Here is a 102,899-nt window from a genome sequence, read left to right on the forward strand (position 1 = left end):
CAAAGATTTCTTCTACAATTCTCCTCAGTAAGAATTTACATACGCATTGACGAATCTTGGTGGCAAAAAAAATTATAATTGCTTCCAGGGAAAACATTAACTCTTATTATAGTACACTTAGTTAGTAACAGAGAAGGGGGTAAGGAAATCCGTATCTTAGTTATTTATGTTTTAGTATAGCTTCATAGGAAATGCCGTTATGTGAAAATGTGTAAAAGTAAAAATAATTGCTAACTGACTTTATTCTTTAGTTGAAGAAGTATAAGAACAGTTAATGAGCATATTTAAATATTTTTAGTTGCTTGTAATATTACGAACTAATTGGATTTTTCTTAGAAACCAGTCTATACAAAGTCTAATTGCCCACTTAACCTTACACAAATGTGAAAGAGGTAAAGTCCTTTGGGTCATAGTCAATTCCAGCATATGTATCTCCTGTCATTTCTATGTAATGCCTTCTTGTGTGCTTCTATGTAGTTAAGAATATATGGAAATAGTAATAATAATAGAAAAGCGTATGCTAACAAGCGCAAACAAAAAAGGAAACAACAACAATCAAAAGCATGTGTTTGTACTTTTGTAGTGAGCCCAAGACAGTTAGTTGCCTTGTAAACATTTGAAAAGTTGAACGTTAACTTCAGTCTTTTCGTACATCCTTTTGCATCCTTTGTGCATCGCATCCTTATTAAAAACTACTTCAAACAAGTGCCGAATGGGTACAAAGCAAATCAGCGCACACACACTTCGCTAAGTGGGTTGATAGTAACCAATTACAGGCAATCAGAGATGAATGTGTACATTTACAAGGAGACAAATCTGAAGAAATCAAGAGATTATGTTAAGAGCGTGCACGTGTTTGAAACCAAAGGAAGTAACTGGTAGTTGCTCGACTCTTGTTACTGGCAGGTAACAAGCCCATTTGTATTTAAATAAATAGTAGTTGCGAACTCATATGAAAATAATCAGAACATTAGAGATTTCCGTTAGTGCTCATGAAATGGCTTGTTATGGCATCCAACAAGCGCTCAAAGGCATAGAGTGGTCTGACCTCATCGAGTCCAGAATAAGAAATTTTTTCTTTGATGAAGTTGATTTTAACAGTCATCTGAAAAAATATCTTGTCTACGGCGCTCATCTTCGCTATGTACCTACTTCTCTGCTTGTTCGTATGTATGTATGTACATATATTCATACAGCTTAAAATTCTTAGACAGACATGTCTACCATAAATATGACCCTGACATTACTGCAAAAAGTACATCTGTTGTCGTGTTATCGTTCGTACAGTAACATAATATGAAATCAAAGAAGCTTTTACTTTTATCGTAATATCGTAAATACGATATTAAAGAAATGTAGGCTTGAAATGTTAAGTCGAAAAAATATTTAATATCCATTGGATTATTAGCGTTAGAAAAAAATTGTAGCCGCTTAAATTAAAATAATTTTTCGGAGTGTTGCCACCTGTTTTAATTTATTAATTCAATAAGTTTTTTCTAAAAACTAATTATTTCAAAATGAGTGTCAGATTAAAGAATTTTTAGGTTTAATTACGAAAATATATGAGAAAAACGTTGTCACCTGCTAAATTTTATTTAAATATTTAAACTATTAAAATAAATTAAATTATACAATAAGACACTCAAACTAAAGAATTTAAGCAAAAAATCTAGCTGCGAATTTCGAGTAATGTTGCCACCTATTTTAATAATTTTGCTTCAGTCAAAATTATGTATATTGCTTCGAACAAAAACGACAATGAGAAATAATAAAACACATTAATTAAAAAATAAAAAAAAAAAATTTAAACACATTCAATTTTAAATTGTTGCCACCTGTTTTAAAAATGTTTTGACATTCAAAAATCGAATTTACTTTGTTGCTTGGAATAAAACGACATTGGAGATATTAAAATAATATTAGTTCAAGATTAAAAAAAAATCATTTTCCCTGCTTCCAACATACTATTAAACAATGCTGTTTAAACAAAAAAAAAAATAAATAAAAAACCACATTTGTTTTTTTTTTGGTATTTTCAAAGTTTTTCTAAACATTTATTAATATATATGCTTGTATATTGTATGTATGTATGTAAGTATGTTTGTTTGTATGTATGGTATATGAAATTTATTGAATTGGCATTACACAATATATGAAAATAGTTATTTACCATAAATTAGAACAATGCTTGAAACAATGCACAACATACAACTATTTACTTCACTTAGCAGCTAGCTAGTTACAACAACAATAAAACTAAATTGCTTCAAATTCTTAAACATTATTTCATTTGTTCACTGCGGTGCGACGAATAGTGCGCGTTTTAGTTTTTTAATTTTTTCATTTAAATGTGGACGTAAACGTATGCGTGTTTGTATGTATTATATTACAATAAAAATTATTTGATTTATTTTCAAATGAAAAACGCAATGACTTACCGCTAATAATGATAAGGGAGGAGGGATTATTATTATTTCATTTTCATTACTTATAACCTACAAAATTATTTACACTTCACAAAAAGTAATCAAATTGTAAATGTAAAGTTTTAGTTTTAATGCAAAAAAAAACCTTCTTTTTTTAATTTTTTATTTATTTTTTTTTTAGAATTTTTTTTCATATTTTTTGTAGCATTTTTATGCTTTTTAAGTAATTTTGTTTACGCTTATTACATTATAAATTGTATTAATATTATAGTTTAATTGCACTTGCTTGAGTATATTTAATTAATAATAGTATTATCATTATTTGTTTAATTACAATGCTTTTTAGCTCTCGCACACTACAGTTTAATAATTTCCATTAAATTACAGCTAATTGAAAAAAAAAAAACATTTGTGTGTGTGTGTGGCCAATAGCAAACGATTTACGCATACGATTAACTATTATATTTTATATATAAAATATTTTTTTTTATTTTTATTGTAATCTGCATTAGTTGTTATACAATAAAATGTTTTTTCTTCACAATAATTAAAGCAAAAAATTCATGATATTTGCGGGCGCGCTGCATTTAGACGGAAGATTTTCTAAAGTAAATTAACATTGCTACTATATGTCTGTATGTATTTTTGCATTTTAATTGCTTGCAAAGTTATGATATCAGCTTTGAGTGCTGCTCTGCTCTCGTACATTTATATAATATAGGTATGTTTCTCAACATATTCATATGTATGTTGCATAAATATACTATATATGTATTTATTCAAAGGCACAATCGATTCGCATTTACTCGCTAATTAATAAGTTCGCAATTACACATGCAATGGCTGCAGCTTGAAAAATTCCGTTAATTTACTGTAATTTGTGCAGTCGCTTGCTGGCTGCTTGCGGGACTTTAGAAGAGCTGTGGCATGCTTTTAGGACACACGTTTGTGGTTACATCAAATGAAATAATTGCAATTTCACAAGCATATACTCTAGAGTAAATCGAGGTATCGTAATTTTGCCAATTTCTGCATAACGCTGAGTGATTGCATGTAAATTCAAATTACTTTAGAGCTTTCATAGCAAGTGTACGTCAAATAAGTGCATAATTTGTATGAAAATGTTTGAAGAAAACACACTGCTGATTTCAAAAATTAATTTTCTGTAATTATTAATGGTATTTTAAGGCAATAAGTAAAACGTGGTTGCTTTTAAAAGCAATTGGTAGATAACTGTTATTAAATTTTTGCTTAAAAGTGTGGTTATAATATTATGAAAGTGGTAAAGTGTTTCAAAATACTTTTTAAATTTCAAATTTATATTTAAATTTTATTTAAAATTTTTTAAATTGCAATTATTCCAAATGTCGTAATCCCAAAAGCATGCTTTATAGCAAAAAAAAAAAAAACAAAAAAAAAAAAAAAAACAAAAAAAAAACAAACAAAAACACAACTGTGAAGTGAATTATAAACTGCATGGCTTCCATAATTATGCTTAGCATATTTATTAATTATTAATTTATTTAATAATATTTAATTAATTAAATTTTGCTGTAATGTTTACTACAAAAAACACACTGTTTTTTTTTAACATACAACATTTTAAAATTAGCAATATTTTTTACAAACTTTTTATTAGTAATTTGTATTATAAATAAATTTATAAATGAAATCCGAAGCAAAAACTTCAGTTTGGCCACATAATCAGCATAATTTGCGCTGCATTATTTTTTTCTTCGCTTTACATAATTTTTTTTTAAATATTTTTTTTTTCTGTTTTTCTCTTGAAAACCTTTACGGTTAATTTCATTCATTATAAGTTTAACTGCAACGTTTGTTTTTATGCTTACTAATTTAATTAAAATTAAAAAAATGTATTTAATGTAGTTGTGTGCGTTTAGTGATTGATTGGTGATTATTATTAAGCATAACATCATTAATTATAGTTGCAAAAGAATATAATAATATTTAACTGTTAATTGTAAATAAATTATGCCTACAATTAATTTATGCTCTTATACAAACTAAATATGGCTTCTTTTCTTGTTTGATATGAACGCTTTTTTTTTTTTTTGTTTTTGCTGGTTGTAGTTGTCCATAGTATTTTTTAGTTTCATAAAAAAATTTGATTTCTCGTTAAACTAGTTAGTTATATATAAAATTGCTTTTAAAAGCTTTTCGATTAAGCAATTTTCTGCTTAAAAACTGTTTTTTTTGTTTATAAAATGTGTTGTAACTTGATTGGCTAGAATGACTATAATATGCATATATCCTTTCTCTTTTTATCTCTTTTGTTTTTGTTGCATTTTACAGCTGTTGTTTATCAATAATTATTTTAAATAATATTTGTTTACACTTAAACAATGCTTTGCCATAAAAAGCTTTACTTAAAAATTAATTTTGTTTTGCTAGAAAAGTATATAGAAAAGGCTGTAAATTTAAGATTCTTTTAGAAATGAAATTTTTGAGATTCGCATGAGACTTGATTTGAGCAGTACTTTATTTTTGTTCGCAGCTTAGATTTGTTATAGTGAAAGTTATGGCTCACAATGATTTGTATTTACACCTTCAATACGATACAATACCCTACAATAATACAGGGTGGCACTTTTTAAGTTTCTGTTATGTAAAATACAGTTGTTTGCGGTTAATTCGAACTTTAAAGAATCTACATGTTCACGATAAGGCTTTAAAATTAAAAAAAATAGCTTTTTGTCTAAGTTTGACTGTTTGTTGTAAATTCTAAACGGTATTGTACTGTTATATACGGTACAATAACTGAAATTCGCGGCAAACGCAGCTTTAGATGCAGCATCAGAAATCAACTGTCCAAAATCGGTTGCGAGTAGTGTATATATTTGTATGAGCGACCACATGGTGAGTACACTGCAAAGAGTTGGTAGGAAAAAGGTGAATAATGCAAAATGAGTTAGTTTAATGAAATTTCGCATTTCTACATACATTTAATTCCGGTTTGTTACATTGCAAATTCAGTTATGCCGCTACCAATTACGTCCCTCAAAGGTATTCCTCGCTCGTGTCTCTCTGTGTGTGTGTGGTGAAAGCCAACGCAGACACATGATATTAGGTGGCTTAATTGACTGTTTGTTCAGTTGACTGATTGCTTGCTTGCTTGCTGCGCCACACATCACCGGCTGACACTCGCACACGCTCCTCATTAACACGAATTCAACCCACCGGCATAAACGACGAGGATGCCGATGTGGTGTTGGACACCGACGATGAAGCGCTCGAATATTTTCTGCCAATATTCGCGTGCATTATGTGGCTGTTATGTGGCAGGCGTATGTAATCATAGGTGGGGATGTAGAATTGTGGCGCTGTTGTTGTATTGTATAAACAGTTGTTAGCTAAACGAAGGTGAGGTATACACTATACACTATAGTAGCCATCGTTGTAAACAGCGTTGTTGGTAAATATATATATGTATGTATGGTTTGTTTGTATGTATATAGAATCTACATATGCACGTGCCATGCATAGACTATGTCACTAACTAAATTGGTGTTGGTGGTAAGTAGGATATACATAGGTGATAGCAAGTGCGGTATGTGGCGGTTGGTGGAGTTGTGGTGATGACGTTGATGTTGTGTTAGCAAATACTCGTAATAGTAGATTATTATGTCAGCGCGTTTCTTATAAGATTAGTTTGTTGTAGCTGTTATTATTTGATATTATTTATTGTTGTAGTTGTTGTTTTCTTGTTTTTCTTTTTTTTCAACCACTTGATTTCAAGCTACTTGCTTTGTGTTGCAGCATGTTAAGCGTGTTTGAAAAAATGACAATCTCAGTTGCTATTAGTTTGTCGCGCATTTCCTTGCCGGCCGCTATAACAACAAGTTGACTGCTTGGTCACCACAAGTGAACACACATTGCTTTGTTGCTGCCTTCATTTTTTTTTTTTTGCTCTAATTACATCGCTTTTTCCACCGCTTTTGTTATAATTGCTTCATATGGCATGTTTTGTATCATTCAATATTATTTAATATTGTTATTGTATTATTAATTTTATTATATTGCTTCGCTTTTTTCTTTTTTTATGGCTTGCGTTCAATAGCAAATTTTTTTGTGTGCTGTGCTCTCAGCCAACTGTTGAGCGAGAAAGACAACTCAATTTTTTAAACTCCACTAATTGTTATATATATTTTTTTAATTTTAGTTATTAATAGTTGGTAGTAGTTGTGAAGGTGTGTGTGTGCGCTAGCAACGAGTTAATCAATCAATCAATCGCGTCTAAATGGGTTATTTTCGTCTACCATGGCACCGGATGGGTTAGCATGTAAATAAAAAAAAAGTAGAAGAGAAAAAACAAGAAGAATTTTTAGTGGTTATTGTTAGTAAATATTATTTATAAATTACATAATACAATTTTCAAAGTGTTATTAATACAAATAAGTAATTGGCATGTTTGTTGTGTTAAAGTGGTGATGTGTATCGGTGTGAGTTTTGGGCAAAGTAAATACATTGAAGTGCGTTCGTCAGGAAGGAAAGTGGCATATAACCGAGTCATATGGTGAAAAATATTAAATACTAATATTTAGATCTTTACATATTTAAGAAGTAGATCTTCATTGCATTTAATATATAATATGAATCACATATGCTCTTCAAGAAAAATTATTGCTTAATTTCCGTTCTTTAAATTTGCATTTCTGGCAACAAATTTTACTTTGCTGTATTTTGTAAATATTTAAGTAATTCGGTTATTGCTCTCAAACGTCGCTGATGACATGCATAAATTTATATATTAAGTAAATATATGAGCTTATGCATGATTATTTGCATAAGTAGGTGTGATATTGAAAGTGTATTTACTATCTTGAATAGAATAAAGAAACCTATAACATAAATATAGAATTGTTGAAAAGTTGATAGGCAATGAAACAACAAAAAGAATAGTTGTTGTTGTTTTTTTTTATAATAAAATTAATTTTTATTTTAATTTTTTTAATATATATTTTTTTTATTTTTTTTTAATATATTTAAAACAAATCTTACTTTTATTAATTTTTCCAATTTTTTTATTTAATAATTAATTTATATTATTTAGTTTAATTTTTTAAATCTTTTTTTTAATATTGTCTTCATTTATTGCCTTGTAATGGTAATTTCGATTAAACTTTTGCCTATGATAGATTTTTGACAGACATTTCACACTTAAGTGCTAATGAAGAATATCCATTCATGACTGATTGAGTTTGATAAGCGTTTTTCGAACTTAGCTAACACCTAAAATGCAAAAATTAAATTTTTATTCAATTTATGCTCAAAAACTTTACACTTAAAGCTCACAACTGCTCGGTGAATGCGGAAGGAAATTTGCCACTAAACTTTTTTCGTGTTTATGTTAATGTTCGAACGCACTTAAATGCACTTACAAATGCTTTTTCTTGCATTATTAATATGTACAAATGTATGTTGTTGATGTGTGTGTGTGTTTGTGTACACTAATGTGTCGGCGTTGATGAACTGTAATTATCTAATGCTTAACTGCCGCATATCAATTAATTACACACAGTCGTGTAATTCATCAAGTTAACTGTGAATATTTTTTGTATTTTTTTTTTTTTTTTGTTTAATATGTATGTATACATTTAGTGAGAGTAGTTATGCACACTTCAATGTTTCGATTGCGACACTGATGACATGTCAATTAAACATTAAGTAATTACAATTCACACACCTGTTTTATTGATTATTAATATTTTTTTGTTGTTTTGTGTGCGCAACATGAGTTACAGTAATATATGCATGGATGTGTGTGTGTGTGTGTGTGTGTGTGTGTGTAGATACAAGATGAAAATTTGTATTAATTTAAAACTAACATTCATATTTCTTCGATTAGTGTGTTCGCTTTGATTACATATAGAGGTACTTAAGTGGTTTATATTCCAAATTATTATCATTACTGCTGTGTCTATTTTTTGGTGCACAGCTTGCATTGCTTTGCTTTGCTTTTTTTTTGTTGTAGGGTAAAAGTTATTTATACGTATTAAAATTAAATAGTTTTTTTTTACTAATTTCTTGTTTTGATTAATTTACTATAGATATATATTATATATATTTTACTCGATGCGTAGTAAGTTCAAAGAGAGAATTAATAGTAATTTACAAAACATGAAAGTTTAAATTGTTTTAGTTAACTTGGCCTTTGGTTAGTCTCATTTATTTTTTTGTTTTTGTTTTCTGTTTAGCAATAATATTTATAGTATACTTTATATATAGATATATATGTATATATTTATATAAATAAGTAGTTATGAGCGTCTCCTTGCATATACATATATATTAAATACTAATGAACGCATAGTCCCCCTTGCTAGCGACCACTGCGTATGAGTAACATTTTCATAGTCAAATGTGGTGCACATTCATTGATGTTGTTGTTAGCGCAGATTATAGTATTGGTTGAGTTATAATAATTAATTTTTAACCATTTAGCACAATAGGTGTTGAGTGACATGTAATCGTAGAACAAGTGCAAGACATACATACACACAGGTGTGACATTTTGGAATACAAAATTTTTTAAGTTTTAATGTAATAGATTGAATGGAAATGGAAATAAATATATTAAAAATAATATAAATTTAATAAAAAATAAATTAATAAAAATATTTAAAAATATTAATAAAAATATTGTGTTTGTAAAAAAAATTATCGTTTGTTCATTTTTACATTTAAGATACTACATAATTATTTTTAAATGTTCTTTTTTCGCATTTAATATTTTAATTAAATATATTTTATATTATTAAATAAAAACATTTTGACAAGTTAAACTATTTTGTTCTGATTTTATTGAACTCTAAATGGGTGTACAACGTTTTTAAAATAAATAAAATATTAAAAAATAAATATTTTTCACAAAAAAAATAAAAATAATAATTTTCTTAACAAAATAAAAAATGACCTTTAAAAAAAAATAAAAAAAAATTTAATAAGAAATATTACTTTTTTAAATAAAATATATTGCAAATCAATTTTCAATTATAACTACAAAAACAAAATAAGTGGTATCCCATAACAAATAAAATTTTAATTTTAAAAACAATACATTTTTTAAACAATTCAATCAAATAAAAATTAAAAAATAAATTAAGAATAAAATTAAATTAAAAAAAAATAGAAAAATTTATGGAAACCTTCTAAACTTCGACGATGCTTTTTTTTGCTTTTTGCAATTTTTTTAGTTCAAAAAAAAGAAGTAAAAATATAGTAAAAAATATTCAAATATTATTTTTTTCATGAAAACATTTTTTTCTATATTTTTTACAACTTTTACACAATATTTTACACATTTTAAAGTACATACATTTTTTTAAACAAAATTTTTTTAATTTTTAATCTAAACTTATGTATTCCTGTACATATGTGTGTATGGATGTCAATTTCTAACGATGTGTGGTCTTATAAAGAGATTAATGTTAATTTCGTTCCATTTCTTCACCGATTCGGGTGCCATCAAGTGCAAATGTATGTATGTATGTGAGTACGATTTAGTTGTATGAGGATATAAATGTGACGTTAAATGTGTGCTTAGAGTTGTATTTTCTGCTTCGATAACTTCTCACAAGCAAGTCATTACAAGTCAATAAACTATTTTAGAGAAGCAGAAAAGGCAATAAATATATTATGCATATGTGGAGAGTATTCTGCGTATGTAGTACGAGGGTGGCAGATTAAACAAAAAAAAAACAGGGACTCATACAAGTCAAGCTTACAAATTAACAAAGTACATATATATATATAGTTGAGATTATTACTAAAGCGAATTATTATCGCATAGATTAGTCAATGTTAAAGTATATATAGATATTTAATACAAATATATTATTTATTTTCGATTTCGTTATATATATATAGGTTTACTAGCATAAATACCGCAACCACATAGATTTGGCAGAAAAGTTAATAATTCATTAAACTAATCATATCATTACCGTTACATATACATATATGTTTGTAGTATAAACGTTTAAGGCATTATTTGTACATATAAATACATACGAGTACGTGCTTAGCGCTAAGTGTTAACGACATGAAACAATTTGATTTGATAACTAATAACTCAGATTTATTATTATGTAATATTTCATACGAGTGTGGTTAATAGGTGAGCGCTGAGCGCGAGGGGGAGTAGAAGTGGATGCAATAGTTGTTGTTTTATTTTTTCTTTCTTTACCACGCGGCAGGTAGCTTGTGACCATACAGTATGAGTGTGTGTGATAAGGCGACCAATTGCAATGGAAAGTCCAGCGCTGTATGGAGAGTCCTAAAAATCTTTCGTAACTTTCAATAGTTTCAAAATGACACAGTGCGATAGAGGTTGTTAGCGGTGCACTCTGTTGATGATCATTGGTTTAGTAGATATGCTCTAATTTAATGTACTAACTCTAGCTGTCGAGTATGGTTACAATGTTAATATTTGTGTAATTTACAGCCTAATTTAGTACATAGACTACATACTAGTTATATCAGTATTTTGTTTATTATTATATTAAAGTATATAATATGACAATTAGTTGTTTTTGTATTAGTAATGTATGATTGTTGAGCTACTATGATATAATTTTTCTTTCTTCGCTTGTTAATGTACAATATTAAATTTAAATTTCTGGTATGTGTGTGTTTTTAGTAAAAGTTTTTTTTTTTTTTAACGCAAAGAGTTTAATTATTAATATTGAAAGATTCTTCGGTTTCGCTGAGTGAAAAAAACTTTTCATTTTTTTGTTTTGCAATTCAACTAAATTATTGATTTTTATTTGTTTGTTTTATGCATTTGAAAATTGTGTACAAAATTTGCGATAAAAATATATATGTATATATATAATTTATAAAGGTAATAATTATAGACTTAATACACATTTGAAATGAGTTGTAGCTTTTGCTTTGTTACACAATGTGGAAAATATGTAGAGAAAAAAATAAAAACAATTGTATGGTATATAAAGCATAAACTAATAAATAGACTGTAGTTTCGATAACAAAATTTCAATAAAATTAAATTTTCTGCTTTGCTTTTCTTATAACAAACGGTTGCATTTGTGCTTAAAAATGCTGAGCTTTTTAAGTTTATTTTTACAAATATATTGCTTGATTTGTTATTAACGCTATTGCAGACAAATTTGAATTGAAATACTTTTTTTTTCATATGACTATAAATACAAAATCGCTTAAAGCTAAAGAAAATTTGCTCGTACAACATACTAGAATGCACTAAAAAAACACATGTATAAAATATATATATATATATATATATATATATGTATGTATGTATATAAAATGAAAACAATTTTTAAGGTACAAACTAAAGAATGAGCCACACGTCTGCGCCTAAATAATGCGCCTCTCACACAATACAGTACACTGTGTGTGTGTTTGTTGTAACCGACACTTGCAGACGTCTCTATATGTAATTTTCATTTATAATGCTTTTTAATAATATATATATACTTTCTTTATTATATAGTATGCTCCCTAAATGTAACTCTCTTACCTTACGTTTAAATCTATATATGTATGGCGAAAATCTCTCGACACGTCACAAAGGCACAAGTCAACATACAAACAATTTAACCATTTTTACGCATTTTCGGTTTCAGCGCTCCTTATTATTACGCTTTTTCAATATAAAATACTAGACTTTGCGAAAAGTTTTCATATACGTACAACAAAAACACAACTTTGAAGAAATATGCGCAACAACAACTTTTTTAGGCGAACAAAAAACTTGTTGCTGCGTGTGAGAACGAGGAGTGTACGCTAGAAGAGGTAATGCGAGAGTAGCAAGAGCTTTTTGGAGGAGCTTTTGATCAAAGTTTCATACATTGCGGGTGCAATTTAGAAAAATACATTTAAAAAACAAATTTAAGTTGTAATTTAATTGAATTTAAGCACAAAAAATATTTTAAACACTTTTTGTAGAGCTTGTTTAGAGCTTTTTTGAAAGCTGCAGACATTGTGGGTGAACATTAATTGAATTCTTTAAATGAACCGATTTAAATCGTTATTTAATTGAATTTAAGCACAAAAATATGTTTAATTCAATTAAAAATAATAATATTGTATTTAATTGCATTAAAAACTGCAGCAAAAAAAAACAAATAAAAATTAATTAATAAATAATTATATAAATCCGCACAAAATTATTCATTAATTGTCTGCAATGAAACAAATTTAGATTTTATCAGACGTAATTAAATTAAATTGCATTAATTACAACTCGCACGCTTTCTCTCATTACCTCCTCATCATTGCGTTGATAAAAAAAACGAGAACTTTGTATGTGTATTATTTTGCGTAAAAAATAATATAAGAAAGGGTAGGAGAAATCGTAGAACACAAACTAACCTGTTCGAGCTGTAAAACTGGGCAAATCATTCAATTTGAGTTAAACGCAATAATTCATTTCACACAGCTTTTTGCGCTTTTTTTGCGGAATTCAGAGGCGTACGTTTGCTTTTTTTCGAGTTTTGGATTTTTGGAGTAAGTGTGTGTTTGTATGTTTAAAATTTTTCAATATTCAGCCCAGTTACTTAACATTTCGTGGGCTATACGCAGTCGTTCCGGTCACAGCTTCGCGCAGGCAATTGGAAAAATTGAAATTTATTTTTTGTAAGTAATTTAAACATTTTAATTATTTTTATTTCAAAAAAATGTTTGAAAAAAAATGCAAATTTAATCGAAATTTATACTTATATATAAAATCGATATATAATATTTCGAAATCATTCTATAAAATTTATTTGCAACTTTTTTTTACAAACAATAGAGTTAATTATGTATAAAAACGAGATTACTTTAATTGCTTATAAAAAGAAGAAACTAATAAAAACAAAATTTTAAAAAATATAAAAAAATAAAAATTAAATAAACGAAATTTGTTTAATGGAGCCGCTGGCTTGCATACATACATTACGAGTGTTACATAAAATTTATGTAGTATTGCTGTATGTATACATGCAACGCAATTATATATGTTTTATATAATAAACTTTAACTTTTTAACATTAACTTTTTTTTGTTGTAATTTCACTCCTTTCGTTTTCGAGCTTTTGATTTGAATTTAAGTTTACTTTTCTCGCGCTAATGCTTTTAAGTTCTTAACCGTTACTTTTTGATTTACTGTATCTCAATAAAGCCTGGCTTGGCTGTGACACCGACCGCAGCCGCAGCCCTCTGATATGGATGCTCTCTGCTAGCCAAACGTCTCTGCTGTTTAATAGCGCCTACTAGAATATATTCGATATACACATAGTTAGATTAATAAGTAAGGGCATTATTTATAGTTTATAGTATAAATTCATAATTTGTTTTTGTTCATAACGTAATTACTCTACATATGTATGTATGTATGTATATAAATCGATACATATATGCATGTATGTTTATAATATATACTTTATATATTTAAATAGAAAATATAAATTCTGTTAAACGTAAAAATATACAATTTATTTGTGCACTACATAAATATTCAATAACAAAATAAATTCTATAGTTAAACAAAAAATAATCGCTTTGCAGACAAGGAAACAATGTAAAAATACTACCATTTTTCATACAAAACTACATATTGCAATGAGTGTGAAAGCGTAAGCTGCAATTCTTGCTTGTAAAAAAAAATTAAAAATATTTGCATATTCACTGGGCTCTTTATGCTTACGCTGGTTGGTTCTAAGGCTTTCGAGTTTGTCAAAAAAAACTAAAAAGAATACACTTGGTTTGCTCCCCAGTTTTTGGGAGTTGAATCTCACTTTTGTTTGCTGCTGCTGCTGCTATGAAACGCACAGGATTTCTAATAAAGACTGCAGCAGCCATTCTGTAATGTGTTGTAGAGAATATACATATATATATATTTTTAAATATATATATATTTATATATTTTAATATTCTTTGGAATGAATCGTATATGCGCTGTTTGTGTGTTGTATGTGTTTACGTGACAATTGAATTTTTTTTTTAATTCAACCAATAAGTGATTTCTAATTGACCGTGCTTAAAAGCTACAAATGAGTGCTTAATTTATATAACTTAGCAATAACTTTAACACCTAGATAACTCTTTATAGATTTCTACTAAGCAAACTTACAAAAAACAAATTAAAAAAATTATTTAAAACAAATTAAAAAATTATTAAAAAAAAAATTAAAAATTAATTAAAAAAAGAATTAATAAAATATAAATTAATAAAAAATAAATTAATTAAAAATAAATTTAAAAAATAAACAATTAAAAAAATAATAAAAAAACTAAAAAAAATTTAAATAAAAGCAAAAATATTTTTTTAATTGAAAAAAAAAATAAAAAAAAATTTAAATAAAAAAGATATTTTTTTAATTTAAAAGAAATAAAAAACTTAAAAAAAAATTAAAATAAAGCTTTACAACAAAATTAAAATAAAACTTAAAAAAAATTTAAATGAAAGCTTTAAAAAAGTATAAAAAAAATTAAAAAAGTTTTTTTAAAAAAATTGTGTACTGAAAAACAAAAAATAAAAACAAAACCGGAACGAAAACTTAAAATACGTTTACAGTACTCTAAAATAATATGCGTACATTGAACGAGCGTCACAAACTGTCAACACGACTATTCAAAATGGCCAGCGAAAGCTCGCTAAAGCTTTCGAGCACAATCCTAATAATACTATTGCAAAATGAAAGCTTATGAATTTTTACTTTTAACCAGCCATAATAACAACTGTTAAACGTATATATTTCAACCGTTACTTATATTGCTTTGTGCTGTAATTAACTTTGACTAGGCAACTTAATTATTTGGACGGATATCGGTGAGCTGTAAACGATTTATACAGTTTAATTCTGATGAGTAAAACTATTTTATGGCTTTTGTAGGCAATAATAAATAAAATGGTTTGTGTACATACTTATTTACATAGAAATATATAAAATATACATACTTAAATATAAACGAACTAACTGTAATAATTTCGCAGCTGTAAAACCAATAAATTGTGTCATCCTTCAAAACGACAAATTAAGATTAATAAAAAGCTACATACACTTATGAAAGCTCAACGAAATCAGTAAATTGAAAGCTTGTCGAATCTCTTTAAAAAGCTTCTGATTTTTTTTTGCGAAAGCTACTTAACAATTTTAATAACAATAATTTTTAGCACCATTGCGATTCAACGCCATATTGTAAGCTCAAAGCTTAATATCTAATTAATAAATGTGAAAGCTCTTATGAATATAGTAATATACACGTATATATATTACTGTGTAGTATAGTAAATATTAGCATTTAACATTCCAATACAATGAGATAAACATGGCTTATCTCTATGCCTTTTCTTTTGTTCGTTAAAAGATTTAAGACAATGAATGGCACTATGTGGAAAAATGTGACGGGGAGAAGGTATAATCGCGTAGATAATGTAGAGCTACAAGAAAGAAACAAATACGTAAAATCTATCAAGAACTCGTTATAATTCACAGTTTTGAGAGATAGAAATTGTTGTGTTAAGAAATAATAAAAAAAAATCAAAAAATGGTAGAAAAGTAATTAAAATAATATGTAAATAAAGTATGGATAGTGAAAAAAGTGCGTGGCGGTGCCAAAGAGCTTTCATTTTTCAACTGTTTTATCAAACAATTGGCAACAATGTCATTTCCAAGTGAAATACCATAAAAAAATAAGTATAAATGAAAATAAAATAGAAAAGGAAAAGGAAAAATAAGTAAGTGAAAAGTTGATAAGAAAAAGTAAAGTCCCGTTAGTTTAGAATATATATTGCATATATGATAAAATATTTATAAGAGTTAAAATACCTAGTAGACAAATTCGAAAAGTGAAGCTTTTGCAAAGCTTGCATAAAAAGCTTATTTAAGTTATATAGTTGAAGATTAAACAAATAAGAGCTTAATATAATTTTTCGCGTAACTAGAATATACTCATTATATATTTTCTGGTTATTAAGAAGATGTTTCACAGAATCCCAAAAAGCCCTAGAAAATATAATTTCAAAACAACTAACTGCTAGTAAATCTCTATAACCTATGGCTAACTTAAAAAATATTTATAATAATATTGCTGGCTTGTGGTTAATTAAAAATCACTTATTAGCTTTTAATTAATTTTTGTTGAATTTTTTTTTTTTTGAAAATATTTGTTGTAATTTTTTTTCCAGCCGAATTGCATATACGATACCAAAAACTATTTTTTTAACGGTTATATTGCTATCATTTGTTTATTTTTGTAACTGATTATTGTTGTATTTTGAGTATTTGAGTTGTGGATGATTTTTTTCATGTGCGCATGCGCCTAAAACTCTGCTAGGTTTTTTTTCTCTAAATAAACTCGCTTATCACTTTGCATTATTTTGAGTGTAAATTAATTAAATTATATATTTATATATATTTATGTGTGTGTTTATTATATATTAACTTCGCGTTGAATGTGCTGTTTCCTCGCTTACTTAACAAATATTTATAACAACAAAGCACAGTATCTACTACTGTCTGCTTCATTTCATTCTGCAATATTTTCTTTTATATTTTATATTTACGTTTTGTTGTTGTTTTTCAGCATTTAGCAACAATACTAAAATTTACAAAAATTCACTAAACCTATTTTGATTGTTTCAACAAATCTTATCTGCTGCGCGCTGCTTGCTGAGCGCGCTCAATTGCTGCAGTACACACCGTTTACAAATAAATTATAGATTTTTAATAAAAAGGGCTTGGTTGGTGATAAAACGTTCAAAAGACGGAGCCGGCATGCAAATATCGACCAACTGCATTTTTTGCCAACAACAAATTTGTACACATTTGTTTCAATATTCGTTTGAACATCATAGTGGTTACATATACATATGTACATATGTATGTATGTACGGTCGTTGTTGGTCATATTTGTTTTGTTTATATGTAGAAAAAAAGAAGGAAATATATAAAAACAAATTATTATGGCAATTGATACAAAAAATTATGTAAATTCATACACATGATCTTTAACAAATAAAAATTAAATTTAGTAAGATAAAAAAATTAGCAAAAAAATATAAGTTTAATACGGATTAGCATTTTTATTGTTGTTGTTGTTTAAATAATGCGTAAATTATTGGCGTAAGTTGGAAAGCTTTAAAATTTCATATTTATTTTTTGGGTTTAGTAGTACAAAAGCAGATGATTTGCATGAATTTTTTGGTTATTTTTTGTCTATGTACTTGTTGTTGTTATTGCGTTGGTTAATTCTTTTTTTTTTTTAAGATTATTGTTAAAAATACTTGAAAAGCATACGCAGAGATATACAATCAATATAAACAAACTGCTGATTGAGAACTCGGTATTTGAACAGTTGCAACTCTGTTCGTTGAGAAAGATACTGATATGTACGCTAACCTCAAACTCTGCAGTAAACAGTTATATTTACAGTAAGTAAAATTCCTTGAAATATTATAAAATAACAGTAGTTAACAGTTATATTTACAATAAACTAACTGTGAAAATTTCTCGAAATATCATGAAATAACGGTAAATGTAGAATGAAAGCTAAATTGTAGCTGTTGCTATACTAAAATATTCTCCATGTAATTACAGAGTTGCATTAAAACTTTGTTTCTGCTGAATGGCACTTGTATAAATATATAACTGTACAGTTGCAATGTTTAACTGTCTTAAAAAAATATTTTTAACAAAAATATTTACAAAATAAGTAAAAAAAATATTTAAATAAAAAAAAAAACAACAATAAAAAATATTTAACAACCAAAAACATAACATGCATTTTTGTAAATGTGTATAACGGCACTTCAAGTGTATAAATGCAGGCAAAACGAGATTTAACAAATAATTTTTAAGGAATAAAAATTTCAAAAAGGTTTTAAAACTATTTGAGTGCACTGGAGATGTTTGAAAAAACACACATTTATCTCGAAATATACCGTTATGTACAATTCTTTTTGCGCTAGCTGATAATCGCCTAACCTAACTTTTCATTTAATTCTTTATTAAATAACATTACTCATATATAACTGCATACATGGCAACCCTTAACTGTTTTTCACTGCTTCAAACTGTATTTGTATGTAATTGATCACTGGTTCTTACAGATCTGCAGACCTTTTCTACACTTCCGAGAGCCTTAAAACGCTACAAATTACAACTAAATGCTAACTGCTTACACTCCCGAGTGAATTAATCTTGCTTAATTGAGTTAATTAAGTAGCTTTTGCAGAGATGTGTGCTGTATGTTGTTGTTGTTGTTGATAGTGTGAATATATGTATGTTATGTATGGTATATGGTAGTTGTATGTATTTTGGTAAATTTACTGATGTGATATTATTTTGCGCGCAATTTCACAAAAAGAAAGCCTAGATTATACTTTGGCTATATTATTAATTAAGATTAACCAAGTAAAGTTGTTTGATTACTTAACGAAACACTACGGCAACTTAACCACGAAAGTTTTTTTGTTTTTGTATTAAATCTAAATTGTTTGTTGTTAATGTTTTTGTTTTTTTTTTTTAAGTAAGTATTATATATGATTTCATGTTTTTGTTGTTGTTTTTTTGTTCTAGTACGACTAATAAATAAATATTTTTGTGTTTTCGTTCCCACAGCAGAGACACAAAAACGCACAAAAATCTGCTTTTAAAATCATACGAAAATTAAATTAAATAATATATAACGATAATAACAAAAAAAAAAAAACAAAAACAACGTAATAAAAATAATTGCAAATTGCGATTAATCATCAATGAATGAAGTAAATAATTAATTAATCAATTAATTCATTATACGTTTATAGTAGAGTATAAGTTATATAGAGATATATAGTATGTAGTAGTTGTGTAAAATGTTTATCTAGCAAACAACCCACCGCTATGATCTGTGTATTCCGTCAGCAAGGGATTGCCGGCAGCAAGTGCAGCGTAATTCGCATAATCGCCGTACGGTGTGAAAATCATGCCGTGTGCGGGATTCTCGAAGGCGGCGGGCGCAGCTTGGCCGGACAGTATGCTCGCCGCTGTGGTCGGCACGGTCATGCGTTGTGAGAGTATCAAGGGTGCGCCCAGTGTGGTGGCCTGTGGTGCGCGTATCTGTGGTGCTAAACCGGGCAATGCTGGCGCCAAGAGGCGGCTCTCAGATGCAGCAATCACACGACGCCATTCCTCCTCGCAGGCTATGTAATGAAAGAGAGAAGAGTGGGTTGGTGAGTGGAGAGTAAAAATAAACTGAAAACTATATAAAGAAATTATAACTAGATTACTAATAGCTTAGTTGAAATTAAGTTACTTAATTGCTATAAAAAAATATTGAAATTTTTAAATAATTAATTTAAGTAGTTCTTATTGCAACTATTTTGAAATATACTGCACTAGTACGATTTTAACCTCAAACTTCGTTTAAATTTTCAAATTTTTAGGTTGTGTAAATAGTGACCTAAGAGCGAAGCAGTAAAATATACAGGAAAATTTCAAATTAAATATAAAAAAAAAATATTTAAATTATTTTTTATTTTTTTATTATTTTGTAATTTTTAATTTTTTAATTTTTTTAAATTTTTTTGATTTTTTTTTAATTTTTTTTTTTTTAATTTTTTTTAATTTTTTTTTTTCATTAATTTTTTTATTATTTTTAATTTTTTTTTCATTAATTTTTTTATTTAATTTTTTTTTCCCACTTTTAGCTGTGCTAATTCTCTTCACTTATGTGCTCCTTTCGCTCTCATCAATGACTCGTGCTTCGCTACACTAAGAGCATAGGTTAAGATTAAGATTATTTCCAGAACTTGCGTTTAATATTCCAAACTTGTCTTTTGCTTAAAAACTAAAATTATTTCTTATTTTACTTGAAAATAATGGAACCTCATTACTGCAATGAGTTTTTTATAGTTTCCAGATCTCTTCAAAGCTTCCGTAAAAAGCTTTTTGAAAACTGAAATCTCTGTATTCTAGAATGCCTTACTTAAAATAAAAAATACGTAAATTCATATATAGAATATTCTACCACATTACAACTAAATCTTAAACTAAATCATATTAATATTTGTAGTGTTTTTTTGGGTAAGTGGGTGTGATAGCAATGGTAATCATAATTATTTAACGGTTATGTTTTTTTTACAATTAAGTAAAGTTGGGCATCAGTACCAGTAGTGGTTAATACAAAATTGATGTTTCATTTTAACAAACAAAATTATTTAAGAAAAAAATAAAATTAAAAAAAATAAAAATTTCGATTTCGATTAATAAAGAGAGGAGAGAGTCTCGTGTTACATACCTGGTATGGCATTTTTCGCCGACGTATCCCTATAAGTGCCATTAATTATAGCTAATTCCATGAGTTGACGTTTTTTAAGTTCATCTTCGCCTTCAGCTTGCTGTTAGTACAAACATTAATGTAGTCGTGAATTTTTTTTTTTTTGTTTTAATACACAAGAGAAAATTATTAGATATTTTCAGTAGCAGAAAAAAAATTATAATTTCGAAATGTACGGTTTATTTGTAGTTTTAAGGGGGGTTTGGTTATGCATTGTTTTTTTTTTTTTGTAAATATGTTTGTATGTAAACATGAGATTTTTTTTATTTAAAACAAATATAATTACTTTTTGATTAATCAGTTTATGGAAAATAAGAGCACGCGCACGCAAAAGCGTGAATTACAAAAACAAACTGCTACGTTGTGGGTATAAGCATATAATTTGTTGTAGCAGTCGGCTTTTGCAATTCCTTCGCTTAAAAATATTATTTATTATTAAGACATTATTGAAGTTATTAATTTTTTAATATTTATTATTATTTAATTTGTAGCCACGCGTATGTGTGTAGGGTATATATTGTGGGGTAGAATGTCGGCAGTAAATTAGAGCGACATTTTTCATTAAAGTCGCTTATAAATACACACCAGCGTTTTATTAGCTAATACTTACCGGTACGAGTAGCTTTTGCACTTCGGCAACGGCCTGAGCTAATTTGACTTTGGCACGATTCTCTGTATCCTCCACAGTGATCAACACATGCAGATCATCGGACAAGTGTTCCCAGTTGGGTTTGCCACGATTTGCGTCCTCCTGCAATAAATCGAAAATAATTAGCAATTATTTATTGATTTTAGGTATATAATATTAATATTGAATTTATTTATATAAAAAAAAAAATTAAAAAAAAAAATAAAATAAATAAATGTTTAAATAAATTTAAAAAACATAATTAAAAAAAAATTAAAATAAATAAATTTTAAAGTAATTTTAAAATAAAAGAATTTAAAAAAAAATTTATAACTTTTATATTAAAAATTCTGTAAAACTTAGATTGTGTGCCGCGTTCTCATTAAATTTATAAATAACGCACATTTTAACTGCCACAGCTTATGTAAGAACTAATGGCCCGTTGTTGGCCCCAAAGACAACCTGTTCGATTTGATTACACGCGCAACGGTTTATTTAATTTTTAGCACTTAAGCATGCACTTTAGACCATAAATGTCGCATTTGCCAAGTCGTACATAACCACTGGTGTACCCACACATAGCAATAGGTATGTATGCTGAGGTGTGTGCGTGTGCGCACGCATTAAAGTAGATTAAGTGCGCCGCTTTCTGTTTATCGCAAAGTAGCAGTGAAAGTTATTGGCAACTGTTTTAAGAAAAGTGTCAACTGTTGAAAACAAACACCGGCAACGAGTTGCACATACCTTGTACAGGGTGTGGCAAAAACGGTGGGATTAACTTGTGAAGAATTAAAAAAAGTTAAAATAAAATAAAATTAAATAAAATAAAATAAAATTAAATAAAAATAAAGAAAAAAATATAAAAAAATAAAAATAAAAAAATAAAAAAAATAAAAATAAAAGTAAATTAAATTAAATAAAATGAAATAAAATAATTTTTTTCCCCAAAATAAAATAAATTTAAAAAAATGAAATAAAATAAAATAAATAAAAAAAAATAAAAATAAAATAAATTAAAAAAAAAAATAAAAATAAAATAAAATAAAATAAAATAAAAATAAAATAAAAATAAAAAAAAAAATAACAAAAAAATAAAAATAAAAATAAAATAAAATAAAAAAATTGAATAAAATTAAATGAAATGAAATGAAATAAAACAAAATTAATTTTTTCCCCCAAAATAAAATATAATAAATTAAATTAAAATAAAATAAAATGAAATAAATATAAAAAAATCAGCGGAGATATGACACCGGATTAAATATCATCATCAAATTTAAGACCACAAAATTTTTGTAAAACAAAATAAGGAATATACATATATATACATACATATAAAAGATATATATTTAAAAAAATAATATCCTCATAAATGCAATCGATTAACTCCATGCAGCGATTATAAAGACAATCATAAGTATTCAAATGTAAGAAAGACGATTGTGTTCAAACAGTTGCGTGTTAGATGGGATTTGTAAGCTAAACAAATTAACCAACAAATTAGCTGTGAAGAAAAAAACATAAATGCGCCCGCATCATCGACTCAAAATAGTCCCAAATCGCCGGCATACAGGAATATGCGATTAAAGCAATCATGTATGCATGTATTTATATATTTTTGTATGTTGATTTCGGTATTTATTTGCAGTAATAAGCTGATAATTGCCAGAGTAATCAGAGATCAAAGCGGATAATTTTGAGAAACAATGAACGAAATGACGTCCGCGGGTCGCGCATTTAAGCAGCTTATACTGGGTGTTTTTAAAATAAATAAATAGAAAAAAAATAAAGAAAATAAAAAATAAAGAGAATAAAAAAAAAGAAAATAAAAAAAAAAATAAAGAAAATAAAAAAAATTATAAAAATAAAATTAATTTTTAAAAAAGTTATTAAAATATGCATGTGCATTTTTATCCGTTTGTATGTACATACATATATAATTAAAACAACGCTTGTAAAATGTTTAGCTAAAAACTTTTTGAAATAAAAATGATTTCACTCTTAATTAAACCACTAATAAGCATATGACTATAAAAAAAGCGCATATGAAGTAAAATACACACAAAATTAGAAACGCCAAGATATGTAATTGATTCAATAAAATAAAACGAAATAATGCTAATAAAATGACAGCACATTTCCGCTGCCAATTTGAAATTTTTAATGTTCAAAAAAACACAAAATTTTAACGTACGGCATTTCTTGTTTTATTTTGTTTTTGTTATTATTTCATTTTTTTTTTAATTTTGTTCTTTTTTTTAATAACTCGAAACCATAAGTGGGTGGCAGGTTTAGTCAGCTTAGAGATGAATCAATGAGCAAAAATGAAAAAAAAAACGAAAAAAAATTAAAATAATATTGACCCTACTAGGAGAAAACAGCCACAAAGAGTAAATATATTTGTAAAAAAAACAATAGCAAAAAAAAATTATAAAAAATAACAAAAATAAACATTTAAATTATTTATTTTTCTAAGCAACCCCTTCTATGGGATATACCACCCACACAAACACACACTTACACTCAATTATGAGTGAGACCACTTGATAAAGCCACCACTGTGTCCAAAGTGCATGAGTCAATGTGTGAAGAGTCAAATACACGACACTTCATACACTTAAAATAGCTATGCAAGACTTTGAGCGACCACATCGCGCTACTCGCCTGCCAAACGAATTTAAATAGCAAATAATTATTGCCTAAAAATCAAGCAAAAATCAAGTTTGCTTAAAATTTTACTGAAAAAGTTGCCAAGTGTTTATCCAAATCGAGTGGCCCACCTTTTTCGTGCCTCCCCTCAACACAGCCTTTGCCAGCGCATTTGAAACGCCCCCACAGTCACACTTTGCTTGACGACGATGTCGCTGTCGCTGTGCCAAAAGAACGATCACCGGCCATTAAACGGCGCACTGTCAGCGCGCGAACACAATGCCGAGGCAACAAAGGTGTACAAAAACACACAGATACATATGTATATGTATACATATGTGGTCGGAGCATTTTAATGAAACCTCAACACCTCAACCGGTAGTGGCTCATATCTGCAACAATGTATGTGCGTGGCTAATAAAAAGTCAGCATCAAAAACTATTATTGTTAAATATTTATTTATCGTAAATATTTTCAGTTGTTCCTCTTTGTAGTAAAGAATCTCTGTCATTTCGCAGCAATAACGCCCGCGTCAAATGGTTCGGTTGCAGCCGTCGTCGCTATTGTATGGTTTTTGTTGTTATTCAAGTTGAGGGCAAATCGGCAACATTGCCAATCCGACTGCCAGACCAGTGTGTTGCTGTGTTCATTCCTGCTCCTCTTCAACCACCCACCCACTCACTACAGTGGCGCGTTAAATATTGCCACTGTTAGACAAATAGGCCGCAACGAATTGAGTTAGCAATGAGCGATTGAGAAAACAACAACAACGAAAAATATTTAGAAATTTTTTCTCGATAAGCTCCACGCTGCAATATTATCTGCTCTCCTTCCAGCATTTTTCGCATACACTCATGTTCATACTACGAGTACTTGTAGTTGCAGCTGCACTTGCTGTCTTTGCTGTCAGTGGCATTTCATTTGCTGCCTGCCTTGACAGTTCTAATTTGACAGCTGAGCGCAATAGTTTACAACTTTGTTTGTTGCACTGTCAGCAGTCGGCAGCAAGTGACCGGCCGGGCGGCCAGTCGGCGCTGCCATTAAAGTAATGCTATGAACGCACAAAAATTTGTATTTACCCGTACAGTGCGTGCGATAAGTATGCGGAAGTTTGAGATTAAATTGGAAATATTTTTGCAACAGTACTGGAGTTGAAATTTCAGCAGCTTTCAGAAGCGATTTTTAACGATAATAGTATAAATAGCATTGTATTAAGTGACCTGAGAATTGGGTGTATACTTTTTAGACAGTGTGTAGATATATTTAAGCATATTGAAAATAAAATATAATGTAGACCACAGCTTTTTATCTTTGCTTTCCACTTCGACCACTTGCTGCTCATCAAAAAATTTGAATTTAATGTTCGGTTTTTACCACTAAACGCTAGTTGTTTGTGAACGATAAGTGTCAGCTTGCAAATTTTTCATATAATTAATACAGAAATTAGTATCAGGTCAGTGGATTTTGTTTTTATAATATTATTTAGTCATACCACAAATTTTGAGAAGCTTACAGAAGTTTTAACCGAAAATAAGTGAGGTTAGGTTGAAGTAATGTGTGTATGGAAATAGTTCACAAAAATTTATCGATGGTCCGAAAAAGTCAGAAACCTTTAATAGTAACGGTAATCAGTACGAAACATTCACTATTTCAGAAGTTAAATAAAATATTGAAAAATTAGATGGGGACAATCATACTAGTATTGGTTATTTATATGGAGGCAGATACTATATTCAATAGCGACTTAACATTTTAAAAGTCCAATTTCTAAAATTTCCAAAAATAATTAGCAATCATAATACATATACCTGAAAAGAGGCATGTCTTCAATTTTCTGATTAGTTTGACGTAATTTCTCTTTTAATTTCCTTTGCGATATTCCCTCAATCACCATTCTTCTTTAATTAGAGCATATTTATAATTTCCCCTAGAATATTTATATGTACGCCCAAATAGTTTCTAAATTCCATATACTATAAGGTATGTTAGTAAGTGTGTCAGGGCCTGAAAGCAGCCCACCCACGCACACACCCTACTTCTAGCGATCCACAAAATTTTTATTTTTCACTTTTTTTTATTTGTGTTGTTCCTTTTTTCAATTTTAATTAGACATAAATCTGTCACCTGCTGTCAAAAATCTTTAAATATGTGTCTTTCTTAATACCGGTAAACAACAATTTAGCCGAAGACACGGCAGCATTAGTGGAAAAGACAAGGTACCAGGGCAAAAGCTAACTAATAAATTAAGAAAAAAAAAACAAAGAAACATACAAAAAAGTATGTAAAAACACTAATTTGAAACTAAAGGGGAGAAAACTAACAAGGGAGAAAGCGTTTGTGTTTACTCATATGATGTCTTTGTCTTTCAAAAATAATATGATTCGATAATTATGAAAAATAGAAAAGAAATATAAAATTGTTTTAATGGGTTCCATAATGGATACTTATTTTTTATTCCATTTTATTTTTATTTTTAATAATTTTTTTATTTTTTTTAATTTTTTTTTTTTTATTATTAGTTTTTATTTATTTTTATTTCATTTTATTTATTATTATTTTATTTTTTTGTTTTTTCATTTTTTATTTTTTTTAATTTATTTTATTATTATTATTTTTATTTTTATTTCTTTTTCTTATTATGTATATATTTTTATTATTTTATTGTATTTTTATATAAAAATATTAGAGTTTTCTAGTTAATTTTCTAAGGAAACCAAAATTCTGCATACAAAAATTTGCATTTCTGTTATTAAATTAATTCTACCAAAACATTATTTTCGCTAATTACATACAAAGTATTCAGTTTATGTCCCTTTTGCCAAAATTCCATACGCTTCAATTCCTAAAAAAGGAATTACCATATAATTTGAAATCTAAAATAAGAGAAATGTTGAAATTCGGAGACCTACACATAAGGGGTAAGCTTATTTCAACATTTTAAGTCGAACCAGGTGTGTTCAAATAATAACGGTATTTTTTTTTTAATATTTATTAAAATACAATAATCCAAGACTTTTTTCTTCCGAAAAATATTTATGTTGTATCTCTCAACTTCAAAGTTTTCATTTTTCTTAAGAAAAAAAAATCTAAAAAATAACTTTATATGTACCCTTATTATACTACTTTCTAATAAAGCTGAGAATTTTGGCAGGTGAAACTACAAAGCAACCATTAATTCCCATTTCGCTTACCTTCTTTTTATCTCTCATCGAGCCTTTGCCTCGAACCATTATCTTACAACCAGTCTCTTGTTCTAATTGCTTAGCTGTCATGCCGCGTGGGCCCAAAATTCTGCCAACGAAGTTGAACTGAAAGAAAAAAAGCAAAAAAATAAATAAATATTTTGTTGACATTTCTGTATGATTCTGATTTTTTTAATGTGTTTTTGGACACATTTTGTTAATCACAATGTGGTGCCATGGGCACATTAGAATTTCGCGCTAATGTTTTCAATAAAATGCAAAATACGAGCCACCACCCTCAGTAATAAATGAAGCAGAATAAGAATAAACATATTATAAAAGCATTTGTCATGACACACAACACACACACACTCACAGACTTAGTTATGAGTATGGAATAACCAGTCAAGACGCTGCTACAAGGGTGTTCGAACAAGCGAAATTTTGAAAATTGTCATGACATTCAAATGACGCAAAACTGCATGCGACCGTTGCCATGTTTTGGCCCGCGTATGCGTTCAATACACTCTCGCGACATTCAAGGTTGCAGGCAATAAGATATTTTTGTTTGCTGCCGTTGCGGTCAATAAATTCATAGCTTCTTTTCTTTTCTCTGCGATTGAGATTTGCACTTAGTCAACGCTGTCAAGTAGCCACTGTCAGCTAGCGTGAACTTCAAAGCAAATCACTAGAACTTGGTAAACCCCCCAAACAAACCGGGATCATCATTTGCATGACAGTGACTCATACGCACTGGTGACCCACTGCAACGCCCGAGGGTCTTCGGTAAACACACAACAAAATGATGATGGGTGATGTGCAGCAGCAGCGATAATTGCAGGCGGAGGAAATTACCAAACGCCCGCGGTGCAACACGCCCCGTATTGACACGATAAACCAATCAGCTAAATGAAGATGTAAAAACCGAAGCGCGGCGAATTAACGTGTGCAACGAAACATTTAGCTAATGCGACGCCAATACACGCCTAATCGCATTACAGCTGCCGATGTGCGGGTTAGCAAGTGGCTAAGTGCAGATTTTTTGCACTTCACTGCACCCAACAACAACAACAGCAACAACTATGGGTTGATGGAGGCCTTTCCACTTAACCTGGCCGACAAGCGGAGAATCCGACCTCGAACGTGTCTACCAAGACGTGCCGCCGCGCTTTTGCTCTTCTAATGCCTGCCATATACAGACATATATGAAAAGACACACATTATATATATATATATGTGTGTGTATGGAATATCAGCTAAATATGCGCTTTGCCTCATTGCAAGCGCGCATTTGCATGCAGGTCCCGTGCTTCGTCGCCGCCGCCGCTTATTGATTTGTTGGCTGAAAGCATTCGCATTGTTTGCATTTTTCTTTGATGTATTTATTTGCACACACACACATACTATACAAATGCACATAGCCACTTGTAGCCCGTCTGTCCGTCCACCCATGTCTGTCTAACTTGCAATCCATCACTTCGTCCGCTTGCAAGTCTAACTGCCAGCTAGCGCAATATGGCAATTGTAATTTTCAAACGAATTAGATTTGTCATTAAATTATGATTTTCGTTTTGATTTGATTTGTTTAAGCCGTAAATCTGCTACATTTGGCCATTAGTCGGTTTGGAGCCATAAATGGCCCTGTCATTCAGCACACCCAGTTATGAAATAATTCCACAGACACACATACTTACGACACATTCAACTCGTGCAAATCTATAATAATCATAATAATAATGCTCATTCTTCAATGCCAATCGGCGATTGGCTCCTAATCGGGCGAACTTGACGCTTACTTAGCAGGCAAAGGCGTTATTCTCGAATTTACATAGAAAATAGATGTGTGCAAATATGGCGTCGTTTCCAATCGTAGGAAAAGAAAACTTGAGAAAAACATTTAGCTGATTTATAGAGTGCAATAAATATGTTTACTTAAAAGGACTGGCGTTCAGTTGAAATTGTTATCTTTTTTTTTTAAATGTCTTTATTCTGAGAAATCAAGGTTTATTATTACTGACTCACTGATTGCTATGACTATAGCTAGTACTATAGATTCTAGAAAGTTCTAAAATGACATCAAATGGATCATAAAGGGTTATGATACAATCACGATACGAATGACTATGTTTCGGACAGATATTTGTTTCAGAGATAAATACTTGAAAGGAAAGGTAAAAATCGTATAATAATTAGATTAATATAATTGGAAACAACACAGAAAACCTTATCAAAGAGTAATGGAGTAGTGATTTCTCTCTCAATTACTATCAATGGGAGATAATTTCAATGATTTGCACATGCTGACAACCCTTGAATATACAAGCTGTGTTCCAAAAATAACGGTAATTTTCGTTTTTTGATAAATATTTCTATTTATTTGGCTACAATCTGGCCTTCAAAGGGCTCCATTTGATATTAAGCACTTATGCCAGCGTTTTACAATGGCCGAAACTGTCAAACTTAGACTGTCCGTAGACTACAGAGGTTGGGATATCGTTACATCGTTGACTTCAAACAAGCAACGAAGTGTCTGACCTTAGCGGTTGCTACAGACAAAGTAAGCAATTGACAATTGGACTTTTGAACAAAAAATAGTGGAAATTCCTGTTCTTTTTCAAACACTTATGAAATAATCTCAGATTCAGCTGAGAATAGAATAACCAAAATTGAAGTTTGAAGAAAGGAAAGTAGAGATCAAGTTGAAATGAGTTCTAAAAAAATAAAATTGAGGTAATGAAGGTTGTCACAAAATTACAAATATTTTGGTTATTGCTAAAAACTCTTTTTGAGGGATTAAACAAAGAACTTAAGTACAAACCAATACAGTTGAGCTTACCTAACTCGAATCACAATAATCCACCAAAAAACTTTGAGCTAGATAGAGCTCGCGTTATTGAAGGAACTTTGCATTGAATTTGACTCTTATGGTCAATTCAAGAGTTCGAGTTATGGAGAACTTCGAGTTATAAAAGTTGAACTCGGATTTTTATATGAAATTTTTTTTTGAAATATTATTCAATGTAATCTCATATTTATAAAATATTAATAAATATCGTAAATAATATTTTGTTCCTATCAGAATTTCATTACTTAACGTGATTTGTTTTTAAACATTGCTAGTCACTATACCATGTGCTTAGCCTTAGAGGACTGGGTGTTTTTAAACTGTAAACTGTTTCAAACTGTTTTTTTTTTTTTTTTTTAAAGAACAATTAACAAAATAAAATTGAAAAAAAAATGTGTTTAACTGTCGAAAATATTCAAATGCTAATTGTTTGCAGTATTCAATCAATATTTTTCGGTAGGTGTTAAAAATTTACTGCTAATCGACGGTAATTACAGCAAATACCAACAAAAATGCGAAGCGAATAATAACTAAAACTTGTGTAAATATTTACTTGCATGCATTTTACAACATCTGTAACGAATGCAAAAATGCATAGCAGCGGGTTAAATCTATTTGCACACCAACACACAAGCAGAAACACACCTACATACGAGTGCATAAAAGCAATAGAGTGCATCCACACACACGCACACGCATTTAATGTAACAAAATCGCATATTTGCACAGGTGTAAAAATAGTTGCGCTCAGGCGGGCGAGAGTGAACATGAGAATATTTATATTTCACATTAGAAACAAAAACAACGATAAATAAATAGAAATACCAAAAGTGAACGCAGGACAAGGCAAGCCATCAAAAATGCAGCGACACGAATCGACTCACATTAAATAGCCATCATTTCGCACTAGATTAGCAATGCGACGGCATATTTTAGCGTTGCTAACACACCCACAACAAGCACAGGAATGACACCCCCCACAAACATTGCTACAGAAATAACACTTTAGTAATAACAACAGCAACAACAACAACAGCATGTTTAGCAATGCAACTAAATTAACAATTCATTTATATTATTCAAAGATATACTATAGTACATACATACACACATATCAAATATATTTACGTTTATGCCTCTATGATTAAGTGCCACACAAATTCAATCTAAAATTCGTGCTAGCCAACTGGGCTGGTTTTCGGAACACGACAAAATTTATAAATAACAAAAACAACACTAAAGATAATCGCTAACAATGCAACACCTACTACTCAGCGGGCCACCAACAAACATGGTGGCAAAGTAACGAAAAGCCACAGACACGACAGCGACACGACACCGTCGCACCGTTTTGAATGTCAAGCGCAGAAATCGAAATGATGAATGTTGCTTATTAAATTGATGTGGTGACGCGGCTGACGGTGCTGGTGGCTGGAATAGATGACGGCTCATGTCTGACGGCGGTGCGGCTAATGGTCGACCGATGACGTCGTCCGAAAATAAAATTTGCAACAACAAATGCATTTTGTGTTGAACGAAATCGAAAGAGCAGAGGTCAGGGAACAGAAATAATATTTAAAAAAAAAATTAAATTAAAAAATGGACCAAATTAAAATTAAAATATAAATAAATAAAAAATATAAAAAACAAATAAAAAGAATAAGAAATAAAAAATAACAAAAAATTAAAAAAATACATTATTATAAAAATTGATCAGAGAACAGAAATTCGAAGACATATTTTAATGAAAAAAATCTTAAAAAGTAAAAAACATAAAAAATTAAAAAAAATATAAATATTAATAAATAAAAATAATGAAAAAAATATATAAAAAATTAAAAAAAAAATATATAAAAAAATAAAAATAAAATAAAAATGAATTTCCATAAATATCCATAAATTGATCCACCCTAATGTACACTCGAGTACACACAAAAATTCAAAAGTGCAAAATAGGCGGAATTTTCACACAGTTTGCATTCCCCGTGCACTATGTATTGCATATTTGTACTGCAACACAACCGACAACAGAGTTATGAATAAAACAAGCACGACAAGATCAAATTAATTTGAACGCCACATTCACCAGAGTAAATACACACAGTATCAATCAGCCGGTTAAAGTGTTGATTGCATGCAACGAATGCAACAAATAGTGCACACAGCGCAGAAAGAAAAAAAGCTGATTCGGATATGCCGCCGCATGGCATGCCACAGACGATAAACACGAAAAGCAAGAGTGTTTGTACTCGCATGTGCAAGATATGCAAATGTGAGACACAAAAAATATTCACTTTTTTCCCGCATCTCACTGCTACAGTCTGCCACAATAGTATGAGTAATGACTAATAGCTGCCAGCTAACATTCAACGGCATGACAATTGACAACTGACAACTGAAGCGCAAGCTCACAGACGACTGACTGACTGCCTAACTGACTCACTAACTAACTGGCTGTCTGATAAAGCATCTAACTGACCCAAGCCGTTTGTTGTTGGCTGGTATTTTCGCCTGCAGGCAATCGTGCTTTAATTAATTTCACTGCACTCTGGCTGCCACAATAAGCTCACCATCATCATATAGCACAACAACAAACGAAACTCAAATAATCATCGCCATCATCGCAGTGAGCAATCGGTCGGTCGCCTTATCGAATTCTAATAATAAAGGATTCAATTAATACCATTTTGAAAGTAGTCTGAATAAGTCTGAATAATTGACAATTGAAGGCATGAGATCATCGCGACGAAATTAGGGCGGATTTTCTGAGGGAAAACGTGCGCCAACGAACTAGTATTTATAGACAAATTAGTTGTTAAGTTCCCCTGTGTTGATGATTTAGTAATACTAAAAATGTGAGTGAGATACATTCAGAGATGAGAATGTGATTGTAATCATGTAGTGCTAATGCAAAACCGTTTATTATATTAAAAGCTGAAGTAATAATTATACAATTAATAATTCAACAAATATGTAATTTAGAAGCATTCAAACAGGCGGCATCTTTGGAATAATCATGAGTTCTCGAACTAAATTTAAATTGATATTATACACGAAAAAGTGCATAACTCAAAAATAATGTTTTTTGAGATTTTTTTTTATTAAAAATCTACACAATAAAAATTTACTCAAATTTGTAGTCATATCAAAACAACAACATAAACTAGAAAAATTTAAAATTTTTATCATATTTAAATAAAAAGAGTTTCGCTTTCCAACTTTTCATAAAAAAATATTTATCCAAAATCATCGTCGTCGTAGTTTTATACCTAAATTTATTGTCTAAAAGTTCAATAAATAAAGTCAAGAAGATATAAATAACCCAAAATAAAAAGTGCACTACTCTTCGAACCCACTGTACCAGGTGTAAGCTGTACCAAAGCCTCAACCACTGCCAACAAGAACTGTGCCAAGTTTTCGCTTTCGGCATCAACAAACCAAAACCAAGCCACGCGCAGAGTTGGACAAGTGGAAAAACGTTTTCGCTTTCGGCTGCGTGTGCGCGCATGCGCAGCCAACGCACGCGAACCTTGCGAGCCATGCGTTGAAACTCAACAAATTGCAATTATGTATGCGATTATTTGTATGTATTTTGCGTGTTTTTTTTACATTTGACAAACGCAAATTTGCATTTTTAACGAAGAAAATTTATTAAATTTAAATGAAGTGATTTATTTCTTGTTTAAGAATTTATGTTTGTACTTTTTAGCGATTATAAAATGTTCATATATGTATGCCAAAGCTATTTTAGGAATATATAATTCTTCGCGTCATGCATTAGAAGCAATTAATATTGAAATGAATATAAACACTTTTAAATCGCCCATTCGACTAATCTCTAGCACAACACTATCTTCCATTTTTAGTACTGCCACTACTATACCTATAATCCCCTAAGCTTTGTACATTCCTACGCTCGCAGATATCTATACCTACATTTTTTTTTTCGAGAAAAAACTGTAGCAAAAATTAATTTCCGTTAACCTACCTACCTAAATGGGTAAATCAAGACAAACACAAATTCTAGAAGTGTAAATACGAACCCATACTGATAGCAAACAAATATTTACATATCCACTTATGGCATGGCACAGCACAGCACAACACAGCGTGGCATGGCTTAGCATTGCATAAGTGTTTGTTTGTATGCGCTTATTTACCTATTGACAATTAGATATTTGTCGAGGCAACATTTTTACGACGTGACGCAGTGGACCGCACTTCCTGTGATTTGTTTTTTTCCAACGCTTTTTACCTTTTTTGTGGAGTTTTGAATTTGAAAAAAGCGTTAGTTCGGTACATTAACGTAGGTGAGTGAGTGTGCTTGCTCTATCTACTACTAAGCAACAACTTGAGCCCAACTTGAGTGTGGGCTGTTAGCGGGAAATGCATAAAAATGTCTATAAAAGCGCGCTTGTGAAATTGTGTGGGTTGCCCTATGGGCTCCCACTCGTTTCAACCAAATAAACTTGGCAATAAGTATTAAGGCTTGGATATTTGTATACAAATTTATATGCAGAAGCACGTAAATAGAAATTGAAACTAAAAATACGCACACATATTAAGCTTGATTAAATAAACTAAAATTAGGGAAAAAGTAATGGTTTGAAAAAATCATTGAAAAAATTAAAAAAATAATAATTTTAATATTATAAAATAATATAAAAAATATAAAATAATAAAAAATAAAAAAAAATAATAATAAAAAATATTAAAAAAAAAATAATATTAAAAAATATAAAAAAAATAATAATAAAAAATAAAAAAATAATAATAAAAAATTAGTACTAAATATTAAAAAATAAATTAAAAAAATTAAATTATAAAAAAATGTAAAAAAATACTAAAATTTAACGGTAAAAAAAATAAAAATATAAAATGTAAATAAAAATTAAACAAAAAAATTTCAAAACACAATAAAAATTTAAAAAAAAAATCAAATAAAAAATAACTATAAAAAAATTAAATTAAAAATAAATTAATAAAATTTAAATATAAAAAAGCAAATATGAAATTAAATTTTAAAAAAATAAAATATGTGAATAATATATAAAAATATATTTCAAAAAATAATAATCATAACATTAAATAAAAACCAAAAACAATATCGAACAAAAAACAACAAAAAAAATATTTTCGAATTTTTCATTTTCCATAAATATGAAACTCACCAAAAATCAATAAATCACTTAACATGTCGCTCAATGCAACAAAATTAATAAAGAAAAATATTTCGTACGCCATTTCAAAATTCTGAGATTTGCCATTTGGTAGCAACGCCACATAACTCAGACCACACGCACACATACACAGGCATACATGCAAATGCACTTCGTAAATATTTATATATTTATCTAAAATAACGGTATGATGGAAAGAACATGTTTTAGCAATTGATGCAACGCAAATTTTGTACAAATTCGCCAACAAATTTTTAGCCGCCGTTTTGCCAATAAACATTTATTTCATTTCACGAATAAGAATCTCAAGCGAAAACCACTCACGTTGGTTACACGAGAGTGTAAAACGCACACAAGTGCGAAGATGCAGAAATGCAAATGAAGCCGATTTAATTAAAATCCGCAGACGTAAATCGATCAGCAATTATTGCACTTGCATCACCATAACGGCAGCCAACAAACTGAGAATTGCATTTGGTCGATGGTGGAATGTATGATGGTGTGTGGAATGTATGTGAGTGTATATGTGTGGCACTTTGCAGCCAATTTCGAAATATCAATATGCAACAATAACAACAAATAGTGTATAGCAATCGAATGCATTGATTACTCAACAATTCAGGGTGTTCGACTCTAAGGCCATCCAACAGCTGCACAGTTGGAACTTATAGTTTACTCACCACTGCTTCTAGAGGTTGATAGATCAAGTGAATGCTATTAAAATAATATAGAATAATATAGGAAATAGGCAGGAACGATCTGCAAATGTTTTTGTAAAGTTAAACAAGTTTTTAAGAGATTAAAAGAAGGATTTGAGTGATAAATTTACAGTTAGAACACCAGACCTCAAGATAGGTCGAAAAATCTAGGTTAGGTTAGGCTAGGTTAGGTTATATGACCGTTTCCCCGAGGGAAACACACTTAGGGATAGTCCAGGATTACCTCTCTTGGTTTAAATATTAAGATTTCACAAAGCGCCCTGAGCCTTTAACAAATCTGCAGTGATTTTTTTCAATTTAATATCCACCTTTTCTAGTTTAACAGTTTGAGATTGGAATCAGTTTTATTGATTTTCGAAATAATCGAATTTTCAAAACACTTGAACAAATTTCAAAACATGCAATTTTTTAATGAATTTATCGTTTCTTCTGAGTTTCTAATAGAAGAGAGACCAAAGTAGAAATGTAAGGCGAAAAACTCATCAAATGATGTGCCAATGTGGAGAACTCGTCTAAAAAAGGATAGAACTCTTCTCTACTCAAGATTTTGAGTTCATTTATGTTAAAATATGCAGACAACACTGAAGAAAATAGTTTGAAAAAAATAATAATTTAAAACTTAATTTATAAGAAGTAATCTAAATTTAATAAAAAAAAATAATTTTTTAATAATCAAAAATAACTTCAATGAATGAAAATCTCTAAATGCGTACGAGAATATTTACATTCATTGATATGATTCACTTGTCTATTCGTATTGATTACGTATAGCTTTAGTATTACGCTCGCGAGCTTAAAAGCCTCTAATTACTTCGACCGCCAAGGGAACACCCACAGAGCAGCGTGAGCACGGCCTACACCACAAACAAACAAACACTCCCCGACCAAGTCATTAAAGCGACGATTACCAATCACAAATTTATGTACACAGCAAAAGGCATACAAACACTTGCTACCACGACGCAACAACAACAAAAACAAAGCAGTGAAACACAAATAAATACAGTACATAGTTGAAGTAGAGAGCCTCGCCTCGTCTCACAAATGGATTGCAATGCATTTTATGATTTTGTGACTTCACACAAAAAAAAAAAACCAAATAAGTGTTTGAGATTCCAGCTGAAGATAGCAAGTGCTGGCAGTATGAGAAAAAATTACTAAAAAATAGTAAAAAAGAGTAGCAACACAAACAACCACTAAACACATAATCAAACAAATTAAAAAAAAAGAAGAAAAAACTAAACACCGTTGGAGGCACGCGTTCGCATTTATTGATATTGATAAAAAATTATGTGTGTTTGTGTGTTTACAAGTTCAATAAATTAGCGACATGAATTGATTGCGCAAACACAAACACACGCACACACATACACAGAGGCAACAAAGAATTGAGATTAGAAATGGCTGGCCGCATTCATAAGCAAACACCAATAAACAGTAGTAAACACTTAACACTCGAAAGCGATATGCGATAAGCGCGGCATTATTACTCGTACAAGGATGTGAAACAAACTCAACAGCGACACTCCAAATTATGGGGGCATAACTAATCAAATGTTTGTTTTTGTACTCGTACTTTGCTACTTACTATTGAGCTGATAAAAAATTTGAAAAAAATAGATAGCAGCGTACATACAAACAGACAAGCTGATAAATATTCGTGATTTCATTGACAAATTGCTTTCCATTAACTCCACTGTTGGCTCATTGATAGCTTGATAAATGCTTGTTGTGGCTTACGTTATCTGTGTAATCACCTATTAAATACTTTGTATTGGATTTGAGGCTCAATATTTATGGCGGTGCAGCGGTGTGAACAATAAAAGAAATCGTTAAAAAATATTAAAAACCCAAATTAATTGCTTAAAAAAATAAAAAAAAAAATAAATAAATTGTTGAAAGACAAAAAAAAAACTAAATTAATTGCTTAGAGACCTCTTTCAACTTTTAAATGCATATTCGAAGCGCTGCAGTCAGAGAGAGTACTTCTCTTGTATTAACAAAATTGCAATATAAGAATGATAAACTCGCTTAGTAATATGAAAATTGTAAAAAATATTTAAAAAAATATTTAAAAAATAGAAAAAAATAAACATAACAAGAAAAAAAAACTACAAAAACAAATTTCATTTCACTTTTAATTAAACAAAAAAAAAATCGCGCATTCGCACCACCCTGCACTCCATTTACACATCAAAGCCATTAACGCTTATTTAAAGCAACATAAATTATTAAAAAAATTTAATGCGAAATATGAATTGTTAATTATGAATTCAGTACGACGGCAAAAAATATTATATATATGAAAACAAAAACAACAAACAATGAATTTCACATTTTAGTGTCATTTAATTAATGAAGCGGGTGACACTCTATTTTTTCGACTTCCAAATAATTTTTTGTTTTTTTTTTTTGTTTCATGTTTTTCAAACTGCCATTGATGGATTGTATAGTATGTTTCGAAACTGGATTTGTCGACTTTTTGCCTGCTTTAAAAAAATCGTTAATTAATTGGCTCCAAGTTAAACTTAAACTTGTTACATAAAGCTAATTTCATAAATTAACTTTAGTTGCTCTTTGGTGAACCAACTGACGTAAAACAATTCATGAATTAATTCGCCATTTGGGAGAGATATATACAGGCTATTGGACTATTACATTAACATATTTAATGGATGAATTTATGATAGTTAAAAATAAACGAAAGGGTGAATGAAATAAAATGTTAGGGGTCTAAAGAAATATTATATATGACATATGATACAGTTATAAAAGGAACATATAGGTTTTAAAGTGATTCTTGAAGATTGGGTATAGAACTGTCCAACTACATCGTAGGAGATCAAAAGTTTTAAAAATCATATTTTTTTATTTAAAAAATACGACAAATTCGAACATTTTTCGAAAATGTGAAATTGTGTTTAGAACTGTTCAATGAGTAGGAGATAAATGGTTTAAAAATCATATTTTTCAAAAATTTTTAAATTCGAAAAATCCGAAAATTTTCGTAAATATGACTTTAGATTATAGCAAATGGAAAACTATATTAAATAATTAATGTCTAATCAAATTATTGCTGAATAATGGGAAGAATCGAAATCTTAAAATTTGAGGTTATGTTGTGTTTCAGTAACATAAAAGAAGATTAAATAATTCAAAAAACGGTGTTTTAGGTCAGTCAACTCCTCTTATTGTGTTATTCGAACTAAACCCAATTAGTCTCAGGATTGTATTTTATGGTACTTGATACTTATAAGGAATCATCTATTTCAAGACTAGAGATTACATGAAATCCAATTAAAATATTATCTCTCGGTTAATTTAAATTTCCGAAAAATTAAAAATAACATTTTTGCTGTTGAAAACAAAAGCTTCGAATGCTGTGTTCTTACCGCTACCAGTATTCCACACAATCAGAGGCTGAATAGACCAGCAAATATTCTGAAACAAATTCTGTCATGTTCAGCATGTCAAAACCCCTCCTAGGTGGTCAATCAGTCAGTCAATCAACTGAAGAAATTGTCGCACAATTTGTTAAACCGGCAGATTTAGTGCAGCTTTTACGTGACACATACATATGTACACGCTATGTGGAAGTGTCTACTAAGCTAGTAGCGACTGTTCGATTGTGTACGAGTATGTATGTGTCAGTCACATACCTGCGTGCGTAGCGCCGATAAAATCGCTTAGATGTAACACATGAAGTCGGCAAACAACAAAGCGTTCTATGAAAATCTTACATAGCGATCGCAAGCTCAAATCAAAGGCCAACACAACAACACTTTGAGCGGCAAAAGCGAACAGCGATTGAACAGTTAAGCAAGCAGCTGTACGCGCGCATGCAAAGTATGTGCAATTTACATAAAACACACGGCAGCGAGCGTTGCTGCTAGCAAAAACGATGAAAATGGTTCAGTTAGCGGACGGACAGCATAATTCATAGATTGACAGTAAATTTAATAAATGCGACGACGCAGATGTGGACAGACAGAGCAAGTCGAACACGAAGTATCAGATACATATAAATATATATATCGTTTCTATGTATATCTAATGCCACAGACATAATAAAAAGTATACAATTAATTAACAAATGAGCAGTAAAAAATTCGAAATGCTCGATAAAAAATTTTAATATTTTTTTCTCAGATTTTTTTTAAATGAATTTAATACTATAATTATGTTTGTTGGTGGGTAGTTACACAAATAATAAAAATTAATTAGAATGCATTTAGCGATGCCGCATTTAATTGAATTTATTAGTTAATGCTCTATGACTAATAATGCCGCTAATGCGACAGCAGCGGCAACAACAACACTAGCAACAACAAGTGGTCACAACAGGTAGGAATGCCGCAAAAACGAACGGTCATTTGTGTGGCAAACGTTGCGATTTATTGCCGCTTTATGAGCCGCCGTGAAATATATATTTTGCACTTAAATTAAAAAAAACTACAACAACAAAAATAAATACACATTCAAAGAAACTTATTTAAATATGTGTGCTTGTAGCTAAACGTCGCTATAAAAGTGAATTTACACTGACTTCTGCTGCCGCAAAAGCAAATATGCACGGCAATGGCGTACGGTAATTGAGAAATTGAGCATTTAAAAATTTATGTGCACACACAGACCATCTCAAATTTATAGTATGTGTGTGGCATACATATACTAGATTCTTTAAAATACGAAAATATGCGCGCAACTTTTGACTCATTTTCCGCTGCCTCGCTACTGATGCTACGCCGTTTGGCCAAAGCGCGCTCGCTGAAGGCACGACGCGTTGATAGAACCCGCATATGTTCAGGAAATATTCTCACACTTACTTAGATATTAGGTAAACCCAACAAGAAACTGAGAGAGTAGAGCACTAAAGTACTGCCCGAATCTCAAGTCATGTTTCTCAATAGTAACGGTTTCCCAAGCGGGTCTCAAATATGACTCTTGAAAGATTGATTTTCGATAAAAGATTAAGAAGTTATTTTCGAAAACAACTTGAGATCATACATTTTCTAGAAATAAGAAATAAACTGAAAAAGTATAAACTTCTCGAAGGTTTTAGAATGATGCAAGAATAACTGGACAATAATTTTGGAACACATTGGATAATAATGTCGCATATGATCTTGGGAAGAATGTGTTTCTCAAAAGTTTGAGAATAACTAGAGAATCCAAGTAGAACTAAATTGGAGAGCAATAAACTTCTCAAAGGTTTAAGACCAATTTCGAAACAACTGGACAATTTTTTTGGAATAACTGAAGAATACGCTTCTGGATAATGGTTTTGGAACAACTGGATAATAATGTTGAATAAGAAATGGAGAACTATGAATTTCTCAAACATAGGAGAACATTTGGGGGTTCAAATTAGAAATAAATTGGAGAACTATAAACTTCTCAAAGGCTTAAGACCACTTTCGGAACAACTGAAAAATTATTTTAAACTCCGCTGATGAATAAAGTTGTATAAGAACAGAACAGAATTTTGAAATTTGTTTAAAAATAACTAGGAATCCAAAGTAGCGATTTCACGAAAGCTGCTGGAACAACGGTATATTGATTTTGGAAAAACTGGATAATGCTGTCAAGTATCATGCAATGTTGAAGAAAGGTTAGAGAATAACATTTTATACCACTTCAAAACAAAGAATTTCTCGTATATCAGAGGATGAACACGAGGTCGAATATCAACTTCAAACCTCTAAAACATTGTAAAGCATTTCCCGCTGTTTATTGGGTCTAAATATATATCAAATGTATGTATATAGACAAGAGCTAAGCGCTCAAGCAATTTTCCTTTTCCTCACGCCTCTCCGTCGTTCCAACATCTCATGATTTTTGCTTACAAATTGCTCGTGGCATTTTTAGCAAATGTGCATGTCGTTATTTTGTTATTATTATTTTCTTTTTTTTTGTTTTCTCCCTTTTTTCATTTGTAGATCTCTGCCTGCTGCACTAACAAATTTCATTTGCCATTCTTATAAATTGATTTAATTATTAATACACTTGAATTGATGATATATGGTTGTTGTTGTTGTTGCTGCTGTTATTATTTTAGCTGTGGTCGGAGTAGAAACATTTGCCACAGATGCGATCATCAACGCCACACAAAAATGGCGGCGCAAAGCGCGAAAGGTATGCTGCTGTTGCTGGTATTTTTGGAAAACTTATAATTTCATTCGCGTGAAAATAAAAATTAAGGTCAAACGCTGAGTAATAACGAATCGAAAAATAAAATTAAAACAATGTGTAGTAATAATAAAATTTGATGCTTTCAAATTAATGCAATAACAAAGAACGCAAAAAAAAATCAAATAGTTGAGCAAGTTTTTAGCAACCCCCCGCACACCCGCACTCCCTGTGTTAGCTCAACGCCCGCAGCAAAGTAATAAAATTATTTACAGTCTTGTCACAAGATGTTGTAATGAAAGCACTTAGTTGGCGAATTTGTAAAGCGGATGAAAATAGTGTATGCGAGGGCGCAGGAATGCTGAATATAATGTCGACAGTCGTAATTGTCACAGCTGTCAAATGCCAACAAAGTACAGCTGAGCGGTATACAATGTGAGGTGGCGGGTGTGGGTGGGCTGTGCTAGCCGCAAAACTCGATTGGATTTCATACAAAGTAAAATTGTTTACAAGCAGATACTATTACAAAAACAATAGGAATTAAATGTAGCTTAATTACGTACAGATAGGAAGCAAAAAGTAACTAGAGGCGCCACAATTCGCATATTTTAACAGGTGACAGCTGTTATATGTTGGTTGAGGAATGTTTTTGCTGTTCATAATTTTACAACAATTGTTACACGCATATGCCTGCAGCACTGCTAAGGTTAGTAACTCAATTAATTCTCAAAAGAAACATGTAAGTAGTTGTGGAACTAGTTCAAAAGCGAACACTTAACGAAAGACTCGTTTAAATAGAAGAAAAGATAAAATAGAAGAAAATATTGGTCTACAACTTTGCTTCCGCTGTTTTCCAATATATGTCTCTAGAGTTAAGCACTGGTCGATTAAATCGATTAAATCGTTTTATATCGATCTTGGACAACAAAATATTTGTAGAGATCTTCTTACATTCCAAACTTACCCTCAACTGAAAATGTCACTTTTTGAGCCAAATTCTCGACATTTGCACGGAATACGTGTTTTATACAAAAAAAGCCTTAAATTTACAAAAAAAAAAAAAAAAACGGCGGAAGCAAAGTTGTAGACCTAATATAATACTAAACAGATAATTGCAGATGCTTAGAAGTAAAAAAAATGTAAAATCTGGAATAATTATATTCTCCAATTCTCTCGTAAAAGCTCGGATCAAACCAGCTGCTGAGAAAAAACATTTTTTTTATGTTGTATATTTATTTACATTAACAATCGTGTAATTAGAATTTGATTCGAGGAATTGTCAGTACATTTCTCGAAATACACACCGTTAAGGTTTCCCACAGTGCCGCACGAAATTGGAACCCTGTTAATGAGCCTTAAAAAAACCGCAAATCTCACTCAGCATTGTTAAATATTTATTTCAAATTTATTTACAAACACTTAATTATGCAACATCCCGTGTAAAGTCATTAAATGTGACTTGATTTTGAATTTGAATGCCAGTTGCTTATGAAAAAAATCGAATTTAAACGGATGCAAATACACAAAAAATAACAAATATAAAGTACAACAAAGAGTAAATAAAAATTAAAAAACAAAATTAAAATTGAAAAAAAAATTAAAAAAAAAATAAAAATAATAATAAAACAATTAAAAATAATAATAAAACAATTAAAAATATAAAAGGAATAAAAATAAATAAATAATGTGTGCTCGTTTCACTAAATGATATTTTAAATTAATTCCAAGCAACCCTACTAAATCAATCAGCTGTTCAATGTAATTGAGTATCAAGTTTCACACCCACTCAATTTGATGATAAAGCAGAATTTACAGCTATAAAAAGGAGTATAATAATTGATATTAATATTTAGAGAAAATTTGTTTCCAAGCAAAACCTTAGGTTATTCTTCATAATTTTTAACAAACGCCTTCCCTTTAACCTTAACAGTTGAAGCATTGAAACAAGTTGCTATCGCTAGAAGAACCAACTTACTCAGCCTTAAGCAACTGTAGAATATACATGACACATATAGAACATGCATTTTTAAAACAAATTGAATATTAAACAGAAGAATTCTAAAAACAAATCAACTTTAGCATATTTAATATTCACACAAACTGACCAAAAACCAAAAGAAGCAAAAAGTGTGAGCTGTCAAAAACAGGTGCTCAATGCAGCATATGCAGATTAGCTACGCCGAAACATCTAAAAAAAAATATTTAAAAAAATATTTAAAAAAATATTAAAAAAAAAAAAATTCGAAAAAACATCAAAACAATTTCAAAGTGAATAGCGAAACAAAAAAAAAAAAACCAAAGCTTCGAATGACAAATCATCTAAACAAAGAAGCGCGCAGCAGGTGTCTCATGTTTGTTTGGATTTGTAGGTGGCAGATGTGCCATCAAACGACCTGTGCTTATCTCACAAAGCGGTTAATCGATTGATGATGATGCTGACACAATTACTCATAACATAAGAAGTGTGATGATCATATGATCGCACCCACGAACGCAGAGCGACGACAATATCATCATGGAGTGGTAATTATTGAGGAGGAAAAAGGCAGTTTAAGTGATTCAACGCGTGATACGTTCAGGGTCAAACATGCGCTCGCAAAATTGTGCTTCATTTAAATTTCAAATGCTGATTTTAAGTTCGATACGAGAAAATCATGTTTAAAATACTTTGATTATCAATAAATATTTAAGTTTGTTTGGCAATTAATCAGGTTGTCAATAATTTTTTGCTGCAGCCGTCTATGAACTAGATCAGTCTCTGCAGCCAATGCAGTTCGACGCCTTTGGCAATAGTAAAAATCAATTCGAAACTATATATTATAGTTGCCTAATTAGTATTTATTATCACAACATTAAATTTTTAACTATCGCATGATAAATATACTAGGAAATAGAAGGCATTAAATAGAGGAGACACATAAAGCGCACTAAAAAATACTAGTTTTATAGTTTCTATACTTATAGAAAGCTAAGCTGCCAAAAAGCTTAAAAAAGCATAAAATGAGATTAGTTGAATTTCCATAAATGCATGGATATTAATACTCATTTAAGGTTAGAGGGTATTGTGATAGCATTAATTTTCCACTAAAATTTATATAATTATTTAATGGCTGATTATGATTGACCGATAAAGGCACAGAGAAACTCAATATTCGTCCGAAAGATTAAAACAAGGTTGGAAAATGTTGGAGAGTTCAATTTCGGTTCTTTGAAGATTTTGCTGGAAACACCATTTCGTTTAACGGCGATCGCTCTAGAGGTATAATGAAGAGATTTGTGGTTCAAGAAGCATTGCGCACCACGCCACAAAGCTAATGCAGGGACCGTTATTTTCGATGTCAAGATCGGTAAGTTTTTTATACCCGTCGCCGTTAAACTATTCTGGTGGTGTTCAACGAAACTACGAGAGCAATCTGAAGACCTCGAGTAAAATAACCATTTTTAAGAAAACAAAGATTTTTTTTCCTGAGATTATTAAAACTTTATATTCAGCGTGTAAAAAGAGAAGATTTCACAAAACATATTGGAATAGAGTACTTTATATACATATATAATTTACAAAAACAAATATTCGAAAATATTTACAAATAACCAAAAGTGGTATTGAGCCGCTTAAGGGCAGTTGAAGCGCCCCTAACAACAACACTGCGACAAGGTTAATTATCACATTGGAAATTGAAATAAGTATATTTTTGGAAATTCATTTAAAAGCAACAAAAACCAGCAACATTATGCAAAACAGATGTTAATCAGCAGATTTCCGAACGCAATTTATGAGTTTTTCCAACACATTTGTTTAGATCACCGCCCGCACTCCCGAGAAACTCCAACTGGACGCAAAATAAAAATAGCTTCGGAGGAAATGGAATGCCATAAAACGTAAAACCGAATTCTACATTCTCAGTACACACGCTCGACTCGATGCTTACACGCCCGTATGCCCGACGGGCTGCTCCAACTCTCCGTGGAAAAAAGCTCATAAGAGACACAGCCATCAACTCAGGGGTATTGCATAACTGCCAACGCTGATGAAATGGGGCGCCGTGCCTTCGAGCAGTGCTTGACAGCAGCGCCACTAAAGTGTAGAAGATGTCATAAGCACGACAACAACAACAAACACAGCAACAACATGACACACACAAGCGTGAATTGAGAGTGTGGTGAAGCGAGCGGGTGGCAGGCCGACAGTCACGCAGCAGACTCGGGGCGCACCTCTAATAGATTTCCGGTGCACTAGAAATTCATTCGACGCACTAACGCAAGAAATCACACGGCAAGCACTCCAAATGGTAGCGGCGGCGCAACAACGCAAGCGCCAGCGCCAGCGTCAGCGTCAGCATCAGCTAATAAACAGTGCGAGCGAATGATGCAGAACATTGCTGTGCTGTTAGTTGTCTATCTGTCTATCCATGAGTATCGCTAGTGGCAGATTTAGTTAACAATAACAACAACAACCATGGCAATTACCTAGCTATAAATGTGAATAATTTTCTTCTTGTTGCTTCTTTTTAATTAGCGGAAACGATTCCGATGTTAAAGCTGCCAGGTTTCATTTCATAAAACAACAAATATTCAGATTTTATGCTTCACCAGCTATTCAGATTGAAAGCAGCATTTGCATTTGTCGCTGGGTGTGTGTGTGTGTACTCACTTTGTTAGAAATATGTGTAGCTAATGCTTTAAATAGTTTATATTTTTTTTGTTGTATGCTTCGCCTTTTCCTCTTTGCTCTTGAACAACTCCACAACAATTGTGTTAATTAGTAATTAATCATGCTATTAGTCAGCTTTAATTTTATCCGCAGGCAATTTTACAGTTATTAAGTGTTTTTTTATGTTGGGTATATTGGGTTGGAGATATATATACGAGTATATAGCTTTCGGAAGTATTCGCTAGTGTTGAATTGAGGTTAGGTTTCAGCCTGAAGAGAGTGCCAATATGTTGTGAGGACATGTAGTCTGATTTTCTCTTACTAGTTGATCCATCTAGTTTGAGAACTGAGCAAATTAACTCTTTAAAAGGACAGCCCGATGTCTAGATGGTAATTCAAAAAGAATCGATTCAATTTGAGAACTGAGGTATTCGCTATCTCTTAATTTCCTTTAGGGAGTTCTTTTAGGGAGAGTGAATTTTTATAATTATCAATTTTGGACTATTAATTAAGGAAAAATATCAATTTTTAACTCGATATTTTGAAGGAAAATTAATTACAGAAATTGCAGATTGAAAAAGAACTATCTAGATCTCAAGGTCAGTTGTAGCACCTCTTTTAGAATTAGTCACATTTATATTTTCGAAAATATGTAATTTTTTGTATGATACTTTGCTTCGCCTTCAAAATATAACATAATTCTCTAGCTAAAAACAAATTATGTTCGATCCATAGACATACACACAGCTCCTAACTAAATCGATATCTACTAACATTATTTTTTTTTTTTATAATAACATATAGTCATAAGTATGTATGCATTCAAGTGACTTACATCTGGATGTTCTCGAACTGGCACATAGACTTTCTCATTTAACTGTACAGGGGCGCCCTCGGGCTCTGGCAGCGTGAGTGGTTCCTTCTTGACGCCATTTATTTGAAATAGTGAGGCACGTACTCGCGCGATTTCTGCAAGATAACAAAAAAAAAATATTGAAATTAAAAATAGTGAATTTAAAAAACCAGAAAATATTAAACAAAATAAAATTGTAGAAAATTATAAATAAAAAATTTTAGAAAATATTTTACAAATGTGGCATAAAAGTTGTGAAATCTTTCAATTAGCTGAAAAAAACAAGCCAAACAATTCAGATATTATTAATAAAAAAATAAAAAAAAATTAAATTTGAACACACATATTTTCGAACGTAAAACACTCGGGCTATGAGCACATCTGTATGTTTCTTTGTATGTGTGCATGTGTGAGTGACGGAAGCCATATTGTGTTTAATTGAATTATCAAATCGTATAGATTTGTGAACTCTTGACACGCAGCCATATCGAATTAATTTCGCACACAATTCGCCCGCAAATGCCTATTTCATTTGGCTCTATACCATGGAGGCTAGTATAGAGATGTAAGCGCAAGTGCAAGTGTGTATGTGTGTGTGTCAATAAAACGCTACAGACACACATGTTTCCATAAATTCATAAATATTTTATGTGTACTCAAACTTTTTATGGTTTTCACTTGTATATTTTTCCGTTTGAGTATTTTCCCATTTAATATTTCCTACACGTTTCGAACATAAGGCGGCATTATTAATTTGCCTCCAGTTATGGCCAAAAGTCAAGCGCTAGCTCCGCTTGCGAATAAGCGGCCAACTAGCCAAAAAACGTGATTGACTGACCGATTGCAATTGGCAAGCCAACACAAGCAGGCAATGGCAAATGCACTTGGTCAACAGAGCGGCCACTGCAAGCACAGGCGCAAACTGCGACGCCAGCAGCGCCAAGTAAAACGGTTTTAATGGCTTAAACACTCCAGCGGTTGCTTCGTGCTGCCGAAAATTTGTGGGGTTTCTATGTATTGTTGTTGTTGTCCACCTCATTGTTGCAATATTTGCGCTTAAAACTCATAACTGCTCATAAACTTTAAGACAACTATATAAGCGCAAGCTCAAATACACACACATACACAGATGTGGGTAGGTTGCATATATCAGACCTTGTTGATCGATGCTACTGCAGCTCACAGCAATTAGCACCGACTATAAATAATCATTTGAATGCTGCTAAAATGTATTTTAAACGCTTTGCCATAATTCACACGCGAATCACAAGCAAAGCTTGCCGCCGTTTAAACGCTTGGTGATTATACACCTTAAACGATTGCGTTTGCTTTTAAGTACATAATTGTTGTTGTTGACAATAATCGGTAGCGCATGTTTGTTCTAAAGGTTAACGGGTTAATTTAAGTGGGCCTACTACGATGATGATGCTTGAACTAAATGTGATAATTGTACGCTGTAGCGGTTGTTGACAGAGGTTTTGCAGAAAAATGTGATGGGAGCGAAAAAAAATAATATTTTTTATTTTTATTTTATTTTTATATTAATATTTTTATTTATTTATTTTTTATTTTAATTTTTTTATATTATTAATACTATTTTTTATGTTATTTTTTTATTTTTTTTTTATTTATATTTAATTTTTTTTTTATTATATTTTTTTATTTTTAGTTCTTTTATTTAATTTTTTTTAGTTTTTGATATTTATTTTTATATTAATATTTTTATTTATTAATTTTATATTTTTAATTTGTTTATTTTTTGTTATATATATTTTTACTTTTTAATTATTTTTTTTAATATTTGTTTTTTTTTTTAACTTTTATATTTCTTTATTTTTATATTTTTACAGATTTTCTTCTACTTTTCTTATTATTTGTTTACATTTTTTTTTACTATTTTATACTTTTTTTAATTTTTTACTTTTTATAAAAAATAAAAAAAATATATTTTATGTTTTCCATTTTTTGAATCTTTTCAATTATTTTTATTTTATTTTATGTTTTCCATTTTTTTAATTTTTTCAATTATTTTTATTTTATTTTTTTTTTTTTAATTTTTTCCAATTATTTTTCTAATTTTTTATTTATTTTATGCTATGTTTTTAATTTTTTTAAGCGTTTTTTTTTTTGATTTTTTGAGAAAAATATCTAATCGAAATGTACATATCTACCATTCTTATGTCATATTTAATGCCTTTAATATTTTTTAATTCCAATTAATATTTTCAATTAATCTTATAAATTTCGAATTTAGGTTTATTTTTAATTTTTATTTAATAATTTAAATTTTTTTGTAATTAATGTTTTTAATACATTTTTTAATATTTTTTTTTTATAATTTTTATGTTTAATTTTTTTATAAGATACAAATTTAATTTTTATTTTATATAAATTATTTTTAAATTAATTTTTTTTATTTGATATTATTTTTAATTTTGTTCTTATTTTTCTAACCATTACGTTTTTAAATAGACTTATTTTATTTTTTTTTTCATTTTTCAATAGATGTCTCACTTTTCAACATAACCTCAACAGCATGTAACTCCCAACTAACCAGCTATCTAACAGACAAAGACTTTTTCTTTTTTAGCATAAAAGTCTGTAATAAATATTGAGCTTATTCAAAAGAATTCCCCAGTAAAATAAATTAATTGAATCCTCCACATCCACGAAGCGTAATATTTCAAAATGGCACTGTAATAAATACGCTGCAATATTTTCAGAAGTTTAGTCAGATTAGTAAGTAAGTATTCAAAGCTATTTTCTGTTTCTCAAAACTACAAATGTAAACAGCAATTAAATATAGTTAATTGAACACAATCGCGACAAAAAAGTGAGTAACACGAAATGTGTTTTCGAATTCTATAGAAATGAAATGATTTCATGCAAGAGGAATTTGAAGACAGAGTGTGGTTTACAAAATAGCAAATGCAGTACATTATATATGCAGATATTATTAAGAGATATCATTGACATTTAATTGAAATAATAATAATCGGCTTTAAACAGCCTTTGAGCAAACCGCTGCAACTGATTTTCTTGCTAATATTTATTTATTATTACACATTTATTTAATGCTTATCGCGATTAATTAGCGTTACGCATTTAGTTTTTTTTCATTTCATATCAATTGGTGTGAAAAATATTTATTTTAATGCAATAAATGGATTTCTCTAACTAATTTGCAACATTTGTCAAACCAAACGCACACACACCTACAGAGACATGATGTATTCGAAAACAACAATCAATCTAACAATTGTGAGTTAGTATGTAAATAAGCGAATGGTGAAACCGCCCGTGCAGTCCAAACAGTGTGACAGCCAGTCAGTCAGCCACTTAGCCTGTCAGTCAGCAGGTTGATTGCCTATTTAGTAGAATGCAAATGTCGTTGCAAATATATTGCTGCAATTCCAGCAGTTTATTGATTATTACTATAGATTATCACACTTGTGCTGCCATAAAATGCATGTATTGTTGTTGTTGCTGCATATATATGTGTGTGTGTTTTCCACAAGCCACCGCAACTGTCGCGCGAATATCAGTGCATAGTGCACAGGCGTGCTGTCAGGCTGGATATCCCCCTGCCTACCCCGCACTCGACCGCTCGCATTGCATCATCCTCATCATCAACGGCGGTGACATAAATAAATAAATAAATAGCGAATTACTGCACGGATGAGTGCATGCAAATGCTAAATACTCGCTGCTGCTGTCATAAATTGCTAATCACATTTTCAGATTAGTAAAAGTGGTGAATTCTATATATTTTGCCCACGTGCTGCGCGGCGGTGGCGTTTAATGTGAATTATAGTGTGGGTATCTTCTCCTCTTTCGACCTTTATATATCATTTCAATTGCATTTAAAGATGTGCTATGCAGAATTATTAATGGTTCTTGGAAACAAATTAATTCATATTTAATTGGATATTTTACTATTAATACAAGACATAATATTGTCCATCATCAAATGGTTATTAGTTGGTATTTAATATTTATGAATATGAAAACATAAATACGAATTTGCATTAAACATATGGCAGAGATAATGAATGAAAATCGATATTTCCAGCTTTATGACCACTCAGGGATGAGAAAAGTAAATTCGAAGTCCGATAGATGGCGCGCATGTCAAATTGTTATAGAAAATCTATTTTATAGCTCAATTTGGCTCCCAATCGACATATTTGTTGATACGTAGATGGTAATAGCATAACGTTGGCAAAGATACTAAATTAAATCGTCCTGGAAAGCAAATTGTCGCCTAGTCCGACCATTTGAAACCAACTCAATAAGCGTAGATACAAAAAGAAGCTCGACCGAACTGGTGATGATTCAATTTCAAATGTTGGTGGTCGAATGCCGGTTAGACGACGGAAACGATGGCAAAACGAATTTTGATGGTCATGAAGGTTTTGCCATGTGTTTGTTGAGGTTGGGATGAAATCATCTACTATGTGCTGCTATCTTACGCCCTAACTCGCTAAGACCTTTACTTTCAAGAATTAGACCAACTGAACGAAGCAATGGTCATTAGGAGAAGGGTTGTGTTCCCACAGGACAATATCAGGCCACACACATCATTACAGACTTACCACAAGCTACGGGAGCTTGTTTGGAATGATCTTATGGATCTACCTTACAGCAGGTGATGTCCAGCTGTTTCTGTATATGGCCAATGATTTTGCTGGTGAAAAATTCGTCTAAGAGAGAGAGAGTCCCAGTTTTTTTCTAATAAAGACAACGGTTTCTATGAAAGTGACCAGTATTATCATATCATTTTATCAAAAGAATACCAACTGCTAGAGCTCCTTAAAATTATTTGACGATTTTTCACGAAATAACAAGAAACTTTATATTCAAATTTCAATTTTAAACAATTGTATCCCAGATAAACCTCTTTGATTTAGCATTTGCTCTACAAAGCAACAAAAATCTCTGCTACTAACTATTAACTGCAGCTTCTTAGACACATCATCACCTAGTCGACTGCTAGCGACAATTGCCACCTAGTATTACTGACCTACATTTGTTAAGACACTGCGTAGTCACTCTTCGTCGCCGCCAACGCTTAGAAAGGAAATGTTCAAGCGAATTAGCTTGACACCTGATAATCCGCTTAGCTTTGTACCCACACTTTGTGAGACGGCAGAAGCTACATGTAGACACTTCTATATACTATATATTTGTGGCAATAAAGCGTCTGTTTTTATAGTTGTTTTTATATTTTCTGCATAAATACATATTTAATGCGTCAAAGTACCAAACTGTCAGCGCAACAAACATATTCATCTGCGAAATGCAAACTTTTCATCGGTCATCAGAAATGTGTCAACTGTAATCACAACAACTGTCACAGGTGATCAGTATCAAACGTCAAAGTGGTTGGAAATTACAAATGCACAACAAAAACAAAAAAACACTCAAATGAATGAGTTAACATTACGGTACAGTTAGTGTAGTATGAATTGGGGCTATGAGATATGTTTTAAGGCGAGAGATATGTATGTATGTGTTTGTCATGCTGATCGCTACCAAAGATGTCGTGCCGCCTATCTTCTGTGACTCTTCACAGCCAAAGACAATGTGACTAACGAACTGTGCTAAACAGAAATAAAATATATTTTTTTCGAAATGTTATAGTTAGCGCGACATTAAAAGCGACAGATTTAGCGCACAGAGAGGTGAAAAATATTGACGAACTGACTCAATGGAGGAATGAAGCAAGGAAGGAGTGAAGAATTATATTAGTGCACTATTACATGGGTGTGTGTGTTTGAGCTAGGTGAGCGTTGAGTCAACAAGTGAATTTTAAAATGTCAACAACAACAACAAGTGTGTGTTTGGCTGCTAGCTGTTGACTATTTGCCACTACTGTTGGCATTAACTAGTGCACTGCTTCCAATACTTTTTATAAATATGCATATGTTGTTGTTATTGTTGCTATTTCACTTTTCAGCTGAGCTACCTGTGCTTTGGCTAACTCGTGCATCAACTAGTTGCTAGCATTTAGCGCACCGTAATTAAAATGTAACGCGACAAATAAATACATTAACACACACACACACATACACAAGAGGTGAGTGGCGCAACTGGATCGCCGACGCCACCGATTCATTGAAAAATAAATTATGAATAAGAAATGAATATGAACTTGTCGGCGACCATTTAAGGGCAACGCAGTTGAAAAACAAGTCAGCAGCGGCTAACTCGACATATGGGCTAAAACAGCTAGCGGCTAAAAGCGTTGCTTAAGTCATGCGCCAACAACAACAAACAACAAAAATCAACAACAACACTTAATTTGCGGTAAGTTACGACTTAATATGGTAATTTGGTCCGTGGGCGTTTTTGACGAACCGATTGTGGATGTTTTGTAAGCTGTTGATGTTGTTGTGGGCGTGCAAACAGCACTTTGCTTTGGTGGCAACAATGAATATACATACATATAGCCAGTTATAATAGACCGATAAATAACACGAAATAGTATTAATTTTATGAATGACTAACTCCGGCAACAACAATAGCAAATGAAATGCTGATATTTTTGCTATCGAATATTAGATGAGTGAGTGAGTAAGAAATCAATTAGATAATGCTAATGATGAATGATGGTAATGAGAAATTGCTAATTAAAATATTTTTGTCACATTTACAGCAAAAAAAAAAAATTATGAATTTTTTTTATTTCCGAAACGTGACAGCCAATTGACAATGGCGTTCACTGTGGGGTTTATGGGCACGTGCCATGGCAAACACAGTTATGCATAAGTGACGACGGCTACTGGCGTGGCTTTTTGCGCATTTGAAGACACTGCACAGCATTTTAAACGTTTGGTTATTTTATAAAATTTAATAATTTACAATTTATTTTCTGCGCATTTTCAAATAATTTTAAATTTTTCCGATTTTTTTATTTATTTTTTTTCTTTTATTTTATTTATTATTTTATATTTCTATTTATTTTTTTTTCTTTTATTTTATTTATTATTTTATATTTCTATTTCTATTTATTTTTCTTTTTTTATTTTTTTTATTTTTTTTATTTTTTTTCTATTTTTTTCTATTTTTTTTTTCTATTTTTTTACTATTTTTTTTCTATTTTTTTTTTCTATTTTCTTCCTATTTTCTTCCTACTTTTTTCTATTTTTTTCCTATTTTTTTTTCTATTTTTTCCTAATTTTTTTCCATTTTTCTACTATTTTTTTCTTTATTTTTAATTTTTTTATCTTCTTATCAAGCGTAGGCTTTTCGTGTTGCCTATTCCTGTCACTTCTCGTTTATTTTCTTTTGCAACTCTTTTTCTTTCAAGTGGCAACTCTTTCATTGCACCGCCGTCAAGTGCGGCTTTTTGTTGTTATTTGTTTTTTTTATAATTTTCATTTTTGTTGACCAATGTCGCCTAACTAAAACCAAAAACCAGCTCGCTCACGCTGTTGTTGTTTTTCACTTTTCAAACGCTCCATGTCTGTCTGTCTGCCATGTTGCCGATACGCCAATATGTATGCCATTTGAAGGCTGTTTCGCCCTATTTGGCTCTCTATGGCTGCCATATCCCGATTTGGGCAATGCGCGTTGGCACATAAGTTAATATGTATATATATCTATGTATTTGTGTTTGTGTGCATTTTAACTGCTTAGCCTACAAAGAAAACACACAGAAATGCGTGGTTGGCGTGCCTTTCATGGAGATTCGCTTTTGAAAAAGCTTGTAGCCAATGTCTATGTGTGATTTTCACCAAATACATAAATATGTATTTATTGTACATATGTGTGTGGTACATACATATGTACGTGCATTTGAATAAATACGTAGGCACATGAATTAATTTCGTGCAACAGCGAAATGAAATTTGTATTTGGCTATTTTAGTATCCAGCGTAGGTAGCGAAATCCTAGTTTTAAACGTTTGCATATACGAGTATAAAAGTCAATAGTTTTAATGGATAACATGGTTGATATTTTTATTTCTTTATATTTTTTACTTGTATTATTTTTTTGTAATTTTAATTTTCAATTTTATTATCTATAATTGTTTAACTTTCTTCAATTACTTACGATTTTATTACATTTCTTATGATTTTATTGCATTTCTTTATTTTTAATTTATTTTTTATTTTTTTATTATTTTTATTTTTTTATTTTTTTTTTTATTTTTATTTTTTTTATTTTTTTTTTATTTTTTTTTTATTTTTTTTTTATTTTTTTTTTTATTTTTATTTTTTTTTATTTTTATTTTTTTTTTTTTACTTTTTTTTTATTTTAATTTTTTTTATTTTAATTTTTATTTTTTTTATTTTTATTTTTTTATTTTTATTTTTTTATTTTTATTTTTTTATTTTTATTTTTTTATTTTTATTTTTTTATTTTTATTTTTTTATTTTTATTTTTTTATTTTTACTTTTTTATTTTTATTTTTTTATTTTTATTTTTTTATTTTTATTTTTTTATTTTTATTTTTTTATTTTTATTTTTTTATTTTTATTTTTTTATTTTTATTTTTTTATTTTTATTTTTTTATTTTTATTTTTTTATTTTTATTTTTTTTTCTTTCCTTTTATTTTATTATTTTTTTTAATTTAAATTTTTTTTTCTTTTGGCGATTTTTCTTCAATTTTTTACATATTTTATTATTATTTTTTTTTTGAAATTTTTTATAGATTTTTTAATTTACTATTTTTTACTTTCTTCAGTATAATATTATATTATTATTTCATACTTCTATGATTAAATTAAATACTTTTATTGATAGTTTTCATTACTTTTGATAATTTTTTTATTTCTCAATTTCTATTTTCCTTTAAAAATAATAATTTTATTCGTTAATTTTTTTTAGTTATTTTATTTGTTTTTATTTTTATTTTTTTTATATGATTAAGTTAATATTTAATATATTAACATATTTGAATACATTAAAAAAAATATTATTTTATTCCTTTTTTATATGATTAAATTTATATTAATTAATTTTAGTAATAGTTTTAAATGTTTTTTCAATTTTTCGTTTAATTTTAATTATTGAATACTTTTTTTTTATAAAATAATATATTATTAATTATATCATATGATAAACATCTCCCAAAATGGATTTCTTTAACCATTGCGCCTAAAACTGCGCTGAGCTTGAGTTGTTCGACAATTTTCCGAAACAATTTGACGCAGAGATTAGTCAAAGCAAAATATTATATAACTAAATATAAATTATCAATATATTATATTTGGTTGTACATATGGAACATACATGTGTAAATGACTACCTTATATTTCTTCTTAAACCCTTAAAATGTTCAATATTTTTCTCAACATCAACGGAAATACATATTTTCAACACCTTGGCATCGATAGAAAACTGCTGTTAAATAACAACATTTGAGTATTAGAATACAATTTTTGAATATTTATAAATCAATGAGAAATACTGTATATTTCATTGGCACTCACTCACTGGCATAAAAAAAATCAAAGATGCGTCTGCTCGCATTTGGCGTTGGCGCATTTTTCAATACTTTTTTCCAATATGCGCTGATTGACTGATGTATTGAAGCGAACAGTTTTTAATGAAAATTATGAATTAGCACAACTGACGGAATCGATATGAACATACTGTCAAGTATACTATCTGTGCAGATTGATACGCACGCTGCTTTGTAGTGCTTGTGAGGAATTTCGCAAAGGATTAGAATTATTCGCAGCACGTTCGCACTCGCCAAAAAGGCACACACATTTCCTTATTATAAACAAATGTACATACGTAAGATGTATATACATGTGTGTATATTCGAATAATTATTTAAAAATCATTATATTGATATTTTTACGAGCGTATGTGCGTCTGCGTGTGCATTTGCCATACAATGTTTTGCATGTGAGTAAGAAGAGTGTGCAGCACCTCATAACGCCATATGTTTGACGCTATATTTATAGCGATGTGCGTGTGTGTGTGCAGCTTTGTAAATGTGTCATAAATTCATGATATATTTGCAATATTTTTACTTTAATTGCAATTTCAGACAATTTGCGTATGCTTTTCATAGTGCAATAAATATTCGCTTAACAAATGTTGCTTATTTGGTAAATGCTTTGAAGTCAAATAATGCATATTAGACTTATAAAAATATACTTACGCGAAGTATTTATGTGTACTTTGATGTGTGTGAGTGTATATATGTATACTTTATGCTATACAGCCAGAAAATATTGCTCATTTGATTCACTTTGACTTTATAACTAATGATTTTCAAAGCTCCTGCTTCAGTAATGAATATCTAGTAGTGATATATGTTCAAAATAATTCTTTTTAAGCGATAAGATTAATGAAAATGGCAGGGAAATTATACAAAATATTAATGTCTTGATGTAATGGCAACCCTACAAACTTTATATTATAAAAAAAATATTTATAAACCGTTTGAGAATTATAAACCAAACTTTTAAGGCAATGAAAAATTATCCTGCGTTTCTTTTGAACCAAAAATACCGACGAAAAATATAAAATAACAATAATTTCACGATATCTACATCCAAAACGACACCTGATTTTCATCTACTGCCAGTGATAGTGCTTTTAATTAGATGAACATATCAAAAATATTTCAAAAATAATTATTAATAAAATAATATATATTTTTTTCTATATTTATAGCATTATTGCTATGAAACTAACGAAATACATAAATTTTCCAAATAATTTTAATATTCTCCACTTTCTTCGGCGTACATTCCACATTTCATAATTTGGTGCACATTCAAATGAAAAGTGAAATTAGCACACAATAATTGAATGCGACGGATTTCAGAACACACATACACTCAGTCGTACGGAATTTTCCAAATTTACACATAATACACACAGACTTCGCCTGATTTTGCGCTTTGCATGTGTGCGTTAAACTTTTTTGGCGCTGCAGACAAGCCGTAATAATTTTTAATGAACCCAAATTTTGGGGGAGAAGACGCACAGCAACTAAGCCAATTATGAGCGCGAACACCTACAAAATGATTTCAAAGAAAATGCCAACATTTGAGGCTGACAGCGATTTGGAAGGAATCAAGCGAGTAGATGAGATGTAAAAGTGTAGAGGGGACGAGTAATTATATAAAAGATAGAACCCCTCAACCACTTGAGTGCAACAATTTCTATTTCACTTTAAATTATTTGATTTTAGACTTGACTAAACAGCAACACACACCATCGTCAAAGTACAGGGGAAAGTGTCTCGCGCGTTGAAATGTCTAAATTATGCGCTCGACTAGTATGCAGATAAATCTGCAGCTAGATTACACATATTTTCGCTTTTAGTTAAATAGCAAATTAAATTACTTGTGAAAATCATGTGCAAGCGAAATTTAACAAGAAAACAGGAAAAAAAACAAAAACAATTTTATCGCATTTTATTTTTGTGGGCACAACAACCAACAGCGAAACAAAGTGGGCACATTCGGTCGCATTGCATTACTTTTCCGTTAATAATACTGCTTTCCGTTATGATTACTTTTTCACGCTGCATTCCTTTGGCAATTGTCATAAATTGCAGCATCTCAAATTTGGGTCGTTTTCAGTTCAACATAATAAATAAATGCAATGTAACCACAGAGTAGTACTCAAATTCTATAAATTTTCACCCACTCGCGCAAGGAGCTGGGTACACATGACACCATATGTTTGTATGTATGTCTGAATATATAGATATGTATGTGTTCTTGTGCGCGGAAAAGATTTTATTTGCCAAAAAGTTTAATTAAAAATTCACTACAAAATCTTTTTATAAAGCATACACACAAACATATTAATATGAATTGAATCACAATTTCTTCTTCAACAATTTTATACTGTAAAATATACAATGTTGCGGTAAAGGAAAACAATAAAAATGTGTATATTAATATAGTATATTAATATAGTATACAAGTTCATTCATTTGAATTGCTTGTTTTGTCGTAGGCGTAGTTGTAAAGTCGAAACTGTCGCATGAAAACAGTGCAAGATGTTATTTTATTGACTTAATTAAGTAAATTTTACAACTTTTTAATTTTTATTGTTGTTTTTACATGCATTTTATTTTAATTGGTACAATTGGCGTATCGAAAATTTTTGTTTCATTTTTAAATAATTTTAATTTAAATTTTTTTTCAATTGATATATTTTTTTATTTTATTTCTTTTTGTATTTAAAATTTAATTTAATTTAATTTAATTTAATTTAATTTAATTTAATTTAATTTAATTTAATTTAATTTCATTTCATTTCATTTCATTTAATTTAATTTAATTTAATTTATTTTATTTTATTTTATTTTATTTTATTTTATTTTATTTTATTTTATTTTATTTTATTTTATTTTTGTTTATTTTATTTTATTTTATTTTATTTTATTTTAACACTTTCAATCAATCACAACAACTAAGGCTTAAGCGGCGTTCAATCAGCCCAACTGTTCACACAGCATTAGGAGTATTTTGAAGCTGCATTCACACTCAATTCAAAACCTTTCCCACCACTACAGCAAGCTTAGTCACCTATTATTTATTTCCTAAAATTGTATTCTCAATTTACAATTATTAAAAAGCTCAAGCATTTGATTGATGCCCATATTTGTCGTTTTTAATGTTGGAAGTGTCAATTTTCATTAAACACATAAAATACAAACGCGTTTATTTGTCTAAATTTGGCTACCACGGCGATTTATTTGAGTTAATAATATATTAGATAACTGCCTACTACAACAACTCAAAGCATGAAAAAGTGGCAGCCTTAAAGGTATTAAATAAAATTTATTTATTTTTTCTATTCTTTACCGGATAATTTTTTTTTGTTTTTTGCTGCTCAAAGTATTTTTGTGGTAATCAGTAGTCATTAATGCGTACAATAGCAACAATATCGGCATTTATTTTTTTTACAAATTTTCGTTTCTGCTTAAGCTTTGATTGTGCCATTTGTTTGAGCCTATTAGCGCCTTGAGCATTCGTTATTATTTTTTTCTCTTCTTTTGATTTTTTTGCTTTGTTGTTAATATTTTGGATTCGCTTAACCGGCGACTGGGTGTCCAACACCTGTCAATTGGTTTTTAATTATACTCGCCAACTTGTTTCGTATTTGATTGAAAGAGCTTGTACCGAATTCACAACTTTTTTTGTTAGGCCATTAATAACAGTGGTTTTTTGCTACCATTTGTTTTTTTCTTTTTTTTGAAGATGCATAGCGGGTATGTAAATTTGATAACGGTGAGAGAACATTAAAAAGTGAATAATGTCTTATAGATTCTAACGTTTAATGGTATTGTTCGAGATTACTGAACTTTGCTATGAACTAGAACTCTTTCTGCTTAGTAAATTAGTAGGTAATAAGTCTGAGTTCACACGAGACTACTTTTGTTTGCTCGGCAACTCCAAGTTGATTAATAAAATAATGAGAGCAACGGAAAAGTAAAACCGGGATATATATTTATTTTCTGAGAGTCTACGAGTTGCTCTGTGAAAACGCAAACTAGGAATTGGACTCTCCAAATTCCCGTTATTTTATGAACTCACCTCGTCGGTAAGAAAAGTTTTTCCGTGTAAACTCGCCCTAATAGGCCCATTTTATTTCTGTTCGTTACTATTGGTTTTGTTATTTTTTTCCTAATGACTAATTTCTAAGACTTCTAAGAACACATTAAAAACTATTACACGGCTTTGAAATATGCGGCGTCAAAGGCGAGTGATTAATTTCGAATTATCTAAACAAGCAACAACAACCATGGTAAATAAGTCTAATTATCAAGTCAGGCAGCTGATGAGTGCCTTTGTGCGCCACAAATAAGGCCAGTATATGTGCGAATACTACCCGAGGTTTCGGCTGAGCTGAGACTGCGTGTTATTGGAGCAAGACAGCGCGTCATTTAAAATTGTAGCGACAGCAGCAACAACAGCAAAAAAGTGTAGAAATGAAGATGATGACATTGACAAACGGAATTTCTGATTAGCAAATCTGTGACGATGCCTATCAATCAGCTGTTGCGCCTCTGATGCTGTCGACTGCGTGCAATTTGTGCGAATTAACGTGCAATTACTGTGTCATCTGCGCTGTCTGCGCATTACAACGCAGCAATCACTAATGTATTGAATGTCACATAGTCATTTCGCATTTGTTTGTTTTATGTTTACTTTCTAAGCGTCTACGCTATTTTGCTTTTGCCTCATCGGTTGTTGGGCGGCTTTTTGCTGCTTATTTTTTTGGGTCTCTGAATATTTTTGCATATTTTGGAAGCATTTTTTAATATTTTTTTATAATTTTTTTAATAATTTTTTCATAATTTTGCTTCTGTTCTTTATTTCATCATTTTTTTCCACCGTCCGTCACATTTGTTTTGTTCTGCAATTTCTAATAATAACACAATTATTTCATAAAGCGCTGTGTTATTAGCGTATGTGTGTGTTTGTGCGCCGTCTGAACCTGTTGCAGGCGCAGGTAGCTGCTTTTCGCAAGCTCACCCAAGCAGTTAGTCGGTCAGTCAGTCACCCAGTCAGCGCTGTTTATTACTTCATATTTTTTTGTGCGGCGCAAAAATTTCATTACTTTTCGACTTTGCCGACTGTTTTACACGGATTATTTCATACACAAACAAACATACAAATGTACTTATACATTCTCACATACATTGTAGGCATAACGACATTCGAACGGTCGCAACAAACCGGACTTGTAACGTTTTCAAGGTAAAATGACAACTTAGAAATACGGTTTAGCACTTTCTCACCCGTTTGGCGCTTAGAATTTATTTAAACGGGCTTTTCTTTGAACGCTTATTTATGCTTATATTTTTGTTGTTGTTTTTGTTTTATTTTTTAAATAATTTTTTTATACTTTTTTGTATTTTTTTATAATTTTTTTTTTTATTTTTTTTTTAATTTTTTTGTAATTTTTTTAAATTTTTTTATAATTTTTTCTGTAATTTTTTTTATAATTTTTTTAAATTTTGTTTATAAAATTATATATATATATATATTTATATTTCTTATATTTTTTATATAATTTTATTTTTAAATTTCTAATATTATATTTTTTTCTTTATTTTTTTTCTTTTTTATATTATTTTTTAATAATTTTAAACCGTTCATCGAGGTTTATGAACCCCGCTTAGACAGTGCTTAAAGTGAAATAAAAAATACATTTAGCATATTTTTTATTATACTCTTTACACTCATTCTTCTTCGCTGCGGCGTCTTATCAACTCCGCGGCGGGGCGATTCCGACTAATATTCAAATGTATTTGCTAATTTCAGAATTTTGCCTTTACAAAAATGCTCATATGTATATGATTATGCATTCTCGCTAACAAAGCCTTTCATGACAGCGCTTAAAAAGCACAACAACAAAGCACACAAAATGACATCATACACAGCGCCAGTTATAGATAAAGCCGCTTGGCAGGAGGTTGTGAAGGCGTAATTTGTATTGTCTTCAACTAATCGCCGCTTGACGTAATACGTCAGAGACAAATTTGACTTGAGCAAACAGGCACGCAACAGTTAAAACAAAAATAATAAAAACAACACCATTTTAGAAAGAAAAAAAAAACAACATACACACACTCATAAAGACACACACACACTGAACTGGTGAGTTTGAGTCTAGATTGTCAACGGAAGCGGTCACCTGGCGCTGGCTGGAACTTGTTCCACAAAATCATTTCGAACAACTCATTTGCAGCTAAGCCAATGGGAAACACAAGCATAAATAAAAATATAAATAAAGCCAATGCAAGAGAAAAAGGTCAATAGAAACACAATTCCAAGCGGATAAGTAGATAAGTAAGCGCCAAGTAATTGAAGCGCTGCGTCAGGGTTGCCAACTGCTTTGGTCATTTTTTCTTTTTTGTTGCATTTGCGCGACCTTTTCTTTCATTTTATTTCAGTGTTATTTTCTTAATTTTGTTTTTTTTTTTTTATTCGCTTAAGCTGCGCGCCGGAAATTTCAAGCTCCAATAATAAGCTGTCTGTCAGTTGAAATATTTTTGCGCCCTCATTTTGTACAAATCATTTTTATTTTTTTAACTTTATTTTTTTTTTCGTTTTCGAAAATCATATTTCAAATTTAAGGTGTGTGTTGTGTCTTTAACGGTTGTTCGCGCTGCGGTCAGCACTTTTCAATGGCCCGCTAACCTCCAGCAACCTGGACTGGCCTGATTTGGGTGCGCGTCGCGCAATCTTCAGCCATTGTTGTTCGCCACCACCTTCGCCGCAAACATTCAAATTGTGTGTGAATAAGTAAAAAAAATTACAATTTCATTTATTTCATTGTTTATGTTATTTTAGCTTGCAACTTTTATCAGGTATTGTTTGGATTTTGTGTTGATTTCGTGTATATTTACATTACTAAAAAGCATAAAAGCCGTATGCGCTCGCTCAAATCGCTCAAATTCTGGGTAAATAAACAGCAATTTGGAAATTTCGGTTGAATCACTTGATTTTATTTTCTTATTATTTCGCTAATCAAATGTCCAAATGCATGCAGCTTGCTTTGGTGAAATGATTCAAATGCTTGTGTTTCTTAGCGTCTCAAGTGTACAAGGAGATTGCTGCATTCCGACATTCCTGTGAGTTGGCGAAAAGTATTTTAGTGCCGCATTTAAGGCAATACGTGATCTTGTGAAATTTATAGCAGTGCACATTCGTAGTCGTTAGATATAATGGCGCCTTCATTGTTATGGATGATGATGTAAGAATGTGTAATGAACAGAATGTTGATAATAAAAATGCATTGCAAAAAACCGTAAATTACCGGAATAGTTTGAGAAAAAAAAGTATTCTAAAAACTTATTTCGTATCGGTATCTTTCAGTTCATTTTAATATTTAAAATTAATTGAGCAATTAAGTTATTAATTAAAATCAATTTAGTTTATAAATATCCTAATTATGTAATTACATATTTCATTGAATTTAAACTGAGTAAAATTCATTTCAAAATTTACTAATTGAGTCAATTAGTAACTTAATTAGTGTGGAAAACTTTAATCAAGCTTTCTAGCAAGAAATTAAGGATAAATTTCAATTCAATTTAAGATTTGAAATTAATTGAGCCATTAAGATGTTAATTGAGTTCAATTTAGTATATGAATAAATATCATACTTATGTAATGAATATCATATTAAACCATCTAAAAAATATTTCTAACTGTCCAATAATTGAGTCAATTAGTAATTTAATTAGTCCATTAGCAACTGAATTTTAAGACAAGCCCTTATTGAAGTTGTGCAAATTCTTGCTTTCTTTCTGTAATTGTTTATATCTGTATTACCAGCTGTCTGTTCGATTCATCCCAATTAAACAAGTGGCGAATTAAAAAACAGAGATAACTAGTTAGTAAGAAAGAATTAATCGAATTCTCTAGTTTCTACCACTTCCGTAAAAGCAACGAGTGTCACTATTAATGTCTACATATTGATAATAACTCATGACAACGCTGTAGAATGCAAGTAAGCAACCAAGCTCTCAAGCTGCAAATGTAGAGCAAAAGTACTGCGAAAGAAACAGCCAACGGTGAAGCAAATTATAGCGCAGTATTCAGCTTGCAATTGTATTAGCATAATATTTTTGCGCGCAAATAACGCGCTGTGACGTCGTCGCACAGCCAACAACAAAGCCGTTAAGCGCGAAGGTAGTCGCTGAAGCGCGCATGCGCAACAAGCCGCATAATCAGCTTTTGACTCACTTTCAGCTTCAGCGGCAAGTTTTTGTTGCCAGCTTTTTGCATTACATACTTTCTAAGGTAAAAGGGACACAAAGAAGAAATTGCAGAAAAACCGATTGCAAACAACAAACAATAGAAAAACAAACACAACAACAACAATAAGAGCAAACACTATTTGAACGTTAACTACTTGAGTGGTGGCAGTGAGGTGCTCCGTTTTACTTTCGCATTTCATTTTCACTCTCATTACACAGTTGTTGCTATTGTTGTTGTTTTGTATATGATAACTATATAGTTGCTCAGCCACAGTTACGCCAACGGCAACGATGCGTGGCCACATTTCTTACATTGTCTTTTTCATATTTTTTTGTAATTTTTATTTTTTTTTATTTTCTTGTTGCTTCTAGCATTTATCTTGTCTTCTGTCGCCTGAGACAAATAACCAGAGATAATGATGTTATAATGAATGTATGTACGTACACATGTATGTATGTATAAAAGTTAGAAATAATAATAAAATCCGTCGCAACCGCAACTGTAGCAGCAGTCACGCTACGCTGCACGAGCCGCCGGGAAACATGAGTTGTGCTTTGAGCCGCTGCTTCTACTCCCTACTCGTCTGCCTACAACGCGTTTGCCAGCAACGCGCGTTGACAATGTGTAACTTGAGTAAAGAAAATAACACAAAGACAGTCGCCATAAAAAAATTATTTTAGATCTGCAGATTTTATATTATTTTCGCTGCCACGCCATGCTCCCGCTCTATTAACCGCGTGAAGTGTGAACTTTTCTCATATGCAAATGTGTAATAATTTAGCAAGATCACAACTAATCACAGCAGTCGGTTGGTGGCATATAAAATATAACGTGACTCAAAATCCGATTTGTTGCCAAACACAATTTTCGCTGCGTTTAAAGTGAAAAGACATATCTACGCTTTACACTTAATTATTTCACACGCTTTGGCGCGCGCTCACACACACACTCAGCAATGCTTGCAAGCAGTTATAAATGCCTTTTGATGGCAAAGTGAAAAATGAAAGTTGTTATACATTAACGGCGTTAACGAAAATGGCGACAGGGCAGCCTTAACAAGCGAGCGCCCGCCATGGCGTATGAGTGATCTGTAAAATGCGTGGGATGGCTTGTATATGTGTGTATGTGTTTGAAGGTGGCTCGCAAGCACTTTTAAGCGTAGAGAATAAACATTCAATTGTTGTTGCAATCGCCATGCATATTACAAAACAACAACAATAACATGCAAGTATATTACCATACAACAACAACAATAATAATAATGCAAGTATGAGGAAACAAGAAAGCTGCTGCTCTGACAATATTTTACGCGTAGGAAATAACATAAAATCTTCAATAGCAATAAAAGCAGAAATGTGTATGTACGCATATAACTGTAAACAGCATCGCCCGAGCATCGATAACGGCTATAACAATTTGCAGCATATCGTTCGAGTCAATAAAAGTTGGCAGTTGGTCGCATTTTCGAAGAAAAATTTGCATGAATTGCGGTTTCAGAGCCACAATAAAGTATAGCTTAAATATAAAAACGCATATAAAAATATCTGCATATGCATGGGGATTTTGTAAAAAGGCAATATTGGCGCTAAACTTGTTAAGTAAAGTACCGCTTTATAGCGGTTTTTTTTTGTAAATATGTTTACTTATGCTTCTACACAAGCTTCTACATAAGGCAAAGTCATAAAGATCGCGCAGAACAATATTTTTTATATTTTCTCAGAGTGGCCTTTGAAGAAAGCAATATATTTGTCTTTAGCAGTGCTTGCAGACAAGGCATTAAATTATGGCTTTAAGTGCAAATATTTGCATATTTTGTCTATTTAGTATTTAGTAGATACCTTTAGACTCTGTCTGTGGGTTATTAGCAAACATAAATATGACAGTGTGTCAAATAAAATATTAAACCATAATTATGAGCTTGCAGGAGAGCTGACTTGAAATACAAAAAAGAAAATATTCTTAGAGTAAAAATATTGCACGGAACTTATGATTTTCGTAGTGAACTTCCAAGTATATTTTGTGTTCTTTGTTTGTGAGTAGTTGATCAATAGTATTGGCGACAAAGTCAATTATAGCAGTGTTCTATTCGTCACTTCTGTGCTCCGAAAAAACAACAGCAAGTTAAAATCAGTACTAGTAAAACGAAATGTACTCAACTGACCGATAGGTGTAGCACACTCCTTTTTGTTACAATATTTTTATGCTTTATGCGAGTTGTATGTTCGAATCGCCACTTTTCAATTGCTGTTACTTTTGGCAGAAGAATTTGTTGTCGATTTTTTTCAGTGTACTGACAAATATGTTATTTATTAAAGAAAACTTATTTTTATGAATTTGCAATATTAAAAATGGTTTGAAATTATTATTTTGTTTTGCAGAAAGTAAGTAATTTGGCAGTACACAAATTTAATCAGATTTTCTTTAAACGTTTTACTGTCAATTTGTTAATCACACTCTGCATGTTAATACTAAAACTAATTAAAATAATAGTTTACAATTTTAAAAATCAAAACATGAACTTCATGCCAAAACAGAGATTTTTGGCGACTGACTCGCCAAATAAATATATAATGCTTGTAATATAACGGGTGTTTTCTTAGAAGTCTAATTTTCAATGAGGCAGTACTTTTTTCGAAGTTAGTCTATTTGACAGCTGTTACTTGATTTATACTCAGTCCGATTTGCCATTTCACAATGAACAGACTTACTCTAGAATATTTATTGCAGATATACGGTCCCAACTGCTGCAAAAAATGTTCGAAAATTGGGTCGCTCGCCTGGAATTGATTCAAGCCAGCCATGGTGTTGACTTGCCCGATATCATTTTTACAACATAATGGCATGCCCTTAACTTTGTAATAAATCTTTATAATAAATAACATTTTATACGTTTAATTCTTCTCGAAAACCAACAGTATAAAAAGAACACCCTTTACATGTATCAGCAGGTAGTCTAGCAGACGACGGAGCTTATTAGCTAATTACTTGAACAGGTAAAATAAACAGGAATGAATTTGTTCAAGCCCGATAAGGTAAATATGAGTATATATGTATATATATATACAGACACATTAGAAATTTTGATTCCCACGTACTCGTGATGGGTGTCGAAACGATGACACATTTCGGGTATACAATTTGTATGCATATATTTATAAGTTAGTGTTATGTACATAAATACACACATACAAATAATTTACATACACTTATTATATATTTAAATATACTGAGTAAATAAAAAATAGAATGAGTTAAACTTGTGCTTCAACTCTCTTCTACAAAATGTCTAATGACAATCTGCCAGTAAATCTGTGAAAAGCAAACAAAGATAAGTATGTAGTCTAATATATATTAACATCAGAATTCACACTGACTCAACCGATTTCGGGGGTTCGCAAATTCGAAATTAAATATTCGCACGTTCGCTCAAGTGGTTAGCGCTATCCGCACGCTGTTACTATTCATATTTGCAAATGTGATACGCTGCCAAGTCATAAATTCTGCGCTGATATTGACAGCGAAATAAAGCCATTTTTTATGCCGATTTCATTAAGCGCCGAGAAGCGAATCATAAAATAGTGTAAATAAATGCAACAGTGAGGGAGAGTTACACACAGATACAGAGAGTAATACAAATGCAAGCGCGGAAATGGCAAATGGCATGCGCGGCAGTTTGTGACTACCAAACCAAACCACAACAACAATAGCAATGACATAAATTTTAGCAACAGCTGTTGTTTGTACATATGTATGTTTGCTTGTTGGGTTATTATTATTTTTATTAATTTTATGCGAATTCCACATTTAATTGCACGCAGCGCTATGGGAGCTTTGTTGGAACAAAAACAACAAAAAACTGTTGAACATTTGCGGTCGCACTGGATTGTGGTCGGGCGCACAGTATATTGTATCATATCACTTGTTTCTATATATAATATGTATATAAACGAATGTGTAAATATATTGCAAGTAGACTTATGCACGCATTCGCACGCCACTGTACTGCACTTGTTTCCCAGCCGTGCCACTTTAGTCGAGCCGTTTCGTTTGTGTTATTAATCGGCTTATTATGTTTAGCCCATTTTTCGGAAGCCGCGTTCCAGTTTAAATTCGCAGCTGCTTTGCTTAGCAGCGACCTTGTCATTGCATAATTAAAAGGCGCTTAATTGGCTTTAGACGAAAAATCATATAATTTGGCGAATTTGTTGAGGGCTCATTAAGTGCCATTCATGCTGCGGACTAAAATCGGCGAAATTATTATAATCAATTGTTATAATTAGCCTTTGATTAAGTAATTACACGAGCACGAGCATTATATGTGTATATTTAGTTCATTTTAGAATTGCTGCGATTTGTCTCAAATTAATGATGGAGATAATATTCGTTTCCATTTTTTTTTTTTTGGTTAATTAGTGCTCGACATAACCTCACAATGCATTTTCAAAGCGAAAATATTGAACAGATTTTACGAGAAATCGATTGGTTTTTTTCTTTGACTAAATTTATAAAAATTACAAAATTGAAATTGGATTTAAAAAAATGTTTTTCGGTTTAAAATGATTTTTTTCATCGTTCGCCCATAATTATTAAAAAATTATAATTTTCAACCGAATGTCTAAAAAGTTATGTAGTGACGTCACTTTAGCGCTGCGCTAAGCGAGCACGAAGCATAAATGAACCACCTAGCGACTCTTTTAAACAGCAAAATGAAGAGATGTATTAAGAGTGAAAAACACTCTAAGTAAACTAGAATCAAGTTTAAGGGGACAAATAATTGTAAATTCGATAAATTGAAATTATAGTAGGTTGGTCGTGTACTGACGAGAAAAAAACAAATCTCGAATATTGACAAAGTTATAGCTAATATAATTACTATTGGCTGGATAAACCAAAAATTTTGAGATTTTTTTTGGGTCAAAAATATAAAAAAATATACCAAAAATCTGACTTTCCAAATACTTATTTTAAATGGAAATGTATACTTTTTTAATTCTATAGCATTATCCCTTTCATTATTGTGTCCTAAAAATACTTAAATATTTGATTTTCAAATCAATGGTTGATGTATGACAAATATAGGAGTTTGGGAACTCTGATTCTGAGCCGTCATTTTTTAATGAAATAAAAAAAAATATTTTTATACACTAGAAAATTTCAATGAAATTGTTTTAAAGTTTAAAAATTTAAGCCGATTTTTAGGCTTTTAAATGGAGTTCCTCCCTTAATTATACACATTACATTACAGAGTTTCTGTGAGTAGCAACTCAAGAAAATGTAACTAACTACAACACTGTGTTTCGGTTTCTTTGTCTTCCACATCGTCTATCGTTTTCTCTCCAATATATTTTTTTGCTTCGAGTAACATACATTTTTCTAATTGCACACAGGCCAGCCTATAAAAGGAAGCCGCACCCATTGTTAATAAATCAAAAATGCATTGAAATGCAAATGTGCGAAAATGCAACGCTGGCGGATAACACTAACAAAGTGTGTAAACAAATTTGCGTGTGAGGCGCTTTAGCGAAATGTATGGAATATATCTACATAGATATATAAATATATATATATATATATAGATTTGTATATAGATAGAATTGTAGATATGTCTGGATCTCCACATAGAGTTTCAACAATTAATTATTAGCTGCTAATTGTCATGCTGTTTACATATTAGTTTCTACAAATACAAGTTTGTAAGCGTTTAATAAACATAATGCTCGATGCAGCAGTTATAGTTGAACAAGAAAATTCAAGTAATAAATCTACAAGCTTTTTTGCTGTGAAAAGCGTACCAACTTGTTGAGAGAGCGCAAGTTAATTTGTAAGATTTAATTGAAATGCATTGCGTCAACGCGAATTAACAGCTAATCAGACAAATGCGAAAATAATAACTGTAAAACGCATTAACGACTACTTTCGCACAAGAGGAACCCTCATTAGGGCTACACAGTGCCCTAAGTATGTGTGATTAAGCCTCCAAGCGCTAACACTCAACCAGCCAACAAGTAGGAAAGCAAGCAAATACTCATAAATCGCCACTTGTGACAAGTGGCTGTCACTCAAACAGCACAGCTTTGGGTGCTGAAGTGCGTTGTATGTAAGTGATGCCACCTTTTTGCAGGAACACCCACTATCAAGGCATTATTACAAAAACAATTACAAAACACCCACTATCAAGGCATTATTACAAAAACAATTACAAAACATATGAAAGCGAAGAAATCGAACCAATCGGTGAATGGCGATTGCAGGTACTTTCACACACATCGAAAGTAGTATATTTGTATATATGTAGGTGTGTGTGTGTTATGACATTATCAACTCTTTGATCGCCTTATCTATGTGCTTATGACACTGACAGGTGATTTGTTTGCTTGTTTATAGTTGTTGATATAGGCGTTGTTGGTCTTGTTTTCACTTGCACGTTTGTCAGCATTTATCGCTTGAGATAAGAACACTCACCTGTAAAGAGAGAGCAAAAGAGAAAGAAAATATTAGTTAACTGTTTCATATACAAAGTAAAAGTACATAGTAATTTTTATATGAGCGTAATTATATTGTATATAAAATATAATAATTTTTAAAATTTATACATTTTTAAAAATATTTTTAATTAATAAAAAAAAATAATTTTTTTGCGAATTTTAATTTGTTTTAAATATTTCATTTCGACTAATAATGTTGCCTTCTGCACCTTTGTGCATGATAGTAAAATAATAACGGATATAATTTTTAAGATTTATATATTTTTATTAAATATTTTTTATTGTTAATTTTAATATTTTTATTTTAATATATATATATTTTTAATATTTTTTTTAAATATTTTTTTAAATATTTTTTTAAATATTTTTTTTAAATATTTTTTTTTAATATTTTTTTTTAAATTTTTCATTTTTATTTTAATATTTTTGACTTTTTTTAATATTTTTTCTTTTTTTAATATTTTTTACTTTTTTTAATATTTTTTACTATTTTTTACTTTTGTTAATATTTTTCATTTTTTTATATTTTTCTTCGTCGTTTTATTATAAAATGTTAAGTTTTCCATAAAAATATTTCCTTCTTCAATTTTGTACTAGATTCTTTAACAAATCCGTAACAAAATTCAAGGGTGTTTAGTTTAGTTATTCCTTCAAAGCATACTTTCGAGCCCTCATTTGTACCAACAAACCAAAATAAAAGCAACTTCTGTTTATTTAAAAAAGTTTAGCAATTATTGCCAGAGAAAATAGTTGCCTTTCTCGGAGTTTTTTCGGGGTTAAGTGCAATGCTATTAATCTCAAGCGCTTTCAAACTGCGCTGAAAGTCGTCTGCTTCATTTATTAACCAAAATAACTTGAAAGATTTCCTTCTTCGCTAGACACCTTCAAAGGAAAAAATAAATCATGGAGTTTAAGGGAATATTTCTATAAATAAAGCTTTACAATGGAAAAACTTAAGCACTTTTGTATAATTTATGTACACATACACGATTTGCTGTTGTTGTGCGTAGATTTGTTTACCAAAATTGGCTGCATGCCTTATAAAAACAAACGCCCCCACTCCCCAATCATATACAGCGCACGATTATGACATAAATCTACGAAAACAAAAGTGCAAACGGTGGCTACTTCTTCGTGATTGCGTGCGTTTGGGCCAGGGGTGAGTGCGTGCGCCAGTTTTTGGAAGCTTTAATGAGACCTTCTACATATACACACATATATTTAACGATGAGACATTGCTTTGAACTACTTTTCTTAAATTATATATTTATTTGTGTATGTGTATGTCTGTGTGTGCTTGCGTACATATTAATTTACTTTCCATTGTCACGGAAATACGCCAGCATTGTTCATATATATTTTTTAAGGTTTATTATTTTTTTATTTTTATTACATTTTTAATTATGCATATTTATATGCGACAGTTGGACTTCGGAAGATTCACAGCACACTCAAACAATCAAACAATGCCAAAGCGTAGGTAAGTAAGTACGTGCGAGCCGTGGACTGGCGTACGCCGGCGCAGTGTTGCATGCGAATGGCAGCATGACGTTGAAATACAAACACCAATTGCTTGAATGCAGTGCTTTTGTATTTGTAAGAAGTGGGGGGGAAAATAAAAAAATGTTTCACCAGTGGGTAGTTTAGACAAGTTTCTATTGCGTTCAAGTGCAGCAATTTGTTAATACGAAATTTAAAAAAAAAAATATTTTTATTTATACGCAGAAGTGCTTTTGACTTCTTCTTCGTGCGCCTTGAAACGCAACCCACTCGCCTGCAATAAAAGATAATCTTGTATAATAATAGTGATGACTTTCGAGTGTGTTGCCTACTTGCTGCTGAGCAGTTGAGCAACTGTTGCTGCAGCAATTGTCAGACGGCAGACGTTTATAATATAATAAATCGGATGTCTGTCCACCTACTTGCTTATATAGATAACGCTTAAAGTTATATAGTGAGACAAAATGTGGACTGATGGATTATTAAGCCTGAATTATGTATATCAATTAAATTAATTATAAAATTATGTGAAAATAAACCATTAAATAAATATTTATATAAATTATTTGTGAAAGAAAACATTTCTTAACTACTATTTATAGTCATTATTAAGTCGTCTCAAGTAATATTAAGAATCATTTTTTCTCCATTGATATATATTATAAATCATTTACATTTTTAGTTAATTTTTTTTAAATTTTTTTTTTATTTTAATTTTTTTTTATTTTTTATTTTGTTTTTTATTTTTTAATTTTTTTTTTTAATCTGTTTTTAATTTTTTTTTTAATTTTTTTTTTTTATTATTTTTTTATTATTTTTAAAATATTTTTTTATTTTTTCATTTATTTTTTAATATTTTAAATTTATTTTTATAATTTTTATTTAACTTTTTTTTTTATTTTTACTTATTATTTTTTTTTTTTAATTTTTATTTTATTTTTTTATAATTTTCAATTTACTTTTAATATTTTTAATTAATTTATTTTTAATTTATTTTTTAATATTTTAAACTTTTTTATTTTTAATTTACTGTTTAAAATTTTTAATTTATTTTTTAATATTTTTAATATCCTTTTAAATATTTTTATTTTACTCATTAACATTTGTAGAAAAGATTTATATTTATTTAATATTTATAATAGATTTTTTTAATTTTAATAACTTTTTCCAATTGTAAACTTCTCTACTTAAAATATATATATTTATATATATTTATAGTTAAGTTTTTAATATTTTAATTTTTATTTTAAGTCTATTTATATTTTTATGATTTTTTTCTTTACCTTAAATTTATTTATTTTTATTAAAAATTAATTTTTCAGTAATTATATTTTTTTCTTCCATTCCATTGACTTAACATTTTCGACTTCGTCTTAGGCTGTGTGACATTCAAGCCATGTTTGTAGACAAACCTGTCACTTAGCTTACTTGTGAGATTTCATTTTATTTTAATTTTTCAATTTTTTTTCTCTTTTAATTTTGGTTTTTTGTGACGACTCTGCCTACGACATGCATTACTCAACAACACCCAATTCAACACACGCAACTCATTTGTTTTACCACAGCAATCTGCGGTACACTTACTTTCAAGTCGCGGTCACTAAAAGTCTGGTTTGGTGTCGCTGTGCCAATGTCAATTTCAGTTTTTGTCTCTTGACAATAAATTGCAGAACCCAACTATTTTGCGTAGGCTTTTTAAATATGTCATTATGTTTTTTGTGTACATAATAATAAGTATTTGTCTAGTTTTCGTCTGCGACCGGAAAACCCACGAATTATTTCAACGCTCACTTTTGTTTGAGCGTCGATTTCAAGTTCCTTTCTTTGCGCACGCACACACCTAGTGCTGCTGTAAGTGCGTTCTACTTTTAAGTGAAAAATATATTTTTATTATTCGAAATGAATGTCAAATTGACATTTTCAAGTTTACGACGACCACACAATTTGCATGTCTTTGAGAGCTGGGCTGGCTTTACGAGAGCTTCGAGGTTAGTCAACGCACTTACAAACAACTTCTATGGAAAGATGAAATGTTAAGATTTCGATTTCGAAAACTACAGTTTACTCAATAGAGCTTAAGGTGTTGTTGATAAAGATCAAAAAGTCATCATGGATTGCCATCATAACCCATCTCTTAGTAAACTTTGGTAATCGTCATATATTTTTCTTCTTTCTGCTTTCTACAAATCGTCTCTATATTGTGACAAACTCTTCTTCGTTATTTTTATATATTTATTTTTATGTAACTGCATTACTTCTGCGGACACATTGGTAGACGCCCAAAAATGGTGCGGACAACTTTCTCTTTCTACTTATTTGGGCAAAACGTCTGCCCAGCCAACTGTGGTCACCACATTGTGTGAGCTTTGTCAGCCCCCGCACTTGCACTTGTTGCAAATGGCAGTTGAAGTTAAACAACAAATTGAATCCCTGCAATCAAATCATGAAATACAACAAAAAATAATGACAATGAAGTAAAAGAAATCAAACAAAATGGGAAATAACTACTTTTTGAACGAAGCGCGCTAAGTTTGAGAAAGCAATTTCAGAAGATGTGTTGTGGGTTGTGGGTGTTAGTGAATACGGTAGAGCCTTTTAAATATAGGGAACGCAACTCGTATATTATATATATTATATAAAATTAGAAAAAAATTATAATTATACAGATTCCACACATATTTTTACCTCTCATAACACACACACACTTACAAGTAACAAGCGAAAATTTTTCATTGTCAAATATGTAAAGAGTAAGCTTATCTCGCTGTTATGCTGTTATCTATGTACGTATTTATAACAAAAATAAGCAACAAATGTAACCATGCTAAGAAGGAAATGCATACGTCAACAATTCATAGTTGTACAAAGTCATCGCTATAAATACACACACACACAAACACATTTACATATATATAAATAGATCCAAAATATATATAACTCTGCATGCTTACGCCACACGCTGCGCAAACACATGGCAGGCAGATAAAAGACAATTTCAACAGGTTCATTGTGTGTACTCGTATAATAAGAAAATATTTACTTCCCGTTGAGTACGCATATCAAACAGAAGAATAATGCCACGACAAATAAATTAGCCAATGCTACCGCGAGACACTGCTGCAACAAGATCGCCGGCGATCGTACAGCAATGCCTGCGAGAATTAGGAGGAGAGGAGAAGTAGCGAACCTGAGCAACCCCTAAAAATTAACATAATAAAGAGGGACTTGTGTTAGTATTGGTTAGAGGAGACTAGCGAAGCTGAGCCAAGCATGACACGGTGTGCTCTCCTATAGCATTGGAACCGCAACTGAGCAGCATACGTTGGGGTTATGACCTCTGCGAGCTGAAATTACACGGCGTTTGTGTATGAAGAATGAATTTTTATGTATACAAATGTGAAATTTTAAATTAAAGTAGCGTTAAATATAGTCTATACACCACAATGTAGTCTCGCCTTCAGGCCAGGAGTCAAGAAAGCCAATCGTGAAAGCAAAAGTAAATTAAATAATTAATGTGTGGTGGCAAAGGTAGCATTCGATAAGGGTTGAAAAATGTGGAAGCAACTGTTTGTTAGACGCTAAGACGCTACATGGAGCTGAACATGCAATACAACATGATATCAAGCCATGAACACGTTATTTGATGAGTAACTGGCTCACGAAGTCTTTAGAAAAATATTTATGGGCGACTAGAATTATTGGTTAAGTATCATTATATTTTATGCAGGATCTGCTAGCCCTCACTTAGCCCCCCTCGGGGCTTATAAACCGGAAGCAATCAAGACAAATTTTCCTCGCTTAAAATATGTCGGGTCTATGGAACCAGAAATCGTCTCGATGATAAGCAACCAAGATCTGTCTCTTCAACACTATAATCCGAAAAAATTTGGAGAATGTTCTACACTGCTTAACAGACAAGTCTTACCGAACGAAAAACCTCGAAAGCAGCAACTTTTATAAAGAATACTAGTTTAGGATCTCTTGAAACTCAGTATCAGTGGGTCGACACGATTGTTATTAAGAGAGCTAAATGATTCTCTTTCTTTTAGAACTAAAACAAATAACGGTAAAGAATGAATCTCAAAACTGCGACAAATTCATAAAAGAATAAGCTGTTAATTAAAGGAAGCAAAAACTTATGGAATTATGCAAGAACACTACCAAGGCCTGAAACTTATGCGCGAGAGAACAAATGCCATTAAAAAAACATATGCCGACAGTGCAAAACGACAGTAAGTCACAACAAATAGAGAATTTTCCAACTGATCAAAACAACAACAACAACACTTATACAACAAATGAAACCCATATGGCAAGACATGTGTAGCAAAAACCACACGACCACAAGCCGTAAACCGGTGCGTGGCGACATCGGCGACGCCAATATCAGTACAAATACACTGCTATATTGACATCTGATATTAAAAAACGAATTTACAACGACAAGCAATTGAGTTTCCAAAAGAATTCTATACAATACCAAAATCTCCTCATCAAAATAGTTGAATGGCATCAAAGCCAACACATGGACGGCAGACGTATTTGACGAAATAGCGCAAAACTAAAACGGCTGGCCGGTCTACGCGTATGTGCCGCATACAACAACAATAACAACAAGTGAGGCAGCAACAAGCGCAAATTTTATAAGACTTGACGATCGCTTGAGTTTTATATATATGTATATAAAACGAGAAATGTGTCAATATTACATATATTTGCAAGTTTGTATGTCTGTCGGCTTGAAAATGGCAGTAAAAATGCAACAAAAGCAAAAGCGAAACGTAGGCCGAGACATGTCGTCCAGTATAGGCAGCCGGTTATTGGTACGCATTCATGCAACACTTGAGCCGAGCCGGCGGACACGTTGCAGAATTGGAACTAGTTACCACATGAGAACGCCATGTAGGAGTACACCACGCCGCCACCGCCACAAGCATTGCTTCGTTTTTTGGTTTATTGCTGGAACTAGTTAGTCATATGCGTCTGCTGCTGCAACGCGATCGACCAGCCAAGCGCTGGGTGTTCGTCGAGTTCGGACGCTAGCAATTTGCAAGTGTGGAAACATTACATTGATTGTTGCTGCACCATGAATGGGAGCGCATTTGGTGTGGGCAAAACAATTTAGATTTAGTTAAAAGGTCTAATAACAAAAACAAAAAACAAAATACGAGCTCGGCGCACTTATGGAACTGCATATGTTTTCAAGTGCCCATTTACAATTGTGGCATTGTGCATTTGTTTTGCATTAGAGTTGGAGAAACATAGATCCCTGTTTCAGATTACGGTAAAGTCAAAGCGGGTTCATTGTAGTACATTTACTCTCCTCCGCACCGTCGCGCGGCACTCGAACGGTATGATTTGAGTGCCGCGCAGCGATCAGCCAGGCAGGCTGTCGGTAGGCGTGTTGCTGCAACCGAAGCGGAGGCTTTCGTCAATCAGCACGTACGCTGCTTGTAAGCGAGTTATCGCGCTGAAACATCTTCCTGCCGCGTGGTGAAAGAGGCGGACGCGCTGTTGAGAGACAACTAAACAAATTAGCGTTAGGCAGTCAGTCAGAGTTAGAATCAGTTGTCCGTTGCCGAGCGCTCATAAACAGAAAATACTTTTTGTTAGGAAATTCAATTCTTACTCATCTACATATACATACATCTTTATGTAAATATGTATAACTGTAGCATAAGCATACATATTTTCTTAAATATAATTCCTTTGCGTGCTTGAGTGACGCATTCACGTTTTATCCGCCCGCTTGCTGTCTCTGCACTCGCTTATTGTGCGTCTATTTTCATTTCTATTGCGCGCGCGATTCTACGCTCATTTGTATGTATGAGCCGTTGGAGAATAGCACACATTTGTTTTTTGGCATTTCAATGCTGACGGTATTTTTATAGCAACAACACGTTCAACGTGCTGTGCCGACCAGCGAGCAAAGAGGAACAACGCCTTTTTGGCTATTAATGTTTCTTACGCCTTGCCTCTTTTTTTGTTTTTTGATTATTTTAAGATGTTTTTGGCAATTTAACGCTTCGTACACATTTGCGATTATTTTTCTGCTTTTTTTTTTTGGTTTTTTTTATGCCAATTCTTGTTGTATGCACCGCTGACCGTATGTTCTTGCGGATTCCTTAGCGCTCCTGCTGATGTCAACACATCGACGCATTTGGTACGTGTTCAGTTGGAAACATGCCTTGTGTTTTCTGTTTCTAGCGCTATAGCATTTAGTGTGTTTTTTAGTTTCCACAAATAGTGTCAGTCTGTTTGTAGAGCAATTATGCCATATAAATCAATTAGATCGCGTTGCTAAAAACTTTTTGAAAGCGTTTTAAACAATTCTTACGACAATTTAGTGATGGAAAATGAAATGTGCATATAAAGAAAATTAACACAATAGTTATTCTAGTAATCCCTGAAGAATCAACCCTAAATGAAGGATCGGATCAACTAATGCAATCAATATGAGAGAAGTAATTAAAAATGGAAACTGAAATAAATCACAAGATTTGTGTTAGCAATTAAAACAAATTAAGAGATGAAACAATGAGAACTCTTTGCTGAAACCCTTCGACAATTCTAATCTGAAAATGAGATCACATCTGAAAAGTAGTATTACAAATATCTAAAAGCCTCGAACTTATAATATAATATATTCTAAAAAATGCTCTCATTATAGTAGCGAAAACATATTTTCGTAGTTCTGGGAAAAGTTATCTAAAACATAGTTAGCAATATTGAAGTGGCTTTCATAGGATCAAAGATCAAAAACGTTGTTCTAAAATCTACTGAATTATATATTTTCAATGAAGCAATACTTTATTCCGAGTTGGATTTTTTTTGACAGTTGTTACTTGATTTATACTTAGTTTGGTTTGCCATTTCATAATGAATAGACTTACGCCGGAACAACCCCCAATTCCTGAAGAAGTGATCGAAAATTGGAATTTATTTCGAGCCAGCCGCGGCGATCACTTGCCCGAAATCATTATACCCTGAACAGGGTATATTAAGTTTGTCACGAAGTTTGTAACACCCAGAAGGAAGTGTCCGAAAGTATATATATAAATGATCAGTATGTTGAACTGAGTCGATTTAGCCATGTCCGTCTGTCTGTATATATACGAACTAGTCCTTCAGTTTTTAAGATATCGTTTTGAAATTTTGCAGATGTTACTTTCTCTTCAAGAAACTGCTCATTTGTCAGAACTGCCGATATCGGACCACTATATCATATAGCTGCCATACAAACTGAACGATTGGAATCAAGGGCTTGTATGGAAAACTTCCGCATTTTACTATATATCTTCACGAAATTTGGTGTGAGTTATTGTTCATAGAAATAATTTAATCTCCGAAAAAATTGTTCAGATCGGTTCACTATAGCATATAGCTGCCATACAAACCGAACGATCGGAATCAATGGCTTGGATGGAAAATTTTCGCATTTGACGTGGTATCTTCACGAAATTTGACATGGACTACTGCTTAAGGTAATAATATAATCTCCGAAGAAATTGTTCAGATCGGTTAACTATATAACCTTAATATTTCTAGCAAACAGATTTTAATAGTTAACAGATTTTTATAGTATAAGTGCTGAGCTGGAAGCAATGGGTTTGAAAATGGGATAAAAGTGCTTCAATTTGCTAAACATTACATCTACAGTTTACGGCTTAAATCTCATGATACTTTTTAATTTTTATTGATTCTCTAATTGTTAAAATTGTAACATCATTTCTGATTGCACTGAAGGGCCTTATTATTAGGATAGTATTGGAATGTGATGCCATTAAGCCCATGAAAGGCAAATGAACCCATATTTCGCGCAACTATGTACTCCAAATGCTAAAGTAGATTCATACTCCCGTTCAATGCTTTCTTCTACCATAAAAAATACACTCGCGAGTCTAAAGAGTGCGCACTCGAAATCAATTATAGCAGCAGCGGGGATCAATTAAACAAGGATTCATATCGATTAACAATTTAACTTTAAAACACTAAATGGCACAAAAACAATAGCAACAACAGTTTAAAGTAATTGTGATAGTGGCAGAAACAACAACAAGAAACGAAATAAATAAAGAAGTTGCGCATTAACTGCACGCATTTAAGGCGGCAGGGTTGAAATGATCAGTTGAGATAAGAAATTAAATTGAATGGGAACTGCGTACTTAAATGAGCTACACGCCGTGCGCTGAATGCGCGAGTGCTGAGCGTGCGTAACACGCGTGCGCAATATGGCGGTGGCTTGCAGGCGAATTAATATGCATAAATTCCTTTGAGTGTGTGTGTGTGTGTGCTGCAATTGGAAGCGTGGAAATATGAGTATAATGAAAACTTCAACTTCAGCTGCCACTCAAGTTGCAAGTCACTACTACACTCGTAAAACAATAATAACAAATTGCGATGAGTGTTGTGATACTTGGAAATTCAGATTCCGAAACAAGCAACATTATTACTTGGCTGGTAAGAAGGGGTGGGGTGTGCGGCATAGTGAGACATCAACAACAACGCCAACAACAACACATAGACAAATGAGCATTTAATGCAATTTTAGAATTTGTACCGCGTTTAGTGTGGGCTGTTGAGCGGTGTCAGGGAGTTAGCATGAAAATGAGACGAGTAAGGGTGTTGATAGTCAAACAGATGGCTTTACAAATACAACATTATATTGTTGCTGTAGTCAGCAGGCGTAGCAGTGGAGTTGAACAAAAATGCATACATAACCTAAAAAACATTTGTTTTCGTTGTTCACATATTTTCATACTTCTAAATATATATTTTTTTGTTTTTTATTCTCTGGCACTTAAACTACAACAAGCCTCAACAGTCGTCCGTCACAGCACTTTATTTGGTGAACAATGAAAAGTTGAAAATATTTTAATTACACAAACACGCGCCAAGCAAATGAAATGAGCTCCCTCCCTACCCCACACCAGCGACCCCCCGCGCACCACCGCTGCATCGTTACTAGAGCAATTGTCACTTGAGGTAGCTGGAGAGTATCAAATTCTTTAGCTTAGATCACAGCGTAATGACGTAACTGCGCTGCTGCGTTTGAGGAAGCGAATTGAGTGGGGGGGGGGGGGTATTTCGTAGTAAAATATGGGTTTATGCAAAAGCAGAAATCGCCAAAGCATGACAGACTGACAACAGATGCGCTTTAAATTGAGAACATTTAAATTGAAAAAAAGAAGACGATCCTCAGCAGTAATTTAAGGGCCCCTAAAGCTTACATAAAGACAACATAAATTATGGTAGCTTAGGCACAATAGCCAGATCGACTCGACCCATTCAATATTAGCCCCACCCTAGGCGATAAATCGCGCATGTGCAGTGAACCACAAAGTGATCGACAACCATTTAAGTGATCGTATGCGCTCCATATGGGCAGCTAGCGATAACGAGCGCACTCACACAGCCACACACTACACACTCACTCACGGATATAATAAAAAAAAAACAAAAGCCATGCATTGAGTGCGCTTCGATAATGGCAAATGGCAAACGGCCGACATTAATTGGCAACAACAAGCGGCACAATTGTTTGTTGTGCTGGCGCGATCGATAGAAATACAATTATTTCATTTGCGGTGGAAATGTGGAAAATTTAATTAAAGCGGTCGCTAAGTGAAGCAGTGAAAATTTCAAATTACGCTCACTTGAATCAGCGAGTATAAATAAATAAATAAGTAAATTAAATCATGCCAACGATGGGGTTAAATCGAAATTAAAGGTAATGATAATGAGTAAACATAAATAAGTCAATTACATAGATCTCTGTGTGTGCGCGTGTGCAATGTCAACGTCATGAGCGATCAGCGTCATTGTCAGTTGGAAAACCCATCATTATTATTAGCATTATCAACAGTTTGACAACAAAAACAATAGCAACAACTGAAACTATGTATAAATCAACAGCGGTGGCAAGCCTCAGTAACGTCTGGCATTCATTTGTTGTTGTGCATTATTTTTTGCTGTTTTAGTTGTTGTTGGCATTCAATAAAAGTGACAGCGAAAATAATGCAACAATTTGTAAATAAATTTGTTCAACTAATTGTTGCCGATAAATTAACGTAAGAGCGGGGCTCGAAACGAGTACACTTACGTGGCGAGTATGGAAAGTAGTGGTCACGCATGAGTCAGTTTTACACTAATCGAACTTTTTTGTGTAGCTCCAACAAGAATAAATAACAAGACTGGTACTATCTAACTCCTTTTTATACTATGGAACTACGGCAACCCTGACGCATATGGCTCAATATGACTAACTAGACTCTTGCAAGCTCGGTTTCTGAGCTTGTTAAGCTCGCTTACAAGAGATAACTTTGATATGAAGAATCTCCCGAGAAAAAATTTTGGGTAGCTACAGAACTCCTTTTCAAACTATGGAACTACAAGAACCTTGACGGATAGGGCTCAGGATAACCAAAGCGTATTATACTGGATCTCTTGATTCAGATTCAGAAGCTCCGATAAATAAGGTTGACTATGATATGTAGAATCTGCCAAGAAAATTTCAAACATTTAACAAGAATGTCGAGAACTCAAAAAGTCAGATCATAGTCATTTCTCCTTCTGCGCCTAGTAAGTATCAACAATATCGCTCTAATAGGCATACATCAAACATCCAACAAATTTTGTTTCTGCTCACACGCTTGAGTAGTTCTCAAAAAATCGAATTGTCAAAGCGCTTTTGTGCGCCTTAATTGTCGACCAATGCGTCAACACAATGTGTCTCCAGCGAACCAAGCAATGAGTAGCCACTGACTTACGGATACCAAGTGAACCCTTTCAGCTTCAGTTCCATTTTTTTCGATTATTTGTTGTCCACTATACAAATTGAAAATTGAAAATTGACAATGACTGCTTTGGCATTGCGTACAGCTCAAGCGTCAATTTGAATATTGCCCTACGCCTGGCCAATCACTGTCATAATCGAAGCGACAGCAATGACACAGCAGACACAAAACACACAGGAGAACAATGTGAAGCTTTTGACATATGCAAAAATCACTCAAAAATAGAGAAAATCTACAAGCGTACAGAGTATGGAGTACGTGTTTGAGAAACAACAAAAAAAAAAAAAAAAACAAATTGAACATTGAATGGGCTACTTGCGGTAGACAGCATTAAATTCATGTTACGCATAAAATTTAATGGCATTTAATCGATCAAGAGTATGTGAACAAACGAACGTTTGCGGATCAAAAACGATAAACGATCGATCGAACGCTTGAGGGCCAGCAGCAACAACAACAGAACTGCAAAAGTGGCACGCACTCGTACACAGTTGCTGCTGTGACTAAAGAGAGAGCAGCAGCAATGCCTAAAAGCATGCACGATCGCCAAGCCGTGCCGTGCGATCATCACTCGGTTGTGACAATTACGAGTACAAAGACATGCTGACTAAGCAAGCTGGCGAGCAGTGGAAGTCAAATTCGGACTTAATTAAATTTAAAATTTAAATTAGTGAAAAGCACAGCAGCAAAACGGTAGTAGTGTGAAGGATTTCGTGTGGCGATCGATGAAGCGCGATCGCTTACATATTTACACAGATGGTCAGTATGATTTGTGCAGTGCTGGAAAAGCAATGACCGAGGAGTGGTATCGGCCACAAGTTGTCAATAAGTTACAGCTGGCTTATTTGGTTGGGTCAACTCGAACGATCGTTGTATTGATCAACGCGCAGCTGATGAACTGTTGCGTATATTCGACCAAGCTATTGGAAGAAATGATGAGTTTGATGTGCGCATTTTATTGTTTATTACGAGTTGAAACATATTCTTTCGCTTGACGCTTCATTAAGCGCCATTCGTCGTCACCACCATCGATGTTAACCACATCAGCAACGCCGGCACATCAGCCGGCAAGTTGCTACTGTGCAACAATTCACAAGCTACTGTAGAGCACAAACATATTTATGATTTTTATTTGTATGTAAAAAATTGTAGTGGGACTTGGCGTTATTCAATCGTCGTGGCTTCCACACTGCTGAAATTAGTCATGTGCGCCGAGTGCCAAGATAAATGATTCGTACGCTCGCTCATTCTTCTTCCACAGTTGGATTTCGTGCGTTTATTTTATTTATATTTTACGAGTTTCAATTGCTCTTTCGAGCACTAAATTCTAAACCGATCGTCGATGAAGTGTGACACATACAATATACGAGTATGTGCGCAGAGAGGGCGGCAGGCAGCGCAGGGCGTGGATTGAATTAGTGTGCGCTACAAAAAGGATGGGCGGTGCACAAAAGCAACTAAAAGTACTGAAATGCCTGAGTTTTATTAATCTCGTTTTCGCTTTTCATGCTGCTGATTTATTTTCACAGCCACATGTGGGTGCCGTATCATTGTCGCTGACCCAAAATCACTGCCGAAAATGCAAATGTGAAAACAGTCTATAAGAGCTTGTAATTTTTGATGTATGCAAAAAAAAAAGAAAAATTAAAATAAAAAAAAATAAAAAACAAAAAAACTTTAAAAAAAGTTAAAAAAAAATTTATCAAATAATTTAAAAATTATTTAATTTCGGTTTCTTCAAGTCCAAAATGCAGCACTTCGTCTTACTGTTAGTAGGTACGAGCGCCCTGCATCTTAAGATCGCATTAAACACTTCAAAACAGCTCCATATACCCATACAACAACAACAAAAAATGTTATTTTTAGACATAAACACATTTTTTGTTGAAAATGAAATTTTCGAAAATTTCCCGAATACACCAAATTGGCTCACATCGTAGTACACAGCAACGCTACGCTTGTGGCCATGTTGTTTTCATCTAAATGTTGTTGTTGAACATTAGTTTTACGATCTCACATGTGATCGTATGCGGCTGTTATCCAAACGGCCAACCGACCGTCCTACTCTCCGACCGATCAAGCATGTGGCGAGTAAGAGCGCACATATTTTTTAAAGTGAAATTAGAAGGAAATAGAAATGAAAATTGTAAAACTAAACGCCGGTAGTCGCAGCATCACAACCGGCGAAAAGAAGCACAAGACGGGAGAAGAATAAGTGAAAGAATTGAAAAAACTAAATGTAGCAAAAAACAACAATTGAAGATATCTAGCCGCTAGCGAAGCTAAATGTGCATGCATTAGATTCTAATACGACTAACAGTTAAAGGGGCTTTCATCTACTCTATAGCGAACCACTCGCCTCCACCGATCTTCAGTGATCGCGTTGCCGCTTCTAACATTGTTTTCACGCTGCTCACTTGACGTTTCGGCTTTTCGTTCACACACACATACACACACAGTTTGTTTGGTATTTTCGTAATTTCGAAAAAAGTGATCTCAGTGCGATCGCCGCTGCTGAGGCTGCACACATTTGTTGCTTTATTTATTTTTTTTCTTATTCCGTACAGTATTTGTTTTTAGTTTCATTTCGGTGTGTTTTTTAATGTTTTCCTTTCATATTTTAATTATTTCATGTTTTTATAAAGGAAAACTATGGTTTCCCCGATGTTTTCCACTGATCATGCATAACGATCTGTCTCTGTATGTGTGTGTGTGTGTGATTATTTTCGGCAGGCATTTTCGTCGCCATGCAATGCATTTCGAATAAGCATGTGCCACATTCGAAATTAGAATATCGTTCTCCCACTCGCGCCGCATACACATTTGCGCTGCGGTGGTGAGTGGGGGGGGGGGGGGGTCGCCATTAGAAAAAAAAGCTTGCGTGGGTGTAGAAATCTAGAAATATGATTATAGCTGCGCGCTGAGACTTTTACGAGTATATATTTTTATACAAATGGTCGCTGTGTATTTCTGACTCGGCAGCGCGCCGCTTCTGAGTCGTTTTTACTTTGTTGCAAATGAAGAAAAATTTCCGAACGCGGCGCCGCGCTCGTCGTCGGTGATTTCTTATACGACATGTTGGTGGATTTGATATTTTTGAAATCGGTGCTGTCTTATGTCTTACTGAGACTTTATGTGGTGTGTCGAACCTGTCAACCGTCCGAAATTTATGTTTATGACTATTTTCAATCAAGATTTTATTAGATAGCACACATATAGATGTATATAGGAGCATATAAAAATATGTTTATAGTTGTGTGTGTGTGTACTGTGAAATGTTGCCAGCAATAATCAGATTGAAATATTAAAGTGAATTGAGAATTTAACGGTGCGCGCCTTGGGAGTAATTTCGAAAAGCGCACATTAATGTATCAGACACATAAAGATACATATACTTGATATATATTTATGGTAATATTTGCATTTGTGGGGGTTTGAAATGCATTTGCATTAACTTTAGAACAAAGAAAAATATTTAAGATGTTTCAATTGAATTCGGGCCCTTTTCAGAGATGCAACAAAATCTCTAAAATGCTTTTAGGAAACTATACAAAATTTATTTATTTAGTTTTAATGAGATTTTACTGAAAAAGAAAGTATAAAATATAAATAAAAACTATATGTTTTCAAAAAAATTTAGAATAACCGAGACGCAAGCCCAGAAATAAAATCACAAACATACTATAAACAAATATATTAATAATTTCCAATTCAATAGTCCTCACTATAAAAATTGTGTCGCCAATCAACTTTTTCTGTTAAGCCACATTTCCTTGTCGGCCATATTTGTTGGCCAAAAATGGTCTATAAGTAGAATTAATTGCATTTAAATATTCTAAACACATTTCCGCCAGCGCTTTTAATTGCCCGCCCCCCTCTTTTCACACACACACACCTCGGCGATAACAGTTAGTCAAACATATGTTTGTATATCGTATGCTTCGTTCGGGAAGCAATTTACCGCTGTGCAGCGCATTTATGGAAGCGCTCGTCGTGTAGATAAAGAAGAAATTCGCGCTTTTATTAGTATTACTAGGTAAATACACACATAACTACTAAGTAAAGTTACGAAGTGCGCACGCCGTCTGTTGCTTTAACTTTATTGCGGCACGATTATGTAGTTTGAGAGCCCATTAAAGCGATCATGAAATTATACATAATTATGCAATGGAAATGTGATTAAGAAAATAAAAGTATTTAAATGAAAAATAATAATAAAATAATGTTGCTTTTAAATATTAATTATTATTTATTTTATTTCAAAAAACCTTGGTTGATGCTTTTAAAATGCATATATTAAAAGAAAATGTATATGAATTAATTTTATATTTTTTGTATTAATTAATAATTAACATTATTTCGATTTTTTTAAAAAAATTTTCTTATACAAATTATCTCAATTTAATATATTCTCGTTTTATTTTTAATTTTATTTTATTTTAATATATATTAAATTCATTTTCATTATAATATATATTTTTATATGTAACATAATTTTTTTCTTTTTATTTATTTATTTTATTATTATATATTTATTTTGATAAAATTAAATTTGCTGCATATTTGTATGCCAAACACAACATTCCTCTAAATACCAAAAAACAAATAAATAAAGTTGTATATAAAAACCCAGCACAGCGCAGTCATTCTTATATTATCATATGTATATAATAACAATAACAACAACAAATGTCCATAAACCCCGCACAAAATGCGAATTAGTGTTATGAATAAATTGCCAAGATTCTGTCATTCATTGAGTCAGTCAAAAAGCGTTGAAACTTCCAGCCCCACGAAGAAGAAAAATCCAAAGAAGTGGCCAAAAAAGAATCTCTACTGTGTGTCAGTAGTGCCAAAAATACATATCTATTAAGTATATATGTATGTAGCTATGTAATGCGGGTTCGTTGTACGCACTTTTCTGCATACTTAAGTACATACTTATACATTTACCGGCTACATGCTTTATAAGTATGTATTTCTCTAAGTATTTATGCTTATGTGTATGCGTAGAACAGGTAACTTAATTAGGTCAGTGTGAATACGTTTACGAATTGGGTGAAAATGAAGTTAAAAGTCTTACGAGTTTTGTTGTTGTTGTTATTCTAACCGCAAATGGAGACATAATTTATTTTGCCACCGGGTATAGAAAGAAGTAAGGCAAACGCATAAGCTTTTTTAGAAAGCAAATTGGACATTTTATACACAAATTTAGAGGAGAAGAAGCTTGGGTACACGTGTTTTAAGCAGACATAAATACTGATAAAGGGGGAATATCATCATACTTCTTAATGAACATCATATCGTCACTCTTCTTCTTGTTCTAATTTATATTTTCTTTAATGAACCTTATGAAACCTCCTTTCCATATCTCCAATAAAAGATACTGTCTCAAAAACTGTTTACAGAAACTCCAAATTGCATTTTTGTTATAAAAAAGTATTGAATAACATAATTATATGCAGTAGATATGCACATACATATGTACATCATAAAAACTCGTTTAAATAAGAAAGTTATGATAATGTTGCTGTTACTGTGATGAAAAACAAACTTGAACTGTCTATAAAACTGATATGCCATTAATACCTAAACGCGTATGATTTTAATCAATTAATTGCAAAAATAGATCATTAAATAAAAGCATATACGGTTAGTTGCAAATTTATCATAATCTTTATACAGAAAAAAAGCGAAAAATCAAAAAGAGAAAGTTCAGTTCACCTTTCGCAAAAATCTGACCTACAAAATTAAATTCAGTTGCAAAAAGATTTGCGCAATCAATAAAACACAGTATGGAAATTGGTATCGAAAAATAAAGAAAGACATGAAATGGAAAATTAAAACTATTAAAATGAATAAAACAATGAACAACGAAAACTATGCGAAATACAACAAGCAAGAAATAAATATATTAAATGCAGAGGGTAAAATGAATCTTAAGGAATGTGAAATAAAAAATAATAATTTAAACGTTTTTGGAGTATTTTTAACTTATTTATTTGTACATATGTGCGCAATGGTCTATTTTTATTTGACTTTTAATTTAATTAGATTTTTTTTTATTAAAATTTTTCGCATTTTTCACGCTTATCTCTAGGTAATAATTTTCAATTAAAAATCTCGTGCTTCACAATAGTTGGATTCGAAATTAAAATTGTGTAAACTTTGAAGATTTGTCTCCGTAATTAAGAAAATAATATAGAAGGAAGATTAAAAACAAACAGTCTGATCTCACGGCATATGGTTTATTTATAGCCAATTTGTTTACACAAACTCATTATTGGATGGGGTTAGTTACTGGGTACACATGAATAAATGCCGTCGCCATTAACGCCGTGGATGCTGAGCATAAAAAATCGAGTAGCGCTTCTGCATATAGCCATTAAAAAATGTATAGCAACTTCGTTTGCTGTATTTTATGTTATATGGCATACAAATATTACACTTTATACATTAAAATTAATTTAATTTCATTTTATAACCTCAAATTCTTATCACATTGCGTGCACAACTGTTGGCGCTACGCGGTAACCCTTTTGGTTTTGGTTTACCTAACACAAACGTTTGAAAAATTATTAATCTATTTTACTATTTGTATTTTTGAACTATTTATCTAAAGAAACCGCGTCGCCATTATCTTGCAGACAGACCGCAGTTATTTGAATTTAATTATCAAGAAAAACAAAAACAAACTATTAAAACAGAAAACATGTTTATCTCGCGCATTAGAGTTGGTTGTTTGGTTTGATTTTAATTCTGGTTTTGTGTTTTTTTATTTGTATTTTATCAGCCACAACTGGCTTCCGGAAAAAAGTTCAATATATTAATTGGTGCTGAAATAAATTGTGTGACTTGTGTTATCGATCACCTCTGTGAATTGTAGAACCACTTTTTCAATGTGGAATGCTGGTTTAACTGGTTAACTGGCTTACTAGAGTAGAGTATTGTTATTATCTTGCTCTAGAATTGGGGCAACTAATTCGTGGAAATGACAAAATTAGTGGATAAAAAATTAATATTTCGAATTTATGTGATTTTAACTTAACACTGCTTAATTTGAATTTAAAAAATTACTTTCAAAATTAGAATGTAGGTGGAAATGTTGCAGACGTTGAAAAAAATCAAAATTCTGCAGCTTATAAAATTCGCATCGCCATTTTCTTCATCGAATATCAATTTAGTATTGATTGTAATAGATGCATTACTTGCTCAATGAAAGTCATTTTGTTTATATTCTTTTGAAAGAGTCGACATTTTCTTTGGATGCACGAAAAGAACTTTAATTCTAGGAGAATGAACTTTCTTCACTTGAAATCTTACGCAGAAGAAGTATGTTCACAAATTTATGAATTTATTTACATATGTAAATTTCTACAGCAAAAGCACACAAAATGTAGCAATATGTAAATAAGCATTACACTGACTGACCTGCCATCTCTGCAGAAATGTAAAATAGGAATAATATATAACTCTGAATTTCCATACGAATTCGCAGACAATTTTTAAGTAAACAAAACTGAAATATTTCCACTGAAAGCCATTATCTGCAATTCATTCTGCATCCGCCACGCTTCCGAAATCTTCAAAAACTGTTTACATTAAAAAATATATTATATATTTGTATATGGATATGTATTTTTATCTCCGTATTAAAAACAATCTTCCATCGCCAGATTTCTGCCTTTTCGGCGGATGAGCTACGAGGAATTAACAATTCAAATTACAAACAAAATATCGCAACAATTTTGTGCGTAAATGAGCAAATGTCAAGTGGGCAGTCGAACACTCGGTCACCATTCTCCCGCCGGTATTGACACTTTACCCCATGCCGGGCAACGCAACTGGGCATTGAATTATCATAAAAGCATTAAAAAACGAAAACGCAAAGAACGCACGAAAGGCACTCAATGAAGAAAGGCAACAGGAATGAGTTTGTGCCGCAAATAGGCAGGCATACATTCTTTCGGTGTTGCACACAGCGTCTTGACTGGAGAAGCAACAGCGCGCCATGCAATGCCAAGACCCACACAAGTACACTTGAATGGAAAAGTAGAGGAGCAGTTAAAGCAAAATGTAAAAAACGTAAATACGCCTGCACGGTATCCGAAGTGGGATCAGACAAAACAATAATGCGACAACAATGTGTGTGCGTTGTGGCAAACTGGAAGGAGGCACTGCAAGGGCATGGACTGCCACGAATATACTACATAGTAAGAAATGTGAAATGTGCCAGACAACACTTACAAGAAGAATAAAACTAAAGAATTTTATATAAATACAAGTGCACAGGGAAAACGAATTGGGCGAGAAACAAAGTAAAAGAAAACGATTAAGGTGGAATGAACCGATTTGTTGGAGCTGTTTACGCAAAGACTCCAAAAGCGGTGCCGTGGAAAAAGAGAAGACAAAAAGCATATGTATGCTTACGTATTTTCATTTCTATTTGCCTTTCTACACTTTCATTGGTTTTATCACGTGTGCCTATGGTTTTTTCTGCTTTCGGCATTTGATCTGCTTAACCAGATCCACGTACTATTGTGTAGTTTTACTGAAAACACGTTCTTCTAAAGAGAGATCAACGACTCCTTGTTGTGGGGTACACTTTATAGCAGTAATTTTAAAAGAAACAACAAAACGTGAAGCTATAAAAGTTAGAGCTTTGAAAAAATAATTTTTTTATACTTTTTATTGATCTCAGTGTTCGTGATGCTGCCTAAAATGTTGCTAATCAAGCTCTAAAATATCTGCTTAACCAGATGGGAGCGCAGCGTAAAACAACAAAAAGCATTCAGTTATAACAATAAACTAACTAAAACAAATAAATAAATAGAGTTTTTAATTTTCCGAATTTTTGGAACTCGTTAAAAATTTAAGTGATCTTGCATAAATTTAAAATTGTGGAAATCTCCCTAAAGTACACTTGAAACAACAAAATAAATAATATATCCACAAATTAAATTATAATATTCAACGAAGTGTGACTTCAAGAAAGAAACTATTATTTGCAAAAGAATATTTTTCGGAAATTAATTTTTTTAAACAACTATTTAGGTATTTACGGATACACTCCATTACTTTTTTATACTCATATACTCGTATTTCTATAATTCATTTAGATTAAATTAATTTAATTAAGTTTATTCCTTACCTTCATCGAGCAGACGTTCCACATGATTAAATACGTTTGGAAAAGCTGCCATTTGTTTGCGATCCTTCAGCAATTGTGCCAAGTAATCGGCTATGCTCTGTGTACTCTGATGCTGTTGTTGGGGGGTGGCTTGAATGGTAACGGTGTTGGTATCACACAGACTCATTTTTAAGCTGTTTTTTTGTTTTTGTTTTACTGTTTTTAAAGTAATATAGGATATACTTTTTATTTAAGAATAAACGGTGCTTTTCCTATGGCTTGATTAATGAAAATTCACCGATCACACACAATTATTTATAAAGTTGTTGTGGTTTTAAACGCAAACTGATTTATTAAACGTAAATAAATTATTGCACACTTCCTTTTTGTTGAGAGCGTTTTAAAATTTTTATTTTAACCAATTCATATATTTTTACTGTTGAATTCACAATTATTAAAATTTTATATGCGGGTACTTAAAGTCTGTACTATTTGTTTGTTTGTTTGCGATTGTGACACGTTTTTCCAATTAACTGTAATTATGAGAAAATTAAATTATTACTTTTTTCATTTTAAATTGAAGCTTTGGATTTATTATGTTTTAAATGCATGTTTCCTCTCAACCAAATCAATTGCAGAGTGCACAATGAGTATAAGTACTTGCTAACGTTGACGGATATGCTTTACGATTTCGTATTTGACAACGTATGTATTTGAAAGCCAATAAGTACAAACTCATGTAAATACAAGTTATTCCAATTTCATTAAATATTTGCAAATTAACACTAAAGTAAAACACTATTATTATGGCGCAGAATGACAAGAGCATAACAGAAAGTCAAGTATGAATATGAATATATCAAAATTCATACAACGAATGTGAGTGCATAATATAGAATGCAAAAACGACTCTAATTACAGCAAAAACAAACAGATGTGTGTTTATTTGTATTTGCAGTTGCAGCGAAAAATGCTGCCGACGAGAAGGTGGAATGCATGTATAGGATCAGTGCATGACAAAGTAACAACAAAGGGGTGTAATACAAATACAAACGCGTTATAAATTAAAAATCAACAATTTCTTCAGTTGTATTTGTAATTTACTTTTGTGTTTGCACATATTTTTTTTCTTGCTATGCATCTGAAAAGTCACTCGAATCCAGTCGATCGTATTTCTTGTCTTTTCACCGCCGCTTCTCATACGCCTTCTATTTCTGTCGTATGCTCCTGTTTTGAACGCAAATAAAGCCGCCGCGACGCTGCTGCTCACAATAACGTCAGCGTCGCTGTTTTCATTAGCTTATCGCTTGCTTCGCTCATACTTTGTTATTTTTGTTTTTGCCTGCTTTTTCGAATTCTACTTTATGTAGTCAATTCGTACGGCAAGTCGTTCGATCCGTGCATTTAGCTGTTTGGTGCACACACACGGACACACACATTTACTCAAACGTATTTGTGTATATGCTGACAATGCGGATAAACGACGAGATGAAAGCGGAATGTCAAACAGATTTATTTCTTATACGAGTATTATATGCTGCGCTGCCCTGCGTCGTTGTTTTCCATACGTGTGAAGTAAATAGGTTGCTAAAAATATTTCATTTAACTAAAAATACACCAGACGGAAATGGAAAAGCTCGCTGGCCACACTGTTTCCCCGCCCAATTTCACTACACAACACTAAAAATTTCCATAGACAATTCTTTTTTTAAATCTCAAGAAACTATGCGGAATTGTCTGTCAAGAATCGTGCTGCGCAGTCGCTACGCAGCTTGGTTTGGAATGAATGGAGGAGACGACGGCGACTGCGACTGCATTGTTGTTTGCTTCGATTCTTGCCCTTTAGCAACAAGCACAAGTATTACAACAAAATACAAAAAAAAAGTAAAAAATTTGTGGAATTCCAAAGCATCTCTGCAATTGAATTTGGCTTAAGACACTGTTCACTTTGAGTTTATTTTAGTTTAGATTTTGGTCCATGCACGTACTTTTTGTAGTTTGTTAAACGTTTCACGTTTTATTTGATCGCGATTTGTAATTTCAAAGGAAGAATTTTAATAATTTTGTATGTGTCTAATTTACTATTTAAGCACACTCTAGATTTGCTACTGAACGCGAAGTGTTGATTTTTTGAATAACTAAACGCGATGACTCCAAGAACAAAACTGAAAAGACACGAAACGAAAATTTCGCTTTCAAGCGATCGCCGCAATATTTTCTTCGGCAACGCGATTGCATTTTGTTTTCGTGTGGGTTTTTAATTCTCTTCGGGCTGCGGGTACAAAACGCATATATCATTGGCTCGCTCGCACAGTTTGTTAGCGCGTACCGGTGCGGCGAGTGCGAGCAGGCGACACGAGGGTTGCAGCGATCAAAGTAACCAGTTTGTAAAATGTACCATGGGAACAGTGGAAATGAGTCAAAAGGCGATATTTGGGAACACATTCAGTATGTGTGGGAAGTTCACTAAAAATAACATATTGAAAAGGGGTGTTTCGATTTGGAAAAAATGCAAAAATCATAACGAACATATGTAATGATTTTTAAAGACTGTTTTCTCAATTAAAATAAGAATGTGAAATCATAGATGAAAATTTATGTAAACACCAAAACATAAAAAATTATGGGAATTCTTAATAATGAATACATTATTGCACAGTAGTACAGTTCTGGAAAAAAAATATATTTTTCAAATTTCTGAGAGCGCTAATATCATTATTCACTTCAGGTAGGAAACAAATACAGTTGTTTTAACAGTTTTGTAGTTGTTGCTTGAAGGACATTTTTGTTGCCAAAAATGCCTGAACTCTCTTCATACATGTTCGCAGCGACGACCTTCAACCCCAAAAAACTTAATGAGGCTATTGCTGTTACTAAATCTGCTAGCGCCAGGCGACTTGTATAATTGAATTCGCCATGACCTCTTGATCGCGACTAAGTGATTTACTTATGCCGTTCAGAAACAACCGTTCTTGATCAGACACTCTTTCTAATACGACTTTTCAGCATTGACAATAATTCTATTGAAAACAGATAATTTCAAGCCTATGGGAAATCCACTCAATAAGCAAAAATATGTTAAATAGAAGCCAATCCAACCAAGAACCATAGTCTGTTCCATTTTAAAGGGTTTTATACTCTTATTGGCTTTGCGGTCTTCATCCGCTCTACATATACTTAATTTTTCTTAAATATTTATATCGGATTATATTTTAAAATTTTCGCTCCAAATTATTAAAAAAAAAATATATACATATCAAGAATTAATTATCTACGACTTCTATTTCTATTTCTATGTTATATAACACTAAACCATAAATAAATTATTTTTTTTAAATAAAATATTGCTTCACATATTCCGTTGGATTACATTAATATATATATGTGTATAAGTCAAAATACTATTTTAAAATTTTAAAAAATTGTTATTTATTTCTACAGTTTTCAACTTTGCAAGTTTCAGTTGTCAAAGACGAGATATCTTGTTTTCTTTAGCAAAGTACTAGTTTCCTTAAACGGCGCTTCAAGTGAGGAGGAGGATAAATTGGTTAGACCACTTTATTGTTTCAACTTGTTCTTTGTTTGTTTAGTTTTTATTTGAAACTTTAACTTAAGGCTCCTACGTGCGAAAATTAAAACAAAACAACACAAACAACAAACAATTTTATATGATTAGAAATCTTTAGAAGTCTGAAAATGGTAATGGTAGCAATCGTTCTCTTCAGCTTCAAGGTGTTTAAGTTGATCGTTCTAAGAGGCAGGTACGTACACACATATGTAAGTATGTATGTATATGGAAATCTCGAATAATATGTACGATATAAGTATATATATGTACATACATATAAACTTATAAGAATTAATCTATTTGGATGCTATTTTAGTAAACTTGAGATAATTTAAATCGGATGTAGTAGTATACAAATATTCACATGTTGGAGAAATAAATCTCTAGAACTTATCGGAAATATACGTGCCCATGGAACAGTTCCCCAATATCTTTCCAGCTCAGGTCTATGCCATAGGTGAGATAGTCAACCGACTTTCAAAATTCGGAACTGGTTCTGGACTGTATCGATAAGCTCAGCATTGGCAGCAGCAACAACAGTATACCTTGGTACCTGGACCTAAATTTAAACAAGGAAACGAACTCCCGTATGGTCCGAACCCTTCATTACAGTTGGCAGACATGTCTTTAGTGATTGCCTACAGGAAGAGGAACGGGCAAATAGGAACCGCTGCTGGCTGTAATTACAGGGATCTCGCCACTCCAAATTTTTTCTTGGCGGGTCCAACCAGAATAGGTATACGTAAATAGTTGATCACGCTTCCAAGAAACAAACTAAGACAAATATTGGCACTCTATACTGAACACTGCAGACTAAGAGGCCAACTGCATAATCTAGGTATCTGCTCATCAGATCAATGTCGATTCTGTGACCTAGAAGTAGATACACCTGAGCATATACCGCTAGATTGCCCTGAGATCCCGAGAAAAATAAGTCAGTTAATGGGAATACACAGCTCCAAAGATACAGTATCAGGTCCATCAGCCCTGGAAAAATATTAAGCTTTTTTATACTATGATAATAGGAGAGGGCGCAATATCCCATAGGTCGCTGTGAGATCATTAACATCTTAATCTAATCTAATGTACTTCGCTTTACAAAGCAACTAGGGTGAAAATATTCGTGCTTTGTCTACTCAGTTCAAAGTATATAAACTGCGACATCATTGTGCTAAATTCTTATTTAAAGTCCTTGAAAACCAAACCATCTATCTACCTTCACTATAACTCTAACTCTATATAAATAAAGTAGATATCTAACTATGTATAAAGTTGATTAAAATGTGTAAACTAATTAAAAATAACTACACTATTGGGAATTCTTAATTTTATATCCATAAATTTTTGCTCAATTGCTATCAAATATCTCTCTGTAATACTTAATGTGGGAAAATTGTCATTTAGCGCAGGAATTCATCGATTAACGTGTTAAAAGTATTAAAAGGAGCTTTTCAAATGCTCACTTGTACAAACATAGATATGAATATATGAATGTAATAAGGTGTTTGTATTAATATTATGTTTTTGTTTTTCTTTTTTGACTACACAAACACATTACATTTTCGTTGTTGTTGAATTATTTAACGCATTTTTTGGTAAAGTAAATCCAAGTAGCGAAAATAATAAATAACTGCTGTAATATGATTTCAACGGTCGGTGGCGCATGCGCAACGATTGAGCACACTTGTTGTATCCACAGCTTGTCAATAGCAATGAGCTGTAGCCAAATGGCTGGCGACTGGCGTCAACGGTATAATGACAAAACCATTTATGGTACAACGTCATGTGTTAAGGATTCTCAAAGTGGCTACATACATTAATTTACACATACATATGTACATATGTAAGTAGCTCGTAAATTATTAACGAAACAACTGTTGCTCAAAATGCAAGAACAACAATATGACAGCTGTTATTTTTGGTAGTTATTGTAAGATTTTGCATAAATATGAATATTTGCAAATTAGAGAAATATGAGTATTGTCTAGCTTTTATATTCAAAATAAAAAATTTCCCAAAAAATTTAAAACATTTATTTATTTTAGGTTATCAGTCGGTGTACTTTCTAATCGATTTTGGCATTTTTCCGGAAACAAGAAAGAGATTTCTTATGATATTTAGATATTTTTCAAAGAGTTTTATTCTACCTGAAAAAAAGATAGTTTTATTTCAAGAGATTTCTTGGCCAAAAACAATGGTGTAACGGATGCCTCAGCCTCTATATTCGCCAGACATGGCTCTGTGTGACTTTTTCATATTCCCAAAAGTAAAGAGAACCTTAAAGGTCCGTCGTTTTACAAGCATATGTGAGATCGCTGATCGCCTTGGCTTTGGATATACCAAAAATCGAGTTTGAGAATTATTTCGACGATTTGAAAAAGAGGTGACATAAGTTCTTAATATCGAAAGGGAATTGTTTTATAGGCGACAACATTAATGTAGACGAATGAATACATTTTTTTCGAAAACCCAAAATTACAGTTATTTTTTGAACACGCGTCGTACGTATTTGGAAAATGTTTTCACATCAATATCGGTTCGAGACCTGAACCAACCTATGTTAATCAAACAAATTCCAATATTTAGAAGTTTATGAAGAACATAATATTTTTTTTTTTCAAAATAGGTTATGATTCCCAAAATTTTCAAAATGCAAAATATCGAGTCGGAAATTTATTTCGGAAACAACAAAGCAGTACGAACATATCTGGTTACCTTATGAGCTCCAAAACTAATTATTATTACTGTTCATTCATAGATTTAAATAGTTTCGTGTTTATGACTCTAGATATACACGTAATATTCTTCCTATCCGGGGGTTCAAAGCATTTTATTAAGTTGTTAAAGTGTTCAAAAATCCATTATTAATTTTGTTTTCTTGTACGCAATTGGTTAAGCAGCAATAAAAACGAGACTCATTCTCCTGGGATTACGCGGGCTTGGGATACCGCCACATACAAATATGTACATACATACATCCATACATACATATATATTAACACACTAAATGCCTGCATGGTACGAGTACAATTAATGTCTGTATTTCTTGTTGTCACTCGTAAAATGTGTGATTATTCAGAAACAAAAATTCAAGTAGGCTGTAATAAGCCAACACCCACACTCGCTTTTGGCCGCCTCGCGTTTATTGCGTTGCGCATTTTGCTGTTATGTTGTTGTTGCTTTTAGAGCTTGTCGTGCTGGTGTTTTTGTTGTGGTTAACAACTGCAATCGACAGCTTGTTGTTGTTGCTGCTGTCGTTGTAGTCGGTTATTTGCTGGCGGTTGCGATTGCGGTAGTGGTCGTGATTGTGGTTTTATTTCGTTTTGTTTAGCCTTCGACAGACTTAAAATTTTTAATATCACTTGATGTCATTTGTCGTTTATATGTTTTTGCATTTTGTTTTTGTTTTTGTATTTCCTCTTCCATTTCTATTTAGCGTCTTACACACTTTATTTCCATTTCGTTTCATTTTAAATCCACATAAGGGCTTTCGTGGGGCTGTCTGCGTTGTGTGTGGGTTTCATATTTTTTCCACTTTGTTTATTAGGTACTTTCTAAGACAATATAACTGTTACATGCAATAAATTACAGTTAACCTATTTTCGTTGCGCTATAGGCGGTGCAATTTCTTTATCTGTATGTTTGTATATGGATAACTCCTTAACAAGTGGAGGGCCAGGTGTGAAGCATGTACGAACCGTTGTAAATAAGAAAATGATACTAGATTAAAATGGAATGCGTTTATTAGGCCCCTTTTCAGAATAATGAAATCAGTGATCTACAAAATGATCAAAGTTTCAGGAAGTTTTCATTATCTTGTACAATCATATAGTTCTTTTGACAGATCCGCCCCACTTTCTCCTTTCAAAACTTCTTTCATAAAGTGATATAGGTAAAAAAGATTTACGAAAGGTGTAATGACAAGGCGGAATCCTGTCTGAAGCCTCGTTTAGGGTTGAAAAAGTTCTTTCCAATTCTGACTTAGCTGCTGGCACTGCTCAAAGCCTTTTTGCAAAAGATAAAATTCAAGTAGTTAGTTTCAATAGCCTTTTTTGACAGATCACGCTAGAGTCGTGTCAAGCTGGCATGTAATTTTTGTTCAGTATTGTTTGGCATTTCTTCATGGACTTACGCCTGAACAACGTTTACAAATTGTTCAATGGTTTGGTGTGGTTTGTGTGCCGTTGGAATCATTGGTCCACATTTCTTCAAAAATGATGTCAGTGATAAAGTAACCGTCAATGGCGACCGTTAACGCACTATGCTTACCGACTATAGGATGCCACAAATTGAAGCTCGTGATCTCGGCGACATTTGGTTTCAAGAAGACGGCGCCACTTTCAAGATATCGCATCAATCAATGGATTTATTGAGAGAACACTTCAGTGAGAAGATAATTTCACGTTTTGGGTCGGTTTAATGCGAGGATATGTAAAGCTTAAAATCTATGCGGACAATCCCGTTTAGATTAAGGCCTTGGAGCAAAATATCACGCGTGTCATTCGCCAGTTACCAGCCGAAATGCTCGAACAAATAATTGAAAATTGGACTCAACGGCTGGACCGCGGGCAATATTTAAAAAAAATGATCACTCTTAAATACGCTAGATATCCTATACAGAAATTATCCGAAATATTAGATTTATTTAGGGTTCAGTATACAGCTTCTGTAAGATTTTCATATAAAAAGAAGACTGTTGATCTAGTCTTCGAGTCGATATGACATTTCACATTCACTTCATGTTGTTATGTTATGCAGCTCTGTGTAGAAACGAAAGTACTATAGCCAAGCAATTGTCAATAGCTGCCAGCATGTAAATGAATTTAGATATGAGTTCATCGCACGTCTCCCACAACGCCGGAATGCATCACTGTCATGCACTGGGTGATGACCAATCAGTTGAACGTTTGGCATTTGGGGCGGCAAGATCAAGACAATTAGCGCTTTGATTCAATGCAATACAAAGAAATGTAGGAACTTTTTTCTAGCCAATCGCATTGAGTGCCGTTTAATGGGCAACACTTAACTACACATACACACAGTGCATTCTGTGTGTAGCACAGAAAATACGAAATAAGCAACAATTTGGTTTGACAATTTTTATTGGCAATAACGGTCAATACATTCCTTCACTCGTCGAATTTGTGGCCAACGCACACTCTTTTGAAATTCACACAAACACAGCGTTGCACTTCGGAGCGTCATCGCCGTCGGCGGATGCAACCGTGGGGCTAAAGTGCGAAAATTTAAGACTCGGGCTGATAATTTGATTTGCCAACTGCGCCAGTGACGAAATGGTCGACCAAATGCGATTAAAATAAAGTAAATAAAGAGTCTAAAAACCGCAACTAGATGCATAAATTTCGGGTGAACATATTCAAATGCAATTGCAGGCAGTCTTTGCGAGTTGCGGAGCTGGTGTTTCGGCGGCAAGTGGTCGATGTGGCCGTTGGTTGTGGCTGTCGTGTGTTCGCCCGTTATGGAGTTGTGGCGTCGGCGCCGCTACCATTTTTGGGAACTTACTCACAAATTGAATTTCAAAGTGTTGGCATATCTTTTTGCGGCTTGTGCGATTGTGTCGCCATTGTCGCGGCTAATGCGAATAGAATATATACATACACTTGTTGTTGCTTTGACATTTTTTACTGTTAATTTCACTAACAAGTAGTCGGTCCAAGTAGTCACCGCTGCTGATACAGTTGAATTTCATTTGAATATTTTATGGAAAAATAGTTTGTTTTTAAGTCAGGATTGATCTGCAATTTTTTGTGGTTTTCCGTTGTCAAAAGCTTTGCGGCGACTTGAACCAAAAGTTATGAACTCCACTCCACTAAGCGTTGACTAAATTTGTAACTGTGTCAATTTTTAATGCAAATCAATTTGCAAGCACAGAGGAAAAAGTCTGCCCAGAGCTGTCGAAAATGAGCGCAGTGCGGTGCCTTTTGGGCAGCACCCAACGCAGCGGGGGAGTGTAGCAGACTTCGTACTGACTGATCAATTGGTCCATGTAAGTACACACATATAAACACGTATGTATGCGATTCCATGTGGCAGACGCCAGTGCGTTTCACAACATGGCAGAGGCGACGAGTGTCACCAGCAGCCAGCAGCAACCTCAAACTCCACCGTAACCACTGCTCCCACCA

At 31.8% G+C, this 102,899-nt stretch overlaps 1 protein-coding gene across 5 annotated transcripts; it reads right to left on the bottom strand.

Annotated features, from left to right (window-relative positions):
* Window positions 1–2,721: 2,721 nt before the first annotated feature.
* On the bottom strand, window positions 2,722–95,361 carry LOC105219905 (protein held out wings). Of its 5 annotated transcripts, none has more exons than XM_054227996.1 (9): window positions 95,174–95,361; window positions 93,207–93,718; window positions 47,551–47,684; window positions 27,201–27,317; window positions 21,343–21,483; window positions 20,694–20,793; window positions 19,294–19,596; window positions 5,388–5,797; window positions 2,722–5,312 (listed from the first exon to the last, which is right to left on the bottom strand). In XM_054227996.1, exons 2-8 carry the CDS (start codon window positions 93,370–93,372, stop codon window positions 5,616–5,618), a joined length of 1,143 nt encoding a protein of 380 aa, XP_054083971.1. In that variant the 5' UTR covers window positions 93,373–93,718; window positions 95,174–95,361; the 3' UTR covers window positions 2,722–5,312; window positions 5,388–5,615. The 5 variants fall into 5 exon arrangements, with proteins under 5 accessions (XP_054083971.1, XP_011194567.1, XP_028901733.1 ...); XM_011196265.3 differs by lacking the exons at window positions 2,722–5,312; window positions 5,388–5,797 and adding exons at window positions 6,177–6,699; window positions 12,801–13,678 and having other exon boundaries at window positions 95,174–95,360; XM_029045900.2 differs by lacking the exons at window positions 2,722–5,312; window positions 5,388–5,797 and adding exons at window positions 6,177–6,699; window positions 12,801–13,681 and having other exon boundaries at window positions 95,174–95,360.
* Window positions 95,362–102,899: the final 7,538 nt, after the last annotated feature.

Source organism: Zeugodacus cucurbitae, chromosome 2 (genome assembly GCF_028554725.1).
Source record: "Zeugodacus cucurbitae isolate PBARC_wt_2022May chromosome 2, idZeuCucr1.2, whole genome shotgun sequence".
Lineage (NCBI taxonomy): Eukaryota > Metazoa > Arthropoda > Insecta > Diptera > Tephritidae > Zeugodacus > Zeugodacus cucurbitae.

What these genes read in the sequence shown, in the direction of transcription:
- LOC105219905 (XM_054227996.1), bottom strand. Translation starts at nt 93,372, where the DNA reads ATGAGTCTGTGTGATACCAACACCGTTACCATTCAAGCCACCCCCCAA. An exon ending in CGATGAGAGATAAAAAGAAG is followed by an intron (nt 21,484 to 27,200) that starts GTAAGCGAAATG and finishes GATTTATTGCAG; the next exon opens with GAGGACGCAAATCGTGGCAA. An exon ending in GGCGAAAAATGCCATACCAG is followed by an intron (nt 19,597 to 20,693) that starts GTATGTAACACG and finishes TTCATTACATAG; the next exon opens with CCTGCGAGGAGGAATGGCGT.